The following is a 106,233-nucleotide window of genomic DNA, read 5'->3' on the forward strand; positions in this document are numbered from 1 at the left end:
TAGTTGTTGAAGCTGTGTCCATTATACTAGTCTAATCTATTTACTTTGCATGTGTTTGAAATTTCCTGTAAAACACTTTTTAAAATACCTTCTGTTTATAAGGTTGTTCATCCCCCCATTGTTTGTAAAAGCAAAAGATTATAAACACCTTTAAGGTCGATCAGCAAGGCACCAATAGGGTTAAATAAAGTAAGGGGCTTCCAAAGGGACTATTGTGCAACCAATTAAAACCTAGACACTTAAGAGTCCACATTGGACGACTCCATTTATATAAAATTCAAAGTCAGATAGTGACTGGGAGGCGGCCCAGCCCCTTCTGGGTGCTGGTAATAATCTAATGATCGATCTGGATGCTGGCTATGTAGGGGTGTGTACATTTAATATTTGTGAAGTCTTATGTATATCTTATTTTGAAAAAAAGACTGAAACAGCTCCGTATGCACTGCTATTGAAGGGTTTCCAATATATTTTGTGGGTCAAAACAGAATATTGGTAATTTCACATAGATTGATCTAATATAGTAATAAATGTAAAAAGTAAGCTGCAGAACTGTGTGTAAAGCATGCCATCATTTGTGGGGAAAAAAATAAATACATAAGTTCTTGCTTGTACACGCACAGAAAAGACATCGCCTGAAGGATGCACGAGAAACCATGAGTATTATTGGTCTTAGCTCAGGCTGCTATAACAGAATACCATAGACTGGGTGGTTTATGCAATAACATTTATCTCTCCCAGTTCTGGAGGCTGGAAGTCTAAGATCAGGGTGTGGGCATAGCCAGGTTCTCATGAGGGTCCTCTCCTGGTTGCAGATGACTGTCTTCTCGCTATGTCCTCACATGATGGAGAGAGGGAGACTAGGGTTCCTTTTTTTGAGATGGAGTCTCACTCTCTCGCCCAGGCTGGAGTATGGTGGCGTAATCTCGGCTCACGGCAACTTCTACCTCCCAAGTTCAGGCAATTCTCCTGCTTCAGCCTCCCAAGTAGCTGGGATTATAGGCACGCACCACCGTGCCTGGCTAATTTTTGTATTTTTAGTAGAGATGGGGTTTTGCCATGTTGGCCAGGCTGGTCTTGAACTCCTGGGCTCAAGCAATCCATGGGCCTCGGCCTCCCAAAATGCTGAGATTACAGGCTTGAGCCACCGCACCTGGCCAGAGACTGGGATTCCTTTTATAAGGGCACTGGTCCCATTCGTGAGAGCTTCACCCTCATGATCTAATCACCTGCTGAAGGCCTCATCTCCTAGAGCCATCACCTTGGGGATTCAGATTTCAACATATGAATCTGGGGGTTTAAACATATGGTCTGTAACCATCTCCTAGGAGGGAAATCAGGCGGACAATTGAAGAATAAATAGGAGAGGAAAATTCGCTCCTCATTGCTCACTTTTTGGTATAACTTGAATTTTGTACCTTGTACCTGTATTACCTATTCAAAATATGAGTAATATTCAAAATAATAAAACTTAAAATATCTGATGTAGAACTAGTTGTGGGGGTAGGAAGAGTTTTAAGGGACTCAGTCCATTCACCTCGCAGATACTGTCAACCTTCTTGAAGAACACGGAAGGAGAGGAAATCAATATACCTGTTTCCTACGTAGGCAAATTGAGACCGTTGGAAGCAAAACTGTCCCAGGACCCATCTTGGATGAGAGATTGTTTCCATCTTAAAATTGTAGGGTTGGAAAGGGGGAGAAAACGAAGACTGCCATAAAACACTTGGGTCCAAGTCTTGGTTTTTCCTCCTACCCTCTCGACATCTCAGTTTTCTCATCTGCAAGATGGCGATGATAACATCGCCAGGGTTGTTGCGGGAATGAAATAACAGTTATCCTCTTGATTTTCACTGTGTCCACGTTCCCATTCCCTACACAATGCCCTCCAAAATATCCTTAATAAATAGTAAATTATCCACTTCTGTGGACGAGGAAATCACAGCGTCACAAAACAGCCCATCTCACTATTGAATAACTCAAACTGTTAGAAAATTCTCTCTTCAGTTGAACCCAAATCCACTTCCCTGTATGTAATTACCGTTCATGGAATCTAATTCTCCCCTCTAAAGCCAGGGGCCCCCCAACTTGGAAACAACAAGCTTCCTATTACCCTTCCACTCCTCGCCCACGCTACTATTCTCATCTCCAGGCTGAACATCCCAGGGGCTTTCAGCTGCTCCTCATGTGCCCTGTGACCCCAAGGCAGCCTGTTCGTCTCCTCTGGCAGTTTCCGTCTCTTGATTCATACTGAATTTGCACCAACAAAAGCAACCTGTAATGCACAGGCTACGTAACAGCATCTCCTCCGCCCTGTACTTGGACTGCAAATTATTTTTAAGCAAGCACAAGGTTTTACATATGTCCATAGTACATTTTTATCCACTGTTTAAGATCTTTCTCTCGGCCAGGCTCGGTGGCTCACGCCTGTAATCCCAGCACTTTGGGAGGCTGATGCGGGCGGATCACGAAGTTGGGAGATTGAGACCATCCTGGTCAACATGATGAAACCCCGTCTACTAAAAATACAAAAATTTGCTGGGTGTAGCGGCGTGCACCTGTAATCCTAGCTACTCGGGAGGCTGAGGCAGGAGAATCGCTTGAACCCGGGAGGCAGAGTTTGCAGTGAGCCGAGATCGTGCCACTGCACTCCAGCCTGGTGACAGAGCGAGACTCTGTCTCAAAAAAAAAAAAAGATATTTCTCTCAACATGAATTGTTGTCTAAAGTACTAAATATCACTCTCAGCTTTGACAAATACAGAGCTGCTGAATGTGACTTCTTTGACTTTATCACAGTTATCAATAAAAATGCTACTGGGAGGCCGGGCGCGGTGGCTCACGCCTGTAATCCCAGCACCTTGGGAGGCTGAGGCGGGCGGATCACCTGAGGTCAGGAGTTTGAGACATAATAATAATACAAAATAACACTAATACTAATTCTAATACTACTAATAATACAAATATTAGCTGGGCATGGTGGTGGGCGCCTGTAATTCCAGCTACTAGGGAGGCTGAGGCAGGAGAATTGCTTGAACCTGGGAAGTGGAGGTTGTAGTGAGCTGAGATTCCACCATTGCACTCCAGCCTGGGCAACAAGAGCAAAACTCTATCTCGAAAAAACCACAAATAAATGTTACCGGGACAGTTGGAGTGCAGCAATCCATCCAGATTGGCACTAGTCCCTTCTCTTTCTTCACTATTTTGGGGTCACTGCCCATTGTCTGACTCCAGGCGAGACCAACTTCTCTCACAAAAGAGCTGGTCTTTTTTTTTTTTTTTTTTTTTTTGAGACGGAGTCTCGCTGTCGCCCAGGCTGGAGTGCAGTGGTGCGATCTCAGCTCACTGCAAACTCCGCCTCCCGGGTTCACGCCATTCTCCTGCCTCAGCCTCCCGAGTAGCTGGGACTACAGGCGCCCGCCACCTCGCCCGGCTGATTTTTTGTATTTTTAGTAGAGACCGGGTTTCACCGTGTTAGCCAGGATGGTCTCGATCTCCTGACCTCGTGATCCGCCCGCCTCTCTTTGTTAGAAAGTTCTTTCTTGAGCTGAACCCAAATCTGCTTCCCTGTATGGAACTAATGTCCATGGCTTCTAATTCTCCGCTCTGCAGGGACAGATTCCTCCCTCTTCTGCATAACGAGCTTCCTATCCATTAAAACGGTTCCCCGTGTCCACAAAGACTTCGTGAGACACTTTGTCAAGTGTTCTGCTAACATCAAAACACGTTACCTATAGCATTTCCTGATCTAGCAAATCTATTTTAAAAAGGAAAAATGTTCCTTTGGCATGAACTGCTAAATGACCCTTGCTGTCTTCCAGAGATCATCGCTTCCTCTTCAAAGTGTTTTTGCTGGGCCAGGCACAGTGATTCATGCCTGTAATCCCAGCCTTTGGGAGGCTGAGGCAAGCGGATCACCTGAGGTCAGGACTTTGAGACCAGCCTGGCCAACATGGTGAAACCCTGTCTCTACTAAAAATACAAAACTTAGCCGGGCATGGTGGCGTGCAGCCTAGTCCCAGCGACTTGGGAGGCTGCGGCAGGAGAATCGTTTGAACCCGGGAGGCAGAAGTTGCCGTGAGCCAAGATCACGCCACTGCACTCCAGCCTGGGCGACAGAGCAAGACTCTGTCTCAAAAACAAAACAAAACAAAATCGTTTTTGCTTTTTCATTTGCAAAATAGGAATCCTATCATCTGCTCCACCTCCCATCATCAGAATCAAACACAATCAAAACTGTAAAACAACTTTACAAAATGCAAATTGTAGCATAAATGTAAGAGGTTATCATCCGCTGAATGGGATCTTCCTGGTTCCAGTGAAGCCCAATTTCTTCACTCTGCCGCTGTGGGTTGAAAGACAAATAAGCAATTTAATTTTTTTTGTAAAGCAGTGTGTCAAATTGGGGGAAAACTCACAAAATTATAGATTGAATGATATATGTTGACTATTAATATTAAATCAGAGCTGGGCAAGGTGGCGCATGCCTGTAATCCCAGCAATTCGGGAGGTTTAGGCAGGAGGATTGCTTGAGGCCAGGGGTTCAAGACCAGCCTGGGCAACACGATGAGACCTTGTCTCTACAAAACACTTTAAAACTTAGCCAGGCAGAGTAGTGTGTGTCTGTAGTCCCAGCGACTCATTAGGCAGAGGCAGGAGGATCGCTTGAGCCCAGGAGGCCAAGGCTGCAGTAAGTCATGATTGTTCTACTGCACTCCAGCCTGGGTGACACAGCAAGACTCTATCTCAAAAATAAACAAAACTTTTATTTTTTTACTGTCCAAAAATAGTCATATTGTAATGCCTTTTTATGAGCAAATGCAAAACAGGGAGGGGGTGTTATTGGATATCAATGATTATGTTAGATGCTACAGCTCCTCTCCTTTGACCCCCACAATAACCCTGTGAAATAGGAAACCCTCCGTTTTGCAGATAAACAGGTGCAGGGACATCAGGGCCATGCAGATAATCAGGGGTCCAAACTCCAGCCCTCACCAGCCTGTTGGATTCTAGAGTCCTCCTTCCTTCCAGTTTACCAAGCCTGCTTTCTCTACTCACAGCTTCCCTGGCTACTTCCCTCCCTGTCTCAGCCCCCCAGAAATATTCCAGAACTCCATGGGCCCTTCCATCATTGCTCTGTCTCGCTCTCTCTCCTTTTTCTGAACACTAGTAAAGCCTTTGGTTTCATATATTATCCAAACTTGGCCCAAAACAGTCAGAAAACTAAAATGACAGCCAACACGTGAGGTTCAGCATTGGGCAGAGGCTCCACCCCACAGTTCTGCCCATCCTGCCGTGAGGGTAGGGGAATGTCTGTTGTTCCTGATGCTCCCAGAGGCTTCCTCTCTCCTCCTCCCTTGGTCAGACTTCTCACTGAGTACTTGTCTCAGCCAACTCCTCACCACCTGGTCCCACCTTAACCTGCTAAAATCTGACTAAGTTCCCACCATTCACCCACATAATGCTCCCTAAATTGCCTAGTGATTCCTTCTGGCCAAATACGATGCCTTTTCTCCACCTCTAATTGTTCCTGTGTCTCTAGTTGATGATGCATCTTCTCTCTTTCATCCATGGCTTTAAGTTTTCCTGGGTGTTTACCCCTACTTTTTTTTTTTTTTTTTTAGAGACAGGGTCTCACTCTGTCACCCAGACTGAAGTGCAGTGGAACTATCATAGTTCATTGTATCGTCAAACTCCTGGGTTGAAGGGATCCTCCTGCCTCAATCGCTGGAGTAGCTGGGACTACAGTTGTGCACCACTATACCTGGTTAATTTTTAAATTTTTTGTAGAGACCAAGTCTCGCTATGTTGCCCAGGCTGGTCTCAAACTTCTGACCTCAAGCAATCCTCTCACCTCAGTCTCCCCAAGTGCTAGGATTACAGGCATTAGCCGCTGAGCCCGGCCTTTCCCTCTGTAATTCTGATCATGTACTTTTTTTTTTTTTTTTTTTTTTTTTGAGATAGAATCTCCCTCTGTTGCCCAGGCTGGAGTGCAGTGGTATAATCTTGGCTCACTGCAACCTCCGCCTCCTGGGTTCAAGCAATTCTCCTTCCTCAGCCTCCTGAGTAGCTGGGATTACAGGCGCCAGCACCACGCCCAGCTAATTGTTGTATTTTTTTAGTAGAGATGAAGTTTCGCCATGTTACCCCGGCTGGTCTCGAACTCCTGACCTCAAGCGATCCACCTGCCTCGGCCTCCCAAAGTACTGGGATTATAGGCGTGAGCCACCGCACCTGGCCTGTACTTTAATGTAACCGACTGGTTTGAGAATGTCAGGATTTTCTAGACATACCTGGAATTTCCAGGAAATTCAGCAAATCATTAAAACACCTGAGCTTTTCTTATTGTTTTAGCTGACTGTGGTTTTGACATATAACCATGTGCAAAATGTGGGCTCTGTCCTAGAGACTTCAGGCAAGCAGACTCTGCCGGGGAGCCCCAGAGTTGAGGTCAAAAACTGGTAATGACCTGCTTCCACCTGCCATCTCTGTTTTGTTCTTATCAATTTGTTTTCTGACATTTAATATGGATTGAGATTTTGAGCAACCCTAACATATTTACTATGACTGTAAAATGGTAAGATGGTCCATTTACCTCATTTCCTACTTACAATCCACATAAGATAGACTGTATTAGTGGCTCCCAGATTCTTGAATTTACCAGACTAGTAAAGTCAACCACCTTGAAAATAGAGAGAATATTAGGTGCCAATTTTTAATTTTGCCAGTAAAAACAAAAGAAAATACAACCATCATATATCACATCATCATATTTCATAAGAGAAAGAACTTTTAACACCACATGTAGGAGAGACAGGATCTCATAGCTTGAATGTTTGGTCTTGAAGACAGTTAAGGCTGTCTTAAAACCGAGGTTTCAAATGACAGAGTGCAACAGAGTCATCTGAGAGCTTGTTAAAATTAATGAACTAGGCCTTACACCCTGAGATTAAAGGGGTGTGGGGGTGAGGAATCTGTGTTTTACAAACACCCCCAGGTGATTCTGAGGAGAAATTGTTACTTTCTCAGCAGCTCTGAATGAGTTTTAAGGAACAAGTTCTCCCAACACAAACCTTCTCTATAAGTATTCTTGCCTAAAAGTATTGAACTTGAATTTAATCAAGTTTCTAGAATGGCAACGTCAAGCTGAACTTTCTGCCATGCTGGAAATGTTCTGTATCTGCCCTGTCCAATGTGACAGTGACTAACCACTGTGCCCACTGAGCACTTGAAATGCGGCCAGTGCAAATTTTTTGTTTCATTTAACTAATTTAAGTTTACTTTTTTTTTTTTTGATATGGAGTTTTGCTCTTGTTACCCAGGCTGGAGTGCAATGGCAAAATTTCCTTCACTGCAACCTCTGCCTCCCAGGTTCAAGTGAGTCTCTTGCCTAAGCCTCCTGAGTAGCTGGGATTACAGGTGCCCAGCTCCACGCCCAGCAAATTTTTATATTTTTATTAGAGACGGGGTTTCACCATGGTGGCCAGGCTGGTCTCGAACTCCTGACCTCAAGTGATCCACCTGTCTCAGCCTCCCAAAGTGCTGGGATTACAGGCGTGAGCCACTGCGCCCGGCCTAAGTTGACATTTAAATAACCACATGTGGCTGGTGGCTCTCATATTGCCCAGCATGGCTCTCGATCTGACATGACTGCCAGTTTGCAAGAAGTATAGAGAATAGAGGAAAAAATTAAAAGACCCTCGAGGAAGAAACAATAGCAAAAAAGAACAAAAAAAGGGAGAGAGGGTGTAAAGAAATAGAAAGGAGGGGAAAAGCCTTTGTCATTCAGGACCTGTCCAGGAAAAAATAGCCTGTACCAGGTAGTTTGGCAGAGGAATTTAACACAGCGAACTAGTTTCAAAAGAGCTGAAAGAGCTGAAAAGCCAAATGGAATGTTGAGGCAACCCAGAGCTATGCTCCTTCAGGAAGCCACCACCTCCCCTAGAGCTGGAAGGACTAAGGAAGAAGGAGATGATGCCACCAGAACCCAGGAGTGGGGGCTACCTACAAGAATTGAATCAGGTGGAGGCTGCTGGAGGGCTAGAGAAGTGGTCACTGTCAAGAGGCAGAGGCTGGAAGAAATGCCCTGGCTTTTTCCCTCCTCCCATCCTTTGAGTCTCCTCCGTGTACTTCCCATTGGCTGAAATCAACACGAAGCCAGTGGCAAAGAAGCTTGAGAAGAAAAATGTGCAGGGTACCAGCAGAACAAGTTGGAGACAGGACAGTTAATGGATCCAAGAGCAGAGGCAAATGACTGGTACTGAAACAGAACAAGCAAATGCAACATTTGCATGGCGTTTGGGTCCTGATTTGCGTTAACCAAGTGTGTGTAAAGACGCACCTTTGATACAATGAGAGAATTTGAATATAGACTAGGTATCAGAGAATAAAGAATTATTGTTAATTTTGTAAGATCTGTTAATTTCTAATGTATCTTTATCACTTAGAAAGGCCTACTAAATTAATGGAGCATAAATGAAATGAGATCAGCAAAACCGTGTTAACTATCAAAGCTGGAATATGGGTTCATGGACGTGTATTAACTCCTCTTTCGAGTTTTCTGTTTGTGAAGAATTATGTAACAATTTAAAAATGAGTGTCAATAGATTTTTTTCCACTTTATCATGTGTGATAAAAGTCTGACTTTCTTTTTTTCCCCTCTCCCTTAACCCATTCTCCTTTCCTTCAGGATACCTGTGAAAATTATCAGTAATACTTACAGGCATGGTGAGTTTTTTCACATTATCCTCCTTAATCTATGGACATGATCTCTAATTACTCCTGGGACTCCTCTAACGAACATTCTATTGTAAAATCTCAAATCTAAAGCTGCATTGGACATTGGTTTAGAATGAGAAATTGTGACAGCAAAAGTATGATAATTTAATTTCGAATTAGACTTTTTTGAGTCTACGATGAGACAATAGTCTTGAAACACAGGCTTTGCTAGAAGAAACGTTTCCTAAGGTCATAGGGTAGAGAAATTTAATGATACCAGAACAGCTTTTCTGTACCCAGGAAAATAAATGTGGGGCAGAAGTCAGGAAGTAGAGAGGATCAGAAGATGAAAGCAGAGTAAGAAACTCCCTGGGTTCAACCCAGGAGGTGAAGGTTGAGACTGTAGGATCGTGTAAGAGCCCTAGATAAGCTGAAGGAGAATCGGAGAACACCTGGGCTCCACTTCCCTGCGGCATCCAACTTAGCACCAAAAGAATGGGATGAGTGGTGAGAGGAGCCTCTGGAGATGGCTGGAGTGACGCCATTGTCCTACTGCCCTGTGCTTTGCACGTGACAGGTGCACAAGTTCCTGCATTCCTCTGGGGCAGTGTGGACACTGATCAAATAGCAGTTCACTTCAGGGCAAAGAGGGTGCAAAGTACAGAGGCCCCGGCTCAGGTCACAACCACAGAGGGTAGCACAGGGTACAGGATCCGTCAGGAGACCCCTCACACCCTAACTGGCCCAAAGCCATGTAAACTTCTCTGTGTATACCGATGGAATGTCAGATTTCAATAACATTCCTGTACCAGGCCAGATATGGTGGCTTACACCTGTAGTCCTAGCACTTTGGGAGGCCCAGTCAGGAGGATTGCATGGACCGAGGAGTCTGAGGCTACGGTAAGCTATGATCGCACCATTGCACTCCAGCCCGGGTGACAGAGACCCTGTCTCTAAGGGAAAAAAAATTATGTAAGTAATTTTAAACAATTGGTCTTAATTTAAATTATAGATTGGGCACAGTGGCTCACGCCTGTAATCCAAGCGCTTTGGGAGGCCAAGACGGGCGGATCACTTGAGCTCAGGAGTTTGAGACCAGCCTGGACAACATGGAGAAACCCTGTCTCTCCCAAAAATACAAAAAATTATCCCGGTGTGGTGGTGTGTGCCTGTGATTCCATCTACTCGGGAGAATGAGGTGGGAGAATTGCTTGAGCCCAGGAGGCAGAGGCTGCAGTGAGCCGACATGACATCACTGCACTGCAGCCTGGGCAACAGAGTGAAACCCACCATCTCAAAAATAAATAAATAAATTATAAAGGCATTTTTTTTTGGCCCATGAAGTCCTACATATCATTTACATCTCCAATAAAGGTATTAAAATATCTAGGAATTTTTAAAAATCTACTTATGCAAAGAGTATGACTAGAAAGAAAAGTTTTTGTACACACATGAAAATTTCTCGTGATTTAGTCTTTGAGCCATTGTAGGTTTGGTAGAAAATCAGTGCCATTTAAACTGCTCTCAAACATTATTCCATTTTGAAAAATGAATGAAAATACTGAACATATTTTAGGTAGATTAATTTACATACAGTTGGGTTTCATTTATAGTTCTGAGTTTTGAGAAAATCTGGATGAATTGAAAATAAATGGAGAATTTTTTCCTTTTTTTTTTTTTAATAGATGGGGTGTTGCCCCGTATTGCCCAAGCTGGAGTGCAGTGGCTATTCAGAGGTGCCATCATAGTGCACTACGGTAGTCTTGAACTTCTGGCCTCAAGTCATCCTGCTTCAGCCTCCTGAGTAGCTGGAACTACTGGTGCACACCACCATGCCTGTCTTCTTTTTCCGTTTGACTTACATATATACAGACTAACAGACCGTGCTTTTTTTTAAATAAGCTGTGCGTCTAGGTTTGTCAGTTTTGTTAGCTATTTCATTATTAATATTCTATTTTGTTCTCCCTTACCCTTTAGTAATAACAGCTTCATTTCTTTTGCCTTTTTTTTTTTTTTTTTTTTTTTGAGACAGCATCTCACTCTGTCCCCCAGGCTGGAGTGCAGTGGCGCGACCTCAGCTCACTGCAACCTCCACCTCCCAGGTTCAAATGATTCTCCTGCCTCAGCCTCCCAAGTAGCTGGGATTATAGGCATGCACCACCGCGCCTGGCTAATTTTTGTATTTTTAGTAGAGACGGGGTTTTACCATGTTAGCCAGGCTAGTCTCGAGCTCCTGACCTCAAGTGATCCACCTACCTCAGCCTCCCAAAGTGCTGAGATTATAGGCGTAAGTCACCGTGCCCAGCCTTTTTCTGGTTTTTAATTTCTTAAACAGTTTTTAAGCCATGCTATACAGATGATGCTAGCATGGGTCCCTCTAGACTCTAATCTTTTAGCCTAGTGTTTTCCAACATTTAAGAAGACAGATCAAATGGCACCTCCTCTATGAGATTATTAGAGACCTCCAAAATTGGACCTCCCAATTTTTTCCCATGGTATCTTGACTCTGCCTCCATTTTATAACACATTTTATAATGCTGTGTCTCTTTCAGTAAACAGTGAATTCCTCAAAAGCACTAACAGTCCTCTTCACCATTATAACTATGTGTACAGCCTGACATGTACTCAGTAATATCTGCTGAATAAAGACTGATTTTTTCCTGGTAGATGTTATATCCTAATGAAATTACTTCAGCAAGTATTATCACTATAGGATAATATTTGGGTATGTTATTAAATATAAATCACATGAACAGTGTAGAGCAAGCTTGTCTGATTCCTGGCATGTGGCCCTGGATGGCTCTGAGTGTGGCCCAACACACATTCGTAAACTTTCTTAAAATATTATGGTTTTTTTGGGATTTTTTTTTTTTTAGCTCATCAGCTATCGTTAGTGTATTTTATGTGTGGTCCAAGACAATTCTTCTTCCAGTGTGGCCCAGGGAAGCCTAAAGATTGGACACCCCTGGTGTAGAGCGTCGTTTATCCCGCATATCTCAAGAATTAGACTGTAGAGGAATTCTGTTTTCCTAGATCAAATTTCAAATTAATTTTATAATAAATAATTGTGATCTAAATTGCCCATCTTAAGCTTAAATGATGTGTGTGTGTATACACACACACACACACACACGAGCTGAACATGTAGCCTCCTTCCAACAGCATGGTCCCATGATCATTTTTAAGGGACTGTTCGGGAAGTAATCGACCCTTTGGCTAATTTTTCTCAGGAGCAACAACTCATATCACTAATGATCAAAACAAAATTTTTGTTTTTGACAAATGTCACCAAACACCTAGACAGACTGATACATTAGTGCTTTAATAACCTAGGGGGGCATGTTTTACACTCTGCTGTAGAAACAACAGTAGCTCTGACAATTTGGTTATGGGTAACTTCTTTCCTCCTTTGTGAAATGGGATCATAATACTAGTCTCACAGGTATGGTTTTTTAAAAAATATATACAAAATGTTTATTTTAGCTTTATTTATACTGTCAAAAACTTAAACCAAACTGAAGGTCCACCTGGAAAGGAATAGTTGAATAAAATGGCTACACTCCTGAAAAACAAACCAAACCCAAAAACATTCCTAAGAGTTCAGGACAGGAGAGACAGACATTATTTGATCATCTACATTGTCCTAAAAAGAATAACAAGATTTGTTACTCCTTATTTATTTGCTCCTTATGATAGTTTTAAGATGTTATGTAAAAATCCTTTCAAAATTTTAAAAAAGGAAGTAGGTAGGGACCCAAGATGAAATAAGAGTTGATAAGCTTGGGGCCAGGCACGGTGGCTCACGCCTGTAATCCCAGCACTTTGGGAGGCTGAGGTGGGCAGATCACCTGAAGTCGGGAGTTGGCAACCAGCCTGACCAACACGGAGAAACCCTCTCTCTACTAAAAGTACAAAATTAGCCGGGTGTGGTGGTGCATGCCTGTAATCCCTGCTACTCGGGAGGCTGAGTGAGACAGGAGAATCGCTTGAACCCGGGAGGCGGAGGTTGCAGTGAGCCAAGATCATGCCATTGCACTCCAGCCTGGGCAACAAGAGCGAAACTCCACCTCAAAAAAAAAAAAAAAAAAAGAGTTGATAAGCTTGAATGGATAATTGTTGAGGCTGGTGATGAGTACACGGAATCACTATGTTACTCACTCTACTTTCATGTCTGTGTTCAAAGTTTTAAACAAAAGTATTTTTTAAATTCTTTAGAAAATATGGCATCCTGTTTGATTGAAAATATGGCATCCTGATTTGATAAAGCTAGGGAATGAGTACGTTAGTGTTAATGTCTTACTCTGTGTTCTTTAGACATACGTTCCTTTAATACTTCATATTTACAGTTGCTGCTTTGAAGTTTTTATGGGTTAAATCCGACTTCTAGGCCCACACAGTTTCTTTGGACTGCTTGTTTCCTGAGTATGGGCCTCACTTTCTTCTTTGTCTTGCTCATAATTTCTGGTTGAAAACTAGACGATTTAGCAAGTATTGATTCTGACATAGTTTCATGTTTTTTTTTTAAAGCTTGATTGAATGTAACTGCAGAATCTGTCTCCCACACAAGAGAATGTAGCTGCTGATGTCTCTGCTTACAGTCTTTTTATCTTTCGGTCTGGCTTCCCCAGGGTCACTCCTGCATAGCTAAATGTCAGAGGAGGCTGTGCTAGTTAAACACCTCGAGCCTCTCGGAGGGCTTCTATGCACCGCGGGTGGATCTGAGTGTAGGCTAAGCAGCTCACTCAATGGCCAGTCTCATGTTTGTCTAGGCTTTTCCATCCCATGGGGCGCTCTCAAGTCTCAGCCATGGCCCTTCTATGCCTCTCTGTTTCAGGAGGTCCGCATTAAATTTCTGCTGACCACCACCTGTCCTATCTGGAATTGCAATCTCAGGCTAGCAAAACGGAGTTTTCTCCATTTGTTTCCTTCCAAGCTCACCACTTTTAGTTGACATCATGGGTTCTGCACCACCTAACCTCCACCATTGTTCACCACCTCAGGCAACAAAGCTGCTGGTTTTCATACCAGCTCAGGGCTAGAAAAGCCAGGAGGTTTGAGGGGTGACAGAAGCCCCAGGTAGGAAGGCCACAGACTCCAGGTTCCCACCCAAAGCTCTAGAAGCTTTTCAAAAATAACCCAATTTCTTCTCTGCCTTTGGTCAATTTCTAGAGACCCCAAATGGTTGGTTTTGACAACTTTAGTTTTATACTTGTTTCTTGCAAGGAGAATTGGCTGACCTCTTCACATCATCATAGCCGGATGTCCCTCCTAATATCCAATTGTCTCCTTTGTATGTGTTTTAAACTTTTGACACATACACATGCATACACACAAATTAAAGAATGACATCAGGGCCAGGCACAGTGGCTCATGCCTGTAATCCCAGAACTTTGGGAGGCCAAGGTGGGCGGATCACTTGAGGTCAGGAGTTCGAGACCAGCCTGGCCAACATAGTGAAACCCCGTCTCTACTAAAAATACAGAAATTAGCCAGGCATGGTGGCGCACACCTGTAATCCCAGCTACTTGGAGGCTGAGACAGGAGAATCTCTTGAGCCCAGGAGGCAGAGCTTGCAGTGAGCCGAGATAGCACCACTGCACTCCAGCCTGGGCAACAGAGTCAGACTCCGTCTCAAAAAAAAAAAAAAAGGCATCGGGGTGAAATTTATTTTCAGCAAGTAACGCTGATGTCTAAATGCGGAAAAAAAAGTGGAAAGACTCAGAAAAAAGTCTTAATTCCTCAAGTAGCAATTTTATGAAGAATTGATTTTTACGGTCATCGTATTTTTCAACACAGGAGTTACCAAGCTGCTGAGCGCAATGCTGACGAGAGCAGTACAGGTTGAATGCAGGCAGCTGAGACTACCCTCAGAGTACATGTGCATGTGGCATGGAAACGCTTTAGGGAGAAGACTTTAAGATGATTCCAAAAAATTTCAAAAACTAAGCAGTCCATATAAATTTTCAAAAATAAAACTTACCTCATTAGATCTTGTAAGTTTATCACCACCACCGTCTTTTTACTCAGAGAGTGTCTGAATATACCTTTAGTAAAGTGATCCTTAGGTAAAAGGGATTTATGTGTTGACTCACAGATGATACCACAGTTTTTAAAATACATCTAAACAGATGAAGAGGAAATAAGAAGCAAATATATATTTTCTAATTCTTAAAAAATTCATGTCTCCCTTCACCATCTGGGGGTGGGAAACTTGTCCTTTGGGAAACGTACACATTTCGAGTACAGTACGTTCCCGTTTACACATGGGTTACCAAGGGCTTGAGACTGACTCATCGTGTGCGGAAAACTCACAGGATGATATCCTTCAACATCTAAGTGCCTTACCTTTTACAGAAAGAAATGATGTATCTTACCTTTTTAAGAGTCCATGGACACTTACAAAACAACTTTACCGAACTCTTATGTTAAGTTCGCAGTCAAATATTTTCAAATCATTGAGATTTAATTTTTAAGGTCAAAATTTTCAATGAAGTCAAAGAATGTTAGAGCTGAAAAGATTACTCTTGTAAAAATAGTCACAGCTGAAAATTATCACAGTTAAAATATCACTACAGTGCAAATTATTACTCTCTTAACCCCAGAAAGGCTAAAAGACTGATATACAGGAAGATTCCATTTTAGGAGCTAAGACACAAACCAACTAAAGGTTCAAATATTTGCCCTAAGTGATCCATTTTTTAAACATTTTTACATTTTTCTCTCAGGGACATTTCTGAATTTTTATCTTCAAGACAAATATTGTTATAATTATAGTGGATTATTAATTTACTGGATGTACTAAATTATGACAATAACATGCTATAAAACCCTCAGCTATACCATTATTCACATGACCTAAGTCCCAAGGGCAGGAAAACAAGGTTCTGATTAGTGACATTTTGTATTCCAGTAGAATTGGTTAGGGCAAGAACCACTAGGCTTTTATGTGACATTTCATTTCCTAGCTTGCTAAGTGCTCAAACGCTGTTTCTTTCAAGATTTGCTGAACAACTCCCCCTCCTCCCATCGGTCTGCCAGGCCCAACTCAGGGCCCCTAGTGCTTGGCATGAGCCCCCCAAGCATTTCTCATACTTCTTTAGTCATCTGGACATGTGTCTGTCTCTCCCTCCTGTGAATTTCTCAAGCCCCAAGCCCTACTCCCCTTGTTTTTAGCAGATAAGCTCCCCTTCAACTGCAGAGAAAAATTCCTGCAACTTCTCCCACCCAAATCCCCCCACATCTACATCTCCCCTCTCTTCCATAGTGCCAGCCCCAATAAAGGGGTCCTTCCCATCTAAGGCCAATCCCTTCAAAACTGTGCTCCGATCCTGTTTCCCTTTCTCAGGAACTCTTCTCTGTATACTCTCTTCAGCCTCTCCATCTAATCATGTCCTCACCATAAGAATTTACCATAAGCTCAAGTCTCTCAGCTTCAAACAACTCTCCTTCCACCCCCACTTGCCTCTCCTACTCATGCCCTCTTCCCCCTCTGCAATCTGGTTTCTCAGCAGAGTTGCCTACAAACACTATCTCCACTTGCTCCCTGCCCACTCAACAATGAGGCTTTGTTCCTACCACTGCATCTACACGGATCTAGTCAAAGGCAACAACCATCTTCTGGTCCTCGAGTCCGTACAGTCTTCTTAAAACTTACCTCTCCAGCCCTCGCAGCAGCAGGCACTTCATGCATTGACCTCTCCTTACCTTTTGGAAAGAACTCTTGGCTTCAGTAACTCCCTGACATTCTTATCTACCCTTCGACAGTGATAAACTTTTAACATCTGCATAGAATTTTGGACTTTAGAAGGCATTTCTGTAAGTGGCACATTTATTCGTTAATAAACATTGCAAATGAATGTGTCATTTGATCCTAACAACCCCATGGGATTTACTAGGTAGGTGTCAGCTCATTGCAGAGACGAGAAAAATAAGACCCATAGTCAAGGTAATTCTGTGACAGGTCACACAGAAAGGGTCAAAATCAGTACTCGAATCATGCTGTCAACTTTAAAAGCCATGATCCCTCCAGTATTGCCATCATATGAGCCACTAGAAGCACTCAAGATCCGCATCTAAGAAAAAATGAAGACATACTGATTATCTTGCAAAAGGACCAGAGGCCAATGATGTACAATACCCTCTGAAGGAAAAAAAAAAAAAAAAAAAAAAAAAGGCTGGTTAAAACCGCTCAGATCCTCTTTTTTTTCATCTTTTTTTTGGGATAAAGAGTCTCCCTCTATCACCCAGGCTGGAGTGCAATGGCGCGATCTCGGCTTAATGCAACCCCCACCTCCCAGGTTCAAGCAATTCTTCTACCTCAGCCTCCCGAGTAGCTGGGATTACAGGCATGTGCCACCACGCCTGGCTAATTTTTGTATTTTTGTAGAGACGAGGTTATGCTTGAGATTATGTATGAAAATCTTCTTTTCATATTCATACATAATCTCAAGCATCTTTTAAATTGTTCATGCTTAAAATTTCCAAGGCTCAAATAGTATCCTAATAGCAGACATCCGGTGAATAAAGACAGTAGCTTCAGTAGTTAATCAACTACTGCTACAAACAACATGTGTAAGTCATTTCTAAAGAAAAAGTCAGCAGCTGTTTGCTAAAAATTTTTTTTATTGTGACTGAAGACATTGCCAACTTACATATATCATTTTTATTTGGAGTATTTTTTTGCCTTGCAGTGCTCCTGAGAAATTCAAAAATGCATTAACTTTAGCTCTATAAATAACACAACCTAATATTAAGGTTGCGTTGGAAATTTCCCACGTTTAGATATTTCCCTAAAAATCAAAAGACAATTTAAATTGTTTTACATAGAGAAACCTTAATAAGTATTTAACTTTTTAATAAGTTAAAAAGTAAAGACTGGCAAATAATCACAAATGTCAGAACATTAAAGTAGCATTTTTTCCATAGGAATATATAAAATAAATATCATCTATACTTACTTGATATTTACAAAACTTAAAAGATAAATTTTTGTGGATGGAAAATGTCTTGAATACTTCGATATGTGGAAAACTTCATTATCTTTAAATATCAGGTCCAAATGCTTTTAAGTTTGATGGATAATAGTGTTTTCTAAAAAATTCTCATCACTCTACTGTCCCTGAAGACATAGCTTTTTCCCCCCATTGATTGGATAAGTATTTTGATAGTTTCTGTACTCTTTTCAATTAACCATTAAGAGGTTAAAAGAAACCTAAGGCTTTATTTGGGGAGATACTGGACGTTTTAATTGACTAGTTGGAAAGAAGCCATTCCTTTTTTTCCTAGGGTTTTGTTGTTTAGTTTTGTTTCATTTTTTAAAAATCAAAAATGACAGGAATGAAAATTCAAACAATTTGATCCAGTATTATGCTAAAATTAAATTCAGTAGTTAGATGAATTTTCTACTACAGTATAGAGGTTGAAAACCATTAGGAATGTGGTAAAAAAACTATGGCAGCGAAGGTGGAATTCAACCACAAATTCTACTGAGTGGATAGAGAAATAAACAGAAAAATTACTGTAGTTAAAATATTGCAGTTAAACGCACTGTTAGCAATGTCCTATTGCCAACAGTAGAATTATATGCTTCATCACTGGTTACTAAGACGGTTCAGTGAGCAGGTGGTTCATCTCTGACACAACTAAGTTTCAGAAAAGTCAATGACTTATATCTGGTTTAGATCAACGAACACTTAGTATACATACCAGTCAGCTATAGTTTCAATGACACAATGAAAACATTAGGTACTATAGCTTTTTTTTTTTTTTTTTTGAGACAGAGTCTCGCTCTGTCGCTCAGGCTGGAGTGCAGTGGAGTGGTTGCTAACTGCAACCTCCACTTCCCGGGGTCAAGCAATTCTCCTGCCTCAGCCTCCTGAGTAGCTGGGATTATAGGCGCCTGCCACCATGCCCAGCTAATTTTTGTATTTTTAGTAGAGATGGGGTTTCACCATGTTGGCCAGGCTGGTCTTGAACTCCTGACCTCAGGTGATCCACCCACCTCACCCTCCCAAAGTTCTGGGATTACAGGCGTGAGCCACTGTGCCCGGCCAGTATTATAGCTTTAGGACAAGGTCACATATTTATTTAAATAGCAGCCATTTAATATCATGCTCTGTGATGTTTAGCTATGCAATCCACCCACGACAGCTTTTAAACTTACGTTAAACCATGGGATGAGAGGCGGACAAGTTGTTTTGGTCAGAGAAGGAAATACTCAAAAATGTCACAAAAGGCATTTCAAATATGATGACATACTACTTAAATACCAACCATCCATCTCTTTTTCAAATTAAAAGAGAAAACTTTTTACATATTCTATTTCTTAAAAATAAAGGACCATGTGTCTTTTTTTTTTAACTTAGAAACTAGTATTTCATTTCTCCACACTGAAATGAAATTTCAATGGCAAGCAGCAAATAATGTAGGATAGTCAGTGAAAGTATCTTTGTTAGGAGCATATAAAAACCAAGGAGTAACAACTCACAGAGAAATAATAATAGGCAAAAACCAAGAGGCAGTTTGACAGTTCTAATATAGAACTTGTATGACAACTTCCTTTAAAGTATAGTAAATAAAGAATGGCAATATAAATTAGTTATCTAAGGAGATACAAGACATTCTGAAGCAGCATTTTCAGTTACTTCATTTTTCAGAAAAACAAGTTTCACCCATCAACATGGAATTAAGACTTCCAGTCTTCCAAATACATTAGAAAGTACAGTTAATCACAGTAAAACTTGCAAATAACCAAATTTAGTTCTGGCCTCAGCCAGGACTATTCACATATTTGAATTTGTTTTATTTTCATCCTTCCTTGTTATACAAATGTTTCTATTTTAAAAGCATATAGAAATTTACAAAATTTGCAAGAAATATCTTTTTAAATGTACAACTTCAACAACTAATAAAAATATGAACATCCAGATACAGTTAAGTTTCAAGTCGGGATTTTTTTTATGATGGGTTTATGAAAAATTAAAGAAATACTTTCTTAAGTTTCAAACATCTGGGTACTGGTGCTATCAAAGTGATTTCACTGCCCTCAGTGGCCACCGTGATGAAAACAGTTGACTCTCGGATTGCTGTACCTCATATGTCAACACCGCAGACGGAGGCAGGAAGTGGCATGTTCAGTGATTTTGCTAATTATACTTACGTAGATGCAGCTGTATGGTTTAATGCTTATATGAAAGTTGCATGAATTTGTGTAACATTTAGTTTTAAGATGATATCTTTAAATAGATACCTTAGCTGTTAAAACTAAGTGATATATCTGCACTATATGCTCAACAATAAAAAGGAACAAACTAGTGATACATCCAAAGCCTTGGATGGATCTCAAGGGAATTATGCTGAGTGAAAAAAAGCCAGTCTCAAGAGGGTATATATTGATTCCATTTATATAACATTCTCAAAATAACAAAATGACTGAGATGGAGAACAGTAAGTGGTTGTCAGGGATTAAGGAGAGGGCCAGGGAGAGAGGTGGCAATGATTATGAGAGGGCAACACAGGGGGATGCTTGTAATGGAAGTCTTCCGTGTCTTGCCTGTGGTGGTAGTCACATGAATCTACACACAGGGCCAGGCGCAGTGGCTCATGCCTTAATCCCAGCACTTTGGGAGGCTGAAGTGGGAGGAGCACTTGAGCCCAGGAGTTTGAGGCCAGCCTGGCAACATAGTGAGACCCCATCTCTATTTAAAACAAACAAAAAAAGAATCTACACACATGATAATATTGCACAGGACCAAATACATGCTTCACCTCAGGGAACCTATGACCTTCCAGCGACAATCTTGTTGGCCTGTCTCCACAAAGTCCTCTAAAGATGATCAATATATGCTTCAAATCAACTTTCCGCACTATGCAGAGAAGCCACTACTAGTATTTTTTTATTCTTCATTTAAAAAAAAAAAACTCTCTTGATAAACCACAATCTCTAGCTTAAATGAGCTTGGAAATCACAAAAGGAAATAAAAAGCTGCCATATAGCTACTAGTATTTTTGTCTGTCTGTATTTTTGTAAATTAAGGTAAAAGATAAATTAAATGTTCCTAGCTTAAATTAGGTCAAATCAGAAGGAATAAAGCAGATTAGATAGCAAACACTTGCTCCTGATACCTGCAGTTTCTAAAAGCATTAGGAATATTTTTATTAAATTCAGAGAAAGCATAATTGCGAACAAATACATGACTTTCTCCCCAAAGGCCACTTTGTGATAAAGTACATACATATAGTGTTCATGGTTTCTTTAAAGTGCTAGATTGTCTCTGGCTTGAGAATCATCTATTGCTTTAAAAGGTCTTTCAGCACAACCCCAGCACTGTTGTCAGGTAACGCTGGCAAAGGTGTAAATGTGGGCAAAACATCTGAGATGGGTTTCAGAAGAAGATGCCCGGGCCCACCAGGTCCAAGTCCAGCTGGGTTAATAAGAGGTACAGCTGCCGAGCGAGGAGCCAAAAACGGATTTACATCTGTTCTTCTACCAGACCTGGATTCTGCTGTATCTAAAGAATAAAATATGGATTTAGTCTCCTATCTTTCACAAAGAAGTCAAAATGAAATAACTCTGAATGTAAGTAATAGCATAAAGTTATCTGTGTAATATTGTTAAATTTATTAGCATAGATAAATAAAAATAATCAATGTATCACTTATCAACTTAAAAATTCTCCCTTGACGGTAATAACACTGGCATCCAGCACATCTTTTTGGACTGTTCTTTATTCAAAATGAAAACACAGCCAGGCGCGGTGGCTCATGCCTGTAACCCCAGCACTTTGGGAGGCCGAGGTGGGCGGATCACCTGAGGTCAGGAGTTTGAGACCAGCCTGGCCAACATGGTGAAACGCCGTCTCTACTAAAAACACAAAATAAAAAATTAGCTGGGCATGGTGGCAGGCGCCTGTAATCCCAGCTACTTGGGAGGCTGAGGCTGGAGAATCACTTGAACCTAGGAGGTGGAGGTTGCAGTGACTGGAGATCGCACCACTGCACTCCAGCCTGGGTGGCAAGAGCAAAGCTCCATCTCAAAAACAAAAAATTAAAATTAAAAAAAAAAATGAAAGCACAAACAGGCCTCAATTCCTAAACACAAATACTAATTTGTATGGCTAAAATCTGACTAATGTTCACTCTTGGTAATTCAAAACATTTTCTGATAAAAAAACAATGCTATACATGTGTTTTAAGTTCCCAGATTTGGCCCCCAAGTAAATTTAATTCATATGCTGCTGGGTTCTGGATCCCACAAGCAAGGGCTATGAAATACAGGAGGATGAAAGAGGATAAGGAATAAGAGGAACGAATAGGGAAAGAAAAGGCAAGAGAAGAATATTTGTATGCTTATCTAATACCTTATTAAACACATTAAAACTCTTGTTTTATACTTAAATACCAGTTATGTAACTGATGAACTTCATTTACCATAACAACAGCTTTTTAAATGGTGTCATCTACGTTGCAAGGCAAACTCTTTACTTACCCATCTGAATAATGAAAGGCTTAAGGAGTTACGTTCTCCCCAAATAATTACAATAAAGAAAAACAAACCCATATTACAATGGTAACAGTTGAATTAATATTTGCCAGAAGAAAAAACAATATATACATACCTTACCTGATCATCTTTTAGGCAGTCAAAGGTTTGAAAACAATCTTGATTAGATTATTTTTCTATGAAGTTGGGCTAATACAATTCCTTTTTATTGGAATAGGTAAATTCCTAATGTCTTAGTGGACAGATTCTGCTTTAATGCCCAAGACCTCTGACAACTTCAATGGTAAGAGACAAGCAATCCTTTGAAGGTGCCTACTTCAGCAATGGGAAACTCAAATAAAAAAGACCTCCTAAAGCAAAGAAAGCACGAAGACAAATTTGTCAAATCTGCTTATCATTGAGCACTCTTAGGGTTCCCAAGCCGTACTTTCCTATGAATGACAACTTTCCGAACTCTGGGCAAGCTTCTGGTGTTACCTAGTGAGCTCTGACACACTTCCAAATTCAAGATTAAAGATTAAGCTTGCTTTGTTCATGCAAAGCCTATATCAACCCAAGCCATCACCAGCTTTTGTATCCTATCAATACAAATCAGGCTGGGCACTGGACTTGATACAAGAAAGGGGAAAGGTAAGAAAGAGGAAGAAAAGTGAGAGAAAAGAAGGGGAAAGGAGGGAGGGGGGGAGAATAAAGAAGGAGAAGGGAAGAAAAGGGAAAGGAAGGGTGGGAAAAGAAGGGGAAGGGAAGAGAGGAAGGGAAAGAGCCTGCCATAATGAATTTGGGAATCTGTTTCAAGATGCTACAACCTAGTGTAAAAGAAAAACTGTTTTCAGTATAGCCTACACCTCTTAGATAAAGTTATGACTTTTCACTAAATTTAGCAGGCAAAACTACTTACTACCTAAAGGACCGATAAATTTTACTACTTTCCCTTTCTATACAAGTTCAGAAAAATAGAAATATTTGTCTAAACAACAGAAGTTTTAAAAATTTCAGAATATAAATTCTTTATTATTTTATCCAAATTTAAGCATCTGATGTGTGATATGAGTATATAACATATACCGTTACAGTCCAATTAGTAAACATATTAGTCTATTAAAATATGAAGATTTCAGAAAAGAGCTCTTCCAATAAAGAATTTGTTTATAGTCCAACAGATTATAATTCAATTTCAATTGATAAATTTTCTTGCGTGCCAGTATATATGATATGAACATAAATAAAACCCTTACAATTTAGTGAGACAGAAAAATATGTACACGTTAACCACCACCAACCGTCCGCTCTAGGCAGATCTTTCAACATAAAAGAGTGCTTTCTACATTCTTGGAGTCTCAAGTCAGTTTGTTAAACTGCGCTTATATATATTAACATGCCAATGTTTGGTTACTGAGTGTAGCACTTAAATTTTCAAAGGAGAAAAACCCTTCTCAAACTATAAACTACACATCTAACTCGGATTAGCAAGAACCACCATTAGTGAGAAAGCAAAGCAGGTGGCCAAGAAAGGTGTAACCAGTTCCCCATCACTTCCAGAGGAATAATTCATAGCTGGTTAGGCAGACAGAGAAGAATTATTCTGATATACAAAGGGAAGATATTTCTTACCATTTAAATTAATCTAAGTCAATTAAATATCAGATTGCTACAAGAATATATGAAGCAAAAGCCTGATGCCTTATTGGAATTCTGGAAGTCCTGATTACACATTTCCAAAAATACTAAAAATTTAGTTAATATCACTGTGAAACATAATCATACATTAAACATTCAATTTTTAAATTATAGAAAAATTAAATCTCTAGTTTTACCTTTAAAACTTTCTGGTGCATTTGTATCTCTTTTTCTTCTTCCTGGTGAATCCAGAGGTTTCATATCATGAACAGAAAGCTTTGGTGGTGGAATGGATGGATGAGATTCTGTTTCTAGAAATTTAACAAAAAGTTCTGAAAAAGACTAAGAAAAAATATTTTGGTTATATTAGGCTAGATAATTAAGTTATATTCACTACAACTAAGGAAATGTACCAGCTTTTCTAATTAAATATTAAAAATTAATCATGCCACTTGAATAATTTTTTTTTACAAATCAGCTTTATGAACAATTGAAAATACTGGCACTTTTTTTTTTTTTTTTTGAGACGGTGTCTTGCTCTGTCGCCCAGGCTGGAGTGCAATGGCACTATCTCGGCTCACTGCAATCTCCGCCTCCCAGGTTCAAGTGATTCTCCTGCCTCAGCCACCTAAGTAGCTAGGATTACAGGTGCACGCCACCACGCCCGGCTAATTTTTGCATTTTTAGCAGAGACGGGGTTTCACCATGTTGGTTAGGCTGGTCTCAAACTCCTGACCCTGTGATCCGCCCACCTCGGCCTCCCAAAGTGTGGGGATTACAGGCGTGAGCCACCACACCTGGCCTAAAATACTAGCACTTTAGATAGATGATCATCATTACAAAAATTTAACAATTTAATCAATAGTCTGATGGTAACATTCACTTCTAACACCTCATGGTCAGAATTAGCCAACTGATAATACTTATTTTTCTTGCCATCAATGAATAGCACTTAATGAATCTGATCATTTTAATAACTATTAACACAAACATAAAAAATTATATGAAAGGAAAACACACATTAGACATAATTTTCTAGTCAGGTCTAACCAATGAATATAATAACAAAAGATCACCAATAACATTGTCAGATTAAAATAATGTAGTGTAGACCTTTCCTTTAAATTAAATTTTATGTCAGCCAAGTAAAATAGGGTTTTATCTTTAACCAGCTCTGGGTAAATCACCTATCCTTCGTGTCCTCTTTATTAAAAAACTAAGAGAGGCCGGGCACAGTGGCTCACGCCTGTAACCCCAGTGCTTTGGGAGGCTGAGGCGGGCGGATCACGAGGTCAGGAGTTCAAGACCAGCCTGGCCAACATGGTGAAACCCAGTCTCCACTAAAAATACAAAAACTAGCTGGGCGTGGTGGTGGTGGGCGCCTGTTATCCCAGCTACTCGGGAGACTGAGGCAGGAGAACTGCCTGAACCCAGGAGGCTGAGGCTGCAGTGAGCCAAGATCGCACCACTGCGCTCCAGCCTGGGCGACAGAGCGAGACTCTGTCTCAAAAAACAAAACAAAACAAAAGCTAAGAGAAAGAAACTCCACATTCTAACTGATAATACTACTCAATTCAATTAATATTCATCTAGAGCCTACAACATACCAGGCACTGTGTTTTCATGTTTATTAACTGCTTCCTCCTTCGAGAATCTAAGTTTTATGAGGGCAGGCGCCGTTTCTATCCAGTTTGCAGCTGCATCCTCAATGCTTAGAACAGTCTAGTTCACAGCAGGTACTCAGTAAGTATTCACTGGCTCAACGATTTGGAACATACATAGACGAATAAAATAAATCCTCTATCTTGCTACTATAATTTAGTAGCAAGACTGCCTATGGCAGCATGATCAAGTACAAAGGAAAAGTTAATATTTTGAAAAATAAAAGCACCATATAGAGTTAAAATAAAACCTATATGCAATAAAGTTATGAAAACTGGCCTGTGATCCTTAAGCTTAATCACCTCTCTGGAACTCAGTTTCTGCAACTTCAAAATAAAAGGGTTGTATAAAATAATTTAAAAAAAAATCTGATTCTTTGCAAATGAATGTAATATACAGTCATTTTACTATTCACCTTAAGCAAGAATAAAATTGTTTCTTACACTATTAACCACAGATTGCTGATTTGGTCTCAAAGGTGTGTTGGGAACACTTTTTGATCCTCCTCCAAGCCACCCAGTCATCCACCTGGTAACACCGCCCTGATCGTCATGAAACAACTGAAAGATTATTTTAAAACAGACAAATATTATCAGTACAAGAAAAAAAAAAAAAAACAAGGACCACTTTTATATAATTTCTGATAGTTGTAAAGCATGCTTTTCAAGTTCAAGTCCTAGTAAATGTTTCCTACTGATAGAGTCTACAAATACAATAAAATGCCATCCCAAGCACCATCTCAAATGAAAGTTTGGGGATATTTCAACATTTCAGCATCCTGATATGAGTAGTTTGTAAGTTACAAAACATTTAAACTAATATCATACATATTGAACAAATCTGCCTCTTCAATGTTGTATGAAGTAATTCCATTTCCACACTGAGAAAATTACACTCAGTAAAAGTTACATACAGTAAAAGGAAGTAATTGTCTACAAAGCCACTATCTGGATTATGAATGTGTTCAGATGGCTTTCATCGTCCAGTCACCTGCTCCATCTCCTCCCTTCTGACGCCCAGGATGCTCCCCATTAACCGTAACACTTCATGACGCTGATTTTTCGGTGTGTGGAAATGACCGATGAAGAGGTTTCTCATTAGGACTCTATGAAAATAAAGGCAGAAACAGCTCAAGTGAACTCAACATTAAGTACACTCAAACACTAAGCATAGAAATATTTAATTATATTAAACAATTAAATATTTACTTATAAAAAAGTCTAAACAAAATATTTTAAAGTGTCTTTAAAAAATCTTGACAAGTCTAATATTTCAAAAAAAATAAAATAAAAAAGAATATTTCAAACATCCCAAAATGTATACCTTTTAAAATCTCACTTACTAGCCACCCACTTTATTCAACCCAGTTACTGACCGAGGTGGCGCCTCCTTAGTAATTCCAAGCTCCTGACTGGGCTAATGTTCACCTGAAGCAGAAACTTAAATGGTGATGACTGTTGTGTTTAATGTTATGCTTATATTTCCCCATCCAAATGTATTAAAAATTTACTAATAATATATACATTTAAAAATATTAAATGAGCTACTGTTGCATACATACTGAGGTTTCAGATCTAATACATTTGAGCAAGATTATGTTCATTTAAGGACAGTAAAAGAAGCAAAAAAGAATGGTAAAAATAAATTTTTTATTTTCTAAGTACTTCTTACTGAGGTGATATTTTAGCTCTTCTATGTGGTTTTAAGAAAAAGAATGAGCTGGAAAAAAATCTACATTAAAAATAAAAGAAGGTAAGTGATTCTGCTAACTCCGCATTAAAGCTGCATCCTTCCTCACTAAGAGTGAGGGGAAAAAAGGCTTTTGAAAAATTTAATCACATATAAACATCTACATTTAGAAGTTTTTTTAACCATAAAAGTGATTTCCACAAAATATACAAACATTAAAAGCAAAAAGCATACTTGTCTACTTTTCCTTCTGAGCTGTTTGCTAAGCTCATCAATTTCTTTTGTACATCATCCAGCATTTCTTGTCGGAGTTCATCTGTTGTAAAATATGTGAATAAAGATAGCCATTAACTGATTAAAATAGTCTGGATGACTATATAATGAAATTTATGAGATCTTTATTATAACCTCTGAATATATACACTTATTCTAATTGGGAATATTCAATAACTTCTATCTCTTCTTTGGTCCAGGGAACTAGGCTCTCATATAGAAATCCTCTAAAAGCCAGAGTGCATTAATTCACATGGTTTACTCCCAAGAAAGTAATCAACTTTGTAATACAATACTGAAAAACCAAGAAACGTTTTCATCCTCTTTAAAAACTTAATAGCAAAGAAGAGATTTTCATCACTGCCTCCTTGCATGAAACATTTCCAGAGCCACTCTTATTAACAGGAGGAAGTAGAAAGGACTTTACTATTTTCCTTTTTCTATTTTCCTGGCCAGACTCTGTTTTTGGTGAGCTGACTAAGAAGTGTATCTAACACAACTAAGACCATGGCTCAGGATGCAGGGGATAGGACAAACTATTATGGGGGTAAGGAAATTGCAAAATATAATTCAGGTAATCGGCTCTAATATACAAATCAAGATACTATAGCTTATGACTGACTTGGATGCCTGGACTATTTTATTTTTAAATTATTATTTAAAAAGGAAGCAAAATCCATAAAATCTTGGTGGAATAGTTGGAATTTAAGCAGTATTAAAGGCAAAGTCTAGAATTACAACAGGAGATACCCTGTTCCTAAATTCAGCCATGCCACAGGGCAAGGATTTCTGGACTAAGGAACTCTCAGTCAAACAGAGTTTACACCTGTTCTGTTATGCCAGAAACGAATAGTTTGAGCTGAAAGAGATGCTCAGTAATTTTAAGCTAGATTACAAGTTTTTGTTCTGAAAGAAATAAAGAGGAGAGCTCTATCTAGAAACATTAACATCCAAACGCTAGACTCTGCCACAAACCTTTTCCTTTGAATTATGCTGCATTTTCCTAGTAGTAGCTGGATACAAGTTCCGTTATCAGATATGATTTACAAACATGTTTTCCCCATTCTGTGAGTTGTCATCTCACTTTCTTGATGATATCTTTTGAAACACAAAAGTTTTCAATTTTTATGAAGTCCAATGTACTTTTTCTTTTGTTGCTTGTGCTTTTGGTTTCATATCTAAGAAACTATACCTAACCCAACACCTGTTTTAAGCGTTTTATAGTTTTAATTCTAAAATTTAGGTCTAACAGCCATTTTGAGTTAATTTTTGTGCATGGTGTGAGGTAGGGGTCCAACTTCATTCTTTTGCACATGGATATCCACTTGTTCCAGCATTATATGGTGAAGAAACTATTCTTTTGGCAACCTTGTTGGAAATCAATTGACCATAAATGTATGGTATATTTCTAGACTCTAAATTCCCACTGTAAGAATTCTGCAAATGTTTTGTCATTCTTTTCTTTTTTTTTTTTTTCCTGCCTGGAAAGCTCTTTTCCATCAGGACTGCCTATTAACTCCTATTCACCTTTCATGTCTCTGTTTCCAACTCACTTTCTTAAAGAATTTTCCTTTGAGCCTTACAGATTAGGCCAGGTCTGTTTGCTTTGTTTTCATTCTGCTCTGTACAATGCTTCTGCACAATGCCCAAAATTCCGATTTATGGTACTAAATTCGTATATAAAATGTCTCGTTTAACTGTTTACGATGGCTTGTGGTTTTCCTAAATTGCAAAAATCTAACTTGCAAAATGTCATTCATATAATAGGCCAATTTTACCAAAATAGAGATGGTTGCCATAACCATATTATAAAAGCAAGGTTTGTATTTGGAAAATCTACTACAAACTTTTCCTTTCCTGTCTTTCCAGTAAGGAATTTAAACTTGGACGAGAGAGGGAGAGAGAGAAGGGGAGAGAGAGGGCGAAAAGGTGGGGGTGGACAGGACTATTATTAAAGTCTGAGTCAGTAAAAGACACTTTAGATTCCTAATGTGCACATGTATACTACTAGCACATGGTGTTATCTGGGCCTTTTCTAGCACTATATTCTGAATGTAAATAGATCTCAGCAAATAAGTTAATCTCTCGTCACTGTTTTGACTTAACCGTCCCACTCACAAACTAAAGTAGGAGACAGAGTAAAGATGGGCATGGTCTTCTCCTCCTTCCTCCTCCATTCCTCCCCAAGGCTACAGAAAGATAGCAGAGAAACAGAGGTCAAGCTTAGCTAACCTACCTCCAACCCCCACCTTCCCTTTCCCTGAGATTTCCCTTCTCCTACCTACTTTCCTCTAAAATTAATAATTTGTATATTGATTACATGTCTATATAATAATTTGGTTATACTGGGTTATATATAAAATATATATGTGTGTATATATATTTGAGACAGGGTCTCGCTCTGTTGCCCAGGCTGTGGCATGATCACAGCTCACTGCAGCCTCAAACTCCTGGGGTCAAGCCATCCTCCTGCCTCAGCCTCAGGAAATAGTTGAGATTACCAGTGTGCACCACCACAACCAGCTAATTTCTAATTTTTTGTAGAGATGGGGTCTCACGATGTTGCCTGGGCTGATCTCAAACTCCTGCGTTCAAGTAATTCTCCTGCCATAGCCTTCCAAAATGTTGGGATTACAAGTGTGAGCCACTGTGCCTGTCCCTATATAAAACATATTATCAAACAATTTCACCTATAGCTTTTTACTGTTTTAACATGGCCACTAAAAAATTTAAAATTGCACATGGCTCACAGTATATTCCTACTGGACAGTACTGCTTTTAGAACATAACCAGGATATAACACTACTCTATACTATCTCTTATTTTAAAAAGAGAGGCTGGGCGCAGTGGCTCACGCTTGTAATCCCAGTGCTTTGTGAGGCCGAGGTAAGCATATTGCTTGAGCTCAGGAGTTTGAGACCAGCCTGGGCAACATAGCAGAACCCTGTCTCTACAAGAAATACAAAAATTAGCCGGGTGTGGTGGCATGAACCTGTAATTCCAGCTACTTAGGAGGCTGAGGCGGGAGGATCGCCTGAGCCCAGGAGGCAGATATTGCAGTGACCTCAGATTGTGCCACTGCACTCCGGCCTGGACAACAGAGTGAGACCCTGTCTCCAAAAAAAAAAAAAAAAAAAGAGAGAGAGAAAGTAAAATGACAGACATCTTCAGAGTAAAATTCACAAAGCAGAGCTGAGCCTGATAAAAATTTTAGTAAAATAAAGTAGAAAATTTTAACTTTGCTCTATGAAAAACTGATCAAGAAATCAAACTGCGTAGAAGTCCAAATCAAAAATACTTTCTTGATGAAAACTTACTAAGATTGGTATGGTTTTTATTAAAGTCTCTGTATTCAGAAAGGTAGAGTCAAAACATCCTTAAGGCGAAAATGACAGGGTTAAAATTTCCTAAACTCACTATCAGAACATACAGTTTGTCCCTGAGCTAATGTGATGTGGAATGCAAAGGGCTGTTGCAAACTCAAGCAGTAGTTAGAATGTACTCTGATATTTGAGTCTAGGGGGAAAAACTCAGAATTTAAGGGACGGTGCTAGAAGGATGGTATTAACTATGAGGGGTTTGGAAAGGAAAAGAAAGTCAAACACCTACTACAAAGGTCCCTACAGATGCCTCTTTTTCTTCAAGCACCCTTATTTTCCTCCCATCAGAGATTCTGAATATTTCTCTACAAAAACTGAACCCTAATTCAAACCACAATTTGAAATCAGAACTGTATTTATATGGGCAGGGAAAATATGGTTATTCAGAAATGAGTTTTAAGCCAAATAAAATATTTCTGTGAAATAATCTCACATGCCAAAATAATTTTTTGGAAGTTAAAAAAAAAAAAAGGTGGAGGGGGGAACTTTAAAAGTTCAGCAATAAAGCAACTGAGATTTAGTCTAGTTTGGAGAAAGAGTTACTCTACATCTGTGACATAGTAAAACTTGCCATATCAGAGTCTCTTCTCTGGAACACCTAGACATGGTGCCATGGTCTTCAACATTTGGTTTAAAATAAAAATTGAACATAAAATGTAATTGATTGCAACAAATTGGCACATCATAATTTTACATTTCATTTGTAATTAATGACAGTACACTACAATGCTGCCTTCAGAGAACATCTTAAAATGAATCATACTGCTTACAAAGTCATTTGGATATTTCATGAGTAAGCTCCTGTAGGCAAGATCCAAGTCAGATTTACTGAACAGTCACCTGACTGAGAAAAAAAAGGAACACAGAACTTGAGAGTCAGAAGTGGATATGAATCATGGTCCTATCACCAGGGCCAGACTTTGTTGCCTATTTTGTAAAATGAACATGCTTATCTCAAAGAATTTGATAGAATCAACTGAATGATCAAATGTGACTTTTCTAAATAGTAAAGTGCTATATAAAGCATTAGTACTTATCATCCAATTTCTTAAAATAACTAAAAAGTTCATATTTCAATCTAGCCTGAATCAGTATCACATATATTACTCTGTTTAATGTTAATATTTTGTGAGGTTTTCCCCCCTCCATTTTGCATGTTTGTCATCTTTGAGGCCAAGGAGTCAACAGAAGGAAGAAAAAAATGTTAGAAAGATGATTTCACATACATATATATATGTCAATAAATAAATTGCATCTGGTGTCTTATCTGCATCTGGATACCTTAAAAATAAATTTAAATCTGATACAATATTAAACCTAATAAGGAAATTTAACCTCTTCATTTAATTAAATATAATCAAAGCAAAAGCTAGAAATTAGATCTTTTTTATTACAGAATTTCAAGTTATACAAGATCACTTTTAACATCAAATTATATATATATTATATATATATTATATATATTATATATATTATATATTATATATATTATATATTATATATATATTATATATATTATATATTATATATATTATATATATAATATTATATATATTATATATATTATATATATATTATATATATAATATATATATTATATATATATTATATATATATATATTTTTTTTTTTTGAGACAGAGTCTTACTCTGTCACCCAGACTGGAGTACAGTGGCGCCCCAGCTCACTGCAACCTCCACCTCCCAGGTTCAAGCAATTCTCCTGCCTCGGTCTCGCGAGTAGCTGGGATTACAAGCGCCTGCCACCACGCCTGGCTAATTTTTGTATTTTTAGTAGAGACGGGGTTTCTCCATGTTGGCCAGGCTGGTCTTGAACTCCTGACCTCAAGTGATCCACCCACCTCAGCCTCCCAAAGTGCTGGGATTACGAGTGTGAACCACCGCACCCGGCCCAAATAATATATTTTTAAAAGATATTATACTATTTGCAATTTGAGGTTAAGCTTTATAAGCATCTGTTCTGTCTTTTTTGTTGTTGTTTTTTTAGACAGAGTCTCGCTCTGTCACCCAGGCTGTAGTGCAGTGGCACACCCTCTGCTCACTGCAACCTCTGCCTCCCAGGTTCAAGCGATTCTTGCACCTCAGCCTGCTGAGTAGCTGGGATCACAGGCATGTGCCACCACACCTGGCCAATTTTTTTGTATTTTTAGTAGAGACAGGCTTTCACCATGTTGGCCAAGCTGGTCTCCAACTCCTGACCTCAAGTGATCCATCTGCCTCAGCCTCCCAAAGTGCTGGGATTACAGGCATGGGCCACCGTGCCCAGCCCTGCTTTGTCTTTTAACTCAATTATTTTCAACTGTATCCAACACAGAATTTGAAGGTCTAGAGTATATGGTAAATGTTTTGTTGTCCCATAATCATAATTGTTCACTGCTGAGTGAAAAGTATCTTTTAAAATTCTAGGCCAGGCCCAGTTGCTCATGCCTCTTGTAATCCTAGCACTTTGGGAAGCCAAGGCAGAAGGATCATTTGATGCCAGGAGTTCAAGACCAGCCTGAGCAACATAGACAAACCGTCTCCACAAAAAAAAAAAAATAAGATCCTGCCTCTTAAAAATAAAAATAAACTTCTACTTCTTAGCAATGAACTCACAGGAAAATAATTATATTAATACAGTATAACTTCATTAATCTGAATTCCACTAGATCAGAATCTGTGATTGGTTGAGGTCTACTGGATTATTTGTAGACCAAATTTGGATTATTCACCAGAGTTACTATGTACACTTGATTTTATATAAATATTTTTAATATAACCAAATCAAATTTATTTTTCCTCACCATTCTCTTCCTTTAACCCTTTATTATGAATTCAGATAATCTGAACTAATTTCTCCATATTGAAACAGAACTAATTTTTTAAAAAGAGTAAATATTATGAGTGGTTATATACTTAATTGTTACTCCTCTGGCATGTGAGACAGAATATATATTTAATTTTAAAAGTGTTACACACTTTCTTACTTTCAGGCGGGAGCCACACATTGGGTACATACGGACATAAAGATGGGAACAGCAGACACTGGAGATACCAGAGGGGGAAAAGGGAGAGGGGGAGAAGGGCTGAAAAACAACCTAATGGGTACTATGCTCACTACCTGAGTGACGAGATCATTTGTACCCCAAACCTCAGTGTCAAGCAGTAATAAACCTATACAAGTAACCCTGTACAGGTACCCTTGAATCCACAAGTTGAAATTAATTTTTTAATGAGATATTTCATGAAAAAATTGCAGATATCCAGGGTCTCTTCAAAGATCTGAAGACATGGCAACACTGGGCCCACATTCCTGCATGGCAGCAGCTGGGCGGAGCTGAGAATCTGCTGCCTCCATAAGAAACACTTCAAATGATCAGTCTTTACCTAGTTTCATGTGCTCTTTTATATTATCATCATAGCCTCAGTTTACAATTTGTGTTTGTGATCCATACTAAGAGATTCTTATTTCCACACGGCAACCCACTTCTACCTCCACCTTTTCAGCACTCCACTCCAACACATGCATGTGCACACATACCCACCACCCTTGGTCATTACTAGTCAACTGTATCTTCAGCCAGTTTCCAGATTATGACACACAGTTTCACAGGAATTCCTCCCTCTGTCTAGAACACTTTTCCCCAACTCTCTGCCTTCTTAGCTATACCTATTCACCATTCAAGTAATTTCAAGTGAGCCCTTCACTAACCTTGTCTACCCTTCCATGCTACCAACACCAAGTACAAAGGATAGCTCTTTCCTTTCTAAACCATGTTTCATGTATTTGATGCATGTCATCTTCCCTTCCTGCCTGACTGTAAACCTCCTGAAGGCAGGACCCTTGTCTCCTGTCTTTATTTATATCTTTAGTTCTACTGCAGTGCTTAGCACACAGCAAATAAACAATGAATATTTGAGAAGTAAGTCAAATAATGATTGATTTTCTCTGGGAAAAGAGAATATCTGCAAAGAACAGAACACTGGACAAAAAGAACAATTTATGTTCTGAATTATGTACTCATCCATACATAAAGAAATAAGGGCAAGGACACAAAACACATTAACTCAAAACATTCTTATTGCTATATCATTTACTTTTCCCTTTAAACTTAGAGGAATTTTTTTAAACTGCAATTTCTAAAATACAGTTCAGTTGAAAAAGGTTTAATTATTTACCTAATTGATATACACTTTTTTCTTAACTCATATTTTGGCATTGTCTAGTATACCCAGATGTTTATATCATCAAAATAATTTTTTAACCATTTATGGCAATTCAGAAAACTGCATCTGGTACTTCTTATATGTTTCCTCTAAAATCACCACTTCTGCCAAAAACATCTATAAAGAAATCCCTCAAAAGGTTTGGGTAACAAAGCGTCTGGGAATGTATTTGGCCTGTGTTCAACAGGACATTATATGTTTTCTTGTATAAATCATGTCCTGGAAAACGGAATGTCTTTATTTAAAATAAAAACTTTACCATCCAGCACCGTAAAGGTAGTTCCATGAAAAATATTTTAAGCTTCTTTTATATCTGTAGCTTTAAAACATGTTTTTATGCTTCATATTACAGTAAGTTTTACTGGGACTCATTTTATACATTCTTCTAGATTTTCTTTTAAAAAATGGTCTAAGGAAATTTTCCATTCTCAACTCTTAGGAGACTTTTAAAAGTAGTCATTCAACCTTCTTAAAAAAAAATCAGTTATGCTGCCCTTTCAGATACAGGTATAAACTAGCAGACAGACCAAAAGATCTTCCTGATGTTAGAACTAAATTTGTATTGCTTATGAAAACTCACTTTTCTTTGCACACCATAAAATTCACCACCTTTCTGAATCATAGTTATCAAAATAACAATATCTTGTGCTTTTTATTTCAATTTATCCAATCATTTTTTTTCTTTTCTTTTTTTTTGGGGGGGGACCAAGTTTCACTCTGTTGCCCAGGCTGGAGTGCAGTGGCGTGATCTCAACTCACTGCAACCTCCACCTCCCAGGTTCAGGCAATTCTTGTGGCTCAGCCTCCCAAGAAGCTGGGACTACAGGCATGAGCCACCATGCCTGGCTAATTTTTATATTTTTAGTAGAGATGGGGTATCACCATGTTGGCTAGGCTGGTCTCAAACTCCTGACCTCAGGTGATCCACCCACCTTGGCCTCCCAAAGTGCTGGGATTACAGGTGTGAGCCACCATGCCCGGCCAAATCATTTTCAATTAGCAGGAATTTATGTCAAGGATGATGGTAGAGAACAAGAAGGAAAGGAAAATGTCAAATTTGACCATAAATATAGCAAGATAACGCATTTTAATGGTTCAGTCACAGGTGTATAATTTCTCATCAATAGCAATTCCATGGAATTCTGAACTCTGATCAGCTCAGAGTAGTTAATGAAAACCACTGTCATATGTGCTTCATAGGCCACTCTACTGAGTTTGGATATGGGATGGCATGTGAAGTCTTTGGAACTGTATTGAAGAACACTTTCAGGTAAAATGCTGAAAGAATAATTTTTTAAAAGGAAGGATAGCAGTAATTCTTTTAACAGCCAACCCTGTCTATTAAACTATAGTACTCAGGATTGTAGGATTTATTTTCTTCGTTACTTTCCCGGGAAGAGGGATAGAGGGGGAGGGAGACAGGGAGAAATATTTAAACAGTTCCCTACTACTGGTTTATGTCTCTACTCAAGTTCCTTTTCTCCATGGAATGCTGCCTGACCCTTAATGGGATTCTGGAAGAACTAAATATGCCCTGTCTTATGATCACTGTTGTGCACCACTGTCTTCAATTACTAACCTACGGGGTATCTACACGATGTGTCATTTCCTTAGCTAAACTCCTTGGAAAAGGGATACTATCTAGTATCTCATATAGCACCTAATGGGAAGCCAAGCAGTTGGTTCTCATTAAATACTTAGTGCCTGATAAGCATCTGTCTTCATACTTTTCACACAAGGCCCAAAAATACTCTTAATTCATAAGCACAGATGCACATACATACTCTAAGAAATGACTGAAATTATCAACAGTCTACTGTTTCAATATTGGCATTATTTGCAACAGCTCTCTTTTTCATATGTTTGACCAGACTGAATCATCTCATCTCTGGTAGCAATGACATAATCAACCATTTGGAATAAAATACTTTTAAAAGTGAGCTTCCTAATATTGTTTAAGTGCTGAAACTGTGTATCAATTAATCATTAGTCTACAGATGCTTAGAAGTAAAACAATACTTTGCCTTTACGATTCAAGTCTCCATGTACTTTCTTCCAACAAAAGGCAATCTGTCTTTTTCAAAATTGTTTCTCCTGGCAAATATTTTTGCTGTCTGGCCAAGTTTTGTGTTAAAAATAAAGTACAGTATTACAACATCAATCAACATTTAAAGTACTTAATGATCTAGGAGAGAAAATATACAGTGATTCTTTTGAAACAAGTGAGCAATCAAAGTTTTGTTTACATTATCAAATCAAGAGTGCAGCTTTGAGAAAATAAAATTGCATTTGTATTTAGAGATATAAAAGTGATATTAAAGCACTTAGGTAATATAAGAAAACAGATTGTTAAGAAGAGCTGTAAATGGCAAGAATGACTTACAGACATAACAGAACCAACTGTCTCTTTACACCCCTTCCTGTTTGTGCAACACTGGCCTCTTGCCTGCCCTTTCAAATACCAGTTATACAAGCATAATCAGAGCTTTCTCTGTAGCTAATATTGATTCCACAAAATGAATCCAAAGTTCGTATACGTTTACAATGAATATTAGTATTTTCCACCTAAGCTTTATCATCTATAATCAAGAACATCTGAAAATATTCTACTAGTGGGGGCTTAAATGAGTGTCTGAAAAAGTACTAAATACAGGTTGAGTATCCCTTACCCAAAATGCTTGGAACCAGAAGTGTTTCAGATTTTGGATTTTTCAGACTTTGGAATATCTACATTATAGTACTACTGGCTGAGCATCCCTAATCCAAAAATCCAAAATCCAAAATGCTCCAATAAGCATTTCATTTGAGCATCATGTCAGCATTCAAAAAGTTTTAGACTTTGGAGCATTTCAGACTTTGGATTAGGGATGCTCAACCTGTATTTCAAGAACTCTGATAATATTTATTAACTACAATAAATCTTAGAATTTTAAATTTACCATCAACTATTGGGAATTACTCAGGTAGGTGTCTAAAAGAGGATGTGGCCTTAGATATTATAGTAGCATAACATATAGCACTGAGTTGTCACAAAGCAATGAGCTGGTTCACAACACTGCTGTTTCACCTCCATTAGTCTGGCCCAACCCGAAGATTATCAATTCCCAGTGTGTCTCCTCTCAGTTGCCCATATGTCTTCCAGATAATGTTGTAGTTGCACTGGCCTTCGATCTAACTAGACTGTTTTCTAAATAAATACTGCTCTTGGTAAAGGCAACCACTTCAACGTTAGGGCACAATACAGAAGATGCTACCATATTTTCAGGGGAAACTGGAGATATACAGAACAAAATACAAGTCAGACTATAAATAACCATTTTCCTGATAGGGCTACAATAACATGGAAAGACCATGAATTATGGTAATAGGTAAAAAGATCGGAGTTCAAATCTTGCCTCTTTAATCTATAAAATGGATAATACCACTTATTTTAGAGATGCTTATAAAAAGTAAATGATGAGAAGACTAAATACATAAATGTTATGTCAAATGTCCATAATAGACACTCAATACATAATTGTTTCCTTGCTGCCCATTTTCAGGCCCTCTACTAGATTTAGAGATCCTAGCCTGGTCAAGTCTTACAAGGTAGAAGACTTTTGGTTTGGCAGTAACTTGCCTCAGAATCAAGTCATTTTGAGGACAATTACTTCACATCTATCTTTTTTTCTCTGTATTCCTAAAAATCTCCCCTGTCCTGTCTCTTGCTGGATTTAGGCCAGCTTACTTTGGCTTGTCCTTTGGTGTCCATGCGTCAGTGGTTCCTGCCGGCTTGCCTCCCTAGTGTCTAAGTCACTGCTTCTGTTGTTGACAGCTCCTCTGCTGTACCATCTCCTTCTATTTTTGCTTATTTCTAATTTCATGTTAGGTGGTATGTATTTCTTAACTACATGCCTTGTTACTATTGTGCCTAACCTAGACATCTAAAGTTGATGCATTTCTAGGCTCCGTTATCACCTTTCCAATAACCTTGAATCATTACCTACTAAATGCAGCCCTAGAATAGTTTTGACTTCCTGGTTGCCTCTAAATCAGAGATGAAATGAGGATATGCCATCTTTGTCAGCTGTTGGATTCAACAAAGCCCTGTAAGCCACCTGATCACTGAACCAATTAATAATCCTAAGCATAGGACATACCTTAGGGTATGGACAGGGCATATGAGACACCTTATAAACATCAAAAAATACATGATGCACCTGTGGTAAAACACCATCTACAATCATAAAAATCTAGCTATACCCAGACATTCATTCTACAGAAAGTTGCTCTTTTATTTGAGAATTCTGCCTTCTCTAACAGATCAGATGGCCTTAGGCAAGATGCACGTGAACTGATAAGGGAGAAATCATATCCATAAAAAGTCAAATCAGTCCAATCAACCCTTCTGATGGTCAACAGGGTGACAGCCAATGCAATGGCATTGCCTCAACATCCAGGAAAACTAACTGGACAGCCAGGGCCAACTTACTGACTCTGGTTTCACTAGGACCATACTTAAATTGAAGCAAATCAGTCAGGGAAGATACAAATGGAAGTCACACATCAATGAAGTTGGTCTCACTCAACTATGCCAATTTATGACAGAAGACTACATTTGATTTAATATCAGTATTGTAGTGGGGGAAAAATGAAAAGAAAAAAAACCTACTTTGTTTTTTAAGTTCTTCAATTTGTTCTTCTTTTACATCTAACTGTTCTGTAAGTCTTGATGCTGAATCCAATGCAACATTTGCTTCATCCAAACGTTCCTGAGAAAGAAAACTTTATTAAAAAAAAGTATGCAAAAATTATTTCACAAACTATAAGGCTGAGAGACATCTTAGAGTCAACCTCTACATTTCAGCTGGTGAAGCTGCACCTCTACGACCTTGGGCAAATGTATCCAACCAATAAGTATCAAAGGCAGAACCCACATTCTTTTCAATACAATACTGCCTCATTTAGAGGAACTAAATAAAAAGAGCAGATGCCACTGAAAGACAACATGATGACAGAAGTTAAAAAAAAAAAAAAAGTAACAACATAAACTACAAAAAAACAAAGATACAGGAAGTCCAGAAATATAGCAACAAATGTTCTCTTTTTCATTTTTGAAAGTCTAATAAAGTGATGTTGATTATGACTTTGTTACTTTAAATTTTATTTCCCTGACCACTACTAGTGAATTTGAGCATTACTTTTCATGTTTACAGGGCAAGCTGAATCTGTCCTTCTGTGAAAACCTCTTTGCATACATTGCCCAAGATTCTACTGAGTTCTATTTCTCCTGTCCATCTGTAAGAGCACCTTGTATAGCAGATATGAAGCTTTTTCACCTGTGCTAAGCAAATACCGTTACCTTATCTGCCATTTTTCTACTGACTCTATAATATCTTTTGTCATGTAAACATTTTAAATACTATATAGTCAAACATGTTCTACTTTGCTTTTACAGCTTCTTAAGTTTTAGTCTTGGTTAGGATCCTCCTTGCCCTTAGAATGTAAATGTAGTCTTCCAGATTTTATTACAAGATATTTTGTAATATATTTAAATCTTTAACACAGTGTTTCTTAATGGGAGTGGCTTTGGCATTCCTTGCCCAATAAATGCCATCTATCCCCAGATAATCAGCACCACTCCCAGTTGAGAATCCCTGCTTTAATACAATTAGACTTTACTTTTGTTTATGATGTAAGGTGAGGGTCTGTTGTTTTTTTTCCCTTCCTTCCTATGGACAGCTGGTTTTATCAACATCATTAATTAGATAAGCTATCCTTTTTCTCATTAAATTAATTTAGGTTTTAGTTTCAAATTCTCAAATATATCCTGGGCTCTATTTCTGGATTCTCCTTAATCCACTAATCTAGTCAATATTGTATCGATTTATGGCTCTATTATGACATCTAGTAGGCAGGTCTCTCCTCACTGCATTATTTCTCATAATTTTCTTGGCTATTCTCAAGTATTCTCCCATGTAAATTTAAGGTCAAGTTTTGCCATCTTCAATCAGTGTGATAGCCTTTTTACTGTGTCATCCTGGATAGGTCACAGTCCCCAGTTATTCAATCAAACATGATCTAGATGTTGCTGTGAAGGTATTGTGCAAATGTAATCAAAGTCCTTAATCAGTTGAATTTAAGAAAGGCACATTATTCTGGATAATTTCGGTGGGCCCGATTGAACCAGTTTTAAAGTTCTTAAAAGCCAGGGTTTAGCCTTCCCCCTAAAAAAGAAGAAATTCCTTCTTTGGACCGCAGGTTCCGCCTATGCCTATGGAGTTCCATCCTGCTTGTGACTTTCCTTTCCTGGCTGCCTGTGGACAACAGCTTTGGCCCATGCCTGCTGAGTTCCAGCCTGCCTTTGATGTGGGCTTCCCATCTTGACTGCCAACCCTACAAATTTCAGACTTGCTTATCCAGCGGCTGCAATCTTGTAGCCAATTCCTTGTAATAAATTGCATGTGTGTATCCATATATATCAATATATAAATTTGACACATATACATACACACCCTACTGATTCTGCTTTTAGGGGCTGAAACCTGATTGATACATAGAGGGAATGAAATTGAAAATTTTAAATAAAATATTTACTATTCCAAAATCCACAAAACTAAATTTAGTGTGAAGGAAATGTAAACTTTCAAATGACTTTTTTTAACCCACACCATTTGTACTTATGAAGTTATTAAAGCTTAAATCTACGCTTAGATTTTTTCCAAAATCAGCATTTAGATTTTGTTATTCTTTCTACCAGTCATTTGGTTTTTATTTCATTAATTACAGCTTTTATTTTTATTAATTCCCTCAATTTCTTCTCATTTATTTTGTTCTTCTTTTAAATGTATATTACACTTTAAATTTTAAAAAATAAAACTAGTTTTAAAAGAAGATTTGGCTGGGTGCTGTGACACATGCCTATAGTCCCAGCTAGTCAAAAGGCTGAGGCAGGAGGATTGCTTGAGTCCAGAAATGCAAGGCTGTAGTGCACTATTATGATCACACTGGTGAAGAGCCACTGCATTCCAGCCTGGGAAACATAGCAAGATTTCATCTCTAATTAAAATAAGAAAAAAATGCCAGGCATAGAGGCTCACGCCTGTAATTCCAACACTTTGTGAGGCCAAGACAGGAGGACTGTTTGAGCCCAGGAGTTTGAGACCAGCCTGGACAACAAAGCAAGACTCTGTCTCTAAGAAAAAAGAGAAGAAGATCTGGACTTCCATTCTAGCAGTTCCACAGACTGTATACTCTGGATCCACTAGAAACTACTAAGAGTATTAGATAAAATACATCTTTTTAAATGTATTAATGAGCTGACAAGAAAGTAAGTATAAATGGTCAATAAACATATTAAAAGATGCTTGACCTCACTGGTAATTAGGGAAGTGCAAATTAAAACCACAGGAAGACAGCCCTTCTGCTATGGCTTGAATGTATACCCACAAGTTCATTTGCTGAAAACCTGATTCCCAATGTGGCAGTATTGGGAGGTGGGGCCTGATGGGAGGTGTTTGGTTCATGGGGGCACCACCCTCATGAATAGATTAATGTCCTTACTGTGGGAGTGGGTTCATAATCAAGGAAGTAGGTTCCTTACAAGAGGAGGAGTTTGGCTCCCTCTTGCTCTCTCACCTTACCCTCTCTTTGCCACGGGATGATGTAGCAAGGAGGTTTACCAGTTGCTGGCACCTTAATCTTGGATTTCCCAGCTTCCAGAACGCATGAGCTACTAAGTTTCTGTTCATTATAAATAAACCAGTCTGTGGTATTCTATCGTTATCAGCACAAAATGGACTAAGACACTTCCTACCCATCAGATTGTCAAAAACTTTGAAAGTCTGATAATGTCAAGTGTTGACAAGGATGTAGAACAAGAAGTCATGTGCCTGCTAGTAGGAGTAAATTAGCACAACCACTTCAGAAAACAATTAATCATCTAATAAAGCTGAAGTTGACCATATATGTCCTATAACTCAGCAATTCCAATCAAGATATACATCTAAAAAAACTCTTGTATGTTTAGAAGATATCTGAAATACTCTTTATTAATAAAATGGGTAAATTATATATTAATGCAATGCATACAGAAGTGAAAATAACAAATCACCTATATACAGTAACACACAGTAATATGACTGAATCTCATAAACACTATGGTAAGTTTTTTTAAAAAGCAAGTCTCAGCCGGGTGCGGTGGCTCACGTCTGTAATCCCAGCACTTTGGGAGGCTGATGTGGATGGATCACCTGAAGTCAGGAGTTCAACAACAGCCTGGCCAACATGGTAAAACCCTGTCTCTACTAAAAATACAAAAATTAGCCAGGCGTGATGGTGTGTGCCTGTAACCTCAGCTACTTGGGAGGCTGAGGCAGGAGAATCACTTGAACCCAGGGCAAAGGTTGTAGTGAGCTGAGATCACGCCCTTGCACTCCAGCCTGAGCAAAGAGCGAAACGCCGTCTCAAAAAAAAAAAAAAAAAAAAAGCAAGTCTCAGAAAAATTACTGAATTTACATATAGTTCAAATTCCATTTACATAGACTTCAAAAATATGCAAAACCAAACAATGGATTGTTTGGAGCTTCAAACCTATGTGATAAGAACCATAAAGAAAACAAGCAGAAAAAGAAAAAAGAAAACCAAACAAAATAAGGAAGTAATAAACATAACATTTTGGAATAGTGGTTGCCTAAGAGGTGGAAGATGAGAATGGGATGTGAAGGGGTGCATAAGGAACTTCAAAGGATGAAGTTTTATTTCTTACACTGGGTGGTGACAGTGTGGGTATTTGCTGCATTGTTAGTCTTATATTTTACACATATTATCTAAATTGTTTTGCAGCCATTTAATACTTAATTAAAATGTTAAAACTTTATTAGGAAGTATATCTTCACTTACTTGGGACGTTAATGTTCCTGAAGAACAGCATAATTACCTCCACTAATGTCAGGTAAATGAATTTTATCATTTTCTACCAGTTATTGACAGTCTATTTATGACATAGAAAAGCTTCTCCTAGGCCGGGCATGGTGGGTAATCCCAGCACTTTGGGAGGCCAAGGCGGGCGGATCACGAGGTCAGGAGATCGAGACTATCCTGGCTAACACGGTGAAACCTCGTCTCTACTAAAAATACAAAAAATTAGCCGGGTGTGGTGGCGGGCACCTGTAGTCCCAGCTACTCGGAAGGCTGAGGCAGGAGAAAGGCGTGAACCCAGGAGGGGGAGTTTGCAGTGAGCCGAGATCGTGCTACTGCACTCCAGCATGGGCAACAGAGCGAGACTCTGTCTCAAAAAAAAAAAAAAAAAAAAAAAAAGACAAGTTTCTCCTAAATCTAAAAGCACGTTGTTTTGGTGTCCTATCTCTTCATAGGGGTTCATTTTTATATATTCCTTATATATAATTTTTGTCCTATGTATGAAATATAGCATGTAATAGAAAAATATTTTAAAGGATGATGTTATTATACAAAAAAAAAGATTTAATGGGATAATATATATTGTTTTAATCCATGTGAAATGAGTGCTCACAGAGGTACAAATTTAAAATTTTGTTGAAAAAAGAAAATTACACGCCAGGCGCAGTGGCTCTCGCCTGTAATCCCAGCACTTTGGGAGGCTGAGGTGGGCAGATCACCTGAGGTCAGGAGTTCGAGACCAGCCTGACCAACGTGGTGAAACCCCATCTCTATTAAAAATACAAAATTAGCTGGGTATGATGGTGCACGCCTGTAACCCCAGCTACTTGGGAGGCTGAGGCAGGAGAATTGCTTGAACCCGGAAGGCAGAGGTTGCGGTGGGTCGAGATCACGCCATTGCACTCCAGCCTGGGTAACAAGAGTGAAACTCGGTCTCAAAAAAAAAAAAAAAAAAAAGAGAGAAAATTATAAAGTTAAATTATAGATTAATTTGGGTGTTTTTTCCCCGGAGACCTCTAAAATACCTCTATGTGCCAAAAAAATTAAATGTCCTGTCATCTTACATTTGCTGTGTCTACTCTAAACTATGACACCTTAGGGAAATCCTGGGTATCTTGTTCACTGTCAGGCTACAGCAGAGGGCTGGATTCAGGGTAGAAAATTTACTAAATGAACAGTTTAGGAGATTATTTCCAAGACAAAGACTCTACAAGTAACTGTTCCATGAATAATAAAACCTACAAGAGAAAACTATTTTGTCCTACCTGTAATGATATCACTTTTCCTTCCAGATTTTCTGCGTTTTTCTTCCATTCAGCTATAAGCTGTTTTTGCTTTTCGAGTTCAGCAGAATACATAGCTTTTTCCTCTAAAGAGAAAAGAAAGTTAACATTAGTATTTTGCAATCGTGTGATAAGTTAGAATGTTAAGCCATTTTAAATTTTAATAATCCAACGAAAACAGTTCAAATGTCTCAAACAGAAAAGAATATATGCCTTAGTGATAATGTTAAGTGGTGCTAAACTAATGAGATCACTTTCCTCTGCCTAAACACTTCTCCATCTTGTCTATCTTGCAGATTCTTCTCTCCCTTCATAACTCTTCTCAAATATTTCCTCTTTGGCAACACTTTCTCTACAGTCTCAGTTCCACACTGCTTTGTATACATACCCACTCTAATAATTACATTATACTGTAAAGTAGACCTCAAAATTTTTTTTTTTTTTTTTGAGACAGAGTCTCACTCTGTCACCCAGGCTGGAGTGCAGTGGTGTCATCTCGGCTCACTCACTGCAACCTCCTCCTCCAGGGTTCAAGCCGAGTAGCTGGGATTACAGGCATCTTCCACCACGCCTGGCTAATTTGTGTATTTTTAGTAGAGACGGGGTTTCACCACATTGGCCAGGCTAGTCTTGAACTCCTGACCTCAGGTGATCTGCCCGCCTTGGCCTCCCAAAGTGCTGGGATTATAGGCATGAGCCACCGTGCCCGGCAAGAATTCTTATATCTAAAATTTAAGATTTCAACCCTGAAGTAACACAGAGGTACAAATTTAAAGTTTTGCTTAGGCATAAAACTACAAGTCCTTGTTACTTCCTCATTCTCATATCCCCTAATCACCTCCCACAACTAGCAGTTAATTTACTGTCAATAATTACTGAATGCATGAATAAACAAATGGATGGATGAATGATCTAAAGTGAGTAAATGTAAGGATAGGAGGTAGAATGTGAAAAGGTATATTTGGTTCTCAGGGTAGAACTGCTCTGGTAACTATTACTGTGTCTCCAAAAAAGCATCTTCCATATGGACTAGAAAATGTAGTTACCTCAAAGCATAGATGAATAGCTATGAACATGTGAATCACCATTTCAAAGAACAGTAATTAATGATGATTATCTGAAGTAGGTCCAACCTCCAGCCCTTATCTTAAAACCTAACTATTCTTTGTATGTACGTATCTCTCTTCCTTTGTATTCTCCTCTTCATTACTTGATCATCTTTCCTTGTATTCTCCTCTTTATTACTTGATCATCTTTCCTTGTATTTCCTCAACTCTCATCTCTCACTGGTAATAGGATACTAAAACAAATTTTTAATAATTACTAAATAAAGTTTATTTTCTCGTCTTAATTGTAAAAGGAGTCTAAATTAACTTTTTGATGGCTACTCACCCTTCCCCTCTACCAGTGGGTAACCTTTCAGAGATTTCCCCGTGCCTCATCTAAAATAGCTCTCAAATTAGGCAAAATTACCAATAACTACAATTTTTCTTCATTGAAAGAGTGACCGTAGAGCTTACCTTGTTGGAAATGCTCTAGTACCATCTGCAGGTTGGCCAGTGACAGAGCATACTGCTTTACTTGTTCCTGAGAGACAGAAAGCTGCAGCGCAGTTTCATCCCTTTGCTTGGAAACTATATTCAACTGTTCTTGCAATGACTCTACCTGCACACTGGCTTGATGGCTTCAAACAAAAAGAATAAAAGTCAAACTGCTTATATCTATTTAGATACTTTAACAAGAAGAAGCCACCTTCCCTACATCTTATTACTTTATTTTATTTCTTTTTTTTTTTTGAGACAGAGTCTCGCTCTGTCACCCAGGCTGGAGTGCAGTGGCACAATCTCAGCTCACTGCAACCTCCGCCTCCTGGGTTCCAGCGATTCTCCTGCCTCAGCCTCCTGAGTAGCTGGGGTTATAGGCGTGCACCACCATGCCTGGCTAATTTTTGTATTTTTAGTAAAGATGGTGTTTTACCATGTTGGCCAGGCTGGTCTCAAACTCCTGACCTCGGGTAATCCACCCACCTTGGCCTCCCAAAGTGCTGGGATTACAGGCATGAGCCACCGCCCCTGGCCTCTTATTGCTTTAAATTCAAGTTAGATTTCAAAGTATTTAGATACTTTAATAAGATGAAACATCCTACATTTTTTATTATGGTAAAATATACATAAAATTTACCATTTTAACCAGTTTTAAGTGTACAGTTCAGTGGCACTAAGTACATTCACACTGTTGTACAACCACCACCACCATCCATCTCCAGAACTTTTCTCACCTTCTCAAACTGAAACTCCATACCCATTAAATAGTAACTCCCCTTGCCCTTGAAAACTACCATCCTACTATCTATCTCTGTTAATGTGATCTTTCCTACACTTTATTGCATTAAATTCAAGTTAAATTTCAAAGAAACTTGAAGAGTTCTTCTGGTGCCTGTTGCCCTGTTTTTGTAAATTCAATCACTCTTCCTGTGAAAGTGACTTTGAACAAACGGCAGTCCTTTTAAAGACTAAGAATTAAGTTAAATAAGAAAAGTCAGCAAAATAAAAATGTAGTCCAGGTGAGGCGGCTCTCACATGTAATCCCAGCCCTTTGAGAGGCCAAGGCAAAAGGACTGTTTGAGCCCAGGAGCTTGAGGCTGCACTGAACTATGATCACACCACTGTACTCTAGCCTGGGCGACAGAGTGAGATCCTGTCTTTAAAAAATACAAATAAAAGAAAAAGGTACAAATGAATAGCCTGCAATTTTTGTGCTTCCAGGCTAAAACTCTAAGATGTAATTTATCATAAAATGTTTTGTAAGGAACCCTGGAAGTCATTTTGTCCAGCTCCCAATTTAATACAAAATGGATTCTATGACACTCCCTTGCCTTTGACCCCCTTGTGTTCATGGTGAATTCACAACTTTCCAAAGGCTATCCCACTGATGAACTGCTCTGAATATTAGTTATCTTTTACTATCATCTTTCTTTCTGCCTATATTAAACACAATAACCTCTATCTCTGACTCCAGAGAGTCCTAAGAGGTAGATATAGATAAAGCACCTATCTAGGCTTATGTCACTGGTGTACTTCCTTAATGTATAATGATTACATTCAAAATACTGCAATAGTCTCCCAGGGGTTTTAATTTCCGGTTAAATTCTTATTCAAGAGCAGCCCATTAAAGCTCATTAGGATCAACTCATTTTGAAGAGACTTTACTCATTAGCACCCTCTTGTGGAAAGAGCACAAGTTGGTAATCAGAAGATCTAAATTCAGCTCCCAAATATCTCTGGACCTTGTTCAACTTTGTGGGTTAGCAATCACTCAGTGGGTGACTGTAGGAATGAAATGAGCTATGATGGCACTCTAGAAGTTAATAAATACCAGGTGTTACTATTGTTAAGTAAGGGCTCACACCACCATAATCCGGTTTGTAGATCTGAGTTACTCATACAACAAGTATTTACTGAATAGCTATTAAACTCTGTGTAATATATGCTATGTGATAGGTAGAAAATGAATGAGCCCATTCCTACCTCCCAGTGACTTTACATTTCATTGGGTGGGAGGCAGTATAGGACACGTCGACAATTACCTGTACCCTAAATTAAAATATAAGTGCCCTCAAACTATAAGACTCAAACTAAATATTATGCAAGTTCAAAGGAAAAACATCACACCAGGAAGATTTGTTTTTGGATATGACAAGTGGGGTGCTAAATAAAGCACCTTTTAGGAAGAAAATGGAATTGAAGAATAGGCAAGATTCATAGAACAACTTGCAGGGGATCAGGTTCACCCTTCAGGCAGAAGAAGGCATATGAAAAGAAAAAGCAGAAGAAAAAGAAACAGGAAAACAGTGGCTCTGAGAAAGTGAGTAATACAGTTTGGCTGGATGTAGCTGATAACATGAAATAAGGCTAAGGTGGTAGGAGCCTGGGACCATCCTTGAGTCAAGACCAGTTTTTGAAAAAAGGAGTAAAAAGATCACACCTCTATGTAAGGAAGGTTATTCTCGAAGTTATTATGAAAAATAAATGAAAAGTGCAGAGACTAGAAACTATTTTAATTAAGAGAAAATAAGGGCTTGAAAAGTGCAAAAAAAGAGTGAGAATACAGAATGTTACAGCATTTCTGCCAAAGTGAAACATATAGCCAAATGATCACTCATTGTTTTAATCCCCGTTTTAAACAAGTTTTCCAGCTGAGTCTGAAGGTATAATAATATACTCTGCAAAGGTGGGGTAGGGGTTAATTCACAGGAATATTGTCTCTACTAGCCTATAATTTATTTGCAGACAGATAGAAATGATTATCTCATTTTATCTCCCTTTGTGTCATAAATAGTAAAAAGATAAATAAAAAGATGCATATACGACTAATAGGAATATAAATGGACACAATTTTTTGTGAAATAATTTGGCAGTATAATCTCAGAAGTTTTAAAATGCTTCTTGATCTAGAAGTTCCGTTTCTCAAAACTTACCCTAGGGATATAATCTGTCATCAACACAAAAATACACGTCTTGGGATATCATGTCAACACTCAGTGATTTTGAAAAGTTAAAACACATAATAAATGACTGTGTTAATCATGGCAAATCCAAATAATGGCATATTATGTAGCTACAAAATATTGCAAACATACATGGCTTAACATGTACTGACATTCATATTATTGATAGAAACAGATTACAAAACAGTATGAATATTATAATCTCAGTTTTGCTTTAAAAAGGGTATATAATGTATACACACAGACATAAAAGTATAAAAAGGCACACAAAAAGATTATCTCTGGGCATGTGGGGCTCTGTGTGATTTGTGTGATTTTCCTAAACATGAAAAATATAACCTTTTTACAACTAAAAAAAAAAAAACAAGAAAAAAGTTTTATTGAGAGAAATAAAAATCTAAAATATATAAACAGGGACCGGGTCACTCAAGAGTGCTAATAAACCCAGTTAATTCTTCATACTGACCTTGGTCTCTACTCTGCTACTTCCTTTACTCTCTTCCTGCTAACATCCACATCCTGTTCAACTTAAGATCATTTGATGAAAAATAAAACCACATAAATAGTTATTTTGGAGTTGGACAGAGCCAATTAAAATCAGTCAGAATTTCAAACTATACTCCTAAAATGGTAAGAGGCAGTGATCTAGGGTGATGGTCAAGACACAGACAGTTTGAATGCCAGATCTAAAGAGTCACAGACTCAAATGTGAAACCCCCACACACACTCTGTGTGCCTACCTTGGGCAGGTTATTTAATCTCTTTACCTTCAGTTTCTTCATCCATAAAATACAGATAATGAATTTTGCAAGGATGAGCTAACATACAAAAAATACTTACTGAGTCTGATATTTAAGAAGTGTTCAGTTAAAGTTAATGCAAAAAAATGAAAAAATTACCTTGCATTTTCCATTGCATTAGAGGATGAAACTAGCTTTTCCTCCAATACTGTGACTTTCTTTCTTAGTTTAGCCTCTCTATCTTCTGCAGCCAAAGCTTCACGGGTATAAGAATCTTCTGATTCTAAAAGATGATTACGCAATCTCTCTAGCTCTTGGTTTGAACGAAATTCTTTGTCACGTAAACGTTGAACCTAGGTAGAGGACATTATTTTTCTTTTACAAAATGCTCCCTTTCCACTGCTACAAACCATTTTGTTATCAAATCTTTTTCCCATTATTGAAGATATTAATTGTATACCAATTTCTCATACTGCAAAATGTATTTATGCTAGGAAAAAATTATCTTGAAATCATCTTGAATATGCATCTGGAAGCTTTACTTCCCAGAATCTTATTCCCTGTGGCTATAATGGAAAATGGAATTACAAAATTCATTCTGTATAAAGTACTCTTTGTGACAGGCCACTTTTTCAGCAAATCTCATTTTTTTCACACTTTATGGGTGGGCAATTTTTCTTATATCCGAGATATGCCATGATTTTCACTTTTGAAGACTGAAATAAAATGCACCGTGGGAGATTAAAATTTTACTACTGCACAGCAGAGGAAGAATAAGAAAAATCACCTAACAGAGAAATTCATTTTCACTGATCACCTTTCCAGTTCTCTTAATACTTATTAAACTTATTGTTTGATTCATAATTCTTTTAAAGTGAAAGTATACCTCATTCTGTAGGGCAGTATTTTCCATTTGTTTTTGTTTCAGGGCCAACATGACTTGGTCTCTCTCCTGTTGAAACACAACTGTCTTCTCCTGCATTGATTTAACTGCATTTAAAAGCTGATTTAACTCTCCAGTCTTGCCCTTTTGGAAAGAAAAAATTTTAGCTTTAAAACACACACACACACACATATTTTAAAAGAGACATTTTCTTCACTCAATTATTAATTCATTTAATTTTTAAATAGGGCAGCCTCCCGATTTACTCTCTGAGTAGGCTCAGAGAGACTCCTAGTTAATTTAAAAACGTAGTTAACTATGTGAAAGTCATGAAAAACCAAAAAAGTCAGAGAATCTGTCACAATATAGAGAAGCCTACGGAGCCATGACATCTAAATATAATGAATATAAAGCGGTATCCTGAATGACATCCTGGTACAGGAAAAGGACATTTAGTAAACATGAAGGAATTCGAGTCAAGTATGAACTTTAGTTCAGTAACACCTCAATATTGGTTCATTAGCTGTGGCAAATACCTCATAACAATGTAAGATGTTAACAAGGAAAACTCAGTATGAGGTCTATGAGACCTATCTTTGCAAATTTTCTATAAATTTAAAACTATTCTAAAAGAATAAGTTTATTAGAAATGTTTTAAAAGGAACCCAAAGGACAAAAATGTCTTCAAATTTACCCTATACAACAAAGTATTCAGAACCCCCAAATCAACAAAAAGTGTACGTGTGTGCACACGTATGTGCGTGCTGTCCATTCATAAAGCATCCACAATTGTTATGAGAGAAAGTAACTTCACTGCAAAAGTAGGGCCACAAGTTTCAGACAATAGCTGAAATTCTAAAAAGCACAAAAACGTGTCAGGCTGCTTTACAGCCACTTTCTTTCTTTTTTTTTTTTTTTTTTTTTTTTGAGGTGGAGTCTTGCTCTGTTGCCCAGGCTGGAGTGCAGTGGCGCGATCTCGGTTCACTGCAACCTCCACCTCCTGGGTTCAAGCAATTCTCGTGCCTCAGCCTCCCAAGTAGCTGGGATTACAGGCATGCACTACCACGTCTGGCTAATTTTTGTATTTTTAGTAAAGACAGGGTTACACCATGTTGGCCAGGCTGATCTCGAACTCCTGTCCTCAGGGGATCCACCCACCTCAGCCTCCCAAAGTGCTGGGATTACATGTGTGAGCCACCATGCCCGGTCTACAGCCGTTTCTTTTCTCCATTTTAAATATGCATATCTTATGAACCTATTTACAGTTTAGTATATTTTTAGTTTTCATGTAAACTTTCCATTTCTTTAAGAATACGTAATGTATCCCCCAGGATAAATCATTATAACCAAAATATAAAACAATCTGTTCCTTTAATATTAACACTTCTGGATAGGGAGGCCAATATTTTCCAAATAGTTTTTCGGTTTTTTTTTTTTTTCACACTACAAAGAAAGAGCAAATGCTTGAGAAATTAAATAGATCTGAATATCTCCTATTGAGAACATCCTTTTCTCCCTAAAAAAAGATGTTACTCATTATATTCAAGATATAATCTAAAGGTACTTTTACATTATATACAGAGTATTGGAAGAAATTAGTTTACACTAATTACCCTCAAGTAATACAATAGTTAAGTACCACTTAGCTAACTTAGGGAAGCTTCCTAAAAGTGGGGAGAGCGTTAATAATATCTGCACACTTTAGATCTGCAAATGTCAATGAAATAGAACTAAATTGTACAAAACGCTAAAACTCCAAAATATCTATAAATGACAGAAGACATCATTGTACTTTATTCCTCTGTTCTACTCTTATAACCTTAAGAAGCTAGAGCCAATTGGGGCTAGTGAACAATAGGAAGCTCTAGCCTCTAGGACTCTCTTCACATCAATTATAGACCAGTACCATTAAAGCTAAGAAGTTATCTCAGAAGAACACCTTAACACTGATAATCAGTGTGCCTACTTCATCAGATGACAAAGGAAAAAATGAAGTTTTCACAACTTTAATCCAAGACTCTAAGAGGGAACCTAACTGGCAAATGAAGTTGAATCACTTTGTATCTTATGCCTGGCAGCAAGTAATGCTCAAGAAGTGCTAGTTGAATATTTTATTGTTTTGCCTATCATCTCTTTTCAAAATTTCTGCTACTAAAAGCATAGAAATCACAGTAAAAAGGCACTACTAAACAAACCCTACACAGCACCCTATATACTGCCAAACAAGCCCTACACTATACTATCATATAGTACAGTATCATATATAGTGTAACAGGAAATCTTCAATAATTCTTACTAAAATGAATTGCATATAAAAATTTAAATATTATCAAAAGCTACTGGCACTATCCATATAACTGCTATGAACTCCTGTTTTATAGCTGAATAAACCAATAAGGTCAAAACATACCCAAAATCACATCAGTGACAGAACTGGGATTAGAATATTTACTGAGCCTACTATGAGAAAAGTATTACTCATGGCTAATACTTTTCAAATTCCAGGTTGTGACTAATCAATACATAAAAATCAATTTAATGAGTCATTCAGCACATTTTCTTATTATTTTAAAAAAATTTCTAACCCAAGTCACTGTACCTGAATAACACATTCTTTTTTTTTTTTTTCTTTTTCTTTTTTATTGAGACAGAGTCTTGTTCTGTCACCCAGGCAGGAGTGTAATGGCATGATCTCAGCTCACTGCAACCTCTGCCTCCTGGGTTCAAATGATTCTCCTGCCTCAGCCTCCCAAGTAGCTAGGATTACAGGCACCCACCACCATGCCTGGCTAATTTTTTGTATTTTTTTTAGTAGAATCGGGGTTTCACTATGTTGGTCAGGCTGGTCTCAAACTCCTGACCTCAGGTGATCCACCCACCTTGGCCTCCCAAACTGCTGAGAGTACAGGCATGAGCCACCGCGCCCAGCCAGCACATTCTTTTTCAAACAGAGTATCACACGTAATAAGAGCAATTTCTGGTTCCTGAAACTTTTCAGTTAGACACACACGCACACACACACACATACTCTTACTGTGTCACAACGTGAAATGTATTTCTTACTGCAGATGGTTAAAGACATATGTGTATTTTACAGTGCTTTCCTTATATATAAGAATCTCTAAAATGTTAACAGCTACTGTAATACCTAAAATTTGATTAAATTGAAGTGACTTCAAAATTCTCTCATGAGACACATCTGTTTCCTAAAGAAAAATATTAAGTACTACTTAGCAATCTGTAAAAAATTAATTTACTACCAAAAGTATTTGGAAATATCTAACAATTTGAGGGAGAACTTCCAGATGTCTCTGAGGAAAATTTACTTAGAATGAATCACACCTTGAAATAAATATTTCTAAATGAACAAATGCACAGTCCCCTTCAAAGACAATATAAATGAAATAACATTAAAAAAAGTCTCCTCCACCCCCAACTTCCTTCTACAATACTCCATCCAGAACATACCTGTTCTTTCTCTTTCAATAGCTGTTCAAAAGCAAGAGCCTTCTCCTTCATTGAGTGGCACTCAAACTCTTTTTCTCGCAGCATCATAGAAAACTTCATGTTAGTCTCTTGTAACGCTTGATATTCTGTTTCCTTTCCCCTGGATGTTTCCACTATTTTTTCATTTTCTCCTTTTAGTTTGCCAATGTCCATCTCTAGAATTAATATTCTCTCCTTCAGGTTTGTTACTGCCTGCCTCAAAAGTTCGTTTTCATTTACTTTGTTAGTGAAATTTTCATTGGAAGAAAGTAGTTGATCACTTTTGGCTTTGATTAAGAGGTCTTTTTCCTTAAGTAACTTTTGCAAAACATCTTGTTTCTCCTTTAGCTGCTTGATTTCTGAATCGGTTTGTTCGTGTTCTTTTCTTTCTAGCTCTGAGGTAGCAGCAATCGAATCAGACAATCTGTGGTTATTTTCCTGGAGAGTTCTAATCGTTGCATCTTTTTCCTGTAGTGATTTTCTTAGCTCTTCTAACTCTTGCTGAAGCAATTCAGAAGATTCACTCAATACTTCAGACTTACTTGCTCTAAGAGACTCTGCAGACTGGGGAGTAAGCAATGATGCAGAAGACAGCTGGGGTGAAATAATATCAAGTTTTCCTAAAAGAAGATCCTTGGTATTGCAAAGCTGCCCAATGCTGTGCTGAACTTGTGCTAATTCCTGCCCAAAATTTTTGAGTTTGGTTTCATTCTGCTCGTAACTTTGGATCAGGCCAGTATAGTCCACTTGTAATTTAGAATTATTATCACTGTCAACCAAAACCTGTGCTTGAAGTTGGTGAAGCTCTTCCTGAAGCTGGGCTGACTCGTGTTGCATATTTTGTACTGTGGTCATCACCTGCTGCTTCCACTCTTCCATTTTCTTTACTTGCTGTTTTAACTTGTCACGTTCCTGTAGAAGCTCCTCAAATTGATTACTATTAACACCTCCAGCCTCATTACCAGTGCTGGATGTTTGTAAAACTGCCAATAAAGTCTGACATTTCTGACTTAGTGCATCTATTTCGATGTCTTTTTCTCGAATGATACGTGATAAATTCTGAATAGTTTCTCTAAACATATCTTGGCCACTACTTTCAAATCTAGTGGACAATTTTTTATTTTCATCTTGCAGTTTGATAAGAGCTGCTTCCTTGGCAGCAACAATATCCATCATTTTGTGATACTCTGTTTTTAGATGGCTATTTTCCCTAGTCTTCTCATTCAAAACAGCGAATACCTTTTCTCTTTCCATAGCATAAGCCTGCAGTTGCTGTTGAAGGTAAACAACATCTTGAGTATGGGAAGTTGAAGAAATTCTAGCATGAAGAGCTTGTATCTCCAAATCTTTCTGCTGAATAATCTGAGTTAGTTTACCAACTTCATCTTTGGACAACTGATCAATCTGTTTAGTTAAAGATATATTCTTTTCATTTAGAAGTTTAATCTCCAGTTCTCGCTCTTTTATTCCTTTCACTAATCTTTCCGTTTCAGCTTTAGATAAATCATGCTTTTCACTTCCATTTTCTATATTAAGGCTCTGAACTTTTGTTTCTTGAAAAATATCAGAGTTATCTGTTTGAATGTCCTGTCTTTCTTCATGCAACTGGGTTTTGATTTGTTCAATTGTTTTTTGCAAACTCTTAATTTCCTCATCCTTCTCTAAAAAGAGCTGGGTGTGTGTGGCGTTCATTTGCTCATGCTGGTATCTAAACTCATCCATTTCCTTCTTTTGCTCTTGTAAAGACTGAAGTAGTTGCATCTTACTCTGGTTTTGATCTTCAATTATCTTTTGATGATGTTTAATTTCCTCTTCAAGATGTTCCTTGATCGTGTTCAGTTGAGATACCTCAGATGCTAGTTCAGTAACACTATCAAGGGTTTTAGGGTCAGCCACAGGTGCGGTTCGACTCTGCTCTTCCCTGAGGCGTTCCAATTCTTCTTGCAGATGATTATTTTCCTCTTTCATGGATCCAAGACTTCGGTCTTTTTCCTCTATGGTCTGTCTTAAAATTTCATTTTTTCTTAAGGCCTGAGAATATTTATCCAATTCCTCCTGCAGCTTTGAACTTCTTTCTTTAAGCTTTTCAATAAAAATTTCTTTCTTGTTTATAAGTTGTGTCAACTGCTTCTGCTCTTCTAAACTAGATGACAAAACGTCCTTAGTTTCTTTATGGTCAGTATCCATTTGTTCAATATTCTTTTTGAGTTCTGCTATTTCCATGTCTTTCTTTTGATTGAGTTTAATTAAATGCTCATGTTCCAGCTGTAAGGCAGAGGTATTCAAATTACGTGCATTTGACAGTTCTTCAATGGTTTTCTCATACTTGTTTGCTTCTTCCAACAGCCTCTTTTTAGCCCAACACAATTCTGCCTCTATCTCTCCTTTTTCCATTTTTAGAGTCTCCACAATAGTGTTTTTTTCCAGAGAAAGCTGATTGTTACCAGCAAGAGATTCTTCTAACTGATGCCTCACATCTTCACATGCTAAAACTAACTTTTCATTTTCCATTTTGACATCAAAAGCAACTTTCTTTAAATTTTCATTGAGCTGTTCTAATTCTGAAAGATTTTGCTTTAAGTTTCTAACTTCAGCTTCTCTTTCTTTAAGTAAGGTATCCTTAAAATTACTATTAGAGTCTTGATTTAGAGACTGCATTAACTCATTCCTTATTCTAGAAAGCTCCTCCTCATTTTGTCTAATACGCTCCTTAAGTTCTAAATTCTCCTTCTGGATGCTTACATTACTTTCCTGTGATTTATTTAGCTGATCTACTAAATTTTCTACTTTGTCCTCAAGTTTCTGCTTGGTTAAATGTAGATCATTTAGGGCCACTTCACTTTGAATTAGCTTTTCTTTCTGTACATCTAACTCTTTAGTAATGTCCATTTTATCATCTTCAAGTTGATGAACTCTCTTTTTTTCATCATTTAGATCTTGTTTCAGTTTACTGATGATGCTATCTCCTTCATTTTGTTGTTTTGATAGCTGATCTTTTATCAAAATCATGTGCTGAAAGAAAAATTTGCATGGTGACTTTACAACATGTTCTCATTTTAGTACTCAAAGAAAATTTTATAAAATCTCATACATAATAGAGAATAATCCCCAAATATTTCTAATCCTTCTTAAAAACATTGATTTTCTATCAAAAACACCCACTACAAAATTACTTATTATTATTTTACAGCAAACCCATCTTGTCTTTTTTTTTTTTTTTGAGACGGAGTTTCGCTCTTGTTGCCCAGGCTGGAGTGCAATGGCACAATCTTGGCTCGGCGCAATCTCGGCTCACCGCAACCTCCGCCTCCACCTCTTGAACCTCCCAGGTTCAAGCAATTCTCCTGCCTCAACCTCCCGAGTAACTGGGATTACAGGCATGCGCCACCACACCCGGCTAATTTTGTATTTTTAGTAGAGATGGGGTTTCTCCATGTTGGTCAGGCTGGTCTCAAACTTCCAACCTCGGGTGATCTGCCTGCCTCGGCCTCCCAAAGTGTTGGGATTACAGGCATGAGCCACTGCGCCCAGCCCCATCTTGTCATTTTTTAAAGCATTTTAGGGATAAGAATTTAAAACCAAAGATGGTAAATAGTTTTTTTTTTTTTTTTTGAGACAGAGTCGCTCTGTTGCCCAGGCTGGAGTGCAGTGGCATGATCTCGGCTCACTGCAACCTCTGCCTCCTGGGTTCAAGCAATTCTCTGCCTCAGCCTCCCGAGTAGCTGGGATTACAGGCACCTGCCACCACGGCTGGCTAATTTTTTGTATTTTTAGTACAGACGGGGTTTCACCATCTTGACCAGGCTGGTCTTGAACTCCTGACCTCGTGATCCACCCGTCTCCGCCTCCCAAAGTGCTAGGATGACAGGCATGAGCCACTGCGCCCGACATGTTGTTTATTTTTTAACTCTACACTAGAGTAAGAGTCAACGAACTACAGCCATTGGCCAACTCAGGGATGCTGCCTGTTTTGTAAATAAAATTATATTGAAACATGGTCACACTCATTTGTTGATATCACAACAACAGAGTTGAGTAGACTGAGACTATATGGCCTACAAGGCCAACGATATTTACTATCTAGCACTTTACCAAAAAGGTTTGTCAATCTCTATGAACTAAAATATTAATTAAATCACACCCACCATTTCTGTGTTTAGTTTACTTAGTAGAATGTGCTGCCTCACTGTATTTAATACAGTGTTACCTTTGTAGCTTCTTGATTCTGTCTGTCCAATTCTTCTATCTCAGCTATCAGTGTTTCCTTTTCACTAATACTCTGATTGAGTTCTTGTTCCTTTGCCTCCAAATTAAGTCTTAAGTCATGTAATTCTGAATCCAAACTTATGTCTCTTGTAGCTGTACTTTTAATTACTTCATATTCATTGTTCAATTTTAAAAGTGACATCTGAAGTTCTTCCTGAAATGATAAAAGGAAAAAAGCAACACATACTTCCAATTGGAGACACCAAAAGATTAAAAACATACATAGAAGCAAAACTTGGGATTCTATTTAAGTGCTCTATATTGGAAATAATATTGAACAATACCTCAATAATTGTATGTGAAATTCAACAAACCACATCCTTCATTCATGTGCAATTTTACTTGTAGCTTCAAGCAAAACATTTCTATAACCCTAGACAGATGCAGCGACTGTAAGTTTGTCCTCTAGCACCAAGTTCTTCTTTATAAAAAACGTTCCCATTTGAGAGCCTCTCCTATCCTGCTCCACCGTTGCTACCCTTTATCCATCCCCTGGCCCCACCTACCATACATACATACTTTCCAAAATGTCCGCAAGTCTTTCTGCCTTCCTCACTTCCATTCTCTAACATCCAGTCATCAACAGCCTCAGACTAAATAAAAATATAAAAAATCAACACTCCTTCACCCAAACGTTTAGCCTCTCTAATTAGAAAATAAAAGGTTTCTTTTATCTTACTAAAGGAATTTCCCTTATTACTTTTGCTTCTGTTAGAACATGGAACTTTTTCTTGACCCAAGAAATAATCCTCCTTCCTTCCTTTACCTTTTAACCGGACTAGGTTCCCCTCTGTCACACCTGACATTCCTAAAGATAGTACATATACATTTTATAGTCTACTACCTGGTATTTAATGCTTTCTCCAAAATCTCAGAAGTGGGACAGTTCTCTATGCTTCAACATTATTTCAGTCTCTAGTTATGATGTTTGTAATAAACTATATATTAAAGCCTTCTTTCATTGACAGATTTTTAAAAATCAAACCCATATGGAATCTACTTTAAATAGAGTCTTGAACCAGGCATGATGGCATTTATCTATAGTCCCAGGAGGCTACTTAGGTGGCTGAGGCAGAAGGATTACTTGAGCCAAGGAGTTCAAGGCTGTAGTGCACTATGATCATGCCATGATCAGCCACAGCACTCTAACCTGGGCAATACAGCAAGACTCTCTCTCTCTAAAAAATAAAATTAAAAAAATAAGAATCTCAAATTCCTTCAAAGAAACAGCCTAATATAAACCTTATAAAAGAAACTCAACATTGCTATGGAGAGTTGGTTGAAAAAACAGAGATCCGATAAAAGCTATACTAGAGTATCTGTATCACAATTCCTATTTCCTTCTAATTCAAAAATTTATTCTAACTACAGCTGAAAGATGGAAACAGCATTCTCTTAAGTCTTTCTAAAGTTATCTGTTCAAATTAGGAGAATCACAGACATTTTCTTTAGGTAGATCTTAAAAGCACACACAGCCTCATAGGTACTTTTTAAAAAAATTATTTAGTGTTTTTCTGTAGATATGGTGTCTCACTATGTTGCCCAGGCTGGTCTCGAACTCCTGGCCTTGAGCAATCATCCCACCTTGGCCTCCCAAAGTGCTGAGATTACAGTGTGAGCCACCACACTCGGCCCTCATAGGCACTTTTGGTATTCTTAATCAGTAAGCAGACACAACTCAAGGAAGAGTTACAATGGACTACTTTAACATCAAAAGAAAGGAGAAACAGCTATCAGGACAAGCTACAGAAACCAAACACATCATGAAAAGGTTACAGGCCCTGCCAGGTAAGTGCAGAGAGTTCTGCAAACTACAAACGACTAGGTCAGTCAGGTAAAGAGCAGAATACAATGGGAGCAAAAACAGGAAAGATAAAATATATATAATATAGTAATTTTTAAAACGACTGGGAGATACTGCTGGCACATAGTGGGTAGAAAGAGTGGCAGCAAGAATCCCACAATACACAGTGTAGTGCCCACAACTAAGAATTTTCCTGCTTAAATGCCAATAGCAGTCCCTTTGGGAAACACTGCATATATACTAATGTGGAAAGATGTTGGAAATATGGTATGTAAAAAGGATATTTATAATATGCTGACATTTGTATTTTTTAAAGCTACTGATACATACAATCATACATGCATAGACATAGTCCAGAAAGAAACACTAGAAATTGGTAACAGAGACTGCCTCTGGGAAAGAGGCCAAGCCACAGAGGTACAAAAGATACTCTACTTGTACTGTCCGAAGGTTTTCAGTATGTATATTTTCTGAACACATATATCAGAAAATATGCATCACTTTTTAAAATTAGGAATTTAAATTAAGACACTGGCCTTTAACTTAATAATACTAGCTTACAACTCTCCTATATTTAAGCACCTGCCTTAGCCAAGAAATTTCCCCGAAGTGGTTCGAACATAAAAATACTTCTAAATACCTTTCCCTTTCAGAATCTTATTCCTTCCTTGCTATGAATACATACAATAAAGCCCTTCTTTCTACCACTGAAACTGTTGCTCTGTACCCCTATAAAGACCTTCTTTCGCCAGGCGTGGTGGCTCACGCCTATAATCCCAACACTTTGGGAGGCCGAGGTGGGCAGATCACCTGAGGTCGGGAGTTTGAGACCACCCTGACCAACATGGAGAAACCCCGTCTCCACTAAAAATACAAAATTAGCTGGGTGTGGTGGCTGGCGCCTGTAATCCCAGCAACTCAGGAGGTTGAGGCAGGAGAATCGCTTGAACCCGGGAGGCAGAGGTTGCAGTGACCCGAGATTGCGCCACTGCACTACAGCCTGGGCAACAAGAGCGAAACTCCATCTCATTAAAAAAAAAATATAGAACTTCTTTCTACCACTGAAACTGTTGCTCTGTATGCCTCACCACTAAGAAAGTACTGTCCACCACAATGGACACATTCTGAAGCACATAAGCAGCATATACAGTTATTATAGTATGCTACTCCAGACCTCCTGACCTACCTGTGTATGTTCCTGCTGTCAGGACATCATCAGAAACCAAAACAGGACGTCCACCTATCTTTTCTGCTTGATTCTGTGTGCCTACTAGCTTATTTCTAAATATGAACTCAAGCCAGCCACTTATACTCTGAACTTTGCCCAGGTACTTCCACCTAGCCTGAAAAGCATCAGTGAGATCAGCTTTATTCTAAGGACTTGAGCTCAATTACTCAACATTCCATTTGGATATCAACTGGCCCTTGGCTGTGACCTGTTACACATACCATTTTAATTCTGCCCCCATTTTTACAGCACCCACCTTTTCTTGGCTCAGTAACGACTTCTCTTTTTCTAAAACTTCGATACGCATTTTAAGTTTCAGATTGTCTTCGGCAAGACTGTTATCCTATAAAAATGTTAAAGCAGTGTTTTCAGGTAACAAGAAATTTCCAGTTTATAAAGAAGCAGGCAATCTATACAATTGTGTGTTTCTATTCAGTATTTCTTTAATGATATGTAATAATTATAAGAATGCAATACTTGGCCAGACACAGTGGCTCATGCCTGTTAATCCCAGCACTTTGGGAGGCTGAGGCAGGCAGATCACAAGGTCAGGAGATCAAGACCATCCTGGCTAACACAGTGAAACCCCGTCTCTACTAAAAATACAAAAAATTAGCCAGGTGTGGTGGCACGCTCCTATCATCCCAGCTACTCGGGAGGCTGAGGCAGGAAAATTGCTTGAACCTGGGAGGTGGAGGTTGCGGAGAGCCGAGATCGCGACTCCAGCCTGGGTGACAGAGCAAGACTCCGTCTCAAAAAAAAAAAAAAAAAGAATGCAACACTTATAAAAGTGTCTAAAACGAATGAAACCAGTCATGCATTTTCGACACTCTTACAGAAGACTTCCTTATTATGCTTGGAAAAATATAAAAATATATTTACAAAATAACTTCTAATTATTAGAAAAAGAAACAATTCTTTGAATCTCTTAAGGAAAATTAAAACTCATTTCTCACTTGGTATAGGATCTGCTTCCACTGTCTCTATGCACATAACATTTGTCAAAATTAATTTACCTGGTTTAAACTACTCAATCTCATTATTTCATTTTCAGCATCTGCAAAAACAGCAAATGAACTTGACATTAAAATTATTTAGAGTAACTTATTATCTTCAATATTAAACTCAGAAATGCAACCCAATTAAAGTGTATATAAGCACCACTGGCAAGCAGTAACAGTTCTGAGTGAAACATATATTTGTATTCCTGTTTTGTCATATCAAATAAATCATAATGTAAATGCCAGTTAAAAACCACATTAAAATCCAAGTCTATGGATAAGCATAAGAAAAAACTGAAATTGTATTGTAGATGAGTCACAAGTTATTGCCTTGATAAAAATGCTAATGACAACCAGGTTTCAAAATGAATTGATTCATTTGAGAAGCAGGAAATAGTACATGGTTTAAGATTGGAGGAAAACAATTTAAAAGTAGTATTTTATTATGTATATTTATACCACCACAATACCATAATCTCTCAATTATCTAACGTGATTTAGATATGAATGCTGAGAAAAAGACCATTCAATTTGGTATTATAGATAGATCTATAAAAAGAAGAGAGTACACAAAAAAACACAGCTGAAATCATTGATTCAACATTCACTCAGGAAATATTTAGCATTTACTATGAGGCCAGGTGCTAGACAAAAAGCTGGTAAAATTTAGCCCTTGCTCTCGAAGAGCTTACAATTCAGAGAGGAAGAAAAACTAGTAAGCACAGGATTATAACATAGTATGACAGAGCAAGCACGAGGTGCTATGAGAACAAACAGGGTAAACACCTAATCTAGATTAGGAGGAGCAAATGGGGCCAAGAAGTGGCAGTGCTAGGTACTTCTCAGTGGAGGTTAATACCTGCACTGAATCAATATACTGAGAGTCGGCTAAAAGAGCCATAGAGACACTCCACACAGAGAAAGCAGAAAATGCAAGGGTAACAGAGTGAAGAGGCAACATTGCTGCTTTAAGGAGCTATAGAAAATTCAATATGGTTCAAGTTTAGAATGTCAGGAGCATGGGAATAGTTGAAACTGAAGAGGTAGGCAGGAACTAGATCATGAGAGACATTATCATGTCTAACTAAGAAATTTAAACATCATCCCGAAGTTCACAGGCAGCTATAAAGTACTAAATGCAGGGGAGTAACCTGCTTTGCATTTCTGACAAATTATTCTGGCTGCAGAATGAAAAAAATAGATTGAAGGAATCGTGGAGAACAGAGAATTTTAAAAGCTAACTCTTCAGCTGGGGGCGGTGGCTCACGCCTGTAATCCCAGCACTTTGGGTGGCCGAGGTGGGCAGATCATGAGGTCAAGAGATTGAGATCATCCTGGCCAACATGGTGAAACCCTGTCTCTACTAAAAATACAAAAATTAGCTGGGCGTGGTGACACATGCTTGTAGTCCCAGCTACTTGGGAGGCTGAGGCAGGAGCATCACTTGAACCCGGGAGGTGGAGGTTGCAGTGAACCGAGATCGTGCCACTGCACTCCAGTCTGAGCTACAGAGCGAGACTCTGTCTCAAAAAAACAAAAACAAAAAAAGCTAACTCTTCAACATTTACTATTGGCTAGACACTATCCTAAAGAGCGGCAGAAAGTAACTCATATAATCCTCATTACTAAAACTACAAGGAAGATACCATTATTATCCCAACCCTATAGATGAAATAACCAACGCATAGACATGTTAACCTGTCCAAGGTCAGCTAATTAGTGATAGAGCTCGATTCCAACCCAGTCATGTCCTTAACCACTACGCTATTCTGCTCCATTCAGAGAGCTGCCATAGTTAACATAGGCAAAAAGCAATTACGACTGGCTGAAGTAATTCTGTGTCAATGGAATAGAAAAAAGAGGAAGTACTAAGGCAGTGGGTTTGTTTTTTAAGCACATAAACTCATCTGGATCACCCAATATGATAAGTAAGTAAATGTATTAGTCTTACGTAAGTAAATTTATTTTTTAAATAAGTAAACTTATTTTTTAAAACATAAGTACAATTACTTTAAAATTTATTTTATTTACTGGTGTTTGGCCTATTTCATTTAGTACTAATTTTTTGTAACACAGAATACTGGTACAGTAACTAAATGTCATGAGCATAGAAAATGGTGGAAGACCTATGGCTCTAAGCACTCAGGGCTTTGCTTGGATATAGGAGATCATTTCAAACAGGTAACAACTGACTTTGAAGAAGAAAGGCTGTATTCCCTAACTGGAGGATGTGGGCTGTGATGAGTTACAGAAAGTATAGCAATACCTAATCCTTTTTAATAGGAAATTCCTATTTGCAATCTGTTAACTCTTACACTGAATCCAAACCACACAATTCTACCCAAATGACACAGTCATTTCCAGGAATATGCCATTTCCACTAAGTATTCAGTTAGTGAAGCATCTGTCTCTAAAAACAACTACTATGCAATGAAACAGCAATCTGAAATAAGTTCCAAAGACTGTATACCAGACAGTGCTTGTTGTAGTCTGAACACTTCTTCCACTGATGCACTCTGGGCAAGAATTCTTTCCTTTTCTGTCATAGTATCACTTTGCTTCACAGCAGAAGGCTGCAATTTACTACATTCCAATTTCAAGTTTTCACATTCTTCCATTATTTGTCTCTTTTCCACATTTAGCTGTTCTTGTTCTCTCCTCAAAATATCTCTGTCATTTTCTGCAGAAGATAATTTTTTATTTATATCTTTTATTTTATCCTCAAGTTGTTCCATTTTTTTGGTAGACTCCACTTTTTCTATTTGTAGAACTTGAATAGTTTTTTGCATCTCATAGATTTTAGAGAGATCAGTTTCTATAACTCCAGAGCCACCTAGAACATAAACACAAAACAATGACATCAAATGTCAAGTACCAAGAAATAAACGGTTTGCTATATACAACTAAGAGATATAAGACAGTTCAGAATTTGGAAAGCTTAAAAGTTAAATTACTATAATAAACTAAGTGTTTTAAAATAAATAAGTTGGGGGAAAATATTTGAATCAACTACATAAAGGCCTATGTATCTTAGTTTGAAAGAAAGTGATAATATCTCTAATCATTTATTACCAAAGTATCATCACCAAACAATGCAAAGAAATCTATAAATTATAACTATTTACCACAAAGGTAAAAAGGACATTTCCATTTTCACAGAATTTTTTTTTTTTTTTTTTTAGAGATGGAGTCTCACTCTGTTGCCCAGGCTGGAGGGCAGTGGTGCCATCTCGGCTCACTGCAACCTCTGCCTCCTGGGCTCAAGTGATCCTCCCACCTCAGCCTCCTGAGTAGCTGGGACCACAGGTGAGCACCACCACGTCCAGCTAATTTTTGTATTTTTAGTAGAGACGGGATTTCGCCATGTTGGCCAGGCTGGTCTCAAACTCCTGGCCTCAAGTGATCCACACACCTTGGCCTCCCAAAATGCTGGGGTTATAGCCATAAGCCACCACTCCCGGCCACAGAATCTTAAAAGCAGAGGTGCCACTGCAAATTTCTGGCAGATAAGCAGAACTAGTCATTTACACTTCCTTATAACTTAGGGCAAGTTTACAGCACTGTCCTGGTCTTAGAATGCTAGGTCTATCATTTAGTTATGTCATCTAATATGTTAAATTAATAAAACTATCAACTGGCCAGGTGCAGTGGCTCATGCCTGTAATCCTAGCACTTTGGGAGGCCGAGGTGGGTGGACCACCCGAGATCACGAGTTTGGGACCAGCCTGGCCAATATGGCGAAACCCTATCGCTACTAAAAATACAAAAATTAGCTGGGCATGGTGGCAGGCACCTGTAATCCAGCTACTTGGGAGGCTGATGCAGGAGAATCGCTTGAACCCGGGGGGCGGAGGTTGCAGTGAGCCGAGATCGCGCCAGTGCACTCCAGCCTGGGCAACAGATGGAGACTCCATCTCAAAAAAAATAATAATAATAAAGAAATAAAACTAATAACCTTGTTGTAACAGATTTTCAAGTTCTTCAATTCGTTCTTCATAGTCACTTAATTCTTCTCGATGTCGTCGACTTATTTCTGTCAATTTCTGTTGGTGTGCATTCTGCAGTACTGACATTTCATGTTGATGGTCATCAATTTCCTGACTTCGGTTCTGTTTTAGTTCCTTAAAAAATAAAAACAAAGTTATTCACATTTATAATCAATAAATTTACGTAAGCTATATATTTAACTGTTGTCCAAAAGTGTGCATTATTAAAAAGAATTCTCAGAACATGTTAAGGCTGAAAAGAATTTAAACACAGACCCAAAATTAGGACTATTCTGAACAACTTCACCCTTTCCTTTCTTAGGTCTCAAAAACAGTTTTTCTACTTCTAATGAGGGAACATCAGCAAGAAAAGGCTAAAACAAACGATAAGTAAAAATGTCTTTTCCTTAATATCTGTGACCATGAACTTCTCCTTTTCCTAATGACACTTTCTGCCAGTACCAGTGTTACCCCTCTGACCAATCTGTACCTGCTGTTCCACTACTTCCATCCTCTCACTCAGCCTTTCCTTTCACCAGTCTTATTGGGACTCCCAAACTGTCAACCTGGCGCCTTCCTACCCAAGTTGAGCCCACTGTGTCTCTCGCAGGAACCTGGATCTTGAGCTGAGTCCATCGACTAGGGAAACTGGTTTGACGGGAAGCACCAGGACAGGTGCCCTCTCAAGAGTCTGTCCACTGGGTCCCGCCACCCAGATTCCTAACACTCTTCCCACTCCTATCCAACCTGAGGCCAAAACATTCAACTCCTCCTTCAATCCTGTGGATGGACTACCCTGGGTTCTTCCAGTAAATCCTCTTTTGCTTTACTTGGCCAGAGATGGTTTTTGTTGCTTGTAACCAAGAATCCTAATCTACAGAAAAATTGATGCTCTTATGGAAAAAAGAAAAAAAAAAGATCCTAATCTATAAATTAACTTCTTACTTATGTGCCACCACTGGGCTAAGAGCTTTACATTTAAACCTCAAAAGAATCCTACAAGATAGGTATTATCATGGTCTCCATTGATAATAAAACAGAAGTAACTTGCCCGAAATTAGCATAGCATGTAAATAATACAGCCAGGATTCAAACACAGGTCTGATCCGGATTCTATCCACTCTAGTATTGTAATAATAATGAACCCAAAACTAAAAATTCTATATCTGACAATAATTTTAACACTAAAAATAATTCACTGCCACAATAATATATGCAACTAAGACTTTTCTTTAAAGAAATAATAATTGACACAAACTAGCGAAATTCTACCGCTAAGGTAAAATAAGTATTTCCAATGCATGATATTAGTATTTTATTTTGTCCATATCCTTTAACTCTAAACCTTGAAACTTCAGCAACCCTGCAATTAGGTTTTAATAAAGACGGTTTTACAAGATACAATAGAGTATAGAGACTTACGAAAGATAAGCTCCGTAATAAATGTTCAAAACCAAATGATTCTGGAAAGACAGAGATTTTTATATACTTTACATAAATAATAAAGAATATTAAAAAAATATATTTTTAAATGGACCAGGCGCGTTGGCTCATGCCTGGAATCCCAGCGTTGTGGGAGGCCGAAGCAGGAGGATGGCTTGAGGCTAGAAGTTCGAGACCAGCCTGGGCACCATTAGCAAACCCCATCTATACAAAAAAATCAGAAAAAATTAGCCAGGCATGGTGGCATGTGTGCCTGTAGTCCCAGTTACATGGGAAGCTGAGGCAGGAGGATCACCTGAACCCAGGAGTATGAGGCTGCAGTGACCTGATCATGCCACTGCACTCCAGCCAGGGCAACACAGTGAGACCCTATCTCTAAAAGAAAAAGAAGTACCATAATCTATATAATGATAATGACTTTTATAACTGAGACTTTTACTAATTCAGGCCTATGCTTTTAATAAGCAGATTTAGATGTATAACTCCCATCATCAATCAACAATTTGACTTACCTTAATGATATTTTGTAGTTTACATATTTCACTTTGATCAGAGTTATCTGTTCCTTGTGCTTTGGAAGTCTAGATCAGAAAAAGAGAATTAGTAAATAATTATACTGATTTTCTTGTCAACAGAAAGTCACAAACTAACTTCATTACAAGAATACTTTTGTAAAAAGGGGGATTTTCACAGATTCCGACTAAAGAATGCCATGGACCTTTTAAAGAACCTAGTCTAATAGTGAATAATACACAATAAATAAAAGATATCATATTTAAGAATGTATTAACTAATGGGGGGGACAACAGTTTTACAAAATAACTAAAGTTAAGGTAGAAAAATTTATAGAATATTTTACTTAGCTTGACAAAATGTAAGGGTAAAGATAATTGAGCAGCTTTCTAAAAGGAAATTTCTTTTTCCTTTCTTTTTTTTTTTTGAGACAGGGTCTTTCTCTGTCACTCAGGCTGGAACGCAGTGGTGTGATCATGGCTCACTGCAGCCTCCACCTCCTGGGTTCAGGCAATCTTCCCACCTCAGCCTTCCAAGTAGCTGGGACTACAAGCACATGCCAGCATGCTTAGCTAATTTTTTTTTGTAGAGATGGGATCTCACTATGTTGCCCAGGCTGGTCTCGAGCTCCTGGCTGCAAGCAATCCTCCTGCCTTGGCCTCCCAAAGTGCTGGGATTACATATGAACCACCATGCCTGGCAAAATCAAATGATTTTACCCAGAAGATCTCTACCCAATAGAGAATAATCTTTGGTTTAATAAATAAATAAAACAACTTTTGGATTCTTCTCATTCAAAGCTGTATGTTGTTCATTTATCTTTATTAATATTACTATGTAGCATTTTAATGAACCAAAAGCTACTCTAGGACTGAAAGAAAGAATAAAGTATAATAGAAAAAATACAGGATTTAGTCAAAACACGTGTGTTTGAATCATAACTTAACCACTGTGGCAATGGATTATATGACTTAAACTTTTAGTTTCCTAGGGCCGGGCACAGTGGCTCATGCCTATAATCCCAACACTTTGGGAGGCAAGGCGGCTGGATCACAAGGGCAAGAGATCAAGACCATCCTGGCCAACAGGTGAAACCCCGTCACTATTAAAAATACAAAAAAAAAATTAGCTGGGAGTGGTGGCGGGTGCCCGTAGTCCCAGCTACTTGGGTGGCTGAGGCAGGAGAATTGCTTGAACCTGGGAGGCAGAGGTTGCAGTGAGCCAAGATCCCACCACTGCACTCCAGCCTGGTAGACAGAGCAAGACTCCATCTCAAAAACAAAAAAAAAAACAAAAAAAAACCTTTCAGTTTCCTTATTTATAAAATAGAGGTAATACATCTATCTCATAATTATTAACATAATAATATATTGGGATAATACATATGGAAACATAAAATGTAATGCAAATATTAATTTTTATTACGTCTTGCTAGAAAATTAAGTCCTCTGAACGGTCCCAATTATGCCTTTTTCACCTTTATAGTCTAGTACAGGTCTGTCATGGAGTAGGCATTCAAGATATGCTGAAATGAACACACCAAAAACCATTCTCTTCCCTATGAAATCTTACTCTAACCAATGTTTCTTAAAATGTGTTCCTTAGGTTATCAGAATCACCAGGGTTATTTGTTTAAATGCAGTTTAAGGCCCTAAAACTGGCTAACAAATTGATATCCCTGAAGGTACCACAGAAGATCTACAATACTGCCAAGTTCTCCAGGTCATTTCTTATACATACAAAGTTTACTGCTTTTTGGAGATAAGATGGACAAACAGATCATCCTCTCTAAAGCTTATTTTGGGTACTGAGAATGTCTAGCAACTTGTGAAAGAAGGAGATAATTTTAATTGGGAAGATTTCTCCTTTACATAACTAGATTACATTCATAAAAACACAAAAAATAATCTCTTTACTCATGTAATTTTTTTTTACATTGATGAAATTAAATCCAAATAAACAGTCTTCCAGTTTACTCCAGGTCTCATGTCTACAATTTCCATAGTATACAGGTTGAGAATCCCTAATTCAAAAATCCAAAATCTGAAATGCTCCAAAATCTGAAACATTTGAGTGCCAACATGATGCCACAAGTGGAAAATTCCACACATAAATATTTAACGCAAATTTTGGTTCACGCACAAGTTATATAATATTACTTAAAATAGTGTATAAAATTACCTTCACAAGTACCTATGGGTATAAAGTTTATACGTAACATAAATGAATTCCATGTTTAGACCTGGGTCCCATCCTCAAGATATCTCATTATGTTTATGAAAATATTCCAAAATCTGGCCGGATGAAGTGGCTCATGTCTGTAATCCCAACACTTTGGGCGGCCTGAGGTCAAGAGTTTGAGACCAGCCTGGGTAACATGGTGAAACCCCATCTCTACTAAAAGTACAAAAAAACATTAGCCCGGTGTGGTGGCGGGCGCCTGTAATCCCAGCTACTCAGAAGGCTGAGGCAGGAGAATTACTTGAACCCGGGTGGCAGAGGTTGCAGTGAGCTGAGATGGTGCCACTGCACTCCAGTTTGGGCAACAGACTGAGACTCTCTCTCAAAAAAAAAAAAAAGAAAAGAAAAGAAAAGAAAAGAACAAGAAAAGATTCCAAAATCCAAAATCTGAAACACTTCTAGTCTCAAGCATTTCGGATAAGAGATATTCATCCTGTATAAAATCTGATATATAAGACAAAAAAGGGCTCCTTGGAAGAAAGTTTACAGCCCCAAATAGCAAATCTCTAATGCATGAGAAACAACACAAAATAGTTTATCATATTTTATAATATCAATTACCAGATTTTCATTTTACATGTAACTAGAGCTAGCAGAAACCTCAGACAACATCTAAGCAAGCGGTTTCAAACATGGTGCCTCGGAGTCCTGGTGTTTACACCAGAGGAGTCTCAGGGACTCCAGAAGAGAAGGTTCTTGGTTCAACCACAGCAACTCAATTTTTTTCCTCTCATGTTTTATTAAAAAAAAAAAAAAAAGGATCTGTTGCTTTTTTTTGAAAATTTTTTCCAAATAGTGTACAGAAAGGGAAACTCAGACTAGCAGAGAAAGATGACATGACCAAAATCACTTAGAAAGTCATTGGCAGAGAGGCCAGGCGCAGTGGCTCATGCCTGTAATCCCAGCACTTTGGGAGGCCAAGGCGGGCAGATCACGAGGTTAGGAGTTCGAGACCAGCCTGGCCAACATAGTGAAACCCCATCTCTACTAAAAATACAAAAATTAGCCAGGCATGGTGGCACGCACCTATAATCCCAGCTACTTGGGAGGTTGAGACGGGAGAATCATTTGAACCCGGGAGGCGGAGGTTGCAGTGAGCCAATACTGTGCCACTGCATTCCAGCCTGGGTGACAGAGTAAGACTCTGTCTCAAAAAAAAAAAAAAAAAAAAGAAAGAAAGAAAGTCACTGGCAGAGGCCAGGCGCAGTGGCTCACACTTGTTATCCCAACACTTTGGGAGGCTGAGGTGGGCAGATCACCTAAGGTCAGGAGTTCGAGACTAGCCTGGCCAAAATGGTGAAACCCCTTCTCTACTAAAGATACAAAAACTAGGCATAGTGGCGTGTGCCTATAATCCCAGCTACTCAGGAGGCTGAGGCAGGAGAATCGCTGGAACCCAGGAGGCCGAGGCTGCAGTGAGCCAAGATCGCGCTACTACACTCTAGCATGGGAGACAGAGCAAGATTCTGTCTCAAGAAAAAAGAAAGAAAGTCACTGACGGAATTAGAATACAGGTTTTCTATTTCCTAGTCCAGGGTTCTTTCTGATATCAAAAGCTCTACATACAGCTTTTTATATTACACCAGTAATTTTACTCAAAGTTTTCAAAAACTCTAAAAAATTTTTATCTACCTGAGCAATATGCCTCCAATGGCCAACTTCAGACTCAAGTCTTGAAACTTCATTTGAGAGTCGGTTTATTTCTTGTTGGGATGAAATTATATCACCAAAGTCCATGTCATCGTCATGGAAAGCTGAAGGATGATGACTAATCCCATAAGCGAATGAAGATGATGCAGTGGTTGCTGGTACACCAGCTCCTGAAGGTACTGACTGAGCAGCTGACTGCAGTTTCAGCAACTGATCCTGGAGTGCAATCTGTCTGGCTTTAAGATGGCTGATTTCTACCTATATATTTATAATCCAAGTTTTAGAGAAGGTACTTTAAAACAATCATATTGACTTTTTATAGATTTGTATTAAAAGACACAATACAATAATTTGTCTAAGATTATCCAATGATGGTCCTCTATCAACTGAATCTAAGTCTTATATAACATTCTAAGCATAACATTTTTATTTAAAACACACTCACAATTAAAGCATAAATAATGTTACAAATAGTAGAAATATCAGAATTTTGTATGTTAACTAAAGCAATGAATTTCTCAGTTAAACATGGGTTTGCTATCTTCTCTGCATGGAGTAGTATAGGCAATTTCTTAGGGTTCTGTTTGTGATTACCAAATCTTAAATGATGAGAAAATGAAAGCTGTGTCCGTCTATGCACTGGAAATTTTCTTAGAATATCTCCTGTTACAAGGGTGTTGTGTAACTGATTATGGCTGGATGTAGGCTTAAAATGCACCATGAATCTGAGGTAACTTTGTATTGACCTGCACAACACAGCTGGAAGAATGCTTTGATTTATAAATCCAATCTTTTTAGATAAGATAACAGTGAAACAGTGAGCCCATGGTTATTAGCCCATGAATCTTAAAAAGAAATAATATACTGAAAGTGGTCTTAGCTTTAGATTTGGCAAAGAGGAGCCAGCGAAAATCTGACCTATTTAGGAAGAGAACAGTTCTGAAGTTCTGAAATTACCAGCAGTTTTGACTAAAGGCGGGTAAGTCATAGCGCAAAAGAAATTATAAACACAGGACCTACCAAAATGCCACATCCATTCTTGTAAAAGATTATTCAAAACACAAAATCAAACAATATAGACAGAACTGAAAAAAGTTTTCTATAAAGTAGAGTAGTCCAGAAGACACTGCCACAACTGAGGAAAATTTGATATTAGGAAGACAGCCAACAAGTAACAGTATTTCTATATGCATAAAGTTAAGCAAGTAGACAAAAACCAAACACATTTATGTCGTATGTCATAACAAACAAGTTTTTCATATTGGAGCCCCTTCTCAAATGGAAATTTATAGTAGTGTACAAATTTCATTCATTTTCCCACAAATGACATGAGATAAATTCCATCTTGGAGAATATGAACATCACAATGAGGGCCGCACACAGATTCAGGAAATAACAGATCTATATAATCATATCTTTCATCCTCGTAAAAAGTACTAAAATCCACATCTTTTTCAAATGTAGCTATATTTAAAAAGCTATCATTATATGATATTTACATCAACTTGTAGTTATACAAGTGCAGGCTGTAATAACAGATATTTCCAAACCTGAATGCTTAATGTGCCCTCTAATATCGATAGTTAAGTAGAACATAAAATACCAAAATTTTCCCCACCAGTGTTTTCAACTGTGAGGTAGGCATCAGAATAACCTATGGAGCTTTTGAAAATGACCAATACAGGTTGAGTATCCTTATCCAAATGCTTGGGACTAGAAGGGTTTCACATTTCAGGTATTTTCCAATTTGAGAACATTCTCATAAATATAATGAGATATCTTGGGGATGGGACCCATGTCTAAACACGAAATTCATTTATGTTTCATATACACCTTATACCCACAGGTACGTGTGAAAGTAATTTTATAAAATGCTTTTAACAATTTTGTGCATAAAACAAAGCTTGTGTTCAGTACTTATTTGTGGAATTTTCTACTTGTGGCATCAAACTGGCACTCAAAGTTTTGGATTTTGGAGCATTTCGAATTTTGGTAGGAATGCTCAACCTGCACCAGGGCCTCTTTCCAGTACACTAAGTTAGAATCTCCTAGGTGGTGTAAACATGTATATGCTTTTAAAGTGTCATAATGATACAGCTGTAAACCCCTGGGTAGGAGGAACTACTGTTCTATCATAATGTTTATAACTCAATGCTACTCAAAATGTGGTCCACGGACGAATGCAGTTGAATGCTCACTACCAGTCCAGAGCAAGTATAGCAATGTGAAAAGTAAGGTTTAAGACTTTTAAAGCAATTTAGTAGTAATTTTATATCTGCTGAACTTTTTTTTTTTTCTTTTTTGAGACGGAGTCTCGTTCTGTGACCCAGGCTAGAATGCAGTGGCGTGATCTCAGCTCACTACAACCACCGCCTCCCAGGTTCAAGCAATTCTCCTGTCTCAGCCTCCCAAGTAGCTGAGACTATAGGCATACGCCACCACGTCCGGCTAATTTTTGTATTATTAGTAGAGATGGGGAATCAAGAAAAAAAAAAGTAGCCTTGTAACTTTAAATTGAACTTGAGGACAGGCACAGTGGCTCACGCCTGTAATCCCAACACTTTGGGAGGCCAAGGTGGGCGGATCACCTGAGGTCAGGAGTTCAAGACCAGCCTGGCCAATGTGGTGAAACCCCATCTCTAATAAAAATTCAAAAATTAGCCAGGCGTGGTAGTGCATGCCTGTAATCCCAGCTACTCAGGAGGCACGAGAATTGCTTGAACCGGGATGCAGAGGTTGCAGTGAGCCGAGATTGCACCACTGCACTTCAGCCTGGGCGACAGAGAAAGACTCTGTCTCAAAAAAAAAAAAAAAAAAAAAATTATTTGAACTTGCAACTTTGCCTTTTTTAGTATTCATTTTATTTTTATAGTAATTCATTTTGTATTGTATTTTATGAAATTATCACTTCCCAACAAATTGGAAATTTAAGCACTACTTTCAATACCTATGTATATCTTTAACGTGCTATACTTTTATCTTTCACCTTAGCATGTCACTAAAGGAACTAGAAAGCATAGGAATTAGAAAGCATGACACCTAAATTTTAAAAACCCAAATATAAAGTTATGGTAGAAATGAACATTTAGTCAACAAACTGAAAAACATCCAAATGATCTGGATAATATAACAGGAAATGGTTCCATTCAATGTAAGTATTTATTGGGGGCCACTTATGTACTAAACACTAAAGAGAATTCAGTAACAGCATGACACATGAGGACACAGACTGTATTTTAAGGATTCAGAGTAACATTAAATTATATAATATCTACTACCAGCACTGTAAAGCAAAGATAAATCAATTCCAAAGCAGCCATTTCAAACTAAAAAACCCAAAAACATTTATAAAGCAATTATATGTAAATTATAATATGTTTAATAGTTTTTCCATGGAAAATCAAGCACATGCCAATACAACAAATATTAGGCTTCATAAAATCAGAAATTATAAGCAACAGATCCCTAAAGATATTTTATACAAAAACTTTTTCTTCTTCTTTTGGAAAGAAAAAAAATTATACTTCACACAGGTTGGTTTATATATGTAAACTTAATAAAGTTTACATTACCTTACAAAGTTCTTATTAAATAAGGGATATCAAACCGAGTCGAAAATTATTAAATTCATCACCTTTTCATATTTTTACAGATCTGAATATACCTCGATTTATATTCTAACTCTAAAAACATACCTAAATACATTACAGTGAAGTACATATGAAGTAACTGTGATAACATTTACCTCTTTTTGTTGAAGTTGATTTCGGTAACTTGTAGATTGCTGCTTTATTTGAATCTCTGATGCTTCATGTTTCTCTTCTAGATCAGTACAAAGTTTCTTAAGCCTTTCATTCTAGAAAAAAAAGTATTTTCAACAAAAAGACTGCAAGTAAAACATGTAATTAGTTATGTGCACGGCATTATGAAAAACGTACTGCTTCCCCCCCCAAAAATGTCAAATATAAAAGGTCTCGGACAGAATTCTGGACTTTAAAATATGCTTTTAAATTAAAGTTAAAAATGCACTGACCAGCCGGGCACTGTGGCTCACGCCTGTAATCCCAGCACTTTGGGAGGCCAAGGCAGATCATGAGGTCAGGAGATCGAGACCATCCTGGCCAACATAGGGAAACCCCATCTCTACTAAAATACAAAAAAAAATTAGACGGGTGTGATGGTGTGTGCCCGTAATCCCAGCTACTCGCGAGGCTGAGGCAGGGGAATTGCTTCAACCCGGGAGGCGGAGGTTGCAGTGAGCCGAGATCATGCCATTGCATTCCAGCCTGGTGACAGAGCGAGACTCCGTCTCAAAAAAAAAAAAAAAAAAAAAAAGCACTGACCATGTTTATACAGACAGAATATGCATAATTCTAAACCAAACAGTGAAATATTAACATTTTGCTCAGATTGATTTTCTGCTAAGAAAAGGCCACGAATCAATGTTTCCCCATCTTTGTATACCCAGTTCTAGCACACAGCAGTCAATACATATCTAGTAAATAAATGGATTACATGTTTGAACTTTTGTTTTCTTCCCCAAACAGAACTTTTTTTTAAAAGAAATCTTTCTGGTTGAAGTACAGGGAGGAGGCTAAAATCTCACATAATTTGCTTGTCTTTCAGGGTCCCTGAAGGACCTCGGAAAAAATCCATTTTGAAAACCACTACTAGAACTGTTTGAAAAAAGTTAAAAGTACACAAAATAGCCTAATTCAATGAACCTAGACATTACACACTGTCTTTTAAGATGTTGAAAAACACGAAAAAAATTACTGAAATTGTATGTACCTAAATATTAAATTATCTTAACCTATGATCATTCCTTATTTGAATGAAATAATAAGAACATAATGGGGCGCCCCACTGGCTGCTCTGAAAAGCCATCTTTGCATTGTTCCTCGTCCGCCTCCTTGCTCGCCGCAGCCGCCTCCGCCACCGCCGCGGACTCCGGCAGCTTTATCGCCAGAGTCCCTGAACTCTCGCTTTCTTTTTAATCCCCTGCATCGGATCACCGGCGTGCCCTACCATGTCAGACGCAGCCGTAGACACCAGCTCCGAAATCACCACCAAGGACTTAAAGGAGAAGAAGGAAGTTGTGGAAGAAGCGGAAAATGGAAGAGACGCCCCTGCTGACGGGGAAAATGGGGAGCAGGAGGCTGACAATGAAGTAGATGAACAGGAAGAAGGTGGGGAGGAAGAAGGTGATGGTGAGGAAGAAGGATGGAGATGAAGATGAGGAAGCTGAGTCAGCTACGGGCAAGCGGGCAGCTGAAGATGATGAGGATGACGATGTTGATACCAAGAAGCAGAAGACCGACGAGGATGACTAGACAGCAAAAAAGGAAAAGTTAAACTAAAAAAAAAAGGCTGCCGCGACCTATTCACCCTCCACTTCCCCTCTCAGAATCTAAACGTGGTCACCTTCAAGTAGAGAGGCCCGCCCGCCCACCGTGGGCAGTGCCACCAGCAGATGACACGCGCTCTCCACCACCCAACCCAAACCATGAGAATTTGCAACAGGGGAGGAAAAAGAACCAAAACTTCCAAGGCCCTGCTTTTTTTCTTAAAAGTACTTTAAAAAGGAAATTTGTATTTTTTATTTACATTTTATATTTTTGTACGTATTGTTAGGGTCTGCCATTTTTAATGATCTCGGATGACCAAACCAGCCTTCGGAGTGTTCTTTGTCCTACTTCTGACTTTACTTGTGGTGTGGCCATATTCATTATAATCTCAAAGCTGAAAAAAAACCTTGTAAAAAAAGCAAAAACGACAACAGAAAAACAATCTTATTCCGAGCATTCCAGTAACTTTTTTGTGTATGTACTTAGCTGTACTATAAGTAGTTGGTTTGTATGAGATGGTTAAAAAGGCCAAAAATAAAAGGTTTCTTTTTTTTCCTTTTTTGTCTATGAAGTTGCTGTTTATTTTTTTTTGGCCTGTCTGATGTATGTGTGAGACAATGTTGTCCAACAATAAACAGGAATTTTGTTTTGCTGAGTTGTTCTAACAACAACAACAAAAAGAACATAATGGGGCAAAAGAAATGGACACTAAAACTCTCTACAAAAAAGAATTTACAAATAATTGCAGATAACAATTTACTAAGCATTCTACTAATATACCCACAAACATGGTTTAACAACAATGAATGAGAAAAAGAAGACTGATGGTGAGAAAGAAAGCTCTTGCTAAAAGGTGAAGACTTTTTCACTTTGGGGATGTCATTTGTTTTCTTCTTAGATTCTAGGAACTTCTGATGTCAACAGATGTGAAAATAATGATCCAGGAAGATTACATAAATTCCCAGAGAAAACCAATGGAATAATCAAAGGAATAATTACAGCATCCACAAATCCTAGTTTGGGACTCTATCCCCAGAAATCTAACACAGACCTTAATTATCCTGAAGAACTAGTAGTAAGAAACAGGACCAATGGTCCCAACAGCTGATTACCTTCTATTCTACTGGCTGCTTTTGCATGACTTTCTGTAAGCTGTTTATATGAAAAACACCATACATAACTCAGCGATATAATATACTGAAGTCAAACCCTGGTTATAAAAGTTCACTTCAGGTTTTTTTTCACACAAAAATACCTAAGGTTATTTATTTAACTCCGATTAATAAATAGAACTGTGAAACTTTGAATATGGTCAATATCTACTTGGTTGTCTGCCCTCATCTCCATAGCCATATGAGAGTCAGAAAGATTGAGAAAGGGCTAGGCGTGGTGGCTCATGCCTGTAATCTCAGCACTTTGGGAGGCTAAGGCAGGAGGATCACTTGAGCCCAGGAGTTCAAGACCAGCCTGGGCAACATAAGGAACAAAAAATACAAATACAAAAATTAGCTGGGCGTGTTGGCTTGCACCCATAGTCCCAGCTACTCAGGAGGCTGAGGAGGGAAGACTGCTTGAACCTGAGAGGTCAAGGCTGCAGGGGAGCCATGATCACACCACTGCACTCCAACTTGGGTGACAGAGCAAGACCCTGTCTCAAAACAAAAAGAAAGGCTGAGAGAGCAAATGAAGGACAGTTTCTCTTCATGTGGCTGAACCCATAAAATATGAAAAGAGTTGCCAGAGATAATATTTTCTATTATATGGAATATTGAACAGAGGGGGCTGGTCTGAAAGGAGAAAAGAATAAATGCATAGAAAGAAGAAAAGAGAGTACAAATGAAAAGAGAGACAGACTCCTGATGGCCTCCAGTTCTAGCTGCAGTCCCTCTAAAGTCAGACTACATTTCTACTATTGAAATCCATAGGACACTCATATCTTAAAATATTCCGTCCTGCTTAATCCTTGGTTATACCATTAGGGTCCACTGAAATCAACTTAATTTCTTTTTTAGGCAGTCCTAACTATTTGTAAAACTTGATATTTATGATTTTTATTCTTTCTGAGAGGTCTACCAACAAAGAGAAAATTTACCTATTTTAAAAAATAGAATAAAACATTCTATCTTACAATTACCATAGGGTACCGTGGATCTTTATATAAATCTAAGAAAAATCATGGGAGCAAAATCAACTTGTATTTTCTGTATCTTAAAACATTTTGCTCTTTTACTATCATGGGAATTTTAAAAAATCATTTAAAAAATTATTCCCAACTATTTTAAAAATGACAATAACAAGAAAACGGAAAACTTATGAAATCACCTAGGAGAATGATGCAATGGTAAAATAACCAGTTTTCTGACTGCATTGCCCAAAGTATTACTTTTTTTTTTCTTTTTTTGAGATGGAGTCTCACTCTGTCACCCAGGCTGGAGTTTACTGGCACAATCTCGGCTCACTGCAACCTCTGCCTCCCAGGTTCAAGCAATTCTCCTGCCTCGGCCTCCTGAATAGCTAGGATTACAGGCACATGCTACCACACCCAGCTAATTTTTGTATTTTTTGTAGAGATGGGGTTTCACCATGTCAGTCAGGCTGGTCTCAAACTCCTGACCTCATGATCCACCCACTTCAGCCTCCCAAAGTTTACAGGCATGAGCCTGTAATCATGGATTACAGGCGTGAGCCACCATGCCTGGCCTATATCATCTTTTTAAAAGAAAACAGCTGTCTACAGACACCACTTTTTGTAGTTTTGTTTTTTCTCTTTCATCAAACACAGTTAAAAACTCAGAATTTTTAATTATTTGATGAAGAGAAGAAAACTGACAAAGGAAAACATTCACAATTATTAGACAACTTAGAAGATTAATGCGAAGAGACAGAAAGCAGCATTCTAGAGTCTAATGGTTATGGTGAAACTGACTGTAGAAGTGAAATCTTACACAAATCTTCAGATGGCAATATCCTGGAAGAATTTTCTAAGTCAAGAATTGATGAGTGAATAATATATTTTTAAGAACAAAAAAGAAATATGGCTTTCACATCAGTCATTCAACAGGAAAATACTTCACTCTGCATTATTTTGTGACAAGGACTTAAACCATTTCATTTTGCTAAGCAGATACATGACAGTATTCTTTTTTTATTTTTATTTTTTATTTTTTTTGAGAGTCTCGCTCTTGTTGCCCAGGCTGGAGTGCAATGGCGGGATCTTGGCTCACCGCAACCTCTACCTCCCAGGTTCAAGTGATTCTCCTGCCTCAGCCTCCCAAGTAGCTGGGATTACAGGCATGTGCCACCACGCCCAGCGAATTTTGTATTTTTAGTAGAGACAGGGTTTCTCCATGTTGGTCAGGCTGGTCTCAAACTCAGGTGATCCACCCGCCTCGGCCTCCCAAAGTGCTGGGATTACAGGCGTGAGCCACCATGCCCGGCCACGTGACAGTATTCTTTCATCATGTATATTTGTACACCAACATTTACTTGATATGTTCATATGTAGAAGGCTGAAAGCAGGTGTGTATACAAAGGCAACTGGGAGGAAACAGATGACACAGAAATGAAAAAAACTCAGTGGACTGATCATTCTAATTGGCATTTATAAATCTAAGAATAAACATGCTTTTGAAATTATAGAGCAAAGATGACAGCCATCATCTCTTCAATAAAATCATGAGCCATTAAAATTTTCAAAAGTATTGCTTTTAATGACACAATCAAGAAGAACCAGGCTGGGCATGGTGGCTCATGCCTGTAATCCCAGCACTTTCAGAGGCCAAGGTGGAAAGACTGCTTGAAGCCAGGAGTTTGAGACCAGCCTGGGCAACAGAGCAAGACATCGTCTCTACAAAAAATTTTATTTATTTATTTATTTTTTTTTTTACTTACTTACTTACTTATTTATTGGAGATGGAGTCTTGCTTAGGCTGGAGTGCAATGGTACGATCTTGGCTCACTGCAACCTCCACATCCCGGGTTCAGGTGATTCTCCTGCCTCAGCCTCCCAAGTAGCTGGGATTACAGGCACCTGCCACCATATCCAGCTAATTTTTGTATTTTTAGTAGAGACAGGGTTTCACCATGTTGACCAAGCTGACCTCAAGTGATCTGCCCACCTCAGCCTCCCAAAGTGCTGGGATTATAGGCATGAGCCACCGTGCCTGGCCTATTACAAAAAATCTTTAAAAATTAGCTGGGTGCGGTGTTGCATGCCTGTGGTACCAGCTACTCAAGAGGCTGAAGCAGAAGGATCACTTGAGCCCAGAAGTTCAAGGCTGCAGTGAGCTATGATTGTGCCACTGTATTCCAGCCTGGGCAAAAAAGCAAGACCCTGTCTCAAAGCAACAACCACAACGAAAAGAACTAGAAGTAATAATAACCTGAAATCTATTAGAGAGGTAACTGAAATTTGGAATCAATATTTTACAAGATAAAGATATTCCAGGTTATGCAATTAAGGGTTAAAAAGCAGTTAACTGAATTCAAAGAACATTGCTTATTTTGAGTCTTTATGCTTTCAAAACCAGAAAAAAAATTAAATAAAAATTTGGATTTGCTGTATTTAAATTATTAAAATGTCTTTTTCTTTTTTTGATACAAGGTCTCACTCTGTCGCCTGGGCTGGAATACAGTGGCAGGATCACAGCTCACCGCAGACTTGACTTCCTGGGCCCTAAGATCAGGTGATCCTCCCACCTCAGCCTCACAAGTAGCTGGGACTACAGACACCCACCACCACACCTTGACTAATTTTTTTATCTTTATTTTTTGTAACCAGTCTCAAACTCCTGGCCTCAAGCCATCCTCCCACCTCCACCTCCCAAAGCACTGAGATTACAGGCATGAGCCACTGCGCCCAATCTAGACCCTAATAATGAATAAAACATTAAAATTAATTTGCTATTCCTGTATCCTTTTTTTCTTTTTTTGGATGGAGTTTTTCTCTGTCACTCAGGCTGGAATGCAATGGCGTGATCTCGGCTCAGTGCAACCTCCGCCTCCCAGTTTCCAGCAAGTCTCCTGCCTCAGCCTCCTGAGTAGCTGGGATTACAGGTGTGCACCACCACATCCAGCTAATTTTTTTGTATTTTTAGTTAGAGATGGGGTTTCACCATGTTGGCCAGGCTTGTCTCAAACTCCTGACCTCAAGTGATCCACCCACCTCGGCTTCCCAAAGTGCTCGGATTACAGACATGAGCCACTGTGCCTGGCTGCTATTCCTATATTCTTAACTTTTTTGTATCCAAATATTATTATCATTTTAGTGTTTAAAATGCTCCAGGTTAAACAGAATTGCATTCTTAATATTATACTTAGCTGGGCGTGGTGGCTCACGCCTGTAATCCCAGCACTTTGGGAGGCTAAGGCGGGTGAATCACGAGGTCAGGAGTTTGAGACCAGCCTGGCCAATGTGGTGAAACCCTGTCTCTACTAAAAATACAAAAATTAGCCGGGTGTGGTAGCGTGCACCTGTAGTCCCAGCTACTCGGGGGGCTGAGGCAGAAGAATTGCTTGAACCCAGGAGGTGGAGGTTGTAGTGAGCCAAGATAGTGCCACTGCACTCCAGCCTGGGTGACAGAGTGAGACCCCGTTTCAAAAAAAATATATATATATATGCTTAAATAAATGTGCCACTGCAATTTAGTATGCTGTTAGAACACAGTAAACTCTGGATTATGATAAATTATTGATACTATTATTTCTATATTTGGCAGTTTTCCTACTTATACAGAAATAGAGATGGGAATATTAAAGAATAGCAAACTGCAGTAACAGGTAAATATATTTTTCATCTACAGAAGGTTGATAAAAGCTCAAAAAACAATCGAAATTAAACAAGAAGAGAAAAAAAGTGCTAAGCAGTACATTTAAAAAAAAAGGATCAAAGTAATGTTTGAGTAACCTTCATGACTTCAAAAAAGAAAAATATAAGTAGTCTTTGATTTTTCTTACCTCTGATCTCAAGATTGCATGAATGGCTTCAATTTCCTTTGTCCTAGAATCAGGTAATTCTGCTACAAGAGAAATAACAAATATTGAATATTTAATCAATACCATATGAAGTAATAAATAGGTATTTTCAAGAAAATATATTTCACTGAGTTTACACAGAATAGTAGGCTGATATGAAAGCATTCAGAAGAAACAAATCGCTTTATTTCCATAACAACTTTTCACTGACACTAATGTTCTTCATTGTCATAAAAGTCATTCTTTTTGCCTATGCCCTGTATCTTAGGATGTCTACCTTTACCCCTTAGAAATGTTCATTAAAATTTTGTTGTGGGAAATTAAGCTTTAGAAATTAAAACTATTTCTCTGTGGGCTAATGCTGCTATAATTTTAGATGAAGTTTACTCAACTGGGGCTTTAGGCCTTATTTCTAACTGTAAGAATTAAAGAAAGAGGAGAGAAACACAAAGGGTGGCTTGCCAGTTAAGACAGGTTTATTTTAGAGAAAACAAACCTGAGAGGGGTGTTCGGCTGAGTTAGGTTAGAGGCACACTCTCTTCCAGACTAAGAGTTTTTAAGGATTTAGGGTGGGAGAATTTATTAGAGGCTTAGACTGCTTCTGTGTTTTTTTGTAGTGCTTATCTGGGAGGGAGAGTTGTGTATTTGTTCCATTTTTTCTAGAGCTGCAGGCATACCCCCCGAGTCTGCTTTAGCTTCCCTATTTTAGTGCACCTGAAGGGAAAGGAATGTGCTTTCTAAGGCCCACTGCTTTACTGGGGCCCACTGTATGAGAGTGAAGTTTGGCAGTTACCCAAGAGACTTTACCCCCACCTCCCTTTGTGCCCGAGCACTCCCTCTGTATGTGTTTTACTGTCTGCTTTTCCTGGCTGCTTGTAGTTAGAAGAGAAGTGACTTCCTTGAAATGCATGAGGCTAGAAAGGGAGCTGGAGGTCAGGTACGGTGGCTCACCGCCTGTAATCCCAGCACTTTGGGAGGCCAAGGTGGGCGGATCACGTGAGATCGGGAGTTTGAGACCAGCGTGGCCAACAGGTAAAACCTCGTCTCTACTAAAAATACAAAAATTAGCCGGGTGTGGTGGCACACGCCTGTAATCCCAGCTACTCAGGAGGCTGAGGCAGGAGAATTGTATCTTAGGATGTCTACCTTGAACCTGGGAGGTGGAGGTTGCAGTGAGCTGACACCGTGCCACTGCACTCCAGCCTGGGTTACAGAGTGAGACTCTTGTCTCCAAAAAAAAAAAAAAAAAAAAAAAGGAAAAAAGGAAAGGGAGCTGGAACTTAAAGTGGCACTGTTTGTCTGAGATAACAGTGCTCCTGCTCTGTCACTAACTTCTGCTCTCAATACTATCAAATAATAAGTGACCTATAAACGAAGAAAAATACACTGAGAACACTTATTAAAAGTAACATAGACACAATTTATTAAAAATGGGAATGAGCTCAGTCTGGTTTTCTACATTTTCATCTTTATTTTTTAATTTTCTTGGAAAGGGTCTCACTTCACTCTGCCACCTAGGCTGGAGTATAGTGGTGTGATCATGGCTCACTGTAGCCTCACACTCTCTCGCTTCAGCCTTCCAAGTAGTTGGAAGTACAGGCACATGCGACCACACCTACCTAATTTTTTTACTTTTTTGGAGAGATGAGGTTTCACTGTGTTTCCCAGGCAGGTCTCGAACTCCTAGCCTTAGGGAATCCTCCACACTCAGCCTCCCAAAGTGCTGGGATTACAAGTGTAAGTCACCATGCATGGCCCTTGGTTTTGTACATTTTCATTTAAAAGTAGAGTGAGAGCCCAGCAGTGTCAACATGGCACCACTAATGCTGCTAGAAAATCATCATCTGGCTGGTCTCGGTGGCTCATGCCTGTAATCCCAGCACTTTGGGAGGCCAAGGCAGGTGGATCACTTGAGGTCAGGAGTTCAAGACAACCCTGGCCAATGTGGCAAAACTCCATCTCTACTAAAAATACAAAAAAAAAAAAAAAAAAAAACTGGCCAGTCATGGTGGTAGGTGCCTATAATCTGTAATCCCAGCTACTTAGGAGGCTGAGGCAGGAGAAATTGCTTGAACTGGGGAGGCAGAAGCTGCAGTGAGCCAAGATCGTGCCACTGCACTCCAGCCTGGGCGACAGAGCAAGACTCGGTCTCAAAAAAAAGAAAAGAAAAGAAAAGAAAATCATCATCCAGAGTTAGATTTTTTTTCTAAGTACTAGTATTTTTTTCATTACTCACAGCTCCTTAATATAAAAATAACTTATCTGGACTACAGTTTATTAGGAGTGTCCAATCTTTTGGCTTCCTTTGGCCATAATGGAAGAACTGTCTTGGGCCATACATAAAATACACTAACAATCGCTAATGAGCTTTAAAAAAAAAATCGCAAAAAACCTCATTATTTATTTATTTATTTATTTATTTATTTGAGACAGAGTCTCGCTCTGTCGCCCAGGCTGGAGTGTAGTGGCACAATCTCAGCTCGCTGCAACCTCTGCCTCCTGGGTTCAAGTGATTATCTCACCTCAGCCTCCCCAGTAGCTGGGACTATAGGCCTGCGCCACCACGCCCGGCTAATTTTTGTATTTTTTAGTAAAGAGACGAGGTTTCACCATGTTGGCCAGGCTGGCCTTAAACTCTTGACCTCAGGTGATCCTGAGGCCCTCCTCAAAGTGCTCCCAAAGTGCTGGGATTACAGGTGTGAGCCACCGCGCCCAGCCAGAAAAACTCATAACATTTTAAGCACATTTATGAATTTGTGTTGGGTCTCATTCAAAACCCATCCTGGGCCACATGTGGCCTGCAGACCACAGGTTGGACAAGCTTGGTTTAAATCAAAAGAAGCATGCAGTAATTACAGTGATAAACACTCTTGTTTAGAAAATCACCAGGTAGGGTTACTCTGTGGTTGGTTGTACATCTTGCTTGAAACTATGAAAGGACTGTTTAATTGCTACTCTGAAGAGGACAAGGTATAATCTAATTTGTTTAGGAAGGTAATTGTTAAAAGCAGCAACTATTTTAAAGAGGGATTTTACAAGTCCATGCAAACTCCACACCTCCCCCAACAAGAAAAACTTGGCCTTTTTAAGTACAAAGGGGAGATATTATGCAGACAAAAATATTCTGACTTTGTCAATAAGGGCAAATATGACATTTACCATTCATTAATGTTTACGATTTGGTAGACACAATTCCAGGCATTTTACACTCATGATTTCATTTAATCCTCTCAACCTCACAATAGGTATGATTATCCCTATTCAACATATAAGGAAACTGTGCTTTTGGAGGTTAATTTCTAATAATTTGCCAAAAATCCCACAACTTGTAATGCACAAAAGCAGAATTTCAACCCATGTCTCTCTGATTTAAAAGCCCAAGCTCCTAACCTTGAATAAATCAGTAGTGTTAGGTAAAACTGCAACCTTCTGATATTGTAAATATGGATGGCTTTCAAGTTGTCCCCATAGTGCTATTTTGGAACTGTTTTATTTTTCATTACTGACACAGGGTAAACACTAATAAATACTTGTTCAATGAATAAAAGAACTGTACTCTGACCCTCCTTTCCCTTTATTTTTTTAGACAGGGTCGTCTCTGTCACCCAGGCTGGAGTTCAGTGGTGCAATTGCAGCTCACTGGAGCCTTTAACTACTGGGCTCAAGCAAACCTCCCATTTCAGCCTCCCAAGTAGGTGAGACTACAGGCACATGCAGCCATGCCCAGCTAAAAACTTTTTGTAGAGTCCCTATGTTGCCCAGGCTAGTCCTCAACTCCTGGCTTTAAGCTATCCTCCCACTTTGGCCTCCCAAAGTGCTGAGATTACAGGTATGAACCACACCTGGCCAGACCCCTATTTTTAAAAATTTACAAAATCAATAAATTAGGTGTTAAGCAAGTCCGATTGAAATACAAAGGGAAAAGAATAAAGGCATTAAGCAACTTTGCAGATTTCTAATCACCCACTTGTGCCATTTTTATTGAGCATCTACTATGTGCCAAAAGGAAGGTGTCACATATTTGGTAATATAAGGAGCAAAAAAATTCAGTCCCCACCCTGGGCATCAGGAAAACAGATAAATTATAACTCAACATGTTAAATGCTGTCAGGGAGAGATCCACAAAGTTCTGTTAGAACACAGATCACCAACATTCAACTCAACAACTCAACCTGTGTGGGAGTCAGAATGGTTCACCAAGTACTTAAGTACCTGACATATGAGCAGGGTTGTACAGGAGAATTGTTTTCTGGGTGAAGGAGGAAATAGAGAAGAAAGGGCTTTCCATGTAGAGGCTTGAAGTTGTGTAAGTGCCTGACAAAATCCCACACGACAGAAGCTGTGCGTATAAGCAAGCATATGTATGTGCACATGTACAGCAACTGGTATGGCAACTAGAAAAGGTACATTGAAGGTCGGGTGCGGTGGTTCACGCCTGTAATCCCAGCACTCTGGGAGGCCAAGGCAGGAGGATCACCTGCGGTCTCAGGAGTTCGAGATCAGCCTGGCCAACATGGCGAAACCCCATCTCTACTAAAAATACAAAAATTAGCCAGGTGTGGTGGCACACGCCTGTAATCCCAGCTACTTGGGAGGCTGAGGCAGGAGAATTGCTTGAACCCGGGAGGCGAAGGTTGCAGTGAGCCGAGATCGCGCCACTGCATCCAGCCTACGCAACAGAGTGAGATTCAGTCCAAAACTAAGAGGTTTGGATTTTATTCTGTAACAGGGTCAAGAAATTTTTAAGCAGGTTTGTTTTTAGAAAGTAACTGACAATACAATAGAAAATGGACTGGGGTAGGGAGAAATGGGTGACAGGACATGAAAGAGGAATAGTCCCTGGGAAAGATTATAGGGATCTAAAGAATAAGGAGTAATAAAGGAAAGGACAATTCTGGCATAGGATAAACAAGATATCATGACAAACTGGAAGTAGGAGATGAAAAAAGACATAAAACAAGGACATGAAGATTTACAGTTTAGGAAACTGAGAGTGAAGCTATTAAGAATGAGAAAACAGCACATTTGGCAGGAGAACAAAATGAACACCACCTTAAACCTGGAAGACATCCAGGTTGAGGGATGCATATTCTCTGGCTTAGGGTCTAAGGAACAGCCAACCGTTTTCCCCTATCTAGGATACAAGGAGCGACCAGTCATTTCCCATAGTTATCCAGCCCTTCTGTGCTTCTGACTGCCCTCAAGGTCCCATGCTTTCCCCCACACGTAAAGAAGCCCTTTCATTTCTATCCCCAAACCTGTCTCACTGATGCACCTTTATGGCATGGGGAACGTAAAGAGGTAAAATGGATTTCGGTAGCTCCCCAGCCTATTCTTCCTTCCATCTAAATAGACCCCACAGAAATTCAAAACATAAGCATTATCTTTCTATCAAACCATCTTTCCCGATTTCTACCAAATAAATATGAAGGATCTGTTAAATTAGCAATTAAAAAAAAACTAAGCCAGAATACTAATTTATTAAATTTATTTATAAGAAATACAATTGTCAAAGCAGCAGCTCTCACCCAAAAGAACAGCCCATTATCTCCCTGGAGCACACTTAGATTGAAACTTTAAAACTGTTTTGATCCAAACATTGCTTACTGAAATGCCAAGAAATCAAAATAGTAATTAATGGATAGTAATTAATGTAGCCATTGATTACCATGTAACTCTGGGTCACTATTCATTAGTAAAACGAGATTGAGGACTTCAAAAATGAGTGAAGATTGCTAAGGGTACCTTAAGAATAGGGTTGTCTTCCCTATTCTACTGTCGAAATATGGGCGAAATGGGCGATTATACACAAAAATACATTCTCGGCTGGAACGCTACAATGTATCATCACAATAAGGAAAAGTAAAAAATAATTAAATAGAAAAACATGGCCGTGTTTCATAACATACTCAAGACAGAAAAGAGCAAAACTCACCAAGTGTTTAAATTATGAGTTATTTCAACTGTTACAAAAATAGAAAACAGATATACAATTCTTTAAACTGGGTCAGAATACAGGAAGATGTTAAGAATGAGATCAGCCCCCAAACTGAGGGCAAAGTGGTGGGCGTGGATAAACCAAACGAAAATAAACTCGACTTAACGTAGGAGCAGTTTCACTCTACTGTACTTTGAGATATCCAGAATATTTAAAGAGAGAAGAACCAGGACTCTTCCCCTGGCCCCCAGTGGTCTTTCATCATAGAAAATCTGTTGAGAAGAGGCAAGAGGAGGTGTGTGAAGAAAAAAGGGAGGAGCAGCATTCCTTTGCGACCTGTCCGCGTCTCCTGACTGATGGAAGTAGGGACCAAACGGACGTTCCCAGGGTCTTAGAAAAGCCCTCCCTTCCCTCGCTCCAGCTGTTACCTTCCACTTCCTCCGTGCCCTCCATCAGCATATCCTTTGTAAAGTTTGATATCTGGCCAGTGAGGGAAGCCAGGCTGCCCCCGACTTGACCCAGAGACTGGCCCAATCCGGAGCCGAGGCCCCCAAGCCAGGACGACATCGCGGCGAGTTTAGAGAACGACCCGGTCCGCTCGGAAAAAAGAAAACGTTTAGCGCCGCCGGGCGATCCGACCAAATATCCTTGAACGCCTGCCTTCGCGAGACAGGATACGATAACACAAAGCTGGGTTCTCAGGCAAGGCCGACTCCAGGTTCTGCCTAGAAACGCAGAGGCCTGGCCTGGAATTTTACCAGGGGCCCGCCTCTAGTGACACAGTCACCCACGGAGGGCCTTCTGCTCATTCCCACGAATTCCCACCGTCCAGATTGGGCCACTTCTTTCTCAGCTCTAATGACTTTCCTCAGTTCCGTGGGTTACTCCTGCCAACTCGACGCCGGCCGCCATGACACTCGCTCGGAAAGCGGCAGCGGATCATAGAAAAGCGCCGCGGTGGCGTAGACAGGCCCCGCGAAGCCGCCGGACGTGTCCTTGGCGCAAGGGAGGCTGGGATCGCGGAGGACCGAGCGCGGGCTGGATTAACCGCAGCCAGTGCCTAGCGCAAGGTTAGGTGCATGCAGCCGGCCAGCTTCGGCCGGGGGAGGAATGGCCTGGATAACTGGGGCATCGCGGCGCTCCTGGGCCTCCTGCAGCTGCGTTTCAAAGCAGAGCCGACCCTTGGTGGGTAGTCCGGGGACCCTGCGGACCCTCCTTGTGTTGTTGAAACCTAGTGTTTTAATTGGGACTACACCCAGCGGTGCCGGGAGACTTGGCGGGGACGTTCCACTGCGCAGGAAGTGGCTTCAAATAACTTACACGCGTCACTGTGTCGATTAGCTGCTCCGTGACAGGCACTATGGTAGGAGCTGAGGCTACAAAGATAGAACGGATGGGTTGCAAAAAAAAAAAGGAAAAAGGAAAAAAGAAAGGATGGGTTGCAAATTCAGGTGTCCAAGCAGGAAACACACCTTCCTTCTATAGGAGAAATCTCCTCTGGTGGCTTTATAGCTCACAATTGAAACCCTACCTTCTTTAACATACCATGAGCTTTTTTCATGAAGCTGCCCTCACCCAAGTAGTTGAAAAACGGACAACCGTTTTTCAAAATGACTCGATAGAAGACAGCAGGGCAACTTAATAGAGAAGTGCCGTTTAGTGTCAACGCTCCTATGGTATTGGCGGCACTAGCTATGCAAGTGCCCACACCTCCCTCAGTCCTTAGTTACCCACACTGGCTGTAACACACAGAGTCCTACCTTGCTTGCTTCCTTCCCTAAAGGAAGAAAGGTTGTCATGTGACTTTCAAGCAATTGGTGCAGGATACGTGGACACACAGCATCTAGCCAGGGAGACTTCCACATTTTTTGGTTTCAAAAGGATATGATAGATCTGCAGTTCTTTTAAGCATAGCAATAAGTATACTGGCATCTTTCACTTTGATTATATTCACAAGAGGGGCTATCACAGATTGCACGGTTTGTGAACAGAACATTGGGAATGCCTCCAGTATTTGGGATCTGATGGCACCAGGCAGTAGTAATTCTCCGTGAAAGCTGAATTTTTTTTTTTAATTTTATTTTTTGAGATGGAGCCTCGCTCTGTGGCCCAGGCTGGAGTGCAATGGCGCGACCTAGGCTCACTGCAACCTCCGTCTCCAGGGTTAAAGCGATTCTCCTGCCTCAGGCTCCCAAGTAGCTGGGACTACAGGCGCCCATTCTTCATTTTACTAATGAGAAACCAGTGCCCAGAAATGTTAAGTAACCCATCCAAGGTCATACAGCTAATAGGTGACAGACCCAGGCAGTCAGGCTTCTGAGTCTGCACATCTAACCGCTGGGCTGTGATGTTCACATGAATGCAGGGACAGCATTTAATAAACACTTCCAGAATGAGATGTAAATTTTATTTTAAGCACATTCAGATATCCAGTGTGACTCCGGGATGTAAAAAAAAAAAAAAAAAAAAAAAAAAAAAAGCAGGGCCAGGTGCAGGGGCTTACGCCTGTAATCTCAGCACTTTGGAAGGCCGAGGCAGGTGGATCACCTGAGGTCAGGCGTTCAAGACCAGCCTAGCCAACATGGTGAAACCCCATCTCTACTAAAAATACAAAAATTAGTGGGATGTGGTGGCAGGCACTTGTCACGGGCATCCGTGTGAAGAGACCACCAAACAGGCTTTGTGTGAGCAATAAAGCTGTTTATTTCACCTGGGTGCAGGTGGGCTGAGTCCCAAAAGAGAGTCAGCAAAGGGTGTTAGGGGTGGGGCAGTTTTATAGGATTTGGGTGGGTAGTGGAAAACTACAGTCAAAGGGGGTTGTTCTCTGGCGGGCAGGGGCGGGGGGGTCACAAGGTGCTTGGTGGGGGAGCTTCTGAGCCAGGAGAAGGAATTTCACAAGGTAATGTCATCAGTTAAGGCAGGAATCAGCCATTTTCACTTCTTTTGTGATTCTTCAGTTCCTTCAGGCCATCCGGATGTATACATGCAGGCCTTGGCTCAGAGGCCAGACATTCCTGTCTTCTTATATTAATAAGAAAAATAAAACAAAATAGCGTTGAAGTGTTGGAGTGGCGAAAATTTTGGGGGGTAGTATGGAGAGATAATGGGCGATGTTCCTCAGGGCTGCTTCGAGCGGGATTAGGGGTGGCGTGGGAACCTAGAGTGGGAGAGATTAAGCTGAAGGAAGATTTTGTGGTAAGGAGTGATACTGTGGGGTTGTTAGAAGGAGCATTTGTCATATAGAATGATTGGTGATGGCCTGGATATGGTTTTGGATGAATTGAGAAACTAAACGGAAGACACAAGGTCCAAATAAGAGGAGAAAAACAGGTATTAAAGGACTAAGAATTGGGAGGACCCAGGACATCCAATTAGAGAGTGCCCAAGGGGGTTCAGCATAATTACTTGCTTGGTTGGCAAGTTTTTGGACTCTGTCCTTGAGTTTTTTTATATTGTCATACACCAGGCCAGATTGATTTAGGTAAAAAGAACACTCTTCATTTAAAAATATACAGAGCCTGGCCGGGCGCAGTGGCCCACGCCTATAATCCCAGCACTTTGGAAGGCCGAGGCAGGCAGATCATGAGGTCAGGAGATCGAGACCATCCTGGCTAACATGGTGAAACCCTGTCTGTACTAAAAAAATACAAAAAATTAGCCGGGCGTGGTGGCAGGCGCCTATAGTCCCAGCTACTTGGGAGGCTGAGGCAGGAGAATGGCATGAACCCGGGAGGTGGAGCTTGCAGTGAGCCGAGATGCGCCACTGCCTGGGTGACAGAGCGAGACTCCGTCTCAAAAAAAAAAAAAAAAAATATATATATACACACACATACACACAGCGCCCTCCTTTTTTAGCGGTGAGTAAGTCAAGGCCTTGGCAGTTTTGGAGGACAACTGCAGCCAGAGAGTCAACTTGGGCCTGAAGTACTGATAAAGTTTAAGATATGTCTGTGATGCTAGCGGAGAAGTCATTAGAGAGGCTATGGAAGGTTGTGACAGAGGTTGAAATGCCTTCTATTCCAGTACTGAGAGCAATAGAGGAGGCAGAAAGTCCTAAACCGACAAGCAAGGGAATTAGTGGAATAACCCTTTTTTGTCATGTGGGTGTCATGAGAGGAACAGGAAGCTCTTTGGTCCCATTTGCAAATTGAATTTTGGGATTAAGGAAAATAAGTGTGCATGTGCCTGTCCAGTTAGCAGGTAGACACACATGTAGGTAGAGGATCCACAGAGGAAGAAGAGAGCTTGTGCCAGGCAAAACTGGAAATGCAAAGTAAAAAGATGAGAAGGAATGCTGAAAGGGGTGTCTTATACCCAGACTCCTAGGGATTGAGCTAGGGCGGCAGCTGTCAGAGGTTGTAATGGGGACTGATGGGGTAACTGTGTAGAGGGAGAGGTTCGATTTTCATGGTGTATGAGAAAACATCGAGTGTCTACGAGCAACCTTTCACTGTTATTTACGGGGCTGGGTATAACAAGAAGGCCTGGGAGGAGAGTCTGACGAGCAAGGGGAAGGTAGCCAAGGGTGGAGTGAAATACAGGGTGTCTTCCTAAGCAATAATTACTGCTAATGTTTTTAAGTTTGCCTGTATTGATAAAAGGCTTATCTGTAATACGGAGCTGGAAGGCTCCAGTTGTTTCAGTGATGTGTGTAGTTGGGCTTTGGAGATGAAGAGTGAATGAACATCAAGAAGGTGAAAGGTTACCCAGGGGAATTCCAGTGGGTCTTTGCTGAGAGATACATAAAGGAGCAGCCACAGGAAAAGTAGTTTGTGTTGTGAGGGGTCCAAATATGGGGGGAGTAGAGTTGATATAAGGAGAAAGGTTTTTAAAGTAAGTGTGGAGGAGGGCAGCAGCTTGCTGATGTGAAATGTCTGGGGAGGTCTTGCTGGACCTGTCTAGAAAGTAAAGAAGTTCTTCAGGAGGGTAAAGATGAGGGCTGTTAAAGGAAATTTGGAGGTGTAGGGAGACAGGAGATGTTGCCCAGTCTGTATATAAGGCGGGGGCAGCTGTGTAGGCGCAGGAAGAAAGGGAAATGCAAAGCCAGCAATTATTCGCTAAGGAGGGATTAGAAACGGCTAGGAGAGAGTAAGATTGATAGTGTGGTGGAGATAGCTGGGGAGAGGTAGAGGGTGGCATAAGAATGGGAATGAGAATAAGAGTGAGTATAAAAGTAAAGAATAGAACTTCATCAGGGTGGAAGTATTGGAGGGTGCCCTGCCAGCAAAGATCATCTATCCACTCTAAGAGGGAGTTAAGAGTGGCGGTTTGGGGATAGCACCAGGAGATACCAGCTGTGATGGCTTAGAGAAACAGTGTAAACAGGCAATGTAAACAAGATTAGGGCATTTATGAGTAGTTGAGAATAGTGAATAGGAGTATGAGTAAACAGAAGATAGTAGGGATGACAAGTTTTTGGGGTTCAGTCCAAGTAGTGGGGGTGACTGTGTAAAGCCCTGTTGCAAAAAGTAGGGTAAGGACGAATAGAGCTAATAGAATGAAGGGATGTATTAGGCTCATAAGGGTTATTCCTGTTCTTCAGAAATGTGACTTTAAGGGAAGTAGTGGGGAGTACTTGTGACTTCCAGGAGGAAGAAGAGAGATTAGGCTGGTTGTCCGATGGGCACGGCTTTATTCTGGAACGGTGAACCCAGTGGGGAGGATCCTGCAGGCGGACAGCAGTTGGGGTACTATAGATGACTAAGTAGGGTCCAGTCCATTGAGGTTGTAGAGTTTGAGGGGTCAGGTTCTTAATAAGAACTGATCGTCCAGCTAGGGTGTCTTCATATAGTTGGGAATCTGGAGTAGACAAGAGAAGATTAGCAGCCTGGTGGATTTCCTGTCTAGCCTGCCAGAGGACTGGAAGATAGTCGCCTAGAGGGCTGGTGTCTGGAACGAGGTTGGGGCTGAGCAAGAAAGTGCGTCCATATAAAAGTTCAAATGGGCTGTACCCTGTAGCTTCTCGAGGACAGGCTCTAATTCTGTGAAGGGCAAGAGGTAAAAATACTGTCTAGTCCTTTTTAAGTTGGAGGCTGAGCTTGGTGAGATGTCTTTAAAAGACCATTAGTCCGTTCTACCTTTCCTGAAGATTGAGGACGGTAAGAGATATGAAGGTTCCACTGAATACCAAGAGCCTGAGAAGCTGCTTGGGTGATTTGACTAGTAAAGGCCAGTCCGTTATCGGACTGTATAGAGGTGGGAAGGCCAAACCGAGGAATTATTTCTGACAGAAGGGAAGAAATGACTGTGGTGGCCTTCTCAGACCCTGTGGGAAAGGCCTCTACCCATCCAGTGAAAGTGTCTTCCCAGACCAAGAGGTATTTTAGTTTCCTAACTCAGGGCATGTGAATAGAGTCAATTTGCTAGTCCTGGGTGGGGGCAAATCCCTGAACTTGATGTATAGGGAAGGGAGGGGGCCTGAATAATCCCTGAGGGGTAGTAGAATAGCAGATGGAACACTGAGAAGTGATTTCCTTGAGGATAGATTTCCACGATGGAAAGGAAATGAGAGGTTCTAAGAGGTGGGCTAGCGGCTTATAACCTACATGGAAGAGGTTATGAAATGACAACAGAATAGAATGGGCCTGTGAGGCTGGAAGGAGATATTTTCCTTGGTCTAAGAACCATTTGCCTTGTGTGGGAAGAGACTGATAGGTGGAAGTTTCAGTCGGTGAATAGGTGGGAGTGACTGATGAGAAGGAGAAAAACTGGCCGTGAGGGACAGAAGTTAGAAAGCTAGCAGCTTCTTTAGCTACCTTATCAGCATAAGCATTGCCCTGAGCGATGGGATCTGATGCCTTTTGATGGCCCTTGCAGTGAATGACTCCAGCTTCCTTTGGAAGTAAAGCGGCCTTGAGAAGAGTTTTTATTAAGGAGGCAATAATGATGGAGGACCTTTGCGTACTGAGGAAACCTCTTTCTGCCCATATAACAGCATTGTGGTGCAGGATATGGAAGGCATATTTAGAGTCAGTATAAATATTGACACGTAGTCCTTTTGCAAGAGCGAGGGCTCGAGTTAAGGCAATGAGTTCGGCTTGCTGAGAGGTAGTGGAGGGGGGCAGAGCGGTAGCTTCAAGGATACATGTGGAAGATACTACTATAGCATAGCCCACCTTTGCTGGTGAATGGTGATTAGGCCAGGTGGAACTGCCATCAGTAAACCAAGTGTGATCAGGGTGAGGAATAGGAAAGAAGGAAGTATGGGGAAATGGAGTGAATGCCAGGTGGATTAGAGAGATACAGTCATGGGGGTCAGGTGTGGTATCAGGAATAATGTGGGGGCTAGCCTAAAACAGTAAGGTCAAGTTGTTTGGACAGAAAGGCTACAGGGCATGGTCCTGGCTCTTGTGTAAGAATTCCAACTGCACAGCCCTGCATTTCAGCTGTGTGTAATGAAAAAAGGGTTGGGATGAGTTAGGGAGAGCTAGTGTGGGAGCAGCTTTTAGGGCTGTTTTTTAAGGAATGGAAAGGGGAGTGGGGAAAGGATTTAGGATTTATGAGGTCAGCTAGGTTTGCTTTTGTGAGTTTATATAATGGTTTTGTTAGGATGGCAAAACCAGGTATCCAAAGGCAAAAGTATCCAACCATGCCCAGGAAGGAAAGGAGTTGTTGTTTTGTAGAAGGTGTTGGGGTTTGAGAGATCAATCAGACATGATCAGCAGGGAGAGCATATGTGTTTTTATGAAGAATTATAATGAGGTAGGTAACGGATGGAGAAGAAATTTGAGCTTTGGAGGGGGACGTCCGATATCCCTTGGAGAATAAATGTTGAAAAGTATCTTGTTGAGAAGATTCAAAGGAGGGGCTACAAAGTAGAAGGTCATCAATATATTGAATAAGGTGAGAAGCGAAGGGGTGGAAAGAAAGTATATCATGAGAAAGAGCTTGGCTGAAGTAATGAGGGCTGTCCCTGAAGCCTTGCGGCAGTACAGCCCAGGTAAGCTGCTGGGACTGATGGGTGTCAGGGTCAGTCCAGGTAAAAGCAGAAGAGGCTGGGACGAGGGGTGTAGGGAATAGTGAAAAAAGCATCTGTGAGATCAAGAACGGAATAGTGAGTTGTGGAGGAAGGTATTGAGGACAAACAAGTTTACGGGTTGGGCACCACAGGGTGGATAGGCAAAACAATTTGGTTGATAAGATCCAGATCCTGAGGTAACCTGTAAGACTTGTCTGGTTTTTGAGCAGGTAAAATGGGAGAATTGTAAGAAGAGTTTATAGGTTTTAGAAGCCCATGCTGTAGCAGGCGAGTGATAACAGGCTTCAGTCCTCTTAAAGCCAGTTGTGGGATGGAATAGTGGCATTGAGCCAGGTAAGGGTGATTAGGTTTTAATGGGATAGTAATGGGTGTTTGATAGGTTGCCAGGGAGGGAGTGGAGGTGTCCCATACTTGTGGGTTAAAGTGGGGGGATACGAGAGGAAGACGCGAAGGAGGCTTTGGATTGGGAAGAAGGGTGGCAATGAGATGTGGCTGTAGTCCAGGAATAATCAGGGAAGCAGATAATTTGGTTAAAATGTCTTGGCCTAATAAGGGAACTGGGCAGGTGGGGATAACTAAAAAAGAGTGCATAAAAGAATGTTGTCCAAGTTGGTGCCAGAGTGGGGGAGTTTTAAGGGGTTTAGAATCCTGGCCGTCAATACCCACAACAGTTATAGGGGCAAAGGAAACAGGCCCTTGAAAAGAAGGTAATGTGGAGTGGGTAGCCCCCATATCGATTAAACAGGGGATGGACCTACCCTCCACTGTAAGAGTTATCCAAAGCTCAGCATCCGTAATGGTCCAGGGGGCTTCCAAGTCGATCAGGCAGCATCAGTCTTCAGCTGCTAAGCTGAGAAGATCTGGGAAGGAGTCAGTCAGAGAGCCCTGGGCCAGAGTTCTAGGGGCCCTGGGAGTGGCTGCCGGGTTGGACAGTCCGATTTCCAGTGGGGTCCTGCACAGATGGGACATGGCTTAGGAGGAATCCTGGGCTGGGGGCATTCCTTGGCCCAGTGGCCAGATTTCCGGCACTTGAAGCAAGATCCTGGGGTAGGCAGTCCTGGAGGAATGCCTGGCCGCTGCGGTTCAGGCATTTGGAAGGTCTTGTGTGCTGGAGATGTGGCTGGGGTTTGTCTCACAGTGGAGGCAAGGAATTGCAACTCAGAAATAAGTTACTACTTGGCTGCCTCTACTCTATTATTGTACACCTGAAGGTGACGTTAATTAAGTCCTGTTGTGGGGTTTGAGGGCCGGAATCTAATTTTTGGAGCTTTTTCTAATGTCGGGAGTGGGTTGGGTAATAAAATGCATGTTGAGAATAAGACGGCCTTCTGGCCATTCTGGGTCTAGGGCGGTAAAGTGTCCAAGGGTTGTTGCCAAACAGGCCATGAACTGGGTTGAGTTTTTATATTTGATGAAAAAGAGCCTAAACGCTAACTGATTTGGGAGAGGTCAGATAAAGAAAAAGGAACATTACCCTTGGCTATGCCTTCAGCTCCAGCCACCTCTTTAAGAAGAAATTGTTGGGCAGGTAGGGGAGGGCTAGTCACAGAAAGAAACTGTAAGCCAGACACGGTGTGAGGAGGGGGTGATAAAAGGATTATAGGGTGGGGGACCGGAGGCTGAGGAAGAATTGGGACCTGGCTCAGCCTGGTGAGGAGCAGCCTGGGGAAGAGGGGAGAGGTCAGATGAGTCCATAGAAAAGGAAGATTCAAAGGACTCAGAGCTTGGGGTGGAGACTGAAGGAACAGACAGGAGAGAAAGAAGAAAGATTTGGGATGAGTCGCACTGGGAGCAGAGACTAGGGAGGGACCAGTGTGTAAAAGAATGCCTGGATCTGAGGCACCTCAGACCATTTGCCCATTTTTCAACAAAAATTATCTAGATCCTGTAGGACAGACAAATCGAAAGTGCCATTCTCTGGCCACTTGGAACTACTGTCGAGTTTGTATTGGGGCCAAGCGGTATTGCAGAAGAAAATAAGGCTTTTAGGTTTTAGGTCAGGTGTGAGTTGAAGAGGTTTTAAGTTCTTGAGAACACAGGCTAAGGGAGTAGAAGGGGGAATGGAGGACGGAATGTTGCCCATAGTGAAGGAAGTAAGTTTAAAGAGAAAGGTAGAGACACGGAGAAGGGGGTGGGTGAGCAGCCAAAGCAGGCGTCCCCGCAATTGACTTGCCACCAAGGGAATGTGGGTGAATGACCAAGACAGGCGCCCCCACGGTGATCAGACACCAATGGAGTGTGGGTGAATAATCAGGCAGGCGTCCCTGCAGTGATTAAACACCAAGAGAAGACTGTCTTCCTGAGTCCGTGACCAGCGCCGGAGTTTTGGGTCCACGGATAAAATGTGTCTCCTTTGTCTCTACTAGAGAGGAAAAAGAACTGGAATTGGAAGGACAGGGAGATTGAAGGGTAGCAAGAGAGGGAGATTGAAGGGTAGCAAGAGAGGATGGAAAAGACCGCTTACCCGATTTGAAATTCATGAGATGTTCCTTGGGCTGGTTGGTCTGAGGACCCGAGGTCGTAGGTGGATCTCCTCACGGAGTGAGGGCAAGGACAGGGGACCGGTCTCCTGAAGGAGTCCTCCTGTCCCAGGTCTTCAGCACCAAATGTCACGCACGTCCATGTGAAGAGACTACCAAACAGGCTTTGTGTGAGCAACAAGGCTGTTTATTTCACCTGGGTGAAAAAGAATGAGACATGTAAGTATCTGCGAAAGAGCAATCCAGGCAGAAAGAAACAAATACCTTGAGGCAGCAGAATCCTTGGCAGGTTAGAAAATTAGAAGGAAGGTAAGGATAGCTAGTGCAGAAAATTAGAAGGAAGGTAAGGATAGCTAGTGCAGAAAATTAGAAGGCAGGCAAGGATGGCTAGTGCAGAAATTAAGTAATTAACATAAAAGCTATGTCCTAAAAGTTTCTCGTGGGGGATTTCTTTCTGTGAGATGGACTGTGACTGAAGAAACTTAATAAATAATGTGATAAATAATGTGATGTGATGTCTTGGATGTGCTTCAAAATAATGGAAGTTGACTTTGCTCCCGTGTGTGTGTGTGTGTGTGTGTGTGTGGTGTCTGTGTGTTTGTATGTGTGTATAATAGAGGTGGGATAGGTGAAACAAGAATTGTCAGGAACTGATAATTGTTGAAACTGGGTGGTGGGTACATAAGGTTCATTAAACTAGTCTTTTGCTTTTGCATATGTTTGAAATTTTTTATAATAAAAAGTTAAAAGACATACAAGTTTGATAGCATTTGAGCTGAAGACATCTCTTCCTTTTTCTGCAAAATATCTCAGTAGCTAATATGTTGCTCTTCATCACCCAATAAGCAGCAAAACCAACCCAGCACAATCTAACACAACACCTCAAACAGAGCCGGTGAACCTCAGTGGCTACAGGTGGTGGGATCGAAGCTGCCCAGCTGAAATTCCAAACCTAGGACAGTGGATAGAACAGGAAAAAAGACAAAAAATAGCTATCAGCTGCAAGCTGGTTTCCATTACTCAAGCAGTGGGATCATCAATATTCCTCAAAGGAAAACAGTTCATCTGTTCTTTGTGTTTTTTTGAGACGGAGTCTCACTGTGTCACCCAGGCTGGAGTGCAGTCGTTCCATCTTGGCTCACTGCAACCTCCACCTCCCAGGTTCAAGCGATTCTCCTGCCTCAGCCTCCTGAGTAGCTGGTATTACAAACATGCACCACCGCACCTGGCTAATTTTTTGGCTGGTCTCAAACTCCTGACTTCAAGTGAGCCATCGGCCTTGGCCTCCCAAAGTGCTAAGATTACAGGCATGAACCACCGCACCCAGCCAGTTCATCTGTTCTGAGAAAACCATCAAAATGAATTTATTTATGCAACTATAAAGCAAAGACTCAGTTTAAAGTAGACTTTAAAATTTAGTCTGATATTTTTCTGAATTTCTAAGCATTAGGCTTATGATTGCCATTTTCTTATTAATTTTAGACATTACCAACTTATTGAAAAATAAAAGATTTAGCACTCTTGTATTTCCCTTTATTTCCCTTCCTTCTGGGCTTTCAATATGATGATATCATAATTATTGGTAAAGTAAGTAATCAGTGTTTACCTTCTATGACTATGTAAGTCTTATTCATTGCAGCTAAGTCAAATGTTGTACCAAGATTATATTGCCTTGATTTTTCTACCTTTTGTTCTTCCTGAAGTTAACAGATTCCATTTTTTAAATTTGCACAATTTTCCATTACTACAGAATCTTTCTAAAACTTACCAAGAGAAATGTAAAGTGCTTCTGTTTTAAACAAAACATCAAGAACTCTATCGATTGGCTAGGCTCAGTTCTCTCTACCCAGGACCCTGTTTTCCTGCTCTACTCTACTCTGATTATTCTCTATGCCTTGTTTTCTTCCAAGAAGCTTGTCAGATCTTCTCTTTATTTCTGGTGCTCTGAAATTAATAATGGTGTGCTTTGATGTGGGTTTGCTTTTGTTTCATACATTAAGCTGGGCACCCTGAGCCCTTTCAAAAAGGGCTTTTACTTCTGCGAATTATTTTAATTTTTTTTTTTTTTTTTTTTTAGTGATGAATGTCTCCTCTCTAGGGAATCTGCTGTTTCTTTTTTCTTTTCTTCTTTTCCTTTCTTTCTTTTCTTTTTTTTTTTTTTGAGATGGGATCTCTCTCTGTCGCCTGGGCTGGAGTCCAATGGCATGATCTCGGCTCACTGCAACCTTCGCCTCCCAGGTTCAAGCGATTCTCCTGCCTTAGCCTCCTTAGTAGCTGGGATTACAGGCATGCGCCACCATGCCCGGCTAATTTTTGTATTTTTAGTAGAGACGGGGTTTCACATGTTGGTCAGGCTGGTCTCGAACTCCTGACCTCATGATGCACCCGCCTTGGCCTCCCAAAGTGCTGGGATTATGTGAGCCACCACACCCAGCCTCTTTCAAAGAGTTTTAACCACACCTCCTGATTTCAGTCTACATCTAACCCCCACCTCCCAGGATACTTGTTGCTTTCCTTTCCTCCATATTGCTAGGAACTCTTTAACACTCAGTATTCAGCTTCCTGGTTCTGCTCATTCCTGCATCAACTTGTCATCCTCCAAAAAACAAAAAAAAGTTCGCATCTCTCACCGGGTGCGGTGGTTCACGCCTGTAATCCCAGCACTTTGGGAGGCTGAGGCGGGCGGATCACCTGAGGTTGGGAGTTTGAGACCACCCTGACCAACATGGAGAAACCCCGTCTCTACTAAAAATACAAAATTAGCTGGGTGTGTAATCTCAGCTGCTCGGGAGGCTGAGGCAGGAGAATCACTTGAACCCAGGAGGCGGAGGTTGCGGTGAGCCGGAGATAGCGCCATTGCACTCCAGCCTGGGCAACAAGAGCGAAACTCCATCTCAAAGAAAAAAAAAAAAAAATTAGCATTTCTCTTCTGTTGTTGTCTCACCTGGAAATGACTGCTAATTGTTCCCCAAAGTCTGTTCTCCCCTTCATATATAGTAATTGAGCCTCCACTTTTTACCTGGATGCATGACAGCCAAGATGCCAGTGCCCATATTGCACTCCCTCATCCCTTTACCACTTTTGTGCACACCAGCCAGCAGTCAGCAGACTGCCTCCAGGTTACTGGAGCCCATACTTTCCAGGTGCCCAGAGAGCTGAAATGCAACCTTATTCAGCCAGAGTTGAAAATTATGCAGCTTGCCTGTTCTGTTTTGGACAACTCTAAGATGTGAATATCCTGCCTCCAGACTGTCTGCAGGACTGAGGCTTTGCTTGATAGGATCCTCTTGCTTGGCTTCCTTCCTTTCCTATTTCCACTTTCTTACTCCCCTATGCCCTTTCCATTTCCTCCTGGAACACTTTTAAAAAATCATTTTCAGCCAGGCACAGTGGCTCACGCCTGTAATCCCAGCACTTTGGGAGGCCGAGGCGGGCAGATCACCTGAGGTCAGTTCAAGATCAGCCTGGCCAACATAGTGAAACCCCATCTCTACTAAAAATACAAAAAAGCTGGGCATGGTGGCACATGCCTGTAGTCCCAGCTACTCGGGAGACTGAAGCAGGAGAATTGCTTGAACCTGGGAGGCAGAGGTTACAGTGAGCCGAGATCACGCCACTGATCTCCAGCCTGGGTGACAGAGTGAGACTCCATCTCAAAATAAATTAATTAAATAAGTAAATAATCATTTTCATAGGAATCATCATCTCAGGATCTGCCTGTAGGGTACTTAAGCTAAGATGCATGGCAACCCAGAATCAAAACCACCTTGTAGCTAGTAGTTGTCATGTTAAGTTCTGGCCAATGTAATGTAAACGGAAGTAGTATGCACAACTTTGAGAAGGTAACCCGAAAGAAAAGGTACATAGCCTTTTTCTGCCCTCCTTTTTTTTTTCTTTTTTTTCTTTTTTTAATTATTTGAGATGGGGTCTCACTCTGTTGCCCAGGCTGGAGTGCAGTGGTGCGATCATAGCTCACTGCAGCCTCAAACATCCAGGCTCAAGGTATCCTCTCACCTCAGCCTCCCGAATAGCTGGGACCACAGGTGCATGCCACCACACCCAACTAATTTATTTTTATTTCTTGTAGAGATGAGGTCTCCCTGTGTTGCTCAAGCTGGTCTCAAACTCATGGGCTCATGTGATCCTCCCGCCTTGGCCTCCCAAAATGCTGGGATGACAGGTGTAAGCCACCAAACCCAGCCTCCTTTCTCTTTCTGATTGCTGGGCTGCAACCTGAGCACCAACACAGCCATATTAGATCTATGAGCTGACCCTAGCCATGGAAGCCATGTACATAAAGCCATTATGTCAGAGGCCTGTAAACCAGAGCAATTCCATTTTGTTTTTTTTTTCCCGAGACGGAGTTTTGCTCTGTCATCCAGGCTGGAGTGCATGGCGCGGTATCTGCTTACTGCAACCTCCGCCTCCCAGGTCCAAGTGATTCTCCTGCATCAGCCTCCCAAGTAGCTGGCATAATAGGCGCACACCAACCTCGCCCGGCTAATTTTTGTATGTTTAGTAGAGATGGGGTTTTGCCATGTTGGCCAGGCTGGTCTTGAACTCTTGACCTTGTGATCCACCCGCCTCAACCTCCCAAAGTGCTGGGATTACAGGCATGAACCACCGTGCCCCGCTGCAACTCCATCTTGAATAGGAGCTGGGTAAAATGAGGCTGAAACCTACTGGGCTGCATTCCCAGATGGTTAAGGCATTATAAGTCACAGGATGAGATACAAGGTCAACACAAAATACAGGTCATAAAGTCCTTGCCGATAAAACAGGTTGCAGTAAAGAAGCTGGCCAAAACCCACCAAAACCAAAAAGGCCACAAGAGTGGCCTCTGGTCCTCCTTGGTGCTACGCCCCCACCAGCACCATGACAGTTTGCAAATGCCATGGCAACATCAGGAAGTTACCCTATATGGTCTAAAAAGGGGAGGCATGAATAATCCACCCCTTGTTTAGCATATCATCAAGAAATAACCATAAAAATGGGCAACCAGCAGCCCTCGGGGCTGCTCTATGGAGTACCGATTTTTTTATTCCTTTACTTTCTTAGTAAACTTGCTTTCACTTTGCACTGTGGACTTGCCCTGAATTCAAGAACCCTCTCTTGGGGTCTGGATCGGGACCCCTTTCCTGTAACAATTATACAGAAAGAGCAGATTCCTGACACTGTGATGCTGTATCATCCCCGGACTGGCAGTCTCCACATTTCTTGAAGATGAGAGGAGAAAAAAACCCCATAGCATGTAAAGTCACTGTTAGATTAGTTTGTTTTTGTTTTTGTTTGAGATGGAGTCTTGTTCTGTCACCTAATCTGGAGGGCAGTGGCGTGATCTCGGCTCACTGCAACCTCCGCCTCCCGGGTTCAAGCGATTCTCCTGTCTCAGCCACTTCAGTAGCTGGGATTACAGGCGTACGCCACCACGCCCGGCTAATTTTTGTATTTTTAGTAGAGATGAGGTTTCACCATGTTGGTCAGGCTGGTCTCAAACTCCTGACCTCGTGATCCGCCTGCCTCAGCC

At 39.8% G+C, this 106,233-nt stretch overlaps 1 protein-coding gene and 1 pseudogene across 5 annotated transcripts; one reads left to right on the forward strand and one right to left on the reverse strand.

Annotated features, from left to right (window-relative positions):
* Positions 1-17,315: 17,315 nt before the first annotated feature.
* TRIP11 (thyroid hormone receptor interactor 11) lies at positions 17,316-102,056 on the reverse strand. 4 transcript variants are annotated; one of them, XM_063596382.1, is made up of 23 exons: positions 101,588-102,056; positions 100,691-100,902; positions 90,677-93,269; positions 84,293-84,354; positions 76,735-76,845; positions 72,972-73,247; positions 69,098-69,166; positions 67,112-67,277; positions 65,627-65,989; positions 63,172-63,212; positions 62,412-62,498; positions 59,065-59,277; positions 54,840-57,869; positions 51,375-51,515; positions 50,648-50,841; positions 46,762-46,925; positions 45,224-45,327; positions 39,712-39,811; positions 27,417-27,498; positions 26,484-26,598; positions 25,937-26,053; positions 24,029-24,173; positions 17,316-21,222 (listed from the first exon to the last, which is right to left on the reverse strand). In XM_063596382.1, exons 3-23 carry the CDS (start codon positions 90,813-90,815, stop codon positions 21,002-21,004), a joined length of 5,940 nt encoding a protein of 1,979 aa, XP_063452452.1. In that variant the 5' UTR covers positions 90,816-93,269; positions 100,691-100,902; positions 101,588-102,056; the 3' UTR covers positions 17,316-21,001. The 4 variants fall into 4 exon arrangements, with proteins under 4 accessions (XP_063452452.1, XP_063452451.1, XP_008956456.2 ...); XM_063596381.1 differs by having other exon boundaries at positions 90,677-96,047; XM_008958208.5 differs by having other exon boundaries at positions 84,293-84,351; positions 90,677-96,047; positions 100,691-102,056.
* LOC103784038 (prothymosin alpha-like) lies at positions 76,891-78,992 on the forward strand (annotated as a pseudogene). Its single transcript, XR_010109834.1, has one exon. The product of XR_010109834.1 is annotated as a prothymosin alpha-like (transcript).
* Positions 102,057-106,233: the final 4,177 nt, after the last annotated feature.

The sequence above is a fragment of the Pan paniscus genome, chromosome 15 (genome assembly GCF_029289425.2).
Source record: "Pan paniscus chromosome 15, NHGRI_mPanPan1-v2.0_pri, whole genome shotgun sequence".
In the NCBI taxonomy this organism is placed as follows: Eukaryota; Metazoa; Chordata; class Mammalia; order Primates; family Hominidae; genus Pan; species Pan paniscus.

Excerpts from the sequence above, each read along its gene's own strand:
- TRIP11 (XM_063596382.1), bottom strand. The coding sequence starts at position 90,815 with ATGTCGTCCTGGCTTGGGGGCCTCGGCTCCGGATTGGGCCAGTCTCTG. Across the intron at positions 59,278-62,411 it reads CGTTACTGAGCCAAGAAAAG|GAAGAACTTCAGATGTCACT; the intron begins GTGGGTGCTGTA and ends TTATCATTTCAG. Across the intron at positions 39,812-45,223 it reads GAAAAGTGATATCATTACAG|GAACGTTTGGATGAAGCAAA; the intron begins GTAGGACAAAAT and ends TTTCTTTCTCAG.